The sequence below is a fragment of the Scyliorhinus canicula genome, chromosome 1 (genome assembly GCF_902713615.1).
Source record: "Scyliorhinus canicula chromosome 1, sScyCan1.1, whole genome shotgun sequence".
NCBI lineage: Eukaryota > Metazoa > Chordata > Chondrichthyes > Carcharhiniformes > Scyliorhinidae > Scyliorhinus > Scyliorhinus canicula.
Genome location: NC_052146.1, coordinates 248,170,462 through 248,314,640, shown reverse-complemented (window position 1 = coordinate 248,314,640; position 144,179 = coordinate 248,170,462). Strand labels below are relative to the sequence as shown.

General features: G+C 46.6%; 2 protein-coding genes across 8 annotated transcripts; one reads left to right on the top strand and one right to left on the bottom strand.

Moving 5' to 3' along the window:
- Positions 1–37,079: 37,079 nt before the first annotated feature.
- Positions 37,080–103,179, bottom strand: si:ch211-22i13.2 (uncharacterized protein LOC553945 homolog). Of its 7 annotated transcripts, none has more exons than XM_038810806.1 (7): positions 103,161–103,179; positions 85,175–85,258; positions 61,679–61,816; positions 58,228–58,295; positions 57,985–58,059; positions 40,224–40,316; positions 37,080–37,753 (listed from the first exon to the last, which is right to left on the bottom strand). In XM_038810806.1, the coding sequence occupies exons 2-7, from the start codon at positions 85,254–85,256 to the stop codon at positions 37,703–37,705; spliced, it is 507 nt and encodes a 168-aa protein (XP_038666734.1). In that variant the 5' UTR covers positions 85,257–85,258; positions 103,161–103,179; the 3' UTR covers positions 37,080–37,702. The 7 variants fall into 7 exon arrangements, with proteins under 7 accessions (XP_038666734.1, XP_038666726.1, XP_038666698.1 ...); XM_038810798.1 differs by lacking the exon at positions 103,161–103,179 and adding an exon at positions 86,155–86,294; XM_038810770.1 differs by lacking the exon at positions 103,161–103,179 and adding an exon at positions 85,823–86,148.
- An 8,733-nt stretch (positions 103,180–111,912) lies between these two features.
- Positions 111,913–122,317, top strand: LOC119973184 (uncharacterized protein C1orf115 homolog). The gene is made up of 2 exons (XM_038810833.1): positions 111,913–112,952; positions 120,710–122,317. The coding sequence occupies exons 1-2, from the start codon at positions 112,542–112,544 to the stop codon at positions 120,827–120,829; spliced, it is 531 nt and encodes a 176-aa protein (XP_038666761.1). The 5' UTR covers positions 111,913–112,541; the 3' UTR covers positions 120,830–122,317.
- The last annotated feature ends 21,862 nt before the right edge of the window (positions 122,318–144,179 follow it).

Here is a 144,179-nt window from a genome sequence, read left to right as displayed (position 1 = left end):
TTGTTGTTGCACCGTGCCATTAGTTTCTCCCTCCTGTGCTCTGACTCATTATTTGAGATCCGAATCACATTTAAATCACATTCCAAGGGATACAGCTCCTGTGATTGCTGCTTTCCAATTTTCTATTTCCATAACCATGGGGCGGGATTCTCCCATTCGGCGGCAGAGTGTCCACGCCGTCGGAAACGCCGTCGTGTTTCACGACGCTGTGAACGGGCCGCTGGGAGTACTGATTCTGGCCCCTACAGGGGTCCAGCACGGCGCTGGAGCGGTTCATGCCGCTCCAGCCTCCCATCCCAGCGTGAACTGTGCGCCACGGGATCCGCACATGCGCAATGGTGCCAGCGTCAATGAGAACATGTGCAGTGGTGCCGGCGCCAACCCGCGCATGCGCGGTGGCCTTCCTCAATGCGCCGGTTCCGACGCAACATGGCGCAGGAGTTCAGGGGCCGCGCGTAAGAAAATAAGCCTGGGGTGCGAGAGGCCGACCCGCCGATCGGTGGGCCCCAATCGCGGGCCAGGCCCCATCAGAGGTACCCCCCTGGGTCGGAGCCCCCCTCCCCACCCTGCGTGCAGAGTTCACGTTGACTGCAAGCAGGTGTGGATGGTGCCGGCGGGACTCTACCTTTTTAGAGCGGCCGCTCGGCCCATCCGGGCCGGAGAATCGGCGGCCCGGTCGCGTACAGCGGCCTGCGATCGGCGCTGTGCCAAACGCACCGGCGCAATGGCGCCGATTCTCCGCCCCACGGAGAATCACGTGTCGTCGGGGCGGCGTGGCGTGGTTGCAGGGATTCTCCGGCCTGGCGCGGGGCTGGGAGAATCCCGCCCATAATATATCACAAAAAATGGCAAACCTACACATATAATGGGAAACCATTTGCCGGTTTGCTTAGAAGAGGAAGTTTGATGAACTGTTTTATCCACCAAATCCTACCCCAAGAATGTGCACGGCTCAACTGTTGGGAGTTGTTTTTTTGCACGCTTATTAGCCTGAAATTCCGATCAATAAAATTCCTCACAATATTCTTCAGAAACAATCAAATTTGGGCAGGAATTTTGTTGAGATATCAGTCTTGCCTGCATGCTGGAGATGCAAGAAGGACACCCACATTGCCCCACACCAATCAGGCTGTGCCAATGCCAGCAGCAAGCTTTCCCCGGAATCAAAACCACAGGGTAGGAAGTCTCACCTAGAAAAGGCATTTCTCCAAATCCTTATGTGCTTTTCCTACCAACTGCCGCCTCCTGCAAAAGTTGCAGGAAATAGCAAAGAAAAATTGTTGCAGAAAAAAACATGAGCAATAATATGGGGGAATAAGTGAAAGTTAAAATGAATAAGATAAGCTGTGGGTGGACAGAGGACAAGATAGCTACAAAAACTACTCCGTACATGCCAAGCAGTCAATCTCCAATGAACTAAATCCAGAATTTATTTTTCCAGCAACCATGGAAGGGAAGGAGAGAAAAAAAGGTTGTTGTCCAAGTAGGGACAATGAGATCTGCCTTGAAGTGGGAAGAAGGTAAAAGCACAGAGGCACCACAGCCAGAATCCTGTGCTCTCACTGATGGCAAGCTTGGAGGCAGGAAGGACATTGAATTAGGCGTGTTAGTGGCATGACGGAACCCTGCTGCCTTCTCGCCTCATCCAGAATGACGTTCTGGACAGGAAGGCCCATGGTCGACCTTCCCACCCCACCACCAAGTGAGGCCTGTAAGTGGCCAATTAATGATCACTGAAGGGTCTCATCCACCACCGCTAGTATTAAACCTGTCACAATACAACTGAAGACCGGTAAAACTCTACGGCCAGCCTGCCATCTCGGGTTTGGGTGGGGGAAGTGGTCCCTCAATCAAAGGCACTCGGGGAAATGGTGGACCCACTGAGACTCTCCTGCCTTTGCTGCCGAACCCTGCATCCCTCTCCCTGCAACACCCATCCCCAAAAACTCTTCCTGATCCCCCACCCACATTACTATTTAAAAAAATATTTTTATTGAACTTTTAACTTTTTATGTCAAAAAATATACAAATAAAACAACCCCCAACACCAATATCAAAAATTACAAACCACAGCAGCAACAGTCACCCCCCCCCAAAACAGAAATATACCCCAGACACGCTGTTCCCCCACCACTCAACCGCACCACTCCACAAACAGCTGATAGTGACAAATCCTTTAAAGTGCAAAATGAAAGTGCGAAATGAAGTCTATGGTAGAGCCCTTCAATTGATCCCCTCACTGTAAATTTGACCTTCTTAAGGTCCATCAAGTCACCTAGCCATGCCTAGGTACTAGGTGGCATCGCCCCTTCTCCAGCTCAGCAGAATTCGTCTCCGAGGAATCGACAAGGAAAATGTCAGGGCATCTGCCCCCACACATGTCCTCAGTTCCTGCTGATCCAACACCCCAAATGAAGCCATCAGCGGGGCAGGGCTCTAGATCAATAGTTAGGATTGTCAATGTGGTGCTAAAGATAGACTTCCAAAAGCCCACCGATTTGAAACAGGACCAGAACATGTGTGTGTGTGATTCACGGGCCCTCTCGAACACTGCTCACAACTATCCTCAACCCCCTCAAAAAACCGTCTTGTTCTGGCCTTGGTGAGGTGATCTTGACACCACCTTGAGTTGAATCAAACTCAATCTCACGCAATATGGCATAGCATTCACTCCGTGAAGGGACGCGCACCATATCTCCTCCTCCAATATGGGGCTCAGCCCCCCCCCCCAATCTGGCCTTCACCTCTTCTTCAGGGCCTGCTCCTCCCCTAAGATCCGTCCACATAGCCTGGATGTGCTCCCCTCCCTGGCCAACGCTGCGCAGGAATGAATCCTCTCCAGTATCACCACCGGGATCCACCCACATTACTTATCTGTGGCCTGGCTCATTCTGCAATCCTGGTGCCTGTCCTTACGGAAGCAGCCATGACTTCTCAGTGGTGCTGCCAAGCGCAAGAGCTGTCTGCCCTTTGGTAGGCAAGACTTCCAACCCCCATGGTTTTGATTCCCAGGGAAAGCCTGCTGCTGACATTGGCACTGCCCGCTTGGTATGAAGCAGCATGGGTCTCCTGCTGGCTCTCCAGACAACAGGCAAGACTCCTGACGTCTCATCAAGATTCCTCCCCAAATCTGGGATCAGTAATTGTACAATAGAAGAGGTCAGACATTGCACAGGTTCCTGGGCATTACGGGAATATTTAATGACTATCTATTTCAGGCAGAGGATTTGGAAAGTTGGATAAATGCCCTTTCTGGAACTTGGGAGTCTAATACTCACTTTAATCGAGTGTGGGAATTTCCAGGGCTATTAGAAGCAGGAGGAGACAGACACCCAAATATGTAACGCTAAACACAACACTAACATAAAAGAGAATTGCAGCAGACTACGAAAACAATTCAGTTAAACTTAATAACTTTGAAGTCGGTTGACAATTGGAAATATAATTTCTTCAGACACATATTTCGAGACAACAGGGTCTAACACACATAAAACAATTTTGTATTGTATCCAGGCTGAATGAAATTTTCGGAATTTGATTCCATTGTGAAACAGCAAACTTTGCAATTTCCTTATAGTGGAAACAATGGATTCCATCTGGAATTTGTGTTAGTTCAGCCAATAGGAACTTCCTTTATGTGCTCAGAAAGTTCCTGTTTTTGGGAAGTAAACAGGATCAGTTTATATTTTAGCTGAAGCCTGAAATGGGTAATTATGTTCTATCCCAGTCCAGAAACATCCTCATTGATATGAGCAAAGTCAAACCTCCTGTATTAAACAAAATGTATTGTTTGTTGAAATTTTAGAATTTACTGTAATATAGACTGAAAAGGTTGCCAAAAGTTAAGAGGCAGAATTCTCCGTTTCAGAGACTTGAACGGGACAGATTCGGTGGACTTCTCCCACAGCAAAATTGGTGTCCATCCTGAGGCAATTCATCAACTGTTAATGGGCTAGCACCGGTGCCACGTGGAACATGAGTGATTCCACTGAAAAGCGGTGTCGGATACGCCGGACCTGGGATTGTCACTCGAGAGGCTCACAAGCTACTGCCTCATAACAGCTCTCCACTCGCCCCACACACTCACCCCAGCCAACAAGATGGCAGCACGGAGAGCGGACCCCGGTTTGCGGACGCGGAGCTGGAGATCCTGCTAGACACCGTGGAGGAAAGGTAGGCCACCCTGTTCCCTGGGTGGGAGGGAAGTTGCCACCCGCAGCTGTACACCGGGTCTGGGCGCAGATGGCAGACGCCATGAGTGCCATGGGCCCCATCGCCAGGACCGGACAGCAGTACAGGAATAAAAACGCACGCCCTCCTCAGGGGGGCCAGGGTGAGTAGGCAGCAGAGTGCCCCTGGCACTAGCCCCCATTCCACACATCTGTAACTGCGCCCCTCCCCCCACCACCCAGAGGGCGACCAAACCTCCACCCTGTGCCACATGCCAGTAGTCATACCGGCCGCCATGGCTGGGTTCCCTGGCTACGAAGGCCACCAACTAACCACCCTCTGTGCTGCATTCGCCCGACTGTCTAACACTGTGCATTTACTGTCTCCTCCACCTCCACTCCCCCTCAGGAGAAGGCAGCCCACAACCGTTGGGAGAGGGCAAAGACTGGAGGAGACCGTCAGACCTGCAGCAAAGCAACGGGCACTGGACCTGGTTGGTGGGCCCAGAGAGAGGGTAGTTGCCGAGACGGAGATTGCCATCGGGTGAGTACGTGACCTGGCTGAGTTGCTGTTCCCCACATCCCCCCTCAATATCCCCTCAACCCCCCACACCACACCAACCCCCCCTCCACCACCCTAACAACACCACCACCCATCACCCCAACTCGCGATCCAATCATGCGCCATGTCTTGTGGCTTGCAGGATCCCCTGGCGATGAGGTGGGCCCTTCTTAGTGTCCCCGCCCCCCAACCCCAATCACAACCCCAACCCCAATAGATAGCAGTGAGGAAGAGGACACGGGCAGCGACGAAAACACTCGAATCACAGTACCAGTCCGGGGATGTCTCTGAGTTCCTGACACAGCTGTCTCCATCACCTTCCACCATCCCAGAAACAGTCACCTTGGTTTGGCATGTTAGTGAAGAGGCTCCTGGGGCACTATCTCGTGCTCACCAGGTGGAGATAGGAGCCCCCGAGGGGGAGGACAGTCAGCGGCCCGACCCCAGGAACTAGCTGCCGTCCAGACGGGTTTCGGGCTTTTGGAAAGGGTGGTCCCATTGAAAGTGGAGATGCAGTCACAGAGCCAGGGGCTGACTGACCTGAGCCAGGCACAGAGGGAGGTGGCACAGTCACTGGCTGATGTGGCACCGACCCAGAGGGTGGTGACACAGTCACTGGATGATGTGGCACAGTCTCAGAGTCCGCGAGCATCAAGACCCTGGTTGGGACAGGAGTGGGCCTACAGGACCCAGTGTCAGGTGGTGGGGAGCCTCGGGAGTTAGTTCTACTCGCATCCCCTTCCCATGGAGTAGTTTAGGTGCCATCGGGTACTCTGAGGGAGGAGGCAATGGGGCCTGCAAGTGACTCTCGCAGGGGATGCTGGCACACTACAGTGCTTCGGGTTCCCCCCCCCCCCCCCCCCCCCCCCCCCCCATCCTGTCCCAGGCACATCTGATGGACAGTGTGCAAAACATGGCAGCACCACGCCACCTGGAACACCCGAGCAGCCCGGTTACCCCAGAAGATGGCTGCCAAAGAGGACCCAGGTCACAGGGTGGGAATCGCAGCAGACTGCTTCCACCCCTGATGTACCGCCTGGGGATCCACCTAGGTATAGCATTCGGGCCCAAAAGGCGAGAAAGGTAGACACTAGTTAGGTTGGCACTTGGGATAAGTATGTTTACCTTTTCACAATAAACACCTCTTCCTATTGTTTCAAACTGCCTCAGTGCTCTGGATGTGAGGAATGGACGGCCGGTGGGGAAGGGCTTGAGCCATGGATCCCAGTTCAGCCTAGTCCTATCACTCTCCACCCCATTCTGCAGCCCCCCCCCCCACCGTCCCCACCCCAAGGATTGATGGCACCGTGTGATGGAATGACCAGCTCGCATGCAGGGATCACCCAGGTGGACGACGGTTGAAAGTGCTACTGTGGGCAGGGGTCAGGCGTTGTCAAGTAGTGCAGAGCACCAGATTGTATCGCAGAGCAGTCCTTCATCACCCTCCATCCCATGGACCAGACCCGCTGTTACTGCCAATCCAGGGCCCGTACCCCATAATGATGCTGAGGAGGATGCAGCAGGCCACCACAATGTGGGAGACTCTTCTAGTACTATAATGGAGGGCCCTCCAGAGTGGTCCAGATACCTGAATCACATATTCAACATGCTGAAGCTCGATCACACCCCTGGTTGCGGCATTGGTGTTGTTGTAGTGGGTGTCCGCATTGGTCTGTGGCCTCCGGATAGGCATCATCAGCTACGACCGCAGCAGACAACCTCAGCCAAGGGTGCGCCCCAAAGAGACCAGGAACTGGGTGTGCCAAGGTGACGGCATTGTGCTCACTGCCTGGGTATTGGATGCAGATATGCATAATGCGCAGCTCATAGTCACACACCAGCTGCACCTTCATCGAGTGGGGTGGGGTTACAGGAGTGACTGGTACAGGCTTGGGAGGACCGAAGAGCCTGTTCCTGTGCTGTTTTATTCGTTGTTCTTTGAGTGGAACCCTTTTTGGTTTGTGAGAATGGCTCATCATGGACCGGTGCTTGGAGGGCGACATGCACCCCGTCAAGCACCCCTTGGACTCTTAGCATCTTGGCGCTTGCAGTGAACTTCGCTGTCCAGGCATCCTGGTAAGCTCGGTCCACATTAAAATATTGTGCAAACCGGGCATATCGGGTGTCCGTGATGGCGCGGATGAACCTGTGCACCGAGGTCTGTGAGATTCCGGACAGGTTCCCGCTCAGCGCCTGGAAGGACCCTGTGGCATAAAGGTTCAAGTTGATCGTCACCTTGATGGCTACCGGGAGTGGATGTCCTCGCCCATTTCCCCACGGTGGGCCAGGTGCTCCATTGACAAATTAAGTTCTTTACCCGTCAGTCTGGTCTCAATAAAACTCGAGAGGGATCTGTAGGTATGGTATTATTTATTTTTAAACAACTTGCAAGGCTGACCCGCTCTATAGAGACTCAAAACACATACAGTCTCCTGAAACTCCCAAAGCCGAGTGAGACAGAGGACAAAGAGATCTTCTATACATATCGTTCAAATGGCATCACGTTTCACATACAAGATTCCCATAGGTCATCCTATACACCTCCTGACCTGGCCATATATCCTGATTGGCTCACTTCGCATTCCTCAACCCTGGGCCTCTTGTTACCCAGCATTCTTTTCACCACCCTGCACGAGGCTCCCCTCCCCCTTTCCTGGCCATGCTTTGTTGAATTCCTTTGTTCATTACCTCCTAACTCACTACCATTAGACCGGCTCTATCCTCTACATTATTCTAAATAATTATCCCATTTTATATCACATTTGTTTGTTCAATTCCTCACCATGATCTTTCAGATATGTCTCCCTACTCAGCCTGAGTCTTCGACGGCAGCCCTCGAATACAGGCTCTGCCAGGACACACGAGGCCTGATGTGGTGCCTCCCTCCCAACTCCTCCTTGGCCTGTTGGGCGGCCAACTCTCCATCCTCACTGGCTGCCCCCTGGGGCAAGCCCCCCTGCTGCAGGGTCCCCCTTGACCAGTTCCAGCTCGTACAGCCTCAGTGCATCCCCCAGGGCTGCGGCAATTAGGATAAAGGTCATCATTCCTGGTCGGATTCCGAAGTCCATTGTCTGCAGGGGGTGAAAGGTGGACACATTAGGATGATGTGTACCCCCCTGCCCATATCCCTGCTCTGACCATGTCCCTGCTCTCTGCCACCCCCCCCCCCCCCCCCCCCCGCTCGCTAAAGATATGTGGACGGCATTTACTGTACATGTGGAGTAGAACGCGATGATGCCCTTGTCGAGGCATCGGAGCATGGCATTGGGCGGCTGCCACGATTTCGGCCTCACAACTGATTCTTCAGCCAACCGCCTTTCCAGATTTCGGCATCAGCCAATGGAGAATTCCGTGCATTATATAGAATGCAAAGGTCATTCTCAACATTGCATAAAGTTTTATTTATTCAATATCTTTTTTTTAATATAATTTTTATTGGAATTTTTTACAGAAAATATAAAACATAACGACAAACAATGAAATGCAACAAAATAACCCATAATAACTGTAACACCCCCAGACCGTATCGACGCATGTATCACATCCCCCCCACCCCCCCCAACCCCAATGAACAACAAAAGAACTTAAAAATAAATTAAAATTAAATAAACAAACAAACATAGTCATTGTCCGCCCCCCCCTCCCCCCTCCCCATTCCCCCCCTCCCCCCTGGGTTGCTGCTGCTACTGTCCCTGTACCCTATCGTTGAGCCAGAAAGTCGAGAAAAGGTTGCCACCGCCTAAAGAACCCTTGTACCGACCCTCTCAGGGCGAATTTGGCCTTCTCTAGCTTAATGAAACCCGCCATGTCATTGATCCAGGTCTCCACGCTTGGGGGCCTTGCATCCTTCCATTGTAGCAAGATCCTTCGCCAGGCTACATTTATTCAATATCTTAAACAGCAGTAGAACATCACACATGAATAAGTAACTCTCCCACAACTACAACAATGAGAAATATCGGGATAACACGCAATCCTTTACTTAAAAACATAACAAAATCAATAAAATAGGAAGCTTTCTAAACAGAACAAAACAAACTAAGTAGCTACACAATACAGTGGAAAACATCAGGGACTCCCTTCATTTATAGCTACCCCATAAATCCTCTCCTTGTATTCCCACCCTTTGGACATGGAGCCTTTTTGAGGATTATTCTATAAAAGCAAGGAAAGATCTGGCATTTATATGGCAGCTTACATGCCTTGAGATTGTCCAAAGCACTTTATTGCTGATGAAATGCTTTTGAAGTGTTGGGATTGTTTTTAATGTAGCCCAATACAGCAGTCAATTTATGCACAGCAAAATCTCACGAGTAGCAACAATATAAATAGTAGCTACGTTGGTTGAGGACTAAATGTTAGCCTGGGCACTGGGATACCTCGCTTGCACCTGTATGAATCGTGCAGATGTAACCTTGGTTTAAAGTTAATGTCTCAGTTGAAATGTAACAGCTCCAATAGTACAGCACTCCCTCAGTACTGCACTGAAGTGTCAGTCTAGTTTATCAATGCCAAAATCTCTGCACTGGGATGTGAAACTAGGGTCTTCCAGCTCAGAGATCATGGTGCTACTATTGAGCATAAACTCACAACCATCTTTTATTTGACATTATGCAAACTTGCTTTAACCATCTGCACAAGGACATTTTGTTTTTAAACCATGCTTTCAAGTTAAAACGTGTATTCAGGTTCACTGGGCATTGAGCCAAGTAGGTTGACGTTTTTGTCTATCTTTTTCCATGCAGCTGTGGATATTATCACTTAGATCTCTGTTCATCCGCAGTATTTTACTTTTATTACAATAAACACCCTGCTCAGAGAAACTAAGTTTACTTTTCACGCTTCCTGTAGCTTATAACATGATCCAAATTGTTCAAGTTACACAAGGTCTATTATCGTCCTACTGTCAGTACACATTACATTTCACAGAGGGTATATAGATCATTTTACTCATTATTTACTTAAAATGCTGCAGACATGATCAAATTAACATTCCAAGAGCCATATTCCAGTCTGAAATCCTTCTGTTACTTTGGTTCAATACAACCTATTAAGTCAAATGAAAGAAGCTGAAAATGTACCTTATATGATACTCATTATATTGAAATTCCATAAAACAGTGAAAAGGTGAAGTAATGCTACTCAGAAAATAGTGACCCAGTACCTCGGGCGTGGATTTCAAAAGACTATCTATTCCAAGAAGATGAAAGACTGAGGGAGATAATAGGATGGATTCTCCATCATCCGCTGCCAGTGGCGCAGTTCCTGATGTGGCGGAGAATCACACATTTGACAAAAAAAACACAATCTCGTTCCGATGCTCCAGTCCCCCAGCAATGACAGCAGTGAGCTATGCTGGCAGGAGGTTGCAAATGGGTAATTTGAACATATTTGCATCCCATTATCGGGATGAACACTCGATTATCCTTGCCTCCTCTCAGCCGGGATTCACGTGGGTGTGGATTGGTGCAAGTATTTTTAAGCATGGTCCTGATGTGGTGGATCTTGCTGTGGGTCGGGGGGATGGGGGAGGGAAGAGTATATAATGTAAGTGCCCCAAAGCCCATTAGAGGGCCCCCTCTCCCCACAAGGAAAATCATGCCCAACCCCCTCCCCCATCAGACCCCCCCTAGCAGGGTCTCCCATATCAGAGAGCTCCCATATCAAGAGATCACCCCATATCAGAGACCCCATCACAGAAACCACCAATAGCAGTGACCCCCCATATCAGAGACCCCCTGTAACAGAGACCCCATTTCAGAGACTCCCTTAATAGAGACACCTCCATTTCAGAGACCCCCATATCAGAGACATACCCATAAGTCACCCCTACCTGGAAGCTAAAATCACTGCCTGTCCTTTGTATCTGCTGCCTCAGACAGAGGAATAGAAAGTATAGAAAGCTGGAGCTGTTACTTCATAGAAAGACGAAACACACCACAAAACTTTAAACCCATTAGATCCTTTGATCTGTGAGGCTTCTCTTCACTTTTAGGACACTCTAATTGACAGGGTAATAGATTCAAGACAGCCAGGTGCCTGGATTGTTTATTTTCATCCTCCTTCAAGCTTGAATGTATTTCCAGTACCCTGCTGTGAAGCTAATCACAATGTTTATAAACATCTAAGGGACAAGTGCTTTCACCTCTTCTTTTTCTCAGCAGAAAGCACTTAACTGCTTTTGATGTGGTGACAACTTGTCAATCATAGCTACATGTTGTGATATGTTTTGGCTTTCTATGAAGTATCAGCTGTTGGTTTCTACACTTCTGAATGAGGCAGCAGATCTGATGTGGCAGGTCTATGATACAGAGGTCTCCGATATGGGGATCGTGTCACCTTCATGTGTATATGCTGTGGAGAGGTGACCCAACAATTCCGGTAGTGGTGGGTGGGAGGGTGGCCCCAGCAGGTGGGGGTTAGGATTTCCACTGTGGCGGGGGGAGGGGGGCCAGCCGCCAGACCCCGGTATTGGGCCATTGGCTCAAAATGGCGGCCCAATAGCAGGATTCAGAACAGAATTATTCGAGAATCAATAGGGAACAAAGAAATGGCAGAGGAACTGAATAGGCGCTTTGCATCAGTCTCCACAGTGGAAGACATCAGTGGCATACTAGAACTTCAGAGAGTTAGGGGGCAGAGGTGAGTGTAGTGGCCATCACTAAGGAGAAGGTGCTGGGAAAACCAAAAGGTCTGAAGATTGATAAATCACTTGGACTGAATAGACTACACCCCAGGATTCTGAAGGACATAGGTTTAAAGTGCATGGGGAAAAGTTTAGAACAGATGTGCGAGGCAAGTGTTTTTTTTACACAGAGAGTGGTAAATATGTGGAACGCGCTGCTTGGGGAGGTGGTGGGAGCAGGTACGATAGCGGCATTTAAGGGACATCTAGTCAAATTTAGGAATAGGGTGGGAATGGAAGGATATGGACTCCGTAAGTGCATATGGTTTTAGTTTAGGCAGGTGCCATGGTAGGCGCAAGCTTGGAGGGCTGAAGGGCCTGTTCCTGTGCTGTATTGTTCTTTGTGATAGCTGAGGAGAATGTGGAGGCATTGGTGGTGATCTTTCAGGAATCACTGGAGGCAGGGAGGGTTCCAGAGGACTGGAAAATGGCTAATCTAACACCCTTGTTTAAAAGGAGGGAGGCAGAAGATGAGGAACTATAGGCTAACTTCAGTTGTTGGTAGATTTGAGTGTCCATTATTAAGGATGAGATTGCAGAGTACTTGGAAGTGCATGGTAAAATAGGACTGAGTCAGCACGGATTCATCTACGCGAGGCCGTGCCTGACAAATCTGTTAGAATTCTTTCATTTTTAAATAGAGCCGCACGGTAGCACAATGTTTAGCACTGTTTCTTCACAGCTCCAGGGTCCCCGGTTCAATTCCTGGTTTGGATTCTCCCCGTGTCTACGTGGGCTTCCTCCAGGTGCTCCGGTTTCCTGCTACCGTCCAAAGATGTGCGGGTTAGGTGGATTGGCTACGCTAAATTGTCCTTAGTGTCAAAAAGGTTAGGTGGGGTTACTGGGTTACGGGGATAGGGTGGAGGTGTGGGCTTAATTAGGGTGCTCTTTCCAAGGGCCGATGCAGACGCGATGGGCTGAATGGCCTCCTTCTGCACTGTAAATTCTATGATTCTATGAATAATCTAATAATAATTTTATTAGTACAGTATCACAAGTAGGCTTACATTAACACTGCAACGAAGTTACTGTGAAAATCCCCTAGTCGCCACACTCCGGCGTCTGTTCGGATACACTAAGGGAGAATTCAGAATGTCCAATTCACCTAACAAGCATGTCTTTCGGGATGTACGGGAGGAAACCGGATCACCTGGACGAAACCCGCGCAGACACTTGGAGAACACGCAGACTCCGCACAGTGACCCAAGCCGGGAATTGAACCCGGGTCCTGGGCGCTGTGAAGCAACAGTGCTAACTACTTACTGTGCTACCATGCGGAGGTACTGAAGAAGTTAGACAAAGGAAAACCAGAGGACATGATCTATTTGGAATTCCAGAAGGCCTTTGACAAGGTGCGGTGCAGGAGGCTGCTAAATAAGATAACAGCCCCTGGTTCTAGGGGCAAGGTACTGAAATGGATAGGGGATTGGCTGACTGGCAGAAGGCAGAATGGGGATAAAGGGGTCTTTTCAGGATGGCAGCTGGTGACTAGTGATGTTCCGCCGGGGTCAGTGTTGGGACCACAACTATTCACAATATATATTGACTATCTGGAAGAAGGAAATGAGGACATTGTTGCTAAATTTGCACATGATACAAAGATATGTAGAGGGACAGATAGTATTGAGGGGTGCTACAGAAGGACTTGGGCCGGCTAGGAGAGTGGACAAAGTGACAAATGGAACACAATGTGGAAAAGTGTGAGGTTATGCACTTTGGTAGGAAGAATAGAGGCATAGACTATTTTCCAAATGGGTAAAGGCTTCAGAAATCAGAAGCACAAAGGGACTTGGGAATCCTAGTTCAAGATTCTCTTCAGGTTAACATGCATGTTCAGTTGGCAGTTAGGAAGGCAAATTTGAGAGGGCTAGAATACAAGAGCAAGGATGTACTGTTGAGGCTGTATAAGGCTCTTAGACCCCATTTGGAATATTGTGAGTAGTTTTGGACATTAATGAACCAGATGGGTTTTTACAACAATTGACAATGGTTTCATGGTCATCATTAGACTTTTAACTCAAGATTTTTCATTGAATTCAAATTTCCCTATCCGCTATGGTGGGATTCGAACATGGGTCCCCAGAGCATTCCTCTGGGTCTCTGGGTTAATAGTCCAGCGACAATACCACTATGCTACTACCTTCCCGAGGAGTTTATAAGGATGAGTGGGGGGATTCTAATGAAACTTACAGAATACTGAAAGGCCTAGTAGAAGGGTGCTTTTCTGAATGGAAGGTTGTGACTAGTGGTGTTCCTCAGGGATTGGTGCTGGGCCCCTGTTGTTTGTATTATACATAGACGATTTGGAGGAAAATATAGCTGCTCTGATTGGTAAGTTCACGGATGACACTAAGGTTGGTGGAGTGGCAGATAGTGTTGAGGATTGTCGAGGATTGTCAGAGGATACAGCAGGACATAGATCGGTTGGCGACTTGGGCAGAGAAATGGCAAAGGGAGTTCAATCCAGACAAATGTGATTTTGGAAGGTCTAACATTTAATATACCGTAAATGGCAAAACTCTTCGGACTGTAGAAAATCTGAGTTCTGAGCGTGCAGGTCCACAGATCTTTTGAAAGTGGCAACACAAGTGGACAAGGTAGTCAAGAAAGCATACGGAATGCTTGCCTTCATTGGACGGGGCATCGAGTATAAAATCTGGCAAGTCATGCGACAGTTGTATAGAACCTTGGTAAGGCTGCACTTGGAATATTGTGCACAATTTTGGTCGGTACACTACCAGAAGGATGTGGAGGCTTTGGAGAAGGTGCAGAGGAGGTTTACCAGGATGCTGTCTGGTCTGTGAGGGCATTAGCTATGCGGAGAGGTTGAATAGACTTGGACTGTTATCATTAGAACAACAGAGGTTGAGGGGTGACCTGATAGATGTCTACAAGATTATGAGGGACATGGATAGAGTGGAAGAGCAGGCACTCTTTCTCAGGGTGGAGCGGTCAGTCACCAGGGGGCATAGGTTTACGGTCTGTGGGGAAAAGTTTAGAGAAGTGCGAGTCAGATTTCTTTTTACAGAGGGTGGTGAGTGTCTGGAATACGTTGCCCGGGGAGGTTGTCGAAGCAGATACATTAGCGGCGTTCAAAAGGCATCTTGACAAGTACATGGATAGGATGGGTATAGAGGGTATACAAGGAAGTGCTGAGGATTTTGGCCAAGGTTGGTATCATGACTGATACAGGCTTGGAGGGCCGAAGGGCCTGTACCTGTGCTGTATTGTTCTTAGTTCTATAGAGTGGATGTGGAGAGGATGTTTCCACGAGTAGGAAAAACTAGAACCCGAGGGCACAGCCTCAGACTGAAGAGATTTAAAACAGAGACGAGGAAGAATTTCTTCAGCTAGAGGGTGGTGAATCTATGGAACTCTTTGCCGCAGAAGACTGTGGAGGCCAAATCACTGATTGTCTTTAAGACAGAGATAGATAGGTGTTTGATTAATAAGGGGATCAGGGGTTATCGAGAGAAGGCAGGGGATGAAAAACATCTCAGACATGATTGAATGGTGAGTAGACTCAATGGGCTGAATTGCCTAATGCTGCTCCTGCATCTTATGGTCTTATGGAATTCCGAGAGCTCCCCAGCATGCATAAATTTGCATGGCAAGGGAGAGTGAATCACTCCTGGGTGCTGCACCTAGTGCTAGAGTAGACCAGGAGCGGTTCTACTCTGGGGAGAGAACATCTCCCAAACGGAGAATCCTACCCAATGAGTTTTTGTTTTAAAGTACAGGGAAATAATTAGAGTAGGAGACTGTGCTGTGAGTATTCACCACAGTAGGGAGTAAGAAGTGCATGGGTTTCTGCTAGGTGAACCATCAGCCCGGCTCCTCCTCTGCAATAAAAATACTTCAAAATGATTCCACTCAGAACTGCTAAATATATTAATTGCTCAATCTCACTTGTGGTTCTGCAGCCTGTCCTGCCCTCAACACTTGCTGTCGTCTCAACAGCCTCCAGTCTGATTGCTGAGTGCTGAGATTGCTTCTCTCAGATTCACGTGCTCTGCAGCCCGCTCCCGCACCTCTTGTAAGACCTCCTCACCCACCCTGAGATCATTGCCATGAGCCTGCCTAGTCTCTGGGGTTAACTTGCACTTCAAAATGGGTGTGGAACTCTCTGGTTCGATAACCAGTAATACATTTATTAGCTGCAGTACCATTCCTGACGCATGATGCCGGATGATTGGGGGTGAAGTTAACCAAGTGTCTATATTATTGTGCATATAAATCCCACACCCACATTTAACTGTTGGAAACAAATTGGCAAACAACTAACTCATGGTGACTAGTTTAGCTATCCGTGGGCTGGCGTCTTTGGAAGCAGCCCTCAGAGCAATCCAAAGGTGCAGCACCATCCGCCATGATGTTCCCTCAGCTTGATGCTGCTTCGATTTATGTACTCCAACCCCACTCCCCTCCACCGTCCCCGCATTTCTTGTGAGATCTCAACCCGCAACACAAGATCATACGACCCAGCCAAGAGGCTGGAGTTGGGTGTCACCCATTCCCTTCCCTGTGCATGCTGGATAGCAAGGACCTATCAGTTAATTCTTTTGTATAAAATATTTTTATTGAAAACTTTTTCATTTAAACATCAGAATGGTACAAAACAGTTGCTACAAGTTACGATGCAAAAAGAACACAATCAACAATCAGGAACACAACTAAACTTAAACCCCCAACATTAAACTAAACCCCCTTAACAACGAACTCTTTGAAAAATGAAATGAATCACAGAATCATAGAATTTACAGTGCAGAAGGGGGCCATTCGGCCCATCGAGACTGCACTAGCCCTTGGAAAGAGCATCTGACTTAAGCCCCACGCCACCACGCCCTCCCCGAAACCCAGTAACCTACTTAACCTTTTTGGACAGTAAGGGCAATTTAGAATGGCCAATCCACCTAACCTGTACATCTTTGGAGGTAGAACCCTTCTATTGACCCCCTAATGGTGTACGTGACCTTCTCAAAATGTAGGAACAAAATGACAACACCCGACCAGGCCGAGGCACTCAGAGGAGACCTCCACCCAAGCAGAACTCGCCTTTGGGCTATTAACGAGGCAAAGGTGAGGACATCTGCCTTCACCCCCTTCTGCAGCACCGGCGAATCTGACACAACGGAAATGGCCACCAGGGAACATGGCTCCAGTCCGACATTAAGTATCTTTGATATGGGAGTCGAAGAACCAGACCCAAAAGCTTACTAACTTTGGACAAGTGGTTAGCCGGACCCCGAGAACAATGTTCACATCCATTCTCCACCCCAGAATAAAATCCGCCCCTCCTTGATTTGGTCAGTTGAGCCCTCTGTACCACCTTGAATTGGATTAAACAAAGTTGACCAGAAGAGGACATCGAGTTGACCTGCAAAGAGCCTCGCTCCACACCTCATCATCCAGAATAGGACTAAATTCACCCTCCCTTTTCATCTTAACCTCATTCAACGGAGCCGGCTCTGTAAATACACGAAACACTCCCCTCACCATATCTGCTAAAGACAAATTCCTCTTCAACAAGGAGGAGGGTGATCCCAAGGAGAAAGAGGGAAATGCCTTGCATAGAAAATCATGAATCTCAAAGTATCTAAAGAGATTGGAAATAGGGAGTTAACATTTCTCCGACAGCTCCTTAAAGCTGGCAAATCCTACCTGCATGAACAAGTCCCCAATCCTCTCCAAACACTTCCCCTCCCATAACCTAAAAGTTGACTCTAAACCTTCAGGCAAAAAGAGGTGATTATTGCAGATAGGGGCCAGCAAACACATAGAGCCAAATTTAAAATGCTGTCTGAACTGGTTCCAAATACTGAGGGTGAACATCACTACTGGATTCGGAGAAAACATTGCAGGTGAGAATGGCAGCGAGTCAGTTACTAATGCACCCAGGCTATAAGAAGTCGGCTCCATTTGTCCCCATATGGAACCCGGATCACTAAACCATCCCAGTACTTTCTCAATATTGGCTGCCCAGTAATAAAATAATAAGTGGGGTAAAGCTAGACCACCTGACTGTTTATCTCTCTGGAGAAACGTCCTGTGAATCCTTCGGGTCTTACCAGCCAAAATTAAGAGGACACTAATTTGTCATCTCTGACAAAGAAGGACTCGGGGAGAAAAGTGGAGAGATGCTGAAAAAGAAATAAAAATCTCAGAAGGCCATTAATTTTAATAGTCTGAACCCTGCTCGCCAAGGACAGGGGGAGGCCATCACACTTCTTTCTGTAAGTCAGATTTGACTCCATTGATCAGACGAGCATAATTTAATTTACGAAGCGAGGCCCAATCGTGGGTCACCTGGATACCCAGATAACAAAAGCTAGATCTGGTAAAGGTAATATCCCCAGATGGGCTTCTCTCCCCAGGGGGCTAACTGGGGAGATATTTGCTCTTTTCCAAATTCAACTTATACCCAGAGAAAGAGCCAAATCTCCTAAGTACCTTCATTATCTCCTCCACAGTGGATACTGGTTCCATAACATATAAAAGTTGATCATCTGTGCACATCTGCGTATAAGGACACCCAATGATCCCTCCCTCTCCGATTTATCCTCCTCCATTTACTGGAAGATCTTAACTATGGCCAGTGGTTCTATTGCCAAAGCAAATAAAAGCGGAGAATATGGACATCGCTGCCTCGTATCCCTATTCAGCGGAAGATAGACAGTTCAAGCCATTTGTGCAAACACTAGCAGCATGGGCCCTACACAGTAAACAAATCCAGGATATAAACTTTTGCTCAAAACCAAACCTTCCAAAAATCTCCGAGATATCCCCACTCCCCCATATCAAACTCCTTTTCAGCATCCAGGGAAACAATCACCTCCGGTTCGGACACTGGAAAGGGTGAAAAGGCCAATATTTACTAGCCGACATATATTGGCCGCCAATTGCCGGCCCTTGACGATGCCTGTCTGGTCTTCTGAGATCACGTCTGGGAGGCAGGATTTCAACTGCAGTGTCAGCACTTTTGCAAGTAACTTAGTGTCTTCCTTCAAAAGCAAAATAGGTCAAAACACCTTACATTCCATAGGGTCCTTGTCCTTCTTAAGGATCAGGGAAATCAAGGCAACGAACCCCAGGACAAGGACTCTTTAAACATATCTAAGGTTAAAGGTGTCATGATATGCTGACAGGCACTTAATGAGATACAGACAGGCAGCTAATGAGCACAGGTAACAGGACATAACCAATCAGCAGGCAGAACACTTGGGAGGTGGTTTCCCACTATAAAAGGCACGAGGCACTCACACTCCACCTCTTTCCACTCAGGACATCTGCAGAGTGAGTCCAGTGTATATATCACGTAACGCATACAGCACGTGGAGAAGAGCTAGTCTGGTTCAGTCTAGGTAGAGAAATCACAGCTAGGTTAGCAGAGTGTCGAACTCACATAGAACTGTGCTAACTGTGTGACAGGTTCAATAAATCAAGTTGAACTAAACTCAAGGTCTGGAGTCTACTTGAGTTACAGCTGCATCCAGTTGCAGCCCGTGTTATCTCAACATGCTTAACACAACAAAAGGGATCAATTGTCCTGCAAACTTCTTATAAAACTCAATGAGCAATCCATCAGGGCTGGGAGCTTTACCCATCTGCATCAACCCGATGCATTTCATGATTTTCTCTTGGCCCAGCGAGGATTCCAACTCTTCCCACCTCTCCCTGTGCACCACTGGGATAACCCATCCAGAAACTCTGTCATGGCTGAACTTTCCAGCAGGGGCTCCGATATATATCCCAATAAAATGTTTCAAAAGCCGCATTGACCTTAGGTGGGGCGGAAACCAGACTGGCACTCAAGTCCCTTATCTGCACAATCTCCCAGGAAGTTGCCTGCCGCCTCAACAGGAAGGCGACTGGCCTGTTCTGTGTTCATATACCTCTCTCAAACATCACAGCTGGCCCACCTCCCCATCTGTTGATAATAACTCAAATTGTGTCTGCAGCTTTTTCCTGCTTGTCAGCAACTCTGGGGTTTGGGAGGGCGGCACGGTGGCGCTGTGGTTAGCACTGCTGCCTACGGCGCTGAGGATCTGGGTTTGATCTTGGCCCCGGGTCACTGTATGTGTGGAGTTTGCACATTCCCCAGTGTCTATGTGGGTTTAACCCCCAAAACCCAATGATGTGCAGGTTAGGTGGATTGACCACGCTAAATTGCCTCTTAATTGGAAAAAACTAATTAGGTACTCTAAATTTATTGCAAAAAATAAGTTTTTTAAAAATCTGGGTTGGGGCAAGTGAATATTGATGGTCCACCAGCCTCTGCTGATCCACCCTTGCAGTCCTTTCCATGTGTCTATGTGTGCATTGCAAGAAATTATCTCCTCCTTATGACCACTTTAAGGGCTTCCCACAACTTAGAAGGTGATATAAACTCATTCTTATTAAATTTAATATATTCCCCAATGATGGGCATGTATTCGCAAAATCTTTTGTTTGCCAACAAAGCCACATCCAATCTCCATGGTGGATGTTGGCAGGGATCAGACTCTAGTATCAAAACCACAAAATGAAATCAGAATCGCTGAATAATACACTCTCTCCACCAAAGGGAGGAGAGACCTACCCGCCTCAAAAAAGTCAATACGTGAATAAACCATCCTGCTGGACATGGAAGAAAAAATAAAAATCTTTATCCCTCGGGTGCAAAAAAAGGCCACGGATCTACCTCCCCACCCCACCCCGCCAATCTGCTATATGAAAGCCAACAATGCCTTTGCCACCCCTGATGTAATCAAGGATTTGGGCCTAGATCTATCCACCCTGGGATCCAGAACACAGCTTAAGTACCACCACCACTCGTCCCCCCCAAGATCAGCTGATGCGAGTCCAAATCAGGAATGGAGGCTAGCAGCTTGTTAATAAAATCTGTATCGTCCTAGGTTGGAACATACACATTAATCAGGACCACCGAGGTGCCAGCCAATGGTCCACTAACAATCGCATATCTACCATTGGGGTCCGCCAAGATCCTAGGAGCAGAAAATTGAACCCTTTTATGGATTAAAATTGCCCCACCCCAGGCCCTAGCATCAAAACCGGAATGAAAAACTTTTCCCACCCACCACTTCTACAACCTTGTCTGATTGCTGACCCGCAAACCACATCAGCATTCAAACTTTTAAGGCGACCAAATACCCTCGACCTTTTTCACTGGGCCTTTCAACCCCCTTTACATTCTAGGTGAACAAATGAATTGGGGGCCTCCCAACCCAAGTGGGCAGCACGGTAGCACAGTGGTTAGCATAGCTGCTTCACAGCTCCAGGGTCCCAGGTTCGATTCCCGGCTTGGATCACAGTCTGTGTGGAGTCTGCACACTCTCCCCATGTGTGCATGGGATTTCCTCCGGGTGTTGCGGTTTCCTCCCACAGTCCACAGATGTGCAGGTTAGGTGGATTGGCCGTTCTAAATTGCCCTTAGTGTCCAAAAAGATTGGTGGGGTTGCGGAGATAGGGTAGATGCGTGGGGTTTAAGTAGGGTGCTCTTTCCAAGGGCCGGTGCAGACTCGATGGGCTGAATGGCCTCCTTCTGCACCGTAAATTCTATGATTCTATGAACCCCTTGATCTGGAGTCAGTCATTTCCACCAAGAGGGATTATCCAAGAGTTACAAGGAAAGTACAGCAACCAGGCCCACCTAAGGTGGCCGCAAAACCCACTAGCAAGACAAAACAATGAAAAATATGCAGTCATCATCAGCAAACCGTCTCTGTCCCCACCCTCCCATCCCCAAACAATACCACATCCAATTATACATACGAGAAACAGTAATGCAAACAAAACCCACTAAAACCTACTTCTACCAGCACTATCCCCAAACAGAACAAAAATACCTAGCTCATTACCTAAAACAAAACTAATATAATGAGTTATAATCACCCCCACCGCTCCGCTCCAGTTAGCTAACTCTTGGGCTAGCAGGGCGTCTCCCGCCTAGAGTAAAAAAGGATACTAACAGAAAAAAGACACAAAGTATAAAAACCCTTTGGATCATAGTACTCCAACAGGGAGCTATATATTTTCACAACAGTTATAGCAAGTAAAGCAAATCCCCCCATAACATTAAACCCCTCACCCAAGTCCAACTTTTGAAACACTCAAGCCATACAAAAACGAAGAAATGCAAACATGAACAAGGGACCCCAACAACTCCCCACCCTCAACATCCAAAAAACTTCAAAAACCTCAAATCAATTCGCACCCAGCATCCTCTGCTGCATCGATAAAAAGTCTTTCCCTCAAACGTCACTTGTGCCAGGGACACCATCCCAAATCGGACTCCACTTTTACACAGGGTGGCTTGAGCCTTGTTAAATGCCACCTGCTTCTTTGCCAGTTCCACTCTTAGCATCTTGATAAAGCCTGATGGCATGGCCTTCCCACTTATAGTCGCGATACTTCTTTGCCCCTCTCAAGACATGTTCATTTTCTTGGAAGCTGTGAAACTTCACAATTACTGCTCGTGGTGGTTCATTGGGATGGGGCTTCTATCAGTGTCCGGTGGGCTCAGTCCAGTGCAGGAAGGGAAGTGAGTTCACCCTCCACCACCATCTTCCCAAACACCTTCACAAAATATCCTGTGGGAGTTGGGACTTCCAACCCTTCTGGCAACCTGCAGATATTCAGGCGGTCAGTCATGGAGGGGTTTGATGGATCGGGTGGGTGGTCAGTCAGGGTGGGGAGTAGTTGTGAGGTGAGGGGTTGTGAGGGTGATCGGAAGGTCCAGTGGGGGTGGGGGGGTTGGAAGGAATCAGTACAATAGTTCCAAGGAATTGGATGAGCTTTTAAATTTTCTAACCGCTCCTGGGTAACTATTCCGCAAAGAGAATCCGAACCATTTAAATTAGAATTTTGCTTTCTTCCTAGTGCAATATAATTGCACAAAAGTTTGAACTGACTGGGTAACTCCCAGACAATACTTGTGTGGGAAGTCGGGAGGGGGAGAGTTGGGTGGAGAGGTGTGCTTGGCGGATCTTCCAGTGCACCTATAATCTTTATTATTGTCACAAGTAGATTTACATTAACACTGCAATGAAGTTTATCATAGAATCATAGATTATCATAGAATTTACAGTGCAGAAGGAGGCCATTCGGTCCATCGAGTCTGCACCAGCTCTTGGAAAGAGCACCCTACCCAAGGTCAACACCTCCACCCTATCCCCATAACCCAACCCAACACTAAGGGCAATTTTGGACACTAAGGGCAATTTATCATGGCCAATCCACCTAACCTGCACATTTTTGGACTGTGGGAGGAAACCGGAGCACCCGGAGGAAACCCACGCAAACACGGGGAGGATGTGCAGACTCCGCACTGACAGTGACCCAAGCCGGGAATCGAACCTGGGACCCTGGAGCTGTGAAGCAATTGTGCTAACCACAATGCTACGTGCTGCCCTGTGAAAAGCCCCTAGTCGCCACATTCGCCTGTTTGGGTACACGGAGGGAGAATTCAGAATGTCCAAATTACCTAACAGCACGTCTTTTGGGACTTGTGGGAGGAAACCAGAGCACCTAGAGGAAACCCACGCAGACACGTGGAGAACATTCAAGCTCCACACAGACAGTGACCCAAGCTGGGAATCGAACTTGGGATCCTGGAGCTGTGAAGCAACAGTGCTAACCACTGCGCTATCGTGCTGCCCCCTGGGATACCTCCAGGCTATGGCCCCCCTGGAGATCGGAGGTTCTGTGCCAATGTTCCCCAGAGTACCAGAAAAGTGCAACTTTATACAGTATTGATGTGGTAATGCGGGCAGGACAAGATCTTCCTGCACAAAGGTAGCTTTCTTTCAAGTTACAATTTGCAAGAAATTAGGCACCTTTGAGGCCAACATTTGGTATTTTACAAAAATAGTACCCCAAGGTGTATTTTGTGCATTTGTTTTTGTGTATTGTTAAAATAATTAAACAAATGGATTTTTAAAATCCATCAAGAGAAATAACTGCATTGATGAAGTTGCTGCAAAGCTGAACAAAGCAATAAAAAGCCACATGTGCCAAATAATTGAGTGTTCACTCATACATTACTTCATCCATCGGCCAAGAGATACAAAAGTCTGAGAACACGCACAAACATATTCAAAAACAGCTTCTTCCCCGGAGTTCTTATCAGACTCCTAAAAGACCCTGTTATGGACTGGCCTAATTAATACTACATCCCTGTATGCTTCACCCGATGCTGGTGTCTATGTATTTACATTGTGTATCTTGTGTTGCCCTATTATGCATTTTATTTTCATGTATTAAATGAGCTGTTTGAGCTGCTCACAGAAAAATAATTTTCATTGTACCTTGGTACACATGACAATAAACAAATCCAAATCCATTACGAGAGAAAATTGGCATTTATGTTACACAACAGAGATCTCCAGTGCATGCACATATGCAGTCTAACACAAATGTGGTAATAAAATGAGATTTCTCCTCCAGTCATCCTCTGAAACCCACATAAGCGGCTGGATTCTCCGACCCCCTGCCAGGTCGGACAATCGCCGGGGGGGCGGCGTGAATCCCACCCCGCCGGCTGCCGAGTTCTCCGGCACCGGAGATTCGGCGGGGGCAGGAATCGCGCTGCGCCGGTCGGCGGGCCCCCACACGGCGATTCTCCGGCCCGCAATGGGCCGAAGTCCCACTACTGTAATGCCGGTCCCGCCGGCGTGAACCAAACCATCTCTCTTACTGGCGGGACTGGCGGCGCAAGCAGGCTCCGGGGTCCTGGGGGGGGCGTGGGGCGATCTGGCCCTGGGGGGTGCCCCCACCGTGGCCTGGCCCGCGATGGGGGCCCACCGATCCGCGGGCGGGTCTGTGCCATGGGGGCACTCTTTTCCTTCTGCGTCGGCCATAGCCTCCGCGATGGCCGACATGGAAGTGACCCCCTCCCCCGCGCATGCGCGGGAGTGTCAGCACGCGGGGATGACGTCAGCAGCCGCTGACACTCCCGCGCATGCACGGACTTCTACCGGCCAGCGAAGACCCTTCGGCCCCGGCTGGAGTGGCGCCAAAGGCGTGAACCACTCCGGCGTGGGCCTAGTCCCTCAGGTGAGGGCTTGGCCCCTAGAGGTGCGGAGAAATCCACACCTTTGGGGCGGCCCGACACAGGAGTGGTTCACGCCACTCCATCCCGCCAGGACCCCCAGGTAGGGGAGAATCCAGCCCAAGATCTTTGCAACTATTTTGTGTCAACATGAGAGAACCTATAATCATGAACTCTGACTTGCTCCCAAACACACAAATCCCAACTATCCAGGATGGATTTCACCAACAAGAAAATGTGCTACGGAAAATGGCAGTTGTCAATAATAGAGATGCGATTTATAAATTTAAAAAAAAAATTATTTTTAAAATTGAGTACCCATTATTTTTTTCCAATAAAGGGCCAATTTAGCATGACCAATCCACCTAACCTGCACACTTTTTGGGTTGTGCGGCTGAAACCCACGCAGACATGGGGAGAATGTGCAATCTCCACACCGACAGTGACCCAGGGCCGGGATTCAAACCTGGGTCCTCAGCGCCGCAGTCCCAGTGCTAACCACTGCACCACCGAGCTGCCCCGATTCAATTTATAAAATGCTCAAATCTTAATCTAATAAAATAGAAGGAATTTGGACTGTGCCGCAATTGTGCCATAATGAAAACTAGACACTAACAAATTTTTAAAAATTCTTCTGGGTGGAAACATTTACCATTTGTCCGTTCCCTCACCGTGACACAGTATAATGATCTAATGTAACATTCACGCTGGGTGAGGTCCTACTGTTTAGAATGCTGCACTCATGGTCTGACGCTGATCAAACAACTGAAACGTGGAGTTTGGCATTCGCTTAAAAGGATAATTTCTCGTGACCTAAAAATACTTTGATGTCTCATCCACATTTTCAAATAAAGAGCTTTTTAATGCTAATTTTCACCTGTTAACATTTCATCAAAGTGGCTTGTGTTGGTTTGTGAACCTGGACAGTAAATGTTGCTAACTTCCCCTTCCATGGCACAACAGTTGAGCCCAATACTGATCTCACTCAACACCCAGACATGCACGCCAGTAAAGATCACTAGATGGTGGTCATTATCCCCACCACCAGTAGTTTTCCAATCATTGGATTGGATTGGATTGGATTTGTTTATTGTCACGTGTACCGAGGTACAGTGAAAAGTATTTTTCTGCAAGCAGCTCAACAGATCATTCAGTGCATGGAAGAAAAGGGAATTAAACAATTCAAGAAAATACATGAGAATACATAATAGGGCAACACAAGATATACAATGTAACTACATAAGCATTGGCATCGGTTGAAGCATACAGGATGTAGTGTTAATGAGGTCAGTCAATAAGAGGGTCATTTAGTCTGGTGACAGTGGGGAAGAAGCTGTTTTTGAGTTTGTTCGTGCGTGTTCTCAGACTTCTGAATCTCCTGCCCGATGGAAGAAGTTGGAAAAGTGAGTAAGCCGGGTGGGAGAGATCCTTGATTATGCTGCCCGCTTTCCCCCTGGCAGCGGGAGGTGTAGATGGAGTCCATGGATGGGAGGCAGGTTCGTGTGATGGACTGGGCGGTATTCACGACTCTCTGAAGTTCCTTGCGGTCCTGGGCCGAGCAGTTGCCATACCAGGCTGTGATGCAGCCCGATAGGATGCTTTCTATAGTGCATCTGTAAAAGTTGGTAAGGGTTAATGTGGACATGCCGAATTTCCTTAGTTTCCTGAGGAAGTATAGGCGCTGTTGTGCTTTCTTGGTGATAGCGTCAACGTGAGTGGACCAGGTTAGATTGTTGGTGATGTGCACCCCTAGGAATTTGAAACTGCTCACCATCTCCACCTCGGCTCCGTTGATGCTGACAGGGGTGTGTACAGTACTTTGCTTCCTGAAGTCGTTGATCAGCTCTTTAGTTTTGCTGGCATTGAGGGAGAGATTGTTGTTGTTACACCACTCCACTAGGTTCTCTATCTCCCTCCTGTATTCGGACTCGTCGTTATTCGAGATCCGGCCCACTATGGTTGTATCGTCAGCAAACTTGTAGATGGAGTTGGAACCAAGTTTTGCCACGCAGTCGTGTGTGTACAGGGAGTAGAGTAGGGGCTAAGTACGCAGCCTTGCGGGGCACCGGTATTGAGGACTATTGTGGAGGAGGTGTTGGTGTTCATTCTTACTGACTGTGGTCTGTTGGTCAGAAAGTCAAGGATCCAGTTGCAGAGTGGAGAGCCAAGTCCTAGGTTTTGGAGCTTTGATATGAGCTTGGCTGGGATTATGGTGTTGAAGGCGGAGCTGTAGTCAATAAATAGGAGTCTGATGTAGGAGTCCTTGTTTTCGAGATGCTCTAGGGATGAGTGTAGGGCCAGGGAAATGGCGTCTGATGTGGACCGGTTGCGACGGTATGCGAATTGAAGTGGGTCAAGGCGTTCCGGGAGTATGGAGGTGATGCGCTTCATGATCAGCCTCTCGAAGCACTTCATTACAACTGACGTCAGGGCCACCGGGCGGTAGTCATTGAGGCATGTTGCCTGGTTCTTCTTTGGTACCGGTGTATGATGGTGGTCTTCTTGAAGCAGGTGGGGACCTCGGAGTGGAGTAGGGATAGGTTAAAGATGTCTGTGAATACCTCTGCCAGCTGGTATGCGCAGGCTCTGAGTGCACGACCAGGGATCCCGTCCGGACCCATCGCCTTCCGTGGGTTCACTTTCAGGAAGGCCGATCTGACTTTGGAAACTGTGATGGTGGGTTTGGGTGAATTATGGGCTGCTGGGGCACTCGACAGCGGATTGTTGGTTACCTGCTCAAACCGAGCATTGAATGCATTAAGTTCATCGGGGAGGGGTGCGCTGCTGCCAGAGATGCTGCTCGGCTTCGCTTTGTAGCCCGTTATGTTGTTCAGTCCTTGCCACAACCGCCGAGAGTCTGTCTGTGACTCTAGCTTAGTTTGATATTCTCTCTTGGCATCTCGGATGGCTTTGCGGAGGTCGTACCTGGATTTCTTGTATAGGACAGGGTCGTCTGCCTTGAATGCCTCAGATCTGTCCTTCAGTAGGGAGTCAATCTCCCGGTTGAGCCATGGTTTCCGGTTGGGGAACATACGTACTGCTTTCTTTGGCACGCAGCCAAATTGTGGGGCTGAAAGCTGTCATACAGCTTGACCAGATGCCTCCTTTATTTCAAAATTATCCTGACTAAATGACTAAATTATGGGAGATAATGAGGGAACAGGTTAATAAAGATATGGGGTTAGCTACGGCACTATTCTCACGCTTGTGTTATTGATGGTCGAGGGAAAGTTGCTACATTTTGCTCATAGTACATGTTCATTGCCAGATTATAATGAGCCGGTGTTCCTTGGTGCAATGTCAACCAAGGTATCATTTACCACAGTATAATAACATGCTATCTCAAATAGCTTTCACTGTAATAATTTTACTGTTTTTTGTGGCACTTTTTATTATTTAATATTATTTTTGCCAGAGGCGCAGCCAAAGAATCATGACTATTCTGATGATTGAAAGGTCTGCAGCCAAAGAAGTTCATCCTTTTAGATTTCCAAGGGCCGTCAATGGCAGAATAGCAGAACCTGTGCTTGCAATGAAAACACGTGTAGATAAAGCGAGAAAGTAGATTAGGGAAGGAAGAAAGTGGAAAGACAGAAGAGAGAGGAAAGAAGTTAGGAGCAATACTCGAGGAGGTGAGGGAAGAAAGGAGAAAGAGCGGGAATGGAAGGATAACACAAGTCCTAACCAAGGGAGGGAGGAAGGACTGCTGAGGTCAAATATATCAGCCTGAGCTCTTGGGATTGGTGAAACGGTAGCAAAACAGCAGCTTGAACAGGAGAAAGTGGAAGAAGAGTAGCAACTAAACTAGGCTGGAGAAAAAAGATTGCAGGTTGAATTGGTGTTTTAGATTCCCCAATCAACAGAAACCATCTCTCAGCAGTTATCCTATCAAGCCCCCTCAGCTGGTTAAAAACTGGTTGCTTTCAAATATTGCTTGTTGCATGATTGTTTGGAAAATTTAAAATAAAGCCAGAAAATTAATATATATTAAGTTTGCTTTGCACGTCACACATTCCTTATTTTGGCATCCTCACTTTTTAACACTAGATAGGGATCCATAAGCATAGATTCCATACTTAAACCTCAGGATAGAGGATGACTTGCTTCAACTCCGGTTCGATGGGTTCAGAGATGGCAGACTGCCACGTATAGAATTTACAGTGCAGGAGGCCATTCGGCCCATTGAGTCTGCACCGGCTCTTGGAAAGAGCACCCTACCCAAGGTCAACACCTCCACCCTATCCCCATAAACCCAGTAACCCCACCCAACACTAAGGGTAATTTTGGACACTATGGGCAATTTATCATGGCCAATCCACCTAACCTGCACATCTTTGGACTGTGGGAGGAAACCGGAGCACCCGGAGGAAACCCACGCAGACTCCGCACAAACAGTGACCCAAGCCGGAATCGAACCTGGGACCCTGGAGCTGTGAAGCCATTGTGCTGTCCACAATGCTACCGTGCTGCCCGGAATGGGGCAGGTGGTGTTTGGAAGGTTGGGTAGATGAGTTCTTTGGAGCGGTGTGCAATCACCAATGCCTCAACTGCCTCTGCATAAGTCTCTCGATGTGTTTGATGCTTTTTTGAAGGAATCTTCTATATTTCTGTCTGTTACATGCCAGGGATTCCCATGAATCAGTGGCAATGTTTTACCTCTTCGGGGATAATTTTGAGGACATGGCTAAAGAATTTGCACTGTCCTCCGAGGAGTATCCCGCCAAGATCAAGTTCCACAAAGTTGTTGCTTTGGGAATCTGGTGTCAGGTAAAACATTGCATGTTCTGCCTAGCTTTGATGAGTGATTAGTGCTTCAATGCTTAGCATATTGGCTTGGGAGAGGACGCTGCTGTTGGACCACCTTTCTTGCCACTGGATTTGGAGGATCTTGCAAAGGCACTGCTGATGCTACTTCTCCATTTCTTTAAGGTATCACTGCAGTTGTCCAAGTCTCCAAAAAGCATTCATGAGTTCAGGGATCATTGCTGTCCAGTAAACCATAAACTTAGTCTTGGGTTTGAGATCCTGGTATACTCTTCCTCAGTCAGCCAAAGGCTGAGCTAGTAGTACTACAGCATTGAAGAAATTTTGCTTTCTCATCACTCATTTGCTTCATCTCATTAAGAAATAGCACCCACAAAAGATGCTGCTACAATATGCCTGCAATGTTATACAAGAGTGTTTACCTTGTCTGTGTAAAAATCATAAGTCAACCATAACTCAGCTATTTCTATTTTTTTACATAACTTGTATTCATAGAATGGTTGCAGTACAGAGGATGTCACAGTTCAGAGTTGGCACAGTAGTTAGCACTGTTCCTTCACAGCACCAGGGCCCGAGGTTTGATTCCTGGCTTGGGTCACTGTCTGTTGAATCTGCACGTTTTCCCAGTTTCTGCGTGGGTTTCCTCCAGGTCCTCTGGTTTCCTCCCACAAAACCTGAAAGGAGTGCTTGTTAATAATAATAATCTTTATTTTCACAAGCAGGCTTACATTGACATTGCAATGAAGTTACTGTGAAAAGCCTCTAGTCGCCACATTCCGGCACCTGTTCAGGTACACGGAGGGAGAATTCAGAATGTACACATTACCTGACAGCACATCTTTCAGGACTTGCGGGAGGAAACCGGAGCACCCGGAGGAAACCCACGCAGACACAGGGAGGACATGCAGGCTCCGTACAGACAGTGACCCAAGCCGGGAATCAAATCCGGGACCCTGGCGCTGTGAAGCAACAATGCTAACCACTATGCTACCGTGCCACCCATGGTGAATTGGACACTGAATTCTCCCTCAGTGTATCCGAACAGACGCCAGAGTGTGGCGACTTGGGGAGTTTCATTGCAATGTTAACGTAGGCCTACTTGTGACAATTAGAAAGATTAGATTAGACTATTTCTCTCTGTCATCATTTAACGTCTCCCAGATGCAAATATCAATGTTTAGGGCGATCATGTCATGCTTGAAGCAGAGCTTTCAGCATATTACGGTCTTCAGGTTCTGGCTACATAATAATTTAGGAAATCCTCAGGTATGCCAGTCTTCCACCCTGTGAATGTGCCTGAGCCAGTGAAGTCACCTCTGTTTGGTGAATGCCAACATGCTTTGCAGATTTGGTTTTGAGGGCATGGAATGGACTCACATGAATTAGGCATTCGTGATTTTGTCCTTCCATGAGACGTACAGAACGCATAGCAAACAGTGAAGATGAAAGTTAATGGGCTTCCTTTCCTGCAGGCTGTAATTGGTCACTGTTTCACAGTTATACAAGGCAGTGTAAATACGGGACTCAAAAAGCAGTATCTTGGTCCCAAAAGTCAGCTCGATTTTCCACTATGTACGCTTCCTGATACGGCCAAAGATGGCAGCTGCTTTACCTTTGTGTTTATTGGGTTCTACATCAAGAGACAGAGTGTCTGTCACTGTGGAGCTAAGATAGCAGAATTTGTTAACAACTTCAGTGGGGGTTTAGTGGAGGTGTGAAAGGACGGAAGTGTGACATTCTGTCCCATAACCACAGTTTTCATGACTCTATCTCAAGGCAGAATAAGTTACAGACATGGGACTGCAATTGTAGCCAAGTTTGTGTGTAACTAGAGCATCATTATCAGCTTAGTTTTCTGATCAAGATGTGCTGTCTTTTGGTCTTCACTTTTTCTGGGCAGATTGTTGAACTTCTGACCTAGTATGCAGACAAAGTCCTCCCATATTTGTAGGGAAGGCTAAGGTCATGAGTATGGAGAAGAAAATACCAATAGAATTCTGGAAGATGCACCAACAAAGCATAAAACGATAAAAATTTCCTGGGAAAATGACCACAGCTAATTCCACCCAGAAAATAAATTCACAGAAGACCAGAGTTTCTCTTGGAAAAATGTCAAACTTCACAATAATTTCCTTTTGCTATTCCAGAATTTTTATTCCTCAGTCATTGCTGTATTTTAGTTCAAGATAAGCCATGGATTTTAGCTTCCACAAAAAAAATCTGAAACTGCAGAATATCAAAAACACTAATGAATACTCTAAAAATGCCATGTAAAAAAGGAATGTAACGTATTCAGACACCGTGAAGCATTTTTTGGAAGCTTGCTTTGTTAAGTTTGCCAATTTTGTTGGATGGTATGAATGGGCTTGTAACTCTTACCCTGATTCCATCATCCTTTCAGGACATAAAATACACAAATGAAATAACTGAGCTTGATCCATTTAATGGACGAAAAAGTAAAAGTACAGATTCACAGTATAATCAAGCATAATTCTGTTGAGCATGTACATACAAACATAGGGCATGAAGCTGCACATGTCTAAAGAGTGAATCAAGTGCATTGCTTGCACTGGTTTGTATGTGCTAATTTCTAATACGTGATCTGCTATATTAATTAGTACATATAATTCCGCTCTTTCCATTCTTCCTTCAGCACACAGTATTCAAGTGATCAAAAACCAAATGCACACATTTCTGTTTGGCTCCTTTTTCCAAAAAATCTTAATATACAGATCGAATGCTATAGGTTTCTGTACTGTTGGAAAATAGTTTTGTTTGCAAACTGGAAGAGGCTACGCAATTACTTTCATAATATTTGCAACTTTTGTGCTGGCAATTCTTTTTTTTTGGAATAATTTTTATTCAAGTTTTCAACAAATTTTATCACAACAGAGAAAAACAGTAACCCCTCCCCTCCAATACAAAAACAATAAATTAACAAGAAAAAGAAATAAGCATAAAACCATGCGAACAAACCCCCATAACGAACCCGTAGCCCCCCCCCCGGCTACCTTCCCCCGATTCCCGTCCATTTCCCCCTGATTCTTGGCCACCCGACTATTCTTCTTCTTGTTCGTTGGCCACAAACAGGTCCTGGAACAATTGCATGAATGGCTCCCACGTTCTGTGAAAGCCGTCGTCTGACCCTCGGATGGCGAATTTGATTTTCTCCATTTGGAGAGATTCCGAGAGGTCGGACAGCCAGTCTGCAGCTCTGGGCGGTGCTGCTGACTGCCAGCCAAACAGGATTCTACGGCGGGCGATCAGGGAGGCAAAGGCAAGGGCGTCTGCCCTCCTCCCCAGGAATAGATCTGGCTGGTCTGAAACCCCGAAGGCCGCCACTATCGGGCATGGCTCCACCCTCACCACTTTGGACATAGCCTCGAAGAAGGCTGTCCAGTACTCCACAAGTCTGGGGCAAGACCTGAACATGTGGGCGTGGTTGGCCGGGCCTCTTTGGCACCGTTCACATCTGTCCTCCACCTCCAGGAAGAACCTGCTCATACGGTTTCTTGTTAAGTGGCCTCTATGTACCACTTTTAGTTGCGTCAGGCTGAGCCTTGCGCACGTGGAGGTGGAGTTGACCCTATGTAGTGCTTCGCTCCAGAGTCCCCACCCTATCTCAGTCCCCAGGTCATCCTCCCATTTCTTTCTTGTTGCGTCCAGTACGGTGTCGTCCCTTTCTACCAGTCGGTCATACATGTCGCTACAGTTCCCTTTCTCTAGTATACTTGCGTCCAGTAGGTCTTCCAGTATTGTCTGTCGTGGCGGTTGTGGGTACGTCCTTGTCTCCTTTCGTAAGAAGTTTTTGAGCTGCAGGTACCGTAGCTCGTTCCCCCCGGCTAGCCAAAATTTCTCTGTCAGTTCGTCCAGTGTTGCGATCCTGTCGTCCGTGTATAGGTCCGACTGTCAGTCCACCTTTTGAAGGTGGCGTCAGTCACTGGTGGTGTGAACCTATGGTTGTTGCAGATGGGAGCCTTGTCCGACATTTTGGTCAGGCCAAATTGCTGCCGCAGTTGGTTCCAGGATTGGAGGATGGCTGTCACCACTGGGCTGCTGGAGTGTTTTTTGGGTGGGGATGGGAGTGCTGCTGTGGCGAGGGCCCGGAGGGAGGTCCCCATGCAGGAGGCCTCCTCCGCACGCACCCACTCGGCTTCTGGCTCCTGGATCCATCCCCTTACTCGCTCGGCTGTTGCCGCCCAGTGGTAGAATTGTAGGTTCGGGAGGGCTAGCCCCCCCCTGGATTTTGTTTTTTGTAGGACCTTCTTTGGGATCCTAGCATTTTTACCCCCCCATACAAACGGCATGATATGTTTGTCCTGCGCTTTGAAAAAAGCTTTGGGGATATAGATCGGAATGGATCTAAACAGGAAGAGGAACCTGGGCAGTACGTTCATTTTGATCGTCTGGACTCTCCCCGCGAGGGAGAGTGTTCCATCTTTGCAGGTCCTTTTTTACTTCCTCCGTCAGACTAGTGAGGTTCCATTTGTGGATCCCTTTCCAGTCATGGGCTATTTGGATACCCAGGTAGCGGAATTTGTGTCGGGCTTGTTTGAAAGGCAGCCCCTTTAGTGCTGCTGCTGCCCCCCCCCCCCCCCCCCCCCCCATTGCGGGTGTACTGGGAAGATCTCGCTTTTGCTCATGTTGAGTTTGTAGCCCAAGAAGGCTCCAAACTCTTTCAGGAGTGCGATGATTCCGTCCATGCTGCTTTGTGGGTCCGAGATGTAGAGCAGCAGATCATCTGCATAGAGTTAGACTCTGTGCTCTCTGCCTCCCCTTCGGATCCCCCTCCAATTGTTTGCTGCCCTGAGCGCGATTGCTAGCAGTTCGATTGCTAGTGCGAACAGCAGCGGGGACAGTGGGCATCCTTGTCTGGTGCCCCTGTGCAGCTGGAAGTATTGGGAGTTGGTATTGTTGGTCCGTACGCTCGCCAAGTGAGCGTTGTATAGGAGCTTTACCCAAGCGGTGAACCCTGGTCCAAGCCCGAACCGCTCCAGTACCTCTAGGAGGTATTTCCATTCAACTCTGTTGAAGGCCTTTTCTTCGTCCAGGGAGATGATCACCTCTTGTGTTCTCTCCCTGGAGGGGGTCATTATCACGTTCAGCAGGCGCCTGATGTTCGAGGTAAGCTGTCTACCTTTGACGAAGCCTGTGTGGTCCACCTCAGGTACACAGTCATCTAGCCTTTTGGCTGCGTCTGCGTTCAGCAGAGATATGGGTCTGTATGACCCACATTCCATTGGGTCTTTGTCTTTCTTAGGTATCAGCGAGATTGAGGCCTGTGCCAACGTGGGTGGCAGTGTGCCCCTAGCTAGCGAGTCTGTGAACATCTCCCGCAGGTGCGGAGTGCTGGCAATTCTTAATTCATAACACTAATTATGGAGGATTTCTCAGGGTCATTTCTGCACAGCCAGATAGAAGTAATATTTTATGTCTCTTTTCCAGTGAAATCTCAAAGCGTCAAACTCGGATGACACAAAATTCTGCACATGTGGAAGTTACCACTGGCAGAAGAACAAAAGCAATGGGACAGCACCTGTGATTGTCCAAAATTCCACAGCGGTTGATCCGGCCTTGCCGAACTTTGGCAAGAGGAATAATGCTGAAATCAGGGCTCGTGTGACCGGGCTGATCAGAGGAGGGTGGCTAGACCCAAGTGCGCTCAAATTATTCCGTGAAGTAACATGCAAAGAAGGCAAGTATGGCGAAACCCGTGAGGAAGTTAAATGTGTTGTCAATTGGAGAGAAGGTGAAGCTGATGGAGCAAGTGGAAAACTGTGGTGTAAAGCGGAAAAGCTGGCATCACAAAAAGTGGGAGATTTGACCTTCCAAGTTTGTCCATCATTCTGAAAACCAAGGAGAACATCTCGGAACAATACAACAAGTAGGCCTTCTCTCCAGCAAGGAAAAGGATGAGAACGGCTACCTGTCCGCATGTCGAAGAAGCTCTGCTGACATGACTCAAGAAAGGCCGAGAAGAGAACATGTCTATCTCTGGTCCAATCCTGCAGGCAAGGGAAGGTGCCATGGTAAAGAAGCTGGGATACATGGAGTTCACCTACAGCGATGGTTGGCAGGACTACTTCAGGACAAGGCACAACATTGACGTCCACTTGTTAAGTTGTGAAAATGAGGTGGTTACGGCAGCAGTATCAGATATTTTGGAACCAATCAGTCGCATCCAAGTCTTGAACAAGTAAGCACAAAGAGAGATTCTTAACGCAGATGAAACCAGACTTTTTCCCCATCTTTTGTCAGATGCTCTATTATATTTAAGGGAATGTATAATGGCGGAAAGTGGAGTATAGAATACATCACTGCTTTGGTCTTTGCCAACGTGAATGGCACAAAAAGCTGCCGCTTATCGTGATAGAAATCCAACAATCCACAGTGGTTTAGGCAAAGTTAAGACACTACCTACAGTGAGAGACAAATCAAAATGCCTGGATAACATTCAGCATTCTTGAGGCATGGGTCAGGAAAGCGTACAAAATGCATTAACAAAAGGAAGATTGCCATCATCATGCACAACTGCCCCACACACCCTAACATGCTAATCCGAAGGTTGTCAAATTGAAGTTCTTGCCTCCCAACACCACAATCAAGCTCCAGCTCATGGCTTGGATGGGGGTAGGAACTTCAAAACCCACTACTGATGGCAGATGATCTCTTGGCTTATCAAGGCCATTGATAATGTCATGGGAATTTCGCTTTAAGAAATGTTTGGCTGCTCATATTACTGCAGTGATGTCAGAGTGTGGGTGGAGCTGGGCTGTCAGCTTTTTACTTTCGTTTTAGGGTTTTTGCTGCAGGGTGTGTTTTAGTTTCGTTTTCAGTGTTGGAGCTGAAGCCAGACAAAGCAGGTGTACTGTTGATCTCTTCGCCATGAAAAGACTATCTCTTGATCATTTGGTGAATTCAGAATTATAAATGTTCTCCACAGTGAGCATAAACCTAATGTGCTTCTGTTATCTTCAGGATGTTGTTTGGGAAGTTATTAAGGATTACTTAGTGTTGTATTCTTTGGGGGTTGTATTTGAATTGATGGTTGCTAAGATGTTCACTGTATATTTCAAAAAGGTTAACTTGAGTTCATAGAATAAACATCGTTTTGCTTTAAAAAAATACTTCTTCATTTCTGCTGTACCACACCTGTAGAGTGGGCCGTGTGCTCCCCATACCACAATCTATTAAAAGTTGTGGGTCAGGTGAACTCCATGCTGCACTTTGGGGTTCTCTAAACCCTGGTCCATAACAATAAGCAGGGCTACAAAGCCAACTGTACTCGAGGCCATGTTGATTCTGAAAAGGGCATGAAAGGTGGTGAAGGAAGCCACAATCACAAACTGCTTCAAACTTGCTGGATTAAAACAGGTTACGGTTTCACAAGATGATGAGAATGAGGAGGAGCAGTGCGATGACAACCAACCCAATGTAATTTTCCTCTGCGGGAGACTGGTATGGAAATTCTAGCAGGGCAACAATGGAAACGCATGCGGAGATGGACAATGCTGTATTATGCACAACAGAATTAAAAGATAATGCCATTGTAGATGTAGTACGTTCTTCAGCTGAGAAGACCAAAGGAGGCTGATGAACCTGAAGAGTCTGATGAATACACACCCACTGGCCCACTTGTTTCCCTGGCCAATGACACAAAGGCCTTAGAGATGCTCTGGGGTCTCGCACTGCAGCACAAAAACATGTTTTGACCGTGCTGATAATGTGGTGGATTGTATTGTGCACACCTGAAAACACACTAAACAGAAAGATTGTGGGTTTTTTCCAGTGCCAACTCCTAGCCTTTCTCAAGGTCAACACAATGTAAACTATGAAGAAATGAGAAAGGTATTTTACACATTTTACCATATGTTTTTTATTCTGCTATTGAATCTGAAAAACAAAGTAATAAATGTTAGATGTATTTGTAGGCATACTGAGTTACACAGAGATGCATTTATGTGGCAAATTGGGCCTCTTCAGCTATCACAAAGTTCTGCTTTAACCAAGTTGAAGGTGGCTCCCCTGGGATTTGACTCATTGAGAATTAACTGTATCGCCATTAAAATTATGATTAAAATTAATGTGCATTGTATTTTCTCAGAACCTTTAGATGTAAAAATATTTGTTAACATTGCCTGAATAAGAAATTCTGTCCAGCATGACAGCTTTCTGAGCGATGAAACAATCTGAGCTATGATGAACACATTTTCCAAAGTTTGCTTCAGTAAAATAGAGAAATATCCTGAAGGACCCCCGTCGTGTTTGTTATTTAATGCGTATTGCAAGTTTCTCAAAATGATAGTCATTTCAACACAACCTTTACGTCTCCAACAGAAAAGTCTCCGTTGTCCACTTTTGAAGGGGTGTTCCTTGAGCTATAAACGAACACATTGGTCTTCAGTGACAAAGTTCATGCTGTTAACAGACTCCTGTATTTCATGTTATAGAAATCCCATTGACATGCCTCTTCCCTACATTGCCGAGTTGAGGAACTGAAGGAGTTCAGCTCGATTTCGGTCTCTCTGTGGGATTGGAAAATAAATAAATTATGGGTTCAATCGAGTGTACGCATGTCATAATTTAAAAAAAGGTATAGTCTTCATTATTGATTTAACTGATTGGAGAACCCAGTACATTGGGCACCCGAGTTTCTGATGCACATTCGTGGGGTACAGGTTCCCAATCAAAAGGCGAAGTTTCATTCCTACACTGTATTGCAACAGACATAATTTTAAAAAAATCTCCCATGATGGAAATCCAGAAAGAAATTACAAAAGAATGTTAGAAATTAATAGCAGGTTGATCGATATTAAGAAAAAATATTTGAACCATGTACTTGAAATGTTAACCTAACTTTATCTTTCAGATGCAGACCATCTTGCTGTGTATTTTCCATTTTTATTTTAGTACCCAATTATTTTTTTTCCAATTAAGAGGCAATTTAGCATGGTTAATCCACCTAACCTGCACATCTTTGGGTTGTGGGGGTGAAACCCACGCAGACACGGGGAGAATGTTCAAACTCCACACGGACAGCGACCCAGGGCCGGGATGCGAACCTGGGTCGTCAGCGTCGCAGTCCCAGTGCTAACCACTGCGCCACCCCTATATTCCATTATCAGTTGGCATTTTCTCAGATGCAATGTGCCCATGCTACATTTTTCACTGATTCAAAGAATTCAGTTTTCCTTCATTTTATTCCCAATTTTCAAGAAGTAATGATCTGAGATTGAACAGCCTCAAATACAATATGCACGTAACGAATATTACATGAAACGTCAGTGAGTAAAACTGCTTAACATTCCAAGTCTTTTGCTGACAATATAGAACGTGATGGTAGCGCCAACCATTAATAATTGGACAGTAAACCAGTAATCTAAAAGGGATTTTTTTTCATTCCGTTCAATCATACTGTATGATTCCTTGTCACAACTTGGGTGGCTCATGCTTTGGAGTCATCCAGACTCAAAACATTAGCTCCCTTCTCGCTCCACAGATGCTGTCAGATCTGCTGAGATTGTTCAGTATTTTCTGTTTTTGGTTCAGATTCCAGCATCCACAGTCATTAGTTTTTAATTCTCTTGGGACATGGGTTCAGATCCTACTAGGGTGAGGAAATGAACAGAAAGGCATAATGGGTAGTTAGGCCAAGTTAGGGAGTAAAATTTTACTGTAGTAGAATAAGGAGTTAGGTTAGTGGACTTTTAAACATCAACTGGGATTCAAGGCAGGAAGAGGGGGATGGGCAACCACTAAGACCATTTCTTTGTTGCCAGGGATACTGGGAAAAGGGGCCTCAGGCCAGGTTAAGGAATGTGGGGAAAGCCAATCGGAGCTTTGCATTTGTACCGTTGCCTTATTTGGTCGTATGTATGTGAAACTTGATGCAACTTGAATATATATGAAATGAGATGTTTTTCCTTTGTCCTGCACTCTGGCTGTTGAAGAGGCAGGAGGCTGGTAGTGTCCTGCTCTCCCAATAGAGTGAGTCACCCAGCTAGCTGGTTAATATAAACAATAATTGATACCTGCAAATCTGTCTCAAATTTTATTGAGCCCAGACTGGCAGCAAAAGAATTGGGATTGTCATTTAGGGCAGCTGGTGGAATTAAACCTCAATTGATAAATCTGGAATTGAAAGCTAGTCTCTGCAATGGTGGCCATGAAATCACCATCAATTATCACAGAAACCCGCCTGGTTCACTAATATCCTTAAGGAATGTAAATCTGCTGTCTTTGCCTCGTCTAGCCGACATGTGACTCCACACTCTCAGAAATGTGGTTGATTCTTAACTGCCCCCTGCAATGACCTGCAAGCTACTCAGATCAAGGGCAATTAGATATGGGCAATAAATGCATGAAAGAAGATTTAAAAATCCAAGTTGTCAAATTTAACTGCAGAATTATGGACAACGACAAGGGGTAAAAGCCAGTCAGAGTTCCCTCTCTTTATCACGGCTGGAAAGTGTAGATGTGAGGTCATCAGATGAGAACAAGATTGAACTCAGCTATGATGACCTTCTTGATAGTCTTCAGCTACAACACAGGCTGACACATAAATTATGTTATGTATTGTGGTACCAGAGGGAGAGAGGCACCTTCGAACCTAACCTCAGCAAAAACCTCACCTTCATAAGATGCGCTGAAAAACTTTATGTTGAAAGAACAATGAAACAGAAAGGACAGCAATCTGTTAGAAAGCCAACAGTTCAAAACCTTGCAGCAACCATTATGGGAGACAGAAACTATTTCAAGTTAGGGGATAGTACAAATTTCAAAAATTGATCCAATTGTGCAATTTCTAAAGCTATGTCAGATGACTGTGGGGTATGATTTAGCGCCTAAATGTGAAGTCCTCTTGAGGGCTGAAGTGTAAATCATGATTTCTCAGTTGGCATATTAAATATTGCATATCAGAAAATATGACAGTACATTTAAATTACTGTTCTCCTTTAAGTTAATCTGCTCTGAAGAGTAAAATAAGTTACGTACCTCTTTATCATCTTTGGTCTTTTTAACTTTCATTTTTATTTTCTTTCCTGTAATCATGCTGTATTTATCACTTTTGTCTCTGTCTTTCAGAAACTGCAATGAAAACCAACTATTTTGTAAACACAAATCCACAGACGATAAAAACCAATGCATTGATCACCATCTTGTGCTCAAAAGATGGAACTGCTACATGTTGGAATTCTCATTTGAACGAGACGCTGGATAACTTCTGGACAAGGATTTAAATACCTCCTTTTACTAGCTGGAAGGAAAAAAAAATCCCTCAACTTCCAAAACACTTTCTTAAGGACATGCAGGGCTGAGAAAAATCTTTATTTTTATAACAACAGTGAAACATTTGTCACAGCCCACAATGTCATATGACTTGGTTATGAAGTTGTGGATGAGCAAAACCTATTTAGCTTTCTATTCACTGAACATCTGGTGGAACATTTGTTTCATGGTATTTAGGTGTTGCTGGACTTTCATATGACCCAACATCTTGAGAATGATTTGAATTTGCCAGAATATTAATTGCAAGAGAAAAGCACAAAATGGAGTCATAACAGGAATGTGTATGGCTTTTTGAAGTACTATTCTAAATCCTTTAAGTTTAAAAAAAACAGGAAGCATCCATTAGCTAAACCATGCACATGCACAAATTGTTACTGTGCAACTTTAATTTAATTAAAGCAATGAAACAATTATCTACTAACAAGTCCAAATTAGCTGATAGCCGAGTGCTTCCTGCTTCTCACTCATTCCAATTCGAGCTACTAACCTCAATACTTTAGATATAGTGCAACAATAATATTTGTCTTCTGCTAGTTTATCCTCCTAGAGAACGAAGTATCCGAGCAAATGACTTGCCTGTAAAAAGGGCAGTTCCCTGCTTCCTTTGCTCTTTTAGATCAAGAAAACCCCATGAAACCAATCCTTGAGGCACCATCCGCTTTTTTGTTACCTTAAAAAGTACTTCCTGACATACTCTCAGCAGAGCAGGAACACTTCTACAAAAGACAAGAGCAAAGTGGCCTCACCTCTGGTGGATCAAATATTGATGCCCAACATGCCTATAGACCAGTCAAGAATATAATTGCCCGCTATGGGTGGCTTATGTTGATCTTAAGAATATAATAAGAGACATAGGCTATATGGCCCCTCGAGCCTGCACATCATTCAATAAGATAATGTTTGATCTGCTGTATCAACCTCCACCCCCACCAATCCCTCGATTTCTGTAGCATCCAAAAATCTAACAATCTGAGCTTTAAATTTACTCAACAGCTGAAAATTCATAGGCTTCTGAGAGAGAATTCATAACCCTCTGACTGACAAAAATCCTCATCTCAGTAATACAAATCTAATTCCTTGTCTCGAGCTCCCACGGGTCTTTGTATAGGGGGGTTAGGGAGCTTGGGATGCTGAGGGGAAGCATTTCAGTTTCTCCTGGTCACAAGCAGTGCTGCAACGACTCTTCTTCAGGAGAATGAAGATGACGAACATAGCAGCCATGTTCGAATGGCAGAGCAGACTCGATGGGCCGAATGACCCAATTCTGCTCCTATATCTTATGGTCTTAATGGGGAACCAACATTTATATAGTAAGTGCATTAATATTTGTAGAGGTCAGATGATCAAACATCCAGGGATGTGATGTTAACATTGGGTATGAAGGAGGCTATGATTTTTGTTGTGTTGTACGACAGGCAGGTTAGGGGAGCATGCTTATTAATGCAGCAGCAGTTGGACAGCAAAGTCAAGGTGAATTGTACTAATATTAGTCTGAGTGATATGTACACTTTATAGTAATGACTTTTGAAATATCATTCAGGATCCAAGTTCACACTGAAGACACAAAAAAGGAAAGGTATCCACTGTATCTGTTGGTTTCTAAGAGTCCAGAAAATAAGCCAGCCTGTTCAAGTTTCCATTGTTTCACACCACAATGCTTCTTTCAATATTGATTTAGCAATCCCACTTTTATGATCCGTAAATGTAAATAAAAAAGGAAGCATCAAGATAAAGAAGCATGATCACTTTACACAACAGGGCAAAACTTTACTCAATCAGCACCTCCATGAGGATAATATTTCTGACATTCTTACGCTAGGCATTAATATTGGTTATAATAGTTGTTTCAACCACAAATTCCAAAAAGACAATATCTTCACTATTAATTGCAAAATTTAGCAGAGACGGATACAGGCCTATTGTGGACAAATTAGAAAGTGAGATTGTTTTGGGTTGTTTTAGATGGACATGATGTGTCTCCTTCCATAGTGGAAATTGCTATGGTTCAAAAATCACTGAATGTGGACTTGTGAGTGGACAATAATTCTCAGGGCTTGAAAATGTACCCCCTCCCCTCCAATTGAGGCAATTATCTAGCATTGCTGTGCTTGAAAAGAGGCAAAAAATACTCCCAACCTGTTAGTAATTTTAAGAATAATAAATGGGGAGCTCACAATGGGGGTCCAGGTTTGAGATGTTACCTGACCTCCATAAGAAATTATACTTTTTCTCTCCTTTGTGTCAAAAGTGGAGGAAAAGGACATTTTGGATTGGAAGAGGATGGTAACCTAAGAAAGGGAGGAGATTGCTGAGAACACTAGAATAATTGATGAGAAGGAAAGGGGATAATCTTATACACAATGGAGAGAGTATCCAAGCACATTCCAAACAGGAGAAAGGAAAAGATAGTTATCGAATAAGTTCACATGCTCCAGCCTGAATGAAATGCGAGACATGATCTGTCATTCATATTGTTGTATATGTAACTTATCATACATTTCATTTTGAAATTAAAACTTGAGCGTGGAGTTGTTTATGGGCAGCACGGTAGCATAGTGGTTAGCACAATTGCTTCACAGCTCCAGGGTCACAGGTTCGATTCCCGGCTGGGTCACTGTCTGTGCCGAGTCTGCACGTTCTCCCCGTGTGTGCGTGGGTTTCCTCCCACAGTCAAAAGATGTGCAGGTTAGGTGGATTGGCCATGCTAAATTGCCCTTAGTGTCCAAAATTGCCCTTAGTGTTGGTTGGGTGGGGTTACTGGGTTGTGGGGGATGGGATGGTGTGGGCTTGGGTGGGATGCTCTTTCCAAGGGCCGGTGCAGACTCGATGGGCCGAATGGCCTCCTTCTGCACTGTAAATTCTATGATAATATCTATAACAACAACTTAGCCCGCATTTTACCAAAGCCATTTGGTTAAGTGTGAAATCAGACAGTGAATAACGGGCGTCGAACCTAAACTTGACCCATTGCCTATGATTTCACAAGAGTTTGAGGCAAAAAAACGTGACCTTGAACCATACCAAAAAAATGGCAACTTATCAGTTCCGGTGAGAAAAGTGGTTGAATCCCCACGTCAATCACGCAGTGCTCTTGATGGCCTCTTGCGAATTTTCTTGCTCCGGGGAAACCTTATCACTGGGGAGCTCCATATAAACACCTTCCCAGCACTTGCCCAAGAATCATTTGAGGGGATGGCTGCCAGGAAGCCAGCACTAAGTTTCTCAGAGGGAGCACTGTCCAGGATATTGTGTGGCAGAGGTGGGCCATCCCAGAAAGTGGCCCACCAACAAGGTGACCACCTCTGCCTGGAAGAGCATTGCAGCTTTAGTTAGGGCCAGCTCCCTGCAGAAGAGGACGGGCAGCAGTGCTGTAAAAAAAATGAATGACCTTCATCACGTGGCCAATGTAAGTCTGCCATCTCAAGTCTTCCACTGCATCAAATCATCCACCACTCCCTCCCACCAATTAATTCACCTCACAGGTTGCCCACCTTCCACGAGGCCCTCTTCCTCCACCCTGCCCCCAAACACCTTGGTGCCCCCAGTCCCAACTCTGCTCCTCACATCCCAGCTTCCACCCCAGTTCCACGCTCGACCATCTGAACTGGCAAGACTCTCACCTACACTCTCCTCATCTGTATACCCAGAGGACAAAATAAAGCATAACCAGCGTGAGGGCACAGCCATACCGAGTCATGTGGGAGCTCCACAACCTTATCCCACATGATGAAAGAGCCCTTGAGCGGGACCGTGTCTGGGCTGATGGCAAAGTGGGGGCAACGAGCAAAAGTGAGAACCCCCAAGGACAAACAGTCATTCCTCAAAACTCACAAGTAGACTTCTTGCATTATTTATCCCCCATGATGTACTAATGCCATCTCCCTCTCCTTGCAGGGCAATCAGAAGACCAGCCGGATCATTCCCTTGCCCCCTGGAAACCACTGACCCGAGCAACTCAGAGGAGTTCTTCTCGGGCATCACCAGAGAAGAGTCATCACAGCTGTCACCCACACCCTCCACCAGTGCAGATACTCACATCTCGGTGGGATTGTGTAGTAGGCACACTGGTGAGCACCTCACAGCTGCTGATCCACAGCAAGTAGAGGCAGAGACGTACCAGGGCTCTGACACTCAAAGAGAGATGAAGAAGCCCAGGACACTGCTGAGCTCCTGGCCAATGATGTGCCCCTGTGTCCCGTTGTCCCTGAGCTGATGGAACTGTAAAGGCAAAGTTGTGAGAACCAGGAAGGAATGACAGTATCCATCCTTGGACTGCAAGGCCAACTGGAGGAGTCAAATCGCTTTCTGGCCGAGGAGGTGGTGCCATCGATGCAACGCAATGAGGTCAACACTGCGAGGGTGGCATTCACAATGGAGACCTTGGTACATGACGTTCACTCCATGGAGAGGGAGAACCGCTCCATGGTTCAGCTCATGACCTCCATGGCACTCCACCCAAGAACCTCACAATCGCTCCCAGTATTCAACTCCTCCCACCCACTTTCCAGTTCCCGCTAAGGAAAGACATGCCCTCAGCGGTGATTTGGCCAAATACCCAACAGGAGGGACAAAGGAAGCGATTCCTGCATGACAACCTCCAGACTTTCTTAAAGCATATATCCCCTCGGGGTGAGGCCACCAGGTTCATACTTTTGTAAACCTGTTAAAAATGAGGTCGACATGACTGGTGAACTTTCTGGGGGGGGGGGGGGGGGGGGGGGGGGGTCCGGAGAGAGTGCTTGCTAATGATATGCCAATGAATTAACATGAGGTCCCCAGACTCCCACAATGTCATTCACGCTACTCCACCGGAGAGGAGGGGTGAAAATTGCAAAACCCAATTACGCCAGAGAGAATCGCATTTTTCGATTCTCTCAGGGTTTTGAGCCTACAAAATTTTTTCACGGACAGAAAGTGGAGGCTCAATCACCCCCATAGTGTTAAAAATTTAAATTTACCAAGTTAGAGAAACAGCACAGACCACATCATATCTAGCTTTCAGATAATTCCTTTGATTTTTACCCTCACTAGTCACTCCAGAAATGTATAAATCTGCCGCTGTTCCACTGTCCCAAACCAAATTTTGAAAAATATGATCACAGCATTGTTCCACTGCACTTTTGAGATAGTTAGGGTTATTTTTGAGTTGCCATCTTCTTTGAGGCTGTGCCAGTTTGAAGTTGTTCATCATCTGTTTTATTGACCAACTGACAGAGTTCCTCATCTGTTAAAAGTGGGAAACTGTTAGCACCCATTTTTTTAGGTGAATGCTCAGAGAGCTCAAAATTGGTATCCGTAGTGTCATGTACTAACTTGTGGATAAACTGTACCAGAGGTCATAATCGAGGGTGCATTAAGTGCATGTACAGTGAAGAGCTGTGAGAAGTATATACAGCATGATGTCAATTCACATGACACACCAGCAGTTCTATTTTGGAGCGCAATGCTCTGGTTAATGTCTTCTAACCTTTGGACAACTAAACTTGCTCAACAGCAGGAAGGCCCCTTCATTCGCACTATTTAAAGGGATCATCTATTATTTAGAAGTTAATTGTTTTCTTGTGATAGTTGCTTCGATTCTACAAGAGTTTGATGCCTTCTACAGTTGTCTAACGTTGCAAATGTCTAGAAGGGGAGGTATGGCTCGTGTTGAAGGATTTTTTTACTGATTTTACAAGCCAGTTGCTCCCAGGCATGGATGGACGAGTAGCCATTCCACTTGAAATACATACAATTTGGCGGATGAACAGAGGCTATGCAGAACACAAGAAGGTAGTAGTAGTGGGATTGGGGGAGGAAGGGCCTTCAATAAGAGGTCATATTCATCTAGGGTGTTCAAGAAGTAACTCAAATGTGCAAGATGTTGGTGCTTCAATAATAATTTAGGGTGAAATCTGCCACCTTCTGCATCCACAACTTCAGAGTAGGGCAAGAACCAAATCGCCAGTGGTTGTAAAGATGATCTTGGTTTTTATACACCCCGTTCTTTCAAGGCAGGAGCTAGAGCTATTTGCAAACTCGTGCAATTTGCCACTCATTGTTGGATAAGAATCATAGAATCGTTTCAGCGCAGAGGGGGACCATTTGGCCTGTCGTTTATGTGCTGTCTCTCTGTTGGAGCAATCTACCGAGGCCACTCCCCTTCCTTCCCCGATAGCCATGCACATTCTTCCATCCAGATAACAATCAAATCCATTCTTCAATCCATTTTGCCTCCATCACACTTTCAGGCACTGCATTCCAGATCCTAACCACTTGCTGTGCAAAAATGTTTCCCCTCATGTCACAGGAGGCCACTGAGAGTCTCCATTCAATAAGAGCAGACTGCATTTCATCCTCTCTTTTCAGGATTCACAAGTGAGCATATAGCTTCCCAATAATGCAACGGGTTACTTTGCAGATGCCATATGAAAATAACTGCACTTGCTTAATATGTAATTAGCATGTGAACATAAGTAAATCATGCAAATCAAGATCTAGTAACCTGGCAGTATCTATGGTGGGTATGGCTGTTGGACTAACATGTTCCACAATATCACCATTGTGCAGGCACAGCCCTTGGGACCAGATGCACAATGACGAGTTGAGAAGCAGGACCATAATGAGGAGGAAAAGAGGAGGCAACCTACACAGCACCTTTCTGTCTCTGATATCTGTACGGTAGCATTGTGAATAGCACAATTGCTTCACAGCTCCAGGGTCCCTGGTTCGATTCCGGCTTGGGTCACTGTCTGTGCGGAGTCTGCACATCCTCCCCATGTGTGCGTGGGTTTCCTCCGGGTGCTCCGGTTTCCTCCCACAGTCCAAAAATGTGCAGGTTAGGTGGATTGGCCATGATAAATTGCCCTTAGTGTTCAAAATTGCCCTTAGTGTTGGATGGGGTTACTGGGTTATTGGAGGTGTTGACGTTGGGTAGGGTGCTCTTTCCAAGAGTCGGTGCAGACTCGATGGGCCGAATGGCCTCCTTCTGCACTGTAAATTCTATGATAATCTATGATAACTCACCTGCATGATATCAGTAACTGCAACCCCAAATCTCCATTAACCAACAGTCTCACAGCTTAATTTCCCTGTCACTTACCATTGCACCATCTGCTCAATCACAATGCAAAGATAAAAGCCATCTCAAAATATTCCCAACCAAATTTATAACTGAAGTCATATCATATTGCATACAAAAGTCAACTAATCACCATTGTGCAATTCATTAGAGTCGGTCTTATGTGTACCTTGACTTGTCCTCATGTTCCCCCTGTGTTACACCAGTGGCTGCAGCAAAGCTGTTAACTTTCAGAAAAGACTGCAGATTGCTGTGGAGGATGACCTCGAACAGTTCTGGGCTTTGGAGACCTGCCTACAGACAGTACCATCTCTGCATGGATGGCATCAGTCTGAGCTGACTAGCAGCCAACAGCAAGGGTGATTTGAAGTGGAAGGGGTAGGAGGATGAAAGCTGTCTTCCCAAGCGATGACATTAGGTTTATGCTCCATGACGTCACTGCAGCTGCTCCTGGGGGGCGTTTCAGTAATCCTCGTAAACCATTGATGGAAAGATTGTTCAAAGCCATGACACTCTGCAACCCCCTTTGCACAAAGCAATCAACAGCAGTGATGGGTGAACTGGGTTCACAAGTTTGTGAAATGAGTAGGCCACCTCTCTCACATTAGAAAGGATGGACTCTGTGCAAAGTCCAGTGCTAAATTGATGATGGCTTCCTCCATGCACCTTGTCACCAACCAGTCTTTTTGGCAAAGTCCAGTGCTAAATTGATGACGGCTTCCGCCATGCTCCTTGACACCAACCACAGCCTTTTTGGCAAATTCAATGCAAGCATTTGATTGGGCATATTGCCATGGATTTGCCTAATAACAGCAGTAACATTAATATAACAAGACATAATAGGGTGAAATCTTCCTAGCAATGGGTAGAAATCTGCCTAGCGACAGCAGTAGCCAGCAGTCAAAAGGCAGGATGAGATGAGTCTTTCCCAGTAACAAGATTTCAAAGGCATCTAGATAGAATCAAGTGTGATCACCTATTAGTGGAAAAAAATCTTACCTAGGTGATTGGGTGATCAGTTGGTCTATTCATGCTAATTTCTAGAGTCAAGGAATGTGAGAGGGGCAGAATGCAGAAACAAGGGGAACAATGGTATAATTGCCAGCACCCTCAGAAGCAGGGAGGTCAGTTCCCATTTAGCAGCTTGGAAGCCAGTTTACATCAAACAGCCTGTACATTTTAGAGCCAAGGCAACAAAGGAAACCTTCGTAAAGGCAGTTTAAATAGTCTTTGCTAGACCGGAACAAGCTGTTTCCCAGACTTGATTATCCTCCCTGTATTGTGTGGCAACTATAAACTGACTTTGACTTATAGATTTGCATAATTTGTATGTTGTTTGGGGGAAAGGGGAAGGCTTAAGGAGCTCAGGGATATATATAGATCCCTGAACTCCTTAAGCCTTCCCCTTTCCCCCAAACAACATACAAATTATGCAAATCTATAATATTGGAATGTTCCACATAAACTAGGAATGTGTTTAGTAATTCATATACTTGAATTGTATTTGTGCAATATAGTCCTGTTTGTATTTGTTGCTTCTTTAATGTTAAGTCTTTAATAATTGTTACTCAACGACTGGGTTGCTTATTCTCACTGGGGCTTTAACGCCTCACACCATTCCAAAAACAAAACTATACTCCCCCACGAACTGGTGTTCCAAGTTGGGATACTGCCACGATAACATCTGCGTGGTTTGCGACAATATCCATCAGCACCCTTTAGACTTCCCCAATGAAGACAACATCAGATCCACTACCCGACCCTGCACTCCATGTACCTGTGCTGTCCTTGTCACCTGCCCTGGCTGTGGGCCACTTGCCTGTGACATACCATATGGCGATCCTGCTTTCATGCTATTCTCCAAATTAAGTGCAGTATCAGTATCTGAGCTGGTGGCTGGAAGTTCAACATCAAACTACAGTATGTTTTCATTTGCACTGTCTTCTTCCTGTTCCTCCACTGTCTGATCAGATTGCACTTCACATACATGTGAAAGGAGAAAAGCACAAAGGTTGCACTCTGATGCGTGGGTGCTGGTGGAAAGTGCAGGTTTACACAACCTGCAATTTGTTAATAAATCAGAGGAGATGAGGGGGAAGTGGGATTTGAGGAGAAGGATTAGGTGTGAGAATACTACCACCTTCAATGGTTTCAGCTTCATCGTTGATCTGCAATAAACATGGGTGATTTAAATCTTCATAGAGATTGAATGAATTAAATTGGCAAAGGTAGCCCGGAGGGGAGTGTAAGAGTGTACTCAGGACAGTTTCTTAGAACAATATGTCTTGGATATGGGGGTGGTGGGATCAGGGTATTGATCAGCCGTGATCATAATGAATGGCAGAGAAGGCTCAAGGGCTGAATGGCCTCCTCCTGCTTCTATTTTCTATATTTCTATGGAAGCAAACAGGGAACAAGCTATTTTAGACCTGGTAATATGTAATGAACCAAGATTAATAAATGACATCTTAGAAAGAGCCTCCAGGTAAGAGTGATCATAACACAGGTAGATATCAGTGTAATCTATGCCAACCATATCTGCAATAAGTGCCTGCAGCTTGAGGAACATTGGTCTGGAGTTGATAAATAGTACAACCAAGGATAATGTAGAGTGATATTCTAAATCTGAAACCTATTTAGCTAAATAAAAATCAAGATGACAGGGCAGGGAATGTGTTGCAGCTGCAGCATGAGGAACTTTGGCTCAGAGCTGATTCCAAGCATCAGGCATTGTGATGCATCAGGGAGGGGGGAAACTACTTGGACATTTTGAGACAGTCACATGCCTTAGGTTAGACACTTCAGATTTGGTCCGTGATCAGGGACAGAAGGGTGTGACTGAAAGAGAGGCAGATCTGAGGATCCAGAAAATAGCCTAGGCCCTTGCAATTGTCCAACAAGCTCAAGATTCTTGCAGCTTGTCTGGACGAGAGCAGAGGCTGCAGGGAGGATGAGCGAACTGATCAGGGCGACATGGTGCTGCAAGCCAGGGGAGCAAATAGGAATGAAATTGTAGTAGGGGACAGTATAGTTAGGGGGTTGGACATGGTTCTCTGCAGCTGAGAAAGTGAGTCCCGAAGGCTGTGTTGCCTGCCGGATGTCAGGGTTAAGGGAATTCCTTGGAGTTGGAGAGGAACTTGGAGTGGGACGGGAAGAATCCAATTGGGTACTAATTAAATAGGTAGGACGAAGAAAGAGGTTCTGCTGAGCGAGTATGAGCAGCCAAGCACTAAATTAAAAAGCAGAAGCACAGAGGTAATAATATCTGGATTAGCCACAAGCAAATTGGCATAGGATAAATAAGATCAGAGAGCCGAATGTGTGACTCAATGATTGGTGTGTGGGAAATAGGTTTTGAATCATGGGGCACTGGCACCAGTACTGGGGAAAGAGGAAGTTGCACCATGGGGATTTCCTTTGGCTGAACCACTCTGGGATCAGTGGCAAATCATATAACTAGGTTTGTGGAGAGGGCTTTTAAACTAAATAGTGCAGAGGAGGGTTCATGTGAGGGGAGATTTAGAAAGTTAAAGAGAAAGGACAAGGGTATAGTGCATGGTAGCAATGTAAGTAACGATAACCAGTACATGGCAGGAAGGGCCTGAAAGTACAAACATAAGAGCGCACGTACAAATAAGGTTAGAGCAAGGAAAAATGCTAAAAGTACAAAATTAAATGTTCTTTACCTGAATGTATGGTGGGACAAACTGATAGCACAAATAGAAATAAATATGATATGATGGCTCTTACAGTGACCACAGCTGAGACCTGAATTTTCATGTTTATTTGACATTCCTGAAGGACGGGAAGAAAGTAAAAGGAGGTGGGGTAGCTCTGCTAATCAAGGATCAGATCAGTGTTGTAGTGAGAAATGATCTTGATTCAGAGAATCAAAATGAGTCATTCTGGGTGGAGATAAGAAATAGAAAAGGAAACAAGTCACTGGTGTGGGTAGTTTATAGTCCCCTGACAATAGCTACACTGTCGGACAGAGCATAAATCAAGACATAATGGGGGCTTGTTAAAAATAAAAGGTACTGCAATAAACATGGGCGATTTAAATCTTCATAGAGATTGGATGAATTAAATTGGCAAAGGTAGCCCGGAGGGGAGTGTAAGAGTTTACTCAGTACAGTTTCTTAGAACAATATGTCTTGGATATGGGGGTGGTGGGATCAGGGTATTGATCAGCCGTGATCATAATGAATGGCAGAGAAGGGTCAAGGGCTGAATGGCCTCCTCCTGCTTCTATTTTCCATATTTCTATGGAAGCAAACAAGCTATTTTAGACATGGTAATATGTAATGAAACAAGATTAATAAATGACATCTTAGAAAGAGCCTCCAGGTAAGAGTGATCATAACACAGATGGATATAACTCAGGTGGATATCAGTGTAATCTATGCCAACCATATCTGCAATAAGTGTCTGCAGCTTGAGGAACGTTGGTCTGGAGTTGATAAGATGGAGTCCAAGCTTCAGACATTGTGCTGCGTCAGGGAGGGGGGACAAATTCTGCATTCAGTTTGAGGTTGAGAAATCTGGGTCTGAACTAGTGTTGTAAGGCAATTACAAGTATATAAAAAGAAAGAGTAGAGACAGTGGGCATTGGTCTCTTCGAGGGTGAAACTGGAGAACGAGTAATGGGAAACAAATAAATTACAGAGACTTTGAAGAATGATTTTTTATCTGTTTTCATAGTAGAAGACACGAAAAGCATCCCAAGAATAGTAGAAATGCAGGAAGCAAAAGGGAGAGAGGAACCAAACACTAAAGAACAATACGAGGAAAACTAAAGGCTGACAAGTCCCCTGGACCTGACAGCTTGCATCCTAAGGCCTTAAGGGAAGCAGCTGCAGTTAGTAGATGCAGTGGTTGTAATTTTGCAAAATTTCCTAGATTCTGGAATGTTCCAGCAGATTGGAAAAGTCACAAATATAACACGACTTTTAAAGAGGCAGTAAGCAGAAAACTAGTGGCCAATTAGTCTAGCATCTGTCATTGGTAAAATGCTAGAATCCATTATTAAGAAATTAGTAGCAGGACATTTAGAAAATCGTAAAATGGTGGCACAGCGGTTAGCACTGCTGCCTCATGGCGCCAAGGACCCCGGATGAAGTTTGCACATTCTCCCAGCATCTGCGTGGGCCTCACCCCCACAACCCAAAGATGTGCAGGGTAGGTGAATTGGCCACGCTAAATTGCCCCTTAATTGGAATTTAAAAAAAAAAAATTTTTTAAAAGGAAATGGTAAAACAAATCGGGCAGCATCAACATGCCATGGTTTATGAAAGGGAAATCATGTTTGACAAGTCTATTAAAGTTTGTTGAGGATGAACAAACTGGGTGGATAAAGGGGATGTTGTGTATTTAGATTTCCAAAAGGCATTTAATAAGGTACCTCACAAAAGGTTACTGTACAAAGTAGAGTTCATGGTGTTGGCGGTGATATATTAGCATGGATAAAGAATTGGCTAATTAACAGGAAACAGTCGGGATAAATTTGTTATTTTCAGGTTGGCAACTGTAACTAGTAGAATGCCACAGGGATCAGTGTTGAGGCACAACTATTGATGATCCATATTAATGATTTGGATGAAGGGACCAATTATATTTTACTTTAACTTGCTGATGATACAAAGATAGGTAGAAAAGCAAGTTGTGAAGAGGATAAGAGAGTTTATGTAAAGATAATGGATAGATTATATGAGTGGGCAAAAGATTGCAAGCTGCAGTATCAAGTGGAAAAATCTGAGGCTATCCATTTTGCCAGGAAAAATAGAAAAACAGAGTATACTTAAAATGGATAGAGATTACAGAAAAATGCTGTACAGAGTGATCCGGGTGTTCTTGTACATGAATCACAAAAAAGTTATCATGCAGATACAGAAATTAATTTGGACGACAATGGAATGTTGGCCTTTATCACAAGGGCATGGAGTGTAGAAGTAGGGATGTCTTGCAACAACCATACAGGACATTGGTGAGTTCACAGTACTGTATACCGTTTGGCCTCCTCATCTAAGGAGGGATATACTTGCATTGGAAGCAGTTCAAAGAAGGTTCACGTGGCTGATTCCTGGGATGAAGATTTCCTTATGAGGAAAAGTTGAGTAGGTTTGGCCTATACTCATTGGAGTTTACAAGAATGAGAAGTGACCTTATTGAAACATACCAAATTCTGAGGGGGTATGGGAGGGTAGATACTGAGAGGATGTATCGTTTCAAGGGAGAATCTAGAATGGGGGGCACAATTTAAATATAAGGGGTCTCTCATTTAAGATGGAGATAAGGAGGAAATTCTTCTCAGAGGATTGTACGGTTTTGGAATGCTCTTCCAAAGAGCAGAGGAGGCTGGGTCATTGTATTCAATCAGGTTGAGTTAGGCCAATTTCTGATTGACAAAAGGAGTTAACGGTTATGAAGGACAGGCAAAAAAGTAGAGTTATGGCTATAATCAGATCGGCTATTATCTTATGGAATAGCAAAGTAGATTTGAGGGGCTAAATGGCTTAACCCTGCACATGTTTCTCATGATCTTGGGTGAGAACATGCAGGCTTGCTTATCTCCCTCTCGTTATGTGCCACTTTGGCCTGCAAGAGACAGGGAAGCCGGTGAACATGTGTAATCTGTTTAAATATGGCTGGTGGGGCTGATTAGTTGGCAGTGTGTGCAAACTGGTGATCTGTGGGTATATGCCTTGCAGCAGTGCTAGATGTATAAGGATTAGAATGTCAGGTAGGAATCCTGATTAATAGAGATAATTGGTAGATGAGTGATGGCAGTCCGAACTGAGGCTAGTGGTGCAATTGAAAGGAAATGGTTTTTGGATTTGCATTCACGGACTTTGAATACCCACGTGAAGTCATTAAATTGCTTCCTGCACTTCATTTAGGACTTTGGGTCTAGATTGCTGGTATTGACCTGCACGGTTATCTGCTCTAACAGCTTTCTCAATGTGTCTGGAGGACCTCCTGCAGATACAGGGCATCTCTTCTCTTTACCACTTCCTCCACAAAGTCCTCAGTGCAGCATTTGAAAAGATTGGAACCTGCTCGCTTTCATACTGTGCAATTTTTAAATGCTTCCCAGTTCAAATTCAGTACCTGCATGCCAGCCAGCACCTGCTCCAGCCACAATTCATCTCAACATCTTCGATAAAGGGATGGAGAGTCTCGTAACCAAATTTGCTGATGATACAAAGCAAGGTGAACCAGTAATCTCCAAGGATACAAAAGATACTGCAAAGGCAGGTTAAGTGAGTGGGAAAGAAAGGTGCAGATGGTGTATAATGTGAGGAAATGGAAAATTATCCACTTTGGTGATTAAATAGAAAAGGAAACAGATAAGTAAATATTGGCATCCAGAGGTCAGGCTAGCTTTAGGTGGTGCTGGTCACTCATGATATTGACCTCCTAATCACACTGTTCATTGGCTAGATGCTGAACTCATTGAAATGAGGTAACAGCCCAAAGTTGGTGACCGATGTGGGTTAATCACAATCCTTGCACCCATTTTCCCTTGATTACCCTTATACTCCAACCTGGCAATCAAAGCTGAAATCTGTTTTCCTAAATATTTGCTGTACCTGCATGTTAACATTTTGGCATTTGTGCACAAGGACACACAAATTCCTCTTGAACAGCAATATTTACTTTTTCCCCCCCATAAATTTAGAGCACCCAATTATTTTTTTCCAATTTGGGGCAATTTAGTGTGGCCAATCCACCTAACCGACACATCTTTGGGTTGTGGGGGATACGGGGAGAATGTGCAAACCCCACACAGAGTGACCCGGGGCCAGGATCGAACCAGAGTCCTCAGTACCCTAGGCAGCAGTGCTAAGCACTGCGCCACTCCAACAGCAACATTTACTAGTCTCACACCTTTTCAAAAATATTCTGATTGCCTTTTTAAAAAAAATTTCTTTTTACACGAAAAGTTGATAATTTCATTCTCACATTATACTTCGTCTGCCACCTTCTTTCCTACTCAATATGTCTATATTTCTTTGCAACAGTTCCGTGTCCTCCTCGTAGCTTACCTTCCTATTCTGCTTTGTAACAACAACAAATTTGGTTATATTACACTCGGTCCCCTCATCGAAGTCACTGATATAGATTGTAATTGGCTGAGGCTCAAGGACTGATCCTTGTGGCACTCATTAGTCTGCCAATCTGAAAATGATCCATTATCTTATTCTGTTTTCCGTCTGTTAATTAATTTACAATCCATGCTGATACATTACAACCACTTTCATGAGCTCCCATTACTTCCACTTTCATGAGCCCCAATCTTGTGTAACATCGTCTTGTGCAGTATCTTATCAAAGGCTTTTGAAAATCCTAATATACCACATCCACCAGTTCTCCCTTATTAAACCGGAGTTAAAAACCATTGGCCCTCCCTGACACACTTGATTGATTTTAGTATAATTGCTAATTGATGGTACAGCCTTAACCTTTGTCTTTAGGCTTATAAATGTATTAAAATCGGTATTTTTGGGGTGTTTCCCCCCCTTTTTCTTATGTTTTAACAATAATCATAATGAATAGTAAGTAAAGTCGCCATAGTCCCAGGTGACCATAGGCTGCATTCCCCATTGAGGGGGAGAGATGACCAGTGGTGATTTAACGTGAGGATCACTGCAATTCAAGCGAGGCACAAGGTTGAGAAGGTGGAGACGTCATGAATAGCCTCAACCGGTACAAGAATTGAACCCGCGCTGTTGGCCTCACTCTGCATCATGAACCAGCCATTCAGCCAACTGAGCTAACAATACAGAGAATAGTTTGCAACAGCAATAATTTAATAATCTTACCTTTGGTAGAGAAAGAAAATGGGAAAGGAAAAGGAAGGAAAAAAGATTTTAAACTCTCCCAAGCTCCCCCCCCCCCACCTTGGACAAAAAAAAAATCAGCATTTGATCCTGTGTACAGACCGGCACTTGACAAATATTCACTTGGTGGACATCCCTAATTTTGTTGGAGTAAAATAGTTCCCAAGGATGACCTCATGGACACTTTCACAATGTGACAATTTGATCTGTAGCTGTAAATTGCCAAAACCAATCCCAACTTGTGTGTGGCAAACATTTCACATAAATTAGAGAAAAATATATATATATATTTCTCTGCTTATGATTCCCCTCTCTAAACCTGCATGTACTTTTCTATCTCTCCAACTTATGTGTATCGGTATTTGCTTCTACTTCCATCTTATCACACCATATTTGTGGTTTTATGCATGTTATCGTGATTGAAAATTCTTCCAAATTGATTACATTCGGTACCTTGTCCTGTACGCCTGTACTTCTCTCTCATTTCATGTTTCCTGTCTGAACAATTCCTTCTCCTCTCTGTCTAAATTCGGAATCTGGAAGCACCTTTCATCTCCTTGAGTTAACTTCTATCTCACTGTTGTGATGGAAGACTGGGGATATTGGAATAAGATCTGCTGCAAGATAATATTGAGAAGGTTTAATGGTGGTTTCTAAAAATTATGAAAGATATTGATAGGGTGAATAGGGTGTCTTCTCTTCACTCACTCCTGTAACGTTCCACGCAAAGTTGTAACTTTATTTTGAATTGAATATTTATTTTTAACTTTCATAATAAATAACACAAAAGAACACCCGCTTGTCTGTTGGATTTCGTGTAACTTTCTAACTTCCATCTCTCAATGGCTCTGGATGCATTCAATGGCCATCAAGTCTAGTCACCTTCACACTGGATGGTGTACATTCACATCACTTCTGCTAACTACAACTGGCAAGGGTGTGAACAAATTTTTATTACAGACACAACATAAGTGTGACAAGTTTTATTTATAGCTACAGCTTCCAATATAAATTTATACTTCAGAATTTACAATAGAAGTATAAAAATAAGGACAGAATGCACGATTTTAAAAGGAGGATTGCCCGTCCCAGTCCAATTAACCCCTAGCCTCTTAAGATTAAATTTCCTTTTGACTGTGCAATGCCTCGGGAAACAAGATCATTAAAAATAAAGTTCATTTGTTTAGTTTGAACAGAATAAGGGTCAATGTTACAAAATTTGATTCCAAAGCACCAGCAACAAGCTTAGAGTAGCAGTTACTGCAAACTGAATTCAATTTATGCAGTCACTATAAATCAGTAGTACAGATGTTACGTCCTGCATAGCACAAACATTTCTATGGCTTCAAAGCAATGTGTCCTCTTATACATCATTAGGAACACCATGAGAGAAACTAGTATATTTTAAAGCTATCTTTGTATGGTTTTCAACAATGTTAATGATAGATGCACTGTGGTTAGTTAGTGGAAGCTAATTAAGATTACCAGTATTCCCCTTTTTCAATAAGTGAATTGATTATCTATTGTGGTTTCAACATTTATAAACTCATCTGAATGTTAAGATTACCTTAGAAATCTGAACAGGCCCAGAACACACAGTCTTTTTCTTCTTTTGCTTTCTCTTTTTCTCCTTTTTCTCTCTCTAAAAGAATGCAAAAAGTAACACGAGAAGAAATGTCTTCACTGGATTGAGTAGCAAACTGTCAGTAGCTTTGTTTCAAAATATTTTACTTTGCATTTACAGTATTTTTTACAATATTGTAATGAGAATAAATTTCAAGTTTCCCAAGGGCACAGGAGAAATGCTCACCTTTTTGTGTTGTTTGTCTTTCTTCCTTTTCTTTATTTTTGAACGTTTCTGAGAGTCTGTCAAAACAACTACAGGATCAACTTTGCACATGAAATGCCCAATAGAACCTTTTGACAGATTTTCATAATACAAAAACTTCCCCAAAACAAACAAAATAAAATCCCCCCCCCCCCCCTCCTCAACAGTAACCACCTCCTGAAAGTGCATGATTAACAAACCCCAACAATTGTAGAACCCCTCCCTCACCCACCCTCAGCTCGAACTTTACCTTCTCTAGGGTCAAAAACTCCAACAGGTCCTTCCGACACGCCGAGGTACAGGGTGGAGAAGCTGACTCCAAACTCAACAAGACCTGTTCACGAGTGATCCACGAGGCGATAGCTACAATATCTGCCCCCACACCGGCCTGCAGCTTGGGCTGATCCAACACTTTGAATATGGCTTCTCGGGGGCCGGGTTCCACATCCATATAAAAGACCCAAGAGATTGTACTGAAAACTGTTCTCCAAATCTTTTCCAGCTTCGGGCAGGACCAAAACATATGAACATGGTTTGCGGGGCCCCTCCCACATCGCTCACACACATCCTCTACCTCCTCGAACAGCCGGCTCATCCTTGATTTTGTGAGGTGCGCCCTGTACACTACCTTTAGCTCTATCAGACTCAACCTCGCACGTGAAGTTGAGGCATCACCCTTCGCAGCATCTCACACCACAGTCCCTCTTATAGCGCCACCCCCATTTCTTCTTCCCCCATTGCCTTAATCCCCTCAATGAACACCTTGGGCAGGATGCTCTGCCGCGCTACATTTCTGCCTCACCACGCTGGCGGGATTCTCCGGTATGCCCGTTGGTCAATGGGGTTTCCCATTGTGGGGCAGCCTCACACTGTCAGGAACCCCCGGGCACCGGAAAAACAGTGCATCCCGCCGGCGGAGAATCCCACCCTCTATCTTCCTCCAAGATCCTCCTGTAGATCGCCTAGACGACCCCTCTCTCCAACCCCCCACTGACGGCACTTTCAGCAACAAGGTAGCCGGTGCTATCAGGAAGACCTTACTTGCAAAGTCCCGCACCTGCATGTACTGGACGCCAACTTCCACGCCAACCCATACATCTCTCCCAGCTCCTCTAGATTCACTCTTCGCCCCCCAACACAAAAAACTACAAGAAAATCTAATCTGTAACATACCCATAAAACTTTATTGATAGAAAAATTGACGGAGGTAATACAATTCTGCACAGAACACTCATTCCGATCAAAAGAATTATAGAATATTTATGCTTACATGCTATTGGGACTATGGTAGAAAGCAAATAGCCAACTAAAGTGTAGATAAATGGTGTGATGTTTTGCTAAATCATACTCGGAGATTCCTGACTACATTTTGCAGAACTCTCTCAGGATATGTTGGTAGAGCTCACAATGCAATAGAGCACGCATACCTTGTTAAAAAAGTAGGTCAGCGGCAGGCTCTCCTTTTCCATGCCATTTTATGAAAGAGATAATCTACTACTGTGGTTCTCAAAACCTTTTCTTCAGACTAGGTTTAACATTTCAAGCTTTTTTGCAATAACTTCCAAAGTAAGTTCAATCACTTCCATAGAGAATCCATAGAATCCCTGCAGACAGACGCCAGTGTGCACTGACCCTCTGAAAAAAACACCCTACCTAGGCCCACTCCCCCACCCTATCCCTGTAACAAAGTAACCCCACCTAACCTGCACATCTGTGGGAGGAAACCAGAGCACCGGACGAAACCCACACAGACACAGCGAGAATAGTGCAAATTCCACACAGACAGTCAGCCGGAATCAAACCCAGCTCCCTGGTGCTGTGAGGCAGCAATGCTAACCACTGTGCCGCCCTTGTTTCCTCATCTATAATGACATTATTACAGATGTGCATGGTCAGTCTCCATTCCATCAGTTTGGTTTTATCTTCCCCATCACTTTTCTCTCTTGCTCTCGGTGGTCCTTTGCTTCTATCTCTCCTTTTCAGTAGCTTTTTCTTCTCCATTTACATTCCTTCTGTTGGCTGTAAACAGTGTGTGTGGGGTCTTTTCCGGAGTAACTATTATTGTAACACTGGCGGAACCATCCAAAGTTAGTGATTTAAATCGCATTTTCAGATAGTTCCCAATGCAGACCAGAGGAACTGCTGGGCAACTGATGTGCAAACCATTACCATAAAGCTTTGAGGGGGATTCTCCAGTGCATCTATGGGTCACCTCCCAAATTTGGCGCAGTGTGTTCAGAAGTTACGGTCTAATAAATATCAATTAGATTATTGTCAAGTCCCTCTCTGTAACCCACTGGGACAGGATGTGCCTAATGTGCATTAGAAGGTCTAATGTAGGTAATGCATTTTGGAAGGTCTAATACAGGTAGGGAATATACAGTGAATGGTAGAACCCTCAAGAGTATTGAAAGTCAGAGAGATCTAGGTGTACAGGTCCACAGGTCACTGAAAGGGGCAACACAGGTGGAGAAGGTAGTCAAGAAGGCATACGGCATGCTTGCCTTCATTGGCCGGGGCATTGAGTATAAGAATTGGCAAGTCATGTTCCAGCTGTATGGAACCTTAGTTAGGCCACACGGAGTATAGTGTTCAATTCTGGTCGCCACACTACCAGAAGGATGCGGAGGCTTTAGAGAGGTCCAGAAGAGATTTACCAGGATGTTGCCTGGTATGGAGGGCATCAGCTATGAGGAGCGGTTGAATAAACTCAGTTTGTTCTCACTGGAACGACGGAGGTTGGGGGCGACCTGATAGAGGTCTACAAAATTATGAGGGGCATAGACAGGGTGGATAGTCAGAGGCTTTTCCTCAGGGTAGAGGGGTCAATTACTAGGGGGCATAGGTTTAAGGTGCGAGGCGCAAGGTTTAGAGTAGATGTACTAGGCAAGGTTTTTTTTTTTTTTTTTACACAGAGGGTAGAGGGTGCCTGGAACTCGCTGCCGGAGGAGGTGGTGGAAGCAGGGACAATAGTGACATTTAAGAGGCATCTTGACAAATACATGAATAGGATGGGAATAGAGGGATACAGACCCAGGAAGTGTAGAAGATTTTAGGTTAGACGGGCAGCATGGTCGGCACAGGCTTGGAGGGCCGAAGGGCCAGTTCCTGTGCTGTACTTTTCTTTGTTCTTTTGTTTGTTCTATGATTTGAGAACTACTGGTCAATGAACAGTACTTTGAACTGCAATACAATACAGTAATGAAGCACTTCAACAGATTCTGGATGTGTTGCATTATATCACATAGGAAAAGGATTCCTACAATGCTCCGATGGAGAAATGAGCACACATACTAGACCAAAATAGAACAGATCATATGCACCAACATAATTCAACTCTGATCATATCTCTGCTTTTGACATTAGCGTAGGGAGTCCACATCCTACTAATTCAGCGCAAGTTTCAGCTGCTCACAGTGCTTTAATCACTTACCTCTACTACTTGATCTGCTTCTACTTCTTGAGGATGACGACAAACCTGAAGACAATGAACTTGATGATGACGATGACGATGATGATGTCATGGAGGAGGACCTACTTCTGCTTCGTTTCCTTTCTCTTTTTGTTTTTCCTATAGAAAATAATATTTGCAACAGTTAATCTACATGTAAAACAATTTTCTTCTTCATATCATCACACTGCTGAAAGTTAGAAACTGAACCACTGATGTTCTCTTTCAGTGCTGCTAAAGGTTTTATTTTAAAACTTTCAGAAATTCTTAACTGGTCACTAGAACAAATTATATGACCACCTACCCCCACCAACACCTGACTACCCGAGACCAATTAATTCAGGATATGCTGGTGTGTGTGGTTCAATATCACACCACATACAGAGTACAGCTGCCCATTCGATCTTCAGATGACCAATCTAAGTTGATTTAAGTAAATGTTTTGCAGTGTCATTATTGCGGAAGTAACTCACGTTTATATAGTCCTTTTAAAGTACTGAAACTTCCCAAGGTGCTTCACAGGAATGTTATCAAGCATGTGAGCCACCACAAGAGATATTCAGGCAGGTGGCCAAAAGTTTGGTTCAAAAGGTAATTTTGAAAGAGTGCCTTGAAAGGAGAGAGGGGGAGATAGGGAGATAGAGAGAGGAGAGAGAGAGAGAGTGGGAGAGTGTTTTTGGGGGGGGAGAGAAAGAGGCTTCCATACGTGTCTTTACCACACCTTCTAATGTTTAGTGGTACTACTGCTTTTCCAAGTTTCTTCTCCCAGCTATATTTCTCCAGGTCGTGTTGCAAATAGGTTTTCCTGCAGTTTATTTAAATTTACAATTACAGCTCATATTTTGCAATTAGTGATGAAGCTGCCCTCTAAGAAAACTGCCCACGAAGATCTAATAAGCTCTGTAGCACGTGTTTCCCACTTTCTGCGATATTTGTTTGAATCTGGTGCCAAGTCATGGGAGTACCTATCAGTACCAAGCAACATCAAGATGGATTAGCAGTCAATCACATTTAATTAAATTTTACTGAGAGTGAATTAAGTAATTGAGACATACACAGGGTATTAAATTAGAAGCTGAAATATTAAAAAAACTAAGAATTTTTGAAATGTGAAAATTGTAGTTTGAACAGAGTAAGCTGATAATCCACAAATATATGTAGTTTTTCAGGGCGAAGGAGGCTTTTCAACAGCAACTATGAACATAGTATACCGTTCAACCAAAGTATTCAACAAGATGCAACTTTCTCTCGGTGTTATAAAGCCATGCTTTACATCGGTGATCTCCAACCTTTTAAAGCACAAGATCACTTTTAGAATCCCGACAAGTGCTGTTTAGCACAGGGCTAATCGCTGGCTTTGAAAACAGACCTAGGCAGGCCAGCGGCACGGTTCAATTTCCGTAACAGCCTCCCCGAACAGGTGCCGGAATGTGGCAACTAGGGGCCTTTCACAGTAACTTCATTGAAGCCTACTCGTGACAATAAGCGATTTTCATTTCATTTTTTCATCTTTGGACTGTGGGAGAAAACTGGAGCACCCGGAGGAAACCCATGCAGATGGGGAGGAAGTACAAACTCCAGAGTCACCCAAGGCCAGAATTGAACCTGGCTCCCTGGCGCTGTGAAGCAGCAGTGATAACCACTGTGCCGAGTTGGAGTGACACTGTTGCTGGTTGCCTACTCGTGACAATAAGTGATTTTCATTTTTTTATTTCAAGTGCAATGGCTGCCATTCAGCCCAGAGTCTGCAGTGACCCTGCGAAATAGCACACGATCTAGGAACACTCTCCTGCCCTATCCCTGTAACCCCACCTAACCTGCACAGCTTTGGACATTAAGGGGCAATTTAGCATGGCCAATCCACCTACAGCAGTGCCCCAGGCCCTTTTTTGCTTTGTCCCAAAGTTTGTTTCCTTTCTTCTATTTTGTTGATGGACCTCAAAAGAGTGGCCAATCCACCTAACTAGCATATCTTTGGTCACCTTTGCAGCACAAGATTTACTCTTACAAATTTTACTTTACTAAAACCTCCAAAACGTATTCTATGCATAACACTCACCTATTCTTAGTGTGGCACCTGTGCTTGCACACATAGTGCTGTGAAGTCTGGGTCTTAGTTTGAGATGGCCAGTCTCATACAGTCCATCAGATGGGAATCTATGTGACGAGTGCAATACTTGGTCTTTGCCGAATTGCAAAAATTTTGTATGCATGGTGTTGCTCGTTCTGGGTGAGTGTGCTTAACACTCAATTTGGCTCTATTTCGTGCCTGCTGTGGAGTCGCCAGGTATTATTAAGATACCGCCACAAGTTTCAAGTTCAAAGCAATAAATCCATACACCAGTTAGTAAGTTCAAACAAGACACATTTATTATATTACAGTAATCTACTAATCATGCATATAAAACTATAAGACTAGGCTAATCCTACCACTAATAGGCCAAATACTTATCTGGATAAGGGGACTGCCGGATCAGGGAACAACGGCCTCTAGCTTTGTCCTGGGTCCGCAGGCTTCCAGTAGTTATGGACTAAAGGGGGTCAGGAGTGTCTATTCTCGTAGCGTGCGTTGTATGACACTTACTTGGTGGCGGCTGCTGTCCAGGCCTCTCCTCCTCAAGGTTCTTCTGCTGCAACAGTGTTCTGCTGGGAGGGCTGGCTGGTCAAGGAGAGGCTGGCAGAGAGAGAGAGCTGGGGGTCGGGGTCTCTGTCTTATACTCCTCTCAGGGTCTCGCGCCCACCTGGGCAGACCCTCTATACACTCGCAATCGATTGGGTCTCTTCCCAAATTATTGATTTGAATTCCCCAATAACGGGGCAGTACCTCGATCACTGGGCGGTTCTTGGGACTTATTGTTTTGGACTTCCTTTGGCGCCGAGAAGTCTGGCCTTCCATTTAATGTATCGACTTGTGTTAACTTGTTTCCATTGTACCTGGGGATCGCCCGGTATCGCCTCATTAGTATGCTAACTTGTTCTTTTCACAGTGCTGTCTGGTTTCTGCAGTAGTCAGAATACACAAGCGCTTTGCAAGCTGCTTGCTTTTGCAACATGTCCATTTTCCCTGCATTCCTTGCAATCTTCCATTTTGTGTTGGGCAGTGGTCACCCCAGGTGGCTACAATGGTCTTGTGATGCCATTCCAAATGACCTCTTTTACTCAAGGCTGACAAATGGTCTTGCCTTTGACATTCGTAAAATTAAATTACTTTCCCATTTCTGGAGGAAATTGTAAGTTTTTGCCCTCTTGGAGCGAGATTTTTGATGTTGTTCAGCAGGCAATGAGCAGATTCATTCACCATTAAGAGAAATCCTGAGCCAGGAGCATTTTTGCTGTGGTTTTGCAGGCAATGAGCGAATTCACTCATCATTACGAGAATCCAGAGTCTAGCGCAATTTGGCTTGGGTCGGCAGGCAATGACAATCGACTGTTTCAGACCCCAGGATCAACCCGTCGATCCTGATTGACTATTTGGAGACCACTGCTTTACATGAAAAATTACTATGTGGGAGGAGGGGTGGTGGTAGGGGGAATCACGTGACATGAACGTCTGTATTTTCACAGGCTCTGCTCATCTTTTAATCCTTTATTTTATCCTAATGCACATTTCATAAATGCCTTTTTTGGGGGATCTATGTCTTGCACAACGTCCGTGGTTTATCCTGATTGGAGTTTTTGAGCATAGTTAAATCATAGAGAATCCTTGTCTGACCGGGCGGTCAGAGTTGGCTAGGGTCGGGCCTAGCTTAGAATCCCTACAGTACAGGAGGCCATTCAGCCCATTGAGTCTGAACCAACTGCCCGAAAGGACACCCGACCTGGGCCCACTCCCCCGTCCCATCCCTGTAACCCCACCTAACCTACACATCCCTGGAAACTAAGGGGCAATTTTATCATGGCCAATCCACCTAACCCACACAAGGGGCTGGTCTAGCTCACGCGGCTAAATCTCTGGCTTTAAAAGCAGACCAAGCAGGCCAGCAGCACGGTTCGATTCCCGTACCAGCCTCCCTGGACAGGCGCCGGAATGTGGCGACTAGGGGCATTTCACAGTAACTTCATTGAAGCCTACTCGTGACAATAAGCGATTTTCATTTCATTTTTTCATCTTTGGACTGTGGGAGAAAACTGGAGCACCCGGAGGAAACCCATGCAGATGGGGAGGAAGTACAAACTCCAGAGTCACCCAAGGCCAGAATTGAACCTGGCTCCCTGGCGCTGTGAAGCAGCAGTGATAACCACTGTGCCGAGTTGGAGTGACACTGTTGCTGGTGAACTGGCCTTCATTCCTGCGGGGCTGTGTGCATTAAGTTGATGCCCACCATTGAGAATATTGTTCTCGTTGTGGATCTCAACTCCATGGTGCAGGTCCTTGGGAGATCACTTTAAGGGACTGAGGGGTATGCTTGGGAGAACGGTGGTGCAGGAGAGAATTCTTGTATTCGTGAGAGCACTTTTCCCGGTAAGGGCATACCTTCGATTAGTTGAGATCCTGCTGCATGGTATGTCTTTCCGGACGGGTTTTGCAGGTAGGATCCGGACAAGGCGTGTCCGTTACCCCGGTGCCTAGCAAGAAGTTGGAGCTCCCAACTGGGTTTTTAAAACTGGATGCCAATCTTTAGTAATTGGGAGAATCAGGTTCGACGGAGCAGTGTATCAAGTCTTCAGGATCTGGGGTCGGTTGGGCTCCCGATCACTGTCCCTATATTAAACTTATCAATGCTCGTCGTAAGAATTTGGAGGTGGCTAATCACGTTGGAGGCATCTTTCTCCCAGCCAGAGTCAACCATGTAGATCGCTTGGGCGTCGGGTGGTGGCATGGTGGAAGTGAAGGTGCTTCATTCGTTGGCATCCTCGAGAGATCCTGAGGAGTTGTTGATGATTCTGTTATGGCTTTGGCATCTTCGAGCAACACAGATGATGTTATTATCCTGCAGTTCTTCAATAATCCTGCAGTTCTTCAATAATCCTGGATGATGCTGGTGTGAAGTTGGGTGGCAGGGCAAGTTAGGTCCTCACCGAGACTGAGGGTAGCTTCCCAGTTAGAGCTAACTGTACCGGCTCTTTATTTTCTTTTTTGTTATTATGAATTTAAGTATTCATTCTTGTCTCCTTCAACGGACCGGGCAGATTATATATCCTGTCAGGGCTGGGTTCCTTCTGACCTTTCCTTGAGGTTGGAGTGCTTTTTTTTCTTGAGAGCTATTAGAATAGGAAGAATTGAGTGCCGGTGCAAGCCAAGGTGGGTTTGGTCAATCCTTGACTGCTTTGTTGAAGAGAGAGACTGTTTGCCATGTGTCTACATTTTTGGAGCCCTTCCCTCGTATGCATAGGTTTGAGGGGGACTCAGGCACCCTTCTCCAAGTGGTCTTACATGGTGGCTCCCGAGTATCCTCCTCATTGTGATGCAATTCCCATGTAGAAGCAATATTTGTGTCTTTGTTGAGTGAGGGCTGTAGTTTCCCTGAATACTACCTGATGGCAGCACTGGGAGGTGGCTAATATTCCGAGGTGTGATGAATGTTGGAAGTTTTAATATAGATTGTATTATATATACACACATATATATATATCCGTTGTGGTAATTTTTTTTTTTTAAATTGTGGTTTCAACGGACAGGCAGACTGTGTCTGCAAAAGGTGAAATTAGGATGTTGGAAAGGTGAGATTTTCATTCATTCCAACCATCGGTCTTTATAAAGAGGCCTAATGGACTTTTGTTTATAGAAAGAAGATTCCCTGGAGATTGGATAATTTGAGTCATTGTGTTTAGACTTAGCTAAGCAGGTCAGGGTATCCGAGTGGGATAATGATGATGTAATTAATGGGAGAAGCCAGGTCTGTAGCAGGCAGCTTAGCTTTTAGTACTGCGAGGAGTTTTAAGATGAGCAGCAGCTTTTGCCAAAGGCTGCAAGGTTAAGCAGTAGCTGGACACAGACAGAAGGATTTACAGGGTGTTTCCTGAAGGATTTTTCTCTCTCTTCAAGCAGGATTTCCAAGAAATGTCTATACACGTGTATAGCAAGTAACCCTGTGTTTGCTAACTTGACTTATAAGTGGTTTTTGACCGGTGATGGGGTTTGCTTAATTGGAGATACAGAAGGAACAAATTAGTTCAAAGGGTTTCCTTTTATTTTAAGAATTGTTTAACCATGAATTCAAAAGTTATTTTCTGTGATGTTTAATCCTGTGTTAAAATTAAGCTTGTTTGAATATAAAACATACATATTGCACATGGAATCACTCCTGGAGCGAAGTATCCTTTCCACCCTTCCCTCAGTTTTACAAATTAAAAAAATAAGTGTTTGGGGCTCTTGTCCTGTATCCTAACAAATGTTGGGATATGGTTCGTGATCCTAACACTAAGTCAGCTCGGGCGTTCTTCCCTTGGGGTTTTTTTTCCCCTTATTCTCTTTACTTGGGTTGGCACTGTTGCATTATAAATGCTGGTCCGGTCAGGTGGTCTATGGGAAGTTCCCATTATTTAACAGGAGGGGAGGGATTGGGTCCCTCTCCTCCCAGGGCAAACGATTATTGGGGGATTTTTTTTCTCTCCAGCGATGGGGTCTCCCTGGCTGGGGCTGGTGAAATCCTTTTTTAGTGCAAATGGGAGTTGTGCGCAGCCCTAGGTGTGGCTGGGATGTAGGTTTTTGGGAGTGCCGATTCCAGTGCCAGAACGTGCTGTGCTAGGCCAGATCTGGTGCTGTGGTTGGTATCCTGATCCCCCTGGAGCTTGGGATGCCCCTTCTCGAAGGTACTTATTAGGAAAATCCCGAGCGGCTGAGTTTTGTTTCTTCTATGCACAGGGGCCTGGGGTTGAGCAGAGTCCCTGTTGCCCACCCCCCACTAATGTGTTCTGGATGCTTTCTTGTTTGAATGGACAGCTTGTTCTCTTCTTCATTAATGGGAGATGGGCATGTGCCGGGGAAATACCGACCCATCCTGTGATCCACTCTAGTAGTTCCAGTTCTCCTGGGAAGTGTTGACGGTCCTGAGCACAATCAGAACATACTGTTGCTGGTCATCTCTGTATAAATGTGTGGAATGATGTTGGTTCTGTGCTGTGCCTGAGGTTACGTTGAGGTGTGATAGAAATGTAACACCTTTTTAGATCTGGGAGTTCTTGTGTTGTATGTTTGCTTTTGTTTTTAAGGGCGGGTATAAAGAATGAGTGATTGGTTCCTGCATGCATGCAGATGGATCTGGTACCCGAGGGGAGGAAGTTGCGGTGCGTCATTGGTGCCTCTGGCGCTGGAGTGGAGGGTGATATATGTGTTGGTGCGTGCCCAAACACGATGCAAAAAAGTTATCCTGAATTCTCAAAGCATTTGCTCCGTGGGAAGTTGTGCACCATTTTACCATGTTTTCATGGGCTTATCTTGTTTCTCCCTTATTCTGTGGTTGGGCTTACAGAGACATCCAGTTATGTCTAATGATTGTATCAAACGAGTTGTTTTCCTGTCCCCCTCTGTATTCATATATATGGGTACCTTTTGCTTGCTTGCTGTAATGTATCATTCTTGTGGTTTTGTTGCGCTGCTTGTCAAAGTGTAAAACCTTCATAAATATTCTTTTTAAAAATAATGATGACAGATTTACTGGCTGAAAGTCACTGATCTTAAAAAGACTAAAACAGGAGTCCAGTGACTCAAAATAGCAGTTTTTAAGATTTGAATCACTGTACCGTAGAAATTCCAAAGCCATTAAAATGGGAGTCAACCTGTCTGCAAGAACCCATCAAAAGATAATCACCTCAGAGGAATGTGATGAACCACCTCTCCTGACCCATTTACAGAACATCCAGACAGCACTCAGGTGGGGGACAAGCCATTACATGTGATTTCTTTAGACAATGGAATTTGGCTCAGGTAATCCCATAACTTAATCAAGTTGAAAGCCTGCACTGGAATCCACTAGCCATGATCACGTTTGAGTAAGAGGGGAGTTGGCAAGAGGAGACAGTGGGCCAAATCTACCGTGGAGTAACAATCACTGTTGGATTGCTATTCTGATTCTATTTATTAACCTTGCACTGAACTCCACATTCCTGTCCCAGACTTCCAAACTGGACCTTCTTTGAAATGTGAAGACCTCCATCGCACTGCAGGCGTGTCAGGGAGAGCCAAACCCCACTCCCTTTTTATGGTACTAGCTGTATTCTGTTGTTTAAATGTCCCCAAAGCCACTTTGACAAGCAACAGAGTGTAAACTGAGTGGGTGCAGGGGAAGGGTGGTTCAGACAGGGCTGAAGAATTTGCAACCATCTTCATCCAGAGGTGCCGAAGAAATGATCCATCTTGGCCCCCTCCTGGAGGTCCCCAGCATCACAGATGCCAGTCTTCAGCCAATTCGATTCACTCCATGCAATAAAAAGAAATGGCTAAAGGCACTGAATACTGCAAAGGTTACGACAATAGTACTGAAGACTTGTGCTCCAGAACTAGCCCCGCCCCCAGCCAAGTTGTTCCAGTAAAGCTACAATGCTGGCATCTATCCAGCAATGTGGAAAATGTCCACAAAAAACAGGACAAATCCAATCTGACCAATTACTGCCCCATCAGTCTATTCTCTACTACCAGCAAAGTGGTGGAAGGAGCCACCAACAGTGCTATTGAGCGGCACTTACTCAGCAATAACTTGTTCACCAATCCTCAGTTTGGGTTCCACCAGGGCCACTCAGCTCCTGACCTTATTACAGCTATGGTCCAGACATGGACAAAAGAGCTGACCTTTGAATGTGAGGTGAGACTGAATGCCCTTGATGTCAAGGCAGAATTTAACTAAGTGTGGCATCAAAGAGTCCTCGCAAAACTGAAGTCAATGGGAACCAGGGGGAATTGTCTCCACTAGTTGGAGTCATATCTAGCACAAGGGAAGATGGCTGTGGTTGTTGGGAGGTCAATCATCTAAGTCCTAGGACATTGCTGCAGGTGTTCCTCAGGGCAGTGTCCTTGGGCCCAACCATCTTCAGCTGTTTCATCAATGATCTTCCCTCCACCATAAGGTCAGGAGTAGTGATGTTTGCACAACGTTCAGCACCATTTGTGATTCTTTAGATACTGAAGCAATCAATATCAATGTACAGCAAGATCTGGATGGCATTCAGGCTTGGGCTACTAAGTTGCAAGTAACATTCATAGATACATGGAAAATAGGGGGAGTAGCCCATTCATTATCATGGCTAATCACCCAACTGAGCAATCCGCATTCTCTCTCCCAGCCCCCACCCCCCTCTTATGCTTTGATCATTTTAGCCAAGAAATATATCTAACTCCTTGCTTTGTATGGTAGAGAATTCCACAGGTTCATCACTCTCTGCGTGAAGAAATTTCTCCTAATTTCTGTCATAAATGGTTTACCCTGCAACCTTAGACTTAGACTGTGACCCTGGTTCTGGAGTCCCCTGCCAACGGGATCATCCTTCCTGCATCTACCCTGTCTAGTTCTGTTAGAATTTTATAAGTTTCTATGAGATCCCCCCCTCCCCCCCCACGATTCTTCTAAACACCAGCGAATATAATCCAAACCGTTTCATTCTCTTCTCGTATGTCAGTCCCTCCATCTCAGGAATCAGTCTGGTAAACTGATTCACAGCACTCCCTCCGTAACAAGAACATCCTTCCTCAGATGAGACCAACACGACACACAACATTCCAGGTGTGATCTCAACAAGACCCTGTATAACTACAGCAAGACATCCCTGCTCCTCGAATCCGCTCACTATGAAGGCCAAATTACCTTCTTCACCACCTGCATGATTATTTTCAGATTGATGTACAAGGACACCGATGTTGCACATTCCCCTCTCTCAATTTATAGCCATTCAGATAATAATCTGCCTTCCTGCTATTAAGGTGGATAACTTCACATATATCCACATTATGTTGCATCTGTCATGCATTTTCCCACTCACTAAACTTGTCCAAATCACAATGAAGCATTTTTGCATCCTCCTCACAACTCACTCTCCCACCGAGCTTTGTGTCATTTGCAAATTTGGAGATATTACATTTAGTTCCCTCATCTAAATCATGAATATATATTGTGAATAGCTGGGGTCCTAGCACTGACCCCTGCAGTACCCCATTAGTCACTGCCTGCCATTTGGAAAAAGACCCGTTTATTCCTACTCTGTTCCCTGAATGCTGACCAGTTTTCTATCCATCTCAATACACGACCCAAAATCCCATGCACTGTAATTTACACGCTAGTTTCTGATGTAGAATTGGTTGAAAGTCTTCTGAAAGTGCAAATAAACCACATCCCCATATCAACTCTACTAGTTACATCCTTGAAGAATTCCAGTAGATTTGCCAAGCATGATTTCCTTTCATAAATCCATGCTGACTCTGTCCAATCCTGCCACTATTTTCAAAGAGTTCTGCTATTAAATCTTTTATAATGGACCCGAGCGTTTTCTTCACTATCGATGTCAGGCTGACTGGGCTTTTTAAAATAGTGGGCTTATATTAGCTACCCTCCAATTTGTAGGAACTGTTCCAATGTCTATAGAATCTGGGAAGATGGACCACCAATGCATCCACTATTTATTGGGCCACTTTCTTCATTACTCTAGGATGTAGATCAGACCCTGGGAATTTATTGGCCTTCAATCCCATTAATTTCCCCAACACCATTTCAGTTCCTCACTCTCACTAAATCCTGTGTTACCCAAAATTTCTGGTATTTTGTGTCCTCCTTTGTGAAGACAGAACCAAAGTATATATTTAGTTGGTCTGGCATTTGTTTGTTCTCTATTATAAACTCCTCTGTTTCTGACTCTTTACATACCTATAGACGTTATTAGTCAGTTTTTATGTACCCCACCAGCTTACTCTCATTCTCTATTTTCCCTTTCTTAATTGTAGTACCAAAAACTTCAGAAGGCTACTTGCGAATAAGGCAATAACTTAAAATGTATTTACAAACAGAAAAACTATTTACAGGAAACTATTTACAGGAATCCATACACCGACTACGCTTTTCAATCCAGACAAGAAACTGTGGGTTGAAAGTTTGCGCTCTCCTTTAAGCTGCACACATTCCCATCATTTTCAGGCAGAATTTCCATGACACCCTTCCCTCTTCAGGTCCCCTATTATCTAGAGATGTTAATATCAATACCCTTGTCTATCAGGAGAGTTCCTTCTACATTTAGAGCAACAAAGTATCACTGGTTGGCGTTTATCATAGAATTTACAGTGCAGGAGGCCATTCGGCCCATCGAGTCTGCACCGGCTCTTGGAAAGAGCACCCTACCCAAGCCCACACCTCCACCCTATCCCCATAACCTAGTTACCCCACCCTACACTAAAGGCAATTTTGGACACCAAAGACAATTTAGCATGGCCAATCCATCTAACCTGCATGGAAGAAAGCGGAGCAGCCGGAGGAAACCACACACACACGAGGAGAACGTGCAGACTCCGCACAGCCAGTGACCCCAGCCGGGAATCGAACCTGGGACCCTGGAACCGTGAAGCAATTGTGCTAACCACTACGCTACCGTGCTATCCTCGGAGGTTGGCTTGCTCAGGCCAACCACTCCATTTGCTTCTCCTGGTACCAGTCCATTCTGCGCGGATGTCTCTTCAGCTTCCACGGCAACAGGCTCTGGGTTCACAGCAGCCTGTTCGGTGTTCTCAACATTTTGATCAGTACTACTGGTGGGCATGTCTGAGGTTGGCAACACTACTGGTTCTGGTGGAGCCTCATTTTTCCTCAAATGGTCTAAATATTTCCTCAGGATATTATCCTGGGTTCTTACCTCATATGATGAAATGAAAATCGCTTATTGTCACAAGTAGGCTTCAAATGAAGTTACTGTGAAAAGCCACAGTTGCCACATTCTGGTGCCTGTTCAGGGAGGCTGGTATGGGAATTGAACCCACGTTGCTGGCCTTGTTCTGATTTACAAGCCAGCTGTTTAGCCCACTGTGCTAAGCCAGCCCCGACCTAATCGATTCCTGAGACTCCAGTAGCGAGATTCCAGTCGAGTCCAGCTAGGACTTTTCTTATGAAAACTGGGTTATTCTTTTTGAATATTTTGCTTGGACTCTACTCTTCCCAACAAATTTGGAAATATTAGGCTTTATCTGGTACGCAACCATTATCAGTTCTGCCAGGGCTATGCCAGTTGTCACACGTGGGCTGGTCCCATAGGCTAACAAAAATCTTGTAATCTTTGTATTTATGGATGCTGGCAACTGCTTTCTTTCATAGAACATAGAACGATACAGCGCAGTACAGGCCCTTCGGCCCACGATGTTGCACCGACATGGGAAGTCAAAAACTAAAGGCCATCTAACCTACACTATGCCATTATCATCCATATGCTTATCCAATAAACTTTTAAATGCCCTCAATGTTGGCGAGTTCACTACTGTTGCAGGTAGGGCATTCCACGGCCTCACCACTCTTTACGTAGAAAACCTACCTCTGTCCTATATCTATTACCCCTCAATTTAAGGCTATGTCCCCTCGTGCTAGCCACCTCCATCCGCGGGAGAAGGCTCTCACTGACCACCCTATCTAACCCTCTGATCATTTTGTATGCCTCTATTAAGTCACCTCTTAACCTTCTTCTCTCTAACGAAAACAACCTCAAGTCCATCAGCCTTTCCTCATAAGATTTTCCCTCCATACCAGGCAACATCCTGGTAAATCTCCTCTGCACCCGTTCCAAAGTTTCCACGTCCTTCCTATAATGATGCAACCAGAACTGTACGCAATATTCCAAATGCGGCCGTACCAGAGTTTTGTACAGCTGCAACATGACCTCATGGCTCCAGAACTCAATCCCTCTACCAATAAAGGCCAACACACCATAGGCCTTCTTCACAACCCTATCAACCTGGGTGGCAACTTTCAGGGATCTATGTACATGGACACCGAGATCCCTCTGCTCATCCACACTACCAAGAATTTTACCATTAGCCAAATATTCCGCATTCCTGTTATTCTTTCCAAAGTGAATCACCTCACACTTCTCCACATTAAACTCCATTTGCCACCTCTCAGCCCAGCTCTGCAGCTTATCTATGTCCCTCTGTAACCTGCAACATCCTTCCGCACTGTCTACAACTCCACCGACTTTAGTGTCGTCTGCAAATTTACTCACCCAACCTTCTGCACCCTCCTCTAGGTCATTTATAAAAATGACAAACAGCAACGGCCTCAGAACAGATCCTTGTGGTACGCCACTCGTAACTGAACTCCATTCTGAACATTTCCCATCAACCACCACCCTCTGTCTTCTTTCAACTAGCCAATTTCTGATCCACATCTCTAAATCACCCTCAATCCCCAGCCTCCGTATTTTCTGCAATAGCTGACCGTGGGGAACGTTATCAAACGCTTTACTGAAATCCATATACACCACATCAACTGCTCTACCCTCGGCTACCTGTTCAGTCACCTTCTCAAAGAACTCGAAAAGGTTTGTGAGGCATGACCTACCCTTCACAAAACCATGCTGACTATCCCTAATCACATTATTCCTATCTAGATGATTATAAATCGTATCTCTTATAATCCTCTCCAAGACTTTACCCACAACAGACGTGAGGCTCACCGGCCTATAGTTACCGGGATTATCTCTACTCCCCTTCTTGAACAAAGGGACCACATTTGCTATCCTCCAGTCCTCTGGCACTATTCCTGTAGCCAATGATGACATAAAAATCAAAGCCAAAGGCTCAGCGATCTCTTCCCTGGCTTCCCAGAGAATCCTAGGATAAATCCCATCAGGCCCCGGGGACTTATCTATTTTCACCTTGTCCAGAATTGCCAACACTTCTTCCCTACGCACCTCAATGCCATCTATTCTAATAGCCTGGGTCTCAGCATTCTCCTCCACAATATTTTCTTTTTCTTGAGTGAATACTGACAAAAAGTATTCATTTAGTATCTCGCTTATCTCCTCAGCCTCCACACACAACTTCCCACCACTGTCCTTGACTGGCCCTACTCTTACCCTAGTCATTCTTTTATTCCTGACATACCTATAGAAAGCTTTTGCGTTTTCCTTGATCCTACCTGCCAAAGACTTCTCATGTCCCCTCCTTGCTCGTCTTAGCTCTCTCTTTAGATCCTTCCTCGCTTCCTTGTAACTATCAAGCGCCCCAGCTGAAACTTCACGCCTCATCTTCACATAGGCCTCCTTCCTCTTAACAAGAGATTCCACTTCTTTGGAAAACCACGGTTCCCTCGCTCGACCCCTTCCTCCCTGCCTGACTGGTACGTACTTATCAAGAACACGCAATAGCTGTTCCTTGAACAAGCTCCACATATCCAGTGTGCCCAACCCTTGCAGCCTACTTCTCCAACCTACACACCCTAAGTCATGTCTAATGGCATCATAATTGCCCTTCCCCCAGCTATAACTCTTGCCCTGCGGGGTATACTTATCCCTTTCCATCACTAACGTAAAGGTCACCAAATTGTGGTCACTGTCTCCAAAGGGCTCACCTACCTCCAGATCTAACACCTGGCCTGGTTCATTACCCAAAACCAAATCCAATGTGGCCTCGCCTCTTGTTGGCCTGTCAACATATTGTGTCAGGAAACCCTCCTGCACACATTGTACAAAGAACGACCCATCTAATGTACTCGAACTATATCTTTTCCAGTCAATATTTGGAAAGTTAAAGTCTCCCGTAACAACTACCCTGTTACTTTCGCTCTTTGCAAGAATCATCTTCGCCATCCTTTCCTCTACATCCCTAGAACTATTAGGTGGCCTATAGAAAACTCCCAACAGTGTGACCTCTCCTTTCCTGTTTCTAACCTCAGCCCATACTACCTCGGAAGAAGAGACCCCATCTAGCATCCTTTCCGCCACCGTAATACTGTCCTTGACTAGCAGCGCCACACCTCCCCCTCTTTTGCCCCCTTCTCTGAGCTTACTAAAACACCTAAACCCCGGAACCTGCAACAACCATTCCTGTCCCTGCTCTATCCATGTCTCTGAAATGGCCACAACATCGAAGTCACAGGTACCAACCCATGCTGCCAGTTCCCCTACCTTATTTCGTATACTCCTGGCACTGAAGTAGACACACTTCAAACCACCTACCTGAACACTGGCACCCTCCTGCGAAGCCAAATCTGTGCTCCTGACCTCTATACTCTCAATCTCCCGTACCCCAAAACTACAATCCAGGTTCCCATGCCCCTGCTGAATTAGTTTAAACCCCCCCAAAGAGCACTAACAAATCTCCCCCCCAAGATATTGGTGCCCCTCAGGTTCAGATGTAGACCATCTTGTCTATAAAGGTCCCACCTTCCCCAGAAAGAGCCCCAGTTATCCAGAAATCTGAATCCCTCCCGCCTGCACCATCCCTGTAGCCACGTGTTTAATTGCTCTCTCTCCCTATTCCTCGTCTCACTATCACGTGGCACGGGCAACAACCCAGAGATAACAACTCTGTTTGTTCTCGCTCTGAGCTTCCATCCTAGCTCTCTAAAGGCCTGCCTGACATCCTTGTCCCCTTTCATACCTATGTCGTTAGTGCCAATGTGGACTACGACTTGGGGCTGCTCCCCCTCCCCCTTAAGGACCCGGAAATCACGATCCGAGACATCACGCACCCTTGCACCTGGGAGGCAACATACCAAACCTGAGTCTCTCTCGCTCCCACAAAATCTCCTATCTGTGCCCCTGACTATTGAGTCCCCAATTACTAATGCTCTGCTCCTCTCCCCCCTTCCCTTCTGAGCAACAGGGACAGACTCCGTGCCAGAGGCCCGTACCCCATGGCTTACCCCTGGTAAGTCCCCCCCCCCACAAGTACCCAAAACGGTATACTTGTTACGCAGGGGAATGACCGCAGGGGGTCCCTGCACTGACTGCTTCTTCCCAGTCCCTCTTACAGTTACCCATCTATCTCCAGTCTTTGGTGTAACTACTTCCCTGAAGCTCCTATCTATGACCCCCTCTGCCTCCCGAATGATCTGAAGTTCATCCAACTCCAGCTCCAGTTCCCTAACTCGGTCTTGGAGGAGCTGGAGATGGCTGCACTTCCTGCAGGTAAAATCAGCAGGGACACTAACGGCATCCCTCACCTCAAACATCCTGCAGGAGGAACATTGCACTGCCTTCCCTGCCATCCCTCTAAGTTCCAACCAAGTTCTGGTTAACAAATATAAAATAAATAAAAAATAATAATATAATATAGCACTTACCTGCTCACACTTATTATTAGGTTAGAGGAGGAGGGCGGGTGGGAGACACTATACGTGTAGTGTCTCGGGTTTCCTCTCCACCAGAATTTATTGGCTAGGGGGAAAAAAAAACCTTCCCAGAAGTCCGCGGGTCGTACTTCCAGTGCCCGCCTTATAATAAAAGAAAAACAGGATCGGTACCGGCTGGCTCTCCCTCTCGCGCTCGTTTGAAAGTCCCGGCTGGCTCTCCCTCTCGCGCCCGTTTGAAAGTCCCGGCTGGCTCTCCCTCTCGCGCTCGTTTGAAAGTCCCGGCTGGCTCACCTCTCGCGCTCTTTTGAAAGTCCCGGCTGGCTCTCCCTCTCGCGCCCGTTTGAAAGTCCCGGCTGGCTCTCCCTCTCGCGCCCGTTTGAAAGTCCCGGCTGGCTCTCCCTCTCGTTTGAAAGTCCCGGCTGGCTCACCTCTCGCGCTCTTTTGAAAGTCCCGGCTGGCTCTCCCTCTCGCGCTCGTTTGAAAGTCCTGGCTGGCTCTCCCTCTCGTTTGAAAGTCCCGGCTGGCTCTCCCTCTCGCGCTCGTTTGAAAGTCCCGGCTGGCTCTCCCTCTCGCGCCCGTTTGAAAGTCCCGGCTGGCACTCCCTCTCGCGCTCGTTTGAAAGTCCCGGCTGGCTCACCTCTCGCGCTCTTTTGAAAGTCCCGGCTGGCTCTCCCTCTCGCGCCCGTTTGAAAGTCCCGGCTGGCTCTCCCTCTCGCGCCCGTTTGAAAGTCCCGGCTGGCTCTCCCTCTCGTTTGAAAGTCCCGGCTGGCTCACCTCTCGCGCTCTTTTGAAAGTCCCGGCTGGCTCTCCCTCTCGCGCTCGTTTGAAAGTCCTGGCTGGCTCTCCCTCTCGTTTGAAAGTCCCGGCTGGCTCTCCCTCTTGCGCCTTTTTTAAAAAGTCCCGGCTGGCTCACCTCTCGCGCCCTTTTTAAAGTCCCCGCTGGCTCACCTCTCGCTCCCTTTTTAAAGTCCCCGCTGGCTCACCTCTCGCGCTCTTTTGAAAGTCCCGGCTGGCTCACCTCTCGCGCTCTTTTGAAAGTCCCGGCTGGCTCTCCCTCTCGCGCTCGTTTGAAAGTCCCGGCTGGCTCTCCCTCTCGCGCTCGTTTGAAAGTCCCGGCTGGCTCTCCCTCTCGCGCTCGTTTGAAAGTCCCGGCTGGCTCTCCCTCTCGCGCTCGTTTGAAAGTCCATACTTTATTTTTTTATTAAATAAATATAGAGTACCCAATTTTTTTTTCCAATTATGGGGCAATTTAGCGTGGCCAATCCACCTATCCTGCACATCTTTTTTGGTTGTGGGGGCGAAACCCACGCAGACACAGGGAGAATGTGCAAACTCCACAGACAGTGACCCAGGGCGGGGATTCGAACCCGGGTCCTCAGCGCCGTAGGCAGCAATGCTAACCACTGTGCCACCGTGCTGCCCTGAAAGTCCATACTTGAATGATTCCATACTTGAATGATTGTACAGCCCGTTCTGCTAACCCGTTTGATGATGGGTGGTGTGGTGCGGTGCTGTTTTATGTGCTTAATGCCATTGAAGGCCATGGATTTCTGAAACTCCATGCTGTTAAAAGCAGTATCTGAAACCGGTACCTCTGGTACTATGTGATGCAGAAACACTGCCGTTAACCTTTCAACCATTGCATAGGAGGTAGTTGTCTTCACCAAAATACATCTATCCACTTAGAGAATGCGCATCCACTAATGAAAGAAACATTGAGCTCATGAAAGGGCTTCCAAAGTCAATGTGTACTCTTACCCATGGCCTACCATCTCTAATTTTCTGTTGAATGCCATCCTCAACATCACCACTACAGTTTTGTGGTCTATGTGCTAACTACCACACCTAATTTTTTTTCCCCTTGGTGTTTCTCAGCTTTACCCATGCAGATTCCACGTTGTCTACCCATACACATTCGTGCCACACAAGTGCCAGGCAATGATCATCTCCAACAAGAGAGAATATAACCACCTCCCCATAACATTAAATGGTATTACCATTGCTGAATTCCCCATTATCAACATCCTTGGAGTTACCACTAGCCAGAAACTGAACTGGACCAGCCATATAAAAAGTCAGAGGCTGCGTATTCTGTGGAGAGGACTCACTTGACTCGCCAAAGCCTGTTCATCATGTACAAGCCACAAGTCAGTAGCGTGATGGAATACTCTCCAGTTGCCTGGATGAATGCAGCCCCAATTACAATCAAGAAGCTTGACACCTTCCTGGACAAAACAACCCATTTGATCGCCATTCCATCCACATTTATTTAAGAAGGGTTGCAAGGGTAATCCAGGTAATTATAGGCCAGTGAGCTTGACATCAGTGATAGTGAAATTGTTGGAAAAGATTCTCAGAGATTGGATCTATGCACATTTGGAAGTGAATGGTCTTATTAGTGACAGATAGCATGGTTTTGTACGAGGGAGGTCATGTCTCACTAATTTGATTTAATGTTTTGAAGAGGTGACAAAAATAATTGATGAGGGAAGACATTGACTTTAGTAAAGCATTTGATAAAGTCCCTCATGGCAGGCTGATGCAAAAGATTAGATCACATGGGGTCAGGGGTGAATTAGCTGGATGGATCCAGAACTGGCTTGGCCATAGAAGACAGAGGATAGCAGTGAAAGGGTGTTTTTCCGAATTGAGGTTTGTAACTAGTGGTGTTCCACAGGGATCAGTTGTGGTACTACTGCTCTTTGTAATATATATATATAAATGACTTGGAAGAAAACATAGCGAGTCTGATTAGCAAGTTTGCGGATGACACTAAGATTGCAGGAGTTGCAGATAGTGATGAAGATTGTCAGAGAATACAACAGGATATAGATAGGCTGCAAAATTGGGCAGAGAAATGGCAGATGGAATTTAACCCGGACAAATGCGAGGTGATGCATTTTGGTAGATCCAGTTCAGGTGGGAGCTATAAAATAAATGGCAGCACTATCAGGAGCATAGAGACACAGAGCGATCTGGGCCTCCAGGTCACGGATCCTTAAAAGTGGCAGCACAGGTGGAAATTGTGGTGAAGAAAGCACATGGCACACTTGCTTTCACAGGACGGGGTATCGTGTATAAAAGCTTGAAAATTGCGTTACAATTAGATAGAACGTCGGTTAGGCCACATTTGGAATACTGTGTCCAATTCTGGTCACTGTGCTATCAGAAGGATGTGGAGGCTTTGGAGAGTACAGAAAAGGTTTACCAGGATGTTGCCTGGTATGGAGGGTATTAGCTATGAAGAAAGATTGAATAAACTGGGATTGTTCTCCCTGGACAGACGAAGGCTGAGGGGCGACCTGATATAAGTTTATAAAATTATTAGGGGTATAGATAGGGTGAACAGTTGGAGGCTTTTTCCCAGGGTGGAAATGACAACTACAAGGGGGCACAAGTTCAAGGCGAGGGTGGAATGGTTCAATGGAGATTGCGGGGGAAGTGTTTTTTTTTTTTACACAGAGCGTGGTGATGGCCTGGAATGCACTGCCAAGTGGGGTTGTTGAGGCAGATACGTTAGTGACCTTTAAGACTTATCTGGATAGGGACATGAACAGGTGGGGTATACAGGCGGTTGGTCTAGATAGGACACGTGAACAGCGCATGCTTGGAGGGCCGAAGGGTCTGTTCCTGTGCTGTATTGTTCTTTGTTCATCTTAAATATTCACTCTCTCCAACACAGATCTAATTTTCCAATTTTCCAAAGCTCTGTTCTTTATTGTGTAATACGAGGGGGAAATGTAACACATTGGTGCGAAGATTTGAGTGCCAGAGTTTGATGGTGTTTGGTACATTTTTATGCAGAAATTATAGATAGAACTTAATTTATATTATTTATATTAATATTATATATTTTTTTAAATAAGAAGCTTCCTCTTTGTATCCAGGTAAAGTATACAGGCAGTAGCATGCCTGATCTAGCAATAATTAGCAGAACTCAGCTGCTATTTATATCTGAAAATGTAAATTTAGAAAACATATATATGTAATATTATTCTCCAAGCAGTTAAAGTTAATGAACATAGGCTGCAGGATGTGTTATAGGAGGAATTGATGGCATAGCAGTTGCAGCATAATACTGAATATTAAAGGTCATCGGCCTAATAGTTAGCAAAAACAGTAAATGCCAGAAAATCTCAGCACATCTGACAGCATGTGTTGGGGGAGAACAGAGCTAACGTTTTGAGTCAGGATGACTCATTACCAGAGCTAGAGAGAACTGGAAAGATCCACAGATGCCTGGTCTGCTGAGTATTTCTCGGGTTTTCTTATTTTAAATTTAGATTTTCAGCATCTGCAGTGCTGATACAAACTAAGTTCAAGAATAAAGTCAATCGCTGGTAACTTTGTGTTGACCGTTTCTATTTGAGAACTAGCAGATGTTTTGGTTTGGTGTGGAGAAAATTGAGCCACCAATGACTGCAGACCATATTTGGATAGGGATTATGGGGAAAACATGGCCCTCAGTTGCTCCCTTCCCAGCCTCTCCCCTAATTAGTCACACTTCTCCAAGGCGTGTCACATCCTCTACCTCTTCACCTTCCCATTGCCTTCCCTACAACATACCCACAGCTCTTATAAGACATGAGGGAGAAGCTGGCCAGAGTTGATTGGAAAAAGAGCCTAGCAGGGAAGACAGTGGAACAGCAATGGCAGGGGTTTTGGGGGTTATTTGGGGAAGCACAACAGAAATTCATCCTAAAGGAGGAGGAAACATGCTAAGGGGAGGACAAAGCATCCATGGCTGGCGAGGGAAATCAAGGGCAGCATAAAAGCAAAAGGAAAAGCATAAAAAGTGGCGAGGATTAGTGGGAAGCCAGAGGATTTGGAAGCCTTTAAAAGCGAGTGGAAGACAACTAAAAAAGCAACAAGGGGGGAGAACATGAAATATCAATGCAAACTAGCTAGTAATGTAAAAGATAGGAAGAGTTTTTTCAATATATAAAAAGGTAAGAGAGGCAAAAATAAACATTGGACCACTGGAAAACGTGGCTGGAGATGTAATAATAGGAAACAAAAGAATGGCAGAGGAACAGTTACTTTGCATCAGTCTTCACGGTGGAAGACACCAGTGGAATGCCAGAGTTCCAGGAGAATCAGGGGGCAGAGGTGAGTGCAGTGACCATCACTAAGGAGAAGGTTCTGGGAAAACTGAAAGGTCTGAAGGTGGATAAATCATCTGGAATGGATGGACTACACCCCAAAGAGATAGATGAGGAGATTGGGGAGGCATTGGTGGTGATCTTTCAGGAATCACTGGAGGCAGGAAGGGTCCTAGAGGACTGGAAAGTGGCTAATGTAATACCGCTGTTTAAGAAGGAGGGGAGGGAGGCAGAAGACAGGAAATTATAGGCCGGTTAGCCTAACTTTGGTCATTGGTAAGATTTTAAGAGTCCATTATTAAAGATGAAGTGCATGCTAAAATAGGACTGAGTCAGCATGGCTTTGTCAAGGGGAGGTCATGTCTGACAAATCTGTTAGAGTTCTTTGAGGAAGTAACAGGAAGTGAGACAAAGGAGAACCAGTGGGCGTGATTAATTTAGATTTGAAGAAGGTCTTTGACAAGGTGTCGCGTAGGAAACTGTTAAATAATTTAAGAGCCCATAGTGTTAAGGGCAAGATCCTGGCATGGATAGAGGATTGGCTGACTGGCAGAAGGCAGAGAGTGGGGGAAAAGGGGTCTTTTTCAGCATGGCAGCCAGTGACTCGTGGTGTGCCTCAGGGGTCGGTGCTGGGGCTGCAACTTTTCACACTATATATTAATGATCTGGAAGAAGGAACTGAAGGCACTGTTACCAAGTTTGCAGATGATACAAAGATCTGTAGAGGAACAGGTAGTATTGAGGAAGCAGGTGGGCTGCAGAAGAACTTGGACAGGCTAGGAGAGTAGGCAAAGAAGTGCTAGATGGAATACAGTGCAGAAAAGTGTGGGGTTATGCACTTTGGAAGGAGAAATGGAGGCATAGACTATTTTCTAAATGGGGAAGCGCTTAGGAAATCAGAAGTACAAAGAGCCTTGGGAGTCCTTGTTCAGGATTGTCTCAAGATTAACGTGCAGGTTCAGTCGGCAGTTAGGAAGGCAAATGCAACATTAGCATTCATGTCAAGAGGGCTAGAATACAAGACCAGGGATGTACCTCTGAGGTATATAAGGCTCTGATCATACCCCATTTGGATATTGTGAGCAGTTTTGGGCCCCGTATCTAAGGAAGGATGTGCTGGCCTTGGAAAAGGTCCGGAGGAGGTTCACAACAATGATCCCTGGAATGAAGAGCTTGTCATATGAGGAATGGTTGAGGACTCTGGTTCTGTATTCGTTGGGAGTTTAGAAGGATGAGGGGGGATCTTATTGAAACTTACAGGATACTAAGAGGTCTGGATAGAGTGGACGTGGAGAGGATGTTTCCACTTGCAGGAAGAACCAGCAGCAGAGGATACAATCTCAGATAAAGGGACGATCCTTTAAAACAGAGATGAGGAGGAATTTCTTCAGCCAGAGTGTGGTGAATCTGTGCCTCTTTGCCGCAGAAGGCTGTGGAGGCCAAATCATTTAGTGTCTTTAAGACAGAGATAGATAGGTTCTTGATTAGTAAGGGTTCAGGGGTTATGGGGAGAAGGTAGGAGAATGGGGATGAGAAAAATATTAGCTATGATTGAATGGCGGAGCAGACCTGATGGGCCGGGTGGCCTAATTCTGCTCCTCTGTCTTATAATGATTTCTATCTCCTTTCCACTTAAATTTTTTATCCTTTTTATCCTTGATCCACTATCACATACTTCACCGTTATCCACTCCCCCACAATGGGTGGCAATATCCTCGAATCAGTTTCCCATCTCACTGATTATCTTACCTGGCTTTATTTGCTTTCTAAATTAAAATCATTCTTAATAAAAACTCAAATTAATAGTGAACAAGAAACATCTGTCTACCGTCCCTATCAATTTGATTCCCTATCTCTCATCAGCCATCATCCCCATTTCACACATATATCTACAATTAGATTAACTTGCAGAATGATTTAGCAGGAAGGGCAACTGGAGACATACAGACCCAGGAGTGGCACAGATTTGCACACCACACCTGGAAGCAAAAAAGTAAGAAAGGTTCCTCCCACCAAAATCTTTCAAAGTTTCAATGGCCAACTGGGGGTGGGGTCACCAGCTTGCTGGTGGCCATTCACAATATGATTTTTTTTTCTGAATGGTTTTAGCAATTCCAATGTTCTTTATGCAATCATTATTTGAGACAAATGGCAGGTAATAATATTATAAAATCAACCATTACCTCGGTCTCTTTTTTTCTGCTCCTCTGAAGATGTGCTGGGGTTCTTACTTTTCTTTCTGTCACTGTCCACTCGGCCCTCCATGGCTAAAAAGAATCACACATTTTTCACTAAAACAAAATCCTAATTTAACTCAAAATACCAGCAAATCCACCTTAAAGCAATGGTACAATTCTTAAGCAATGGGTCACTAAGCAGCACCCTGAGACAAATTTAAACGATTGAACAAGAGCCTGAACCGATCGCCTCTGCAGGGTGAAACGGTCTTTGAAGGGCTTTGCTTAGTATTTTTGAAAATACGACTATGATTATTTCTCCTGGCTCCCACTACAGAGGCCGGCCTTTATTATAACGCGGGGTTTGAAGGGCGGCTCTCGCTATTGTGGCAGGGGGGTGGCTGAAGGTTTGGGCGGCTGTTCTGGGAGGTGCTCCGGGAGGGTTGCAACCAAGCCGGCGCCGTGCAATGGGAAAGGACGCGGATCTGGAATGTAGGCCGAGGCCTGGGCCCCGGGACCTTCCAAATGGGCAACCAGCTGCCAGTCTCCCCCGCTCTTCGGACCGGGAGATCCGGGGCCGGATGAGGCCTTTCCAACAGGGAGGGGAGGGGGACATCCGAGCTAGCCAACAGCCCGGGCTCGCTGTCGCCCTACCGGCGGGGGGGAGCGCGCTGCCAGCCGGATCAGCCTCAGCAACGGCGGCTAAACGGAAAGTCAATAACATTGCCGTCGTACTCCACCTTAAGTGGAATGAGCTCGGCGCAGCTGCCCTTTGCCCTCAGTACCAAACCGGCTGCTCGTGTTTGCATTTGGATCCGGCAGCGAATGACTGGATTTTGCTTCTCAGGTTGTTAAAATCTGAATGCACCTTCGGGATGTTTTTCAAAAAAAAATAATGTGAGGGGCACTTGTATTTATTCTCAGAAGAGCATTAAATACTTCCAAGCGCTTTTCATAATCACAGGAGTGCAAAGCGGATAAAATACTTTTTGCACCGCAGCCACTGTTGTGATGGAGAACGCCTGTGGTGATTGTCCCTTTAAGGGCGTCACAGCAGAAAGGGGTCGCCAGGCTTGGGGGAGCAATTGGGAGTCAAGAGTGGGTAATCACCCCAGGGAGTGGTGGCCTCTCTTGGGCAGAAGGCACAATGGGAACTAAGGATGCCCATGTGGCCATGGTGCGGCTGTACTCTTTTTTCTTATTAATAAATACCCTTTGTGTTTCTAATGAAGTCTGTGAAAGTGCATCATTGCATCTGACGACGAGGATAACATTATGATGACACTGCCTCCGGCCTGACACCTGTGAGCATCCTGTTTTACTTGAAGTCTGAAGAAAAAGGTACTCGCCTGAATGCCTCTCTTTGGGCATATAGACCCATTTGAGATATTTCCAGACGGAGGGACAGACGCAGAACAGATCTGAATTGGCGGGGTACAGTCAAAATTTTAGAAACATATAGAAAAAAATCAAGAGAAAATAAGCCTGAGAAGTAAGAGCTGTGACTTTAACTTTAAAAAGAATGGAAATGAAATGAAATGAAAATCGCTTATTGTCACAGGTAGGCTTCAAATGATGTTACTGTGAAAAGCCCCTTAAGTTAAAAAGAACTTAAGTTAAAAAGAAACAGTGTTGCTGCAAAGTTTTTTTTCCAAGGAAGAAGAGAGCATGCAAAGCAGTGTTCTGAATTTTCAAAAATGCCCAAGCAACTGCAGCAAGATATTCCGAGTGTGGGAAAATCAAGAGGCTGAAACTGGAAGCTCGGAGCAGAGCCTGCAGGCGGTGTATGGCAGCAATCCCTGCACGGATGGACTTCAAGCCAGCAGAGAAGCTGATTAAACAAAATTAGCAAATTTAAAAATAACAGCCCCTTGGACCACAAAAGCACTGGATCTCTGAGTGAAATGGACAAAAAACTGGCACATCAAAAATAAGAAAAACCCCAGACTCTCCAACAGCCAGAAGAGGAAAAAAATCTCCAGGGATTACTAAAAGGGCTTTCCTGTAGGAAAAAGGAAGTTTTAAAATTTCAAAAAGGAGCAGCCAGGTTCACGCCAAAACTTCAAAAGCGCGGGAATAATAGAAGAACGCCGGAATCTGCCGACAGCTCAGTGAAAAAAAAATCAGTTTTAAAGTGGCACTCACAGCACTTACAGTGGCAACCAAGAAGGAACAAATGGCTATGAACAGGAAACTTGGAGGACAACTCTCCATATATAGAGGGCAACTCTCAAAAAAATGGTTCATAAGCAATAAAAACCTCAACAGAAGACCTCTGAGGAGGCAACGAAGACCACAAAAAGGCAGCAACAATGACCTCCGATAAAAGACCCCAGAAAGAGGGCAAAAGAAGACTCCAATAGGAGGCAATATAAGTCCCAGAAGGATGGTAACAAAAGACACTAAATGACCAAATGAAGGACAACGAGAGAAATGCCGAATAGAAATGAGTCAACTCTTTGTCAGAGAAAGACCTGACCAACAGTGAAGCCAAAAGGGTTTGGATCAAGTTAAGACAAGTAGAAATGAAGGTTCCATTTTTGAAATGTGTTTATCCAGTAAGAACATGATGGATTCTCCTCGGAAGAAACGCAGAAATGAAAGACTTCGAAAGAATGTAGTTATTTAACATAAAGACGAACCAGCAAAAAGAAAAATGACAAAGCAGGCATTAAAACAACAAGATGAAATGGCTGACAGCAAACCTGGAGAAAAAAAGAAGTTGCAACAATTTACAAAATTAAGTTAAGGAGATGAGACACTGTAGAATAAGCTTAACTCTGTAGCCATCTGGGATGGCCACTTACAAAGTAAACATGGATACTTGCAAAGACTCAAGGGAAATATGGCCAATATAGGATTCAGGCAAACTCCGAGCCTGACTGTATATTTGCTGACAGAAAACCAGACAGTATCGAAACCCCTAGCCGATTTGCATTCTAATGACCCATTTCCCCGGGACAAAGGACTGGAACTCAGGTATCAGATACAATTCCAGACACAGGCGCCACTCCCTTCACCCAGGAAGCCCAAACGGCCAAGGTCAACGACCGCACAAGACACGCCCAGCCATCAAGGCAGCCGCCCCTTTATTGGCTCAAATTGAGGGCAGTGATCGAAGCAAGCCGAATTATTGGGTCCCAAGCAAAGGACCACCCAAAAGAGCGCGAAACCCCAAAGGATAAAGAGAGACACTGCCTTGTGTTTGATCGCTTTTGGCCCTGGCACGCCGGCACTCTTCGGCCCGGCCTATACTGAAGCCAACTGCAACACCACGACCAGAAGCAAGATCAAGATCAACGATCGCGAACAAGACGGATGAGCCCAGCAGAACCGAAGTTACTTCTCCAGATCCAGCCACTCCAGATCCGGACAAAGGCCTTGTTCCTTTGCCAAAGCCGGGTGCCTGAAAGTTAAGTACAGGTTGTTGTAGTGTTAGGTGTAGTTTAGCTTGTAGTGTTTTTATGTTGCATGTGTGAGTTAATCTTGTGTGTAAATAAACCATTATTGAACTTGAACTAACTGACTGGTTGTTGGGTCTTTGATTAATATCTGGTTGAACCTTGTGGTGGTATCTGATACCTGGTGACTCTGAAAATCAATATTACTCGATATTAAGAAGGGCAACAGTTATTAGTGACGCTAGTGGGATAGTATTCCACTCATCAAAATCGGCAACAACTCCATGAAAAAATGAGAAAATAAGAACAAGCCCAGTGAAGAATTGAATTTGGAGAATAAGAACTTGAAGAAGGGAAGCTTGACAATGAGAAATTAACTGAAGAGGCAAAAAAACATTGAAATTGACAGCAGAATCAGCAAGTCAGACGGAGAAAGAAACTGAGATTATGTGCCTGAACAAGATTGCTGAAATGGTCACGCGAATGGGATAAGGACAAGAACCAATATGTTAAAATGGTTGATGAAAATGATTCTGAATTGAAATGCTGGAAAGAGAAGAAATTTTATCACACAACCTAAGTACCAGAAACGAGTACTACGACCATTCCTTCACACGTGACAGACCGAGATTTTGAAAAAACTGGCAAGACTATATTTGGAATTGTACATACATCGTTAAAGCCTATCAATAGAGGGGGCGGCACAGTGGTTAGCACTGTTGCCTACCAGCGCCAGGGACCCGGGTTCGATTCCGACCTTGGGTTTTGTGGAGTTTGCATGTTCTCCCCGTGTCTTTGTGGGTTTCCTCCAGGAGGTCCAGTTTCCTCCCACAGTTCAAAGATGTGCAGGTTAGGTGGATTGGCTTTGCTAAATTGCCCCTTAGTGCCCAACAGTTTTGTGGGGATAGGGCAGGGATTTGGGCTGAGGTAGGGTGCTCTTTCAGAGAGTTGGTGCAGATTCGATGGGCCAAATGGCCTCCTTCTGTACTGTAGGGATTCTATGAATATAAATCATCAATGAGCCATCACGATTGCAACAATAAAAAAACCCATATTAAGTAGATAGTATGACAGTGTCAAAATATTAAAATTCAGTAGTGGATCAACTTCGATCTCCAGAATATTTGTCTGTAAGACTGAATCCCTGACATGGAGGGAATGATCGTTCTTAACCACGTGGACCACTTGAGTAGAGAGATGCTCCAACAGTCAATGTTGCCATCAAAAAATGTTGGATTGGATTGGATTTGTTTATTGTCACCGAGGAAAAGTATTATTCTGCGTACAGTACAGACAGATCATTCCGTACATGAAAAGAAAATACAATGGGCAACATAAAATACGCAATGTAAATACGTAGACACAGGCAGCAGGTGAAGCATACAGGAGTGTAGTAAACTCAGTAGAGAAGATGTGTGAAGAGATTACATCAGTCCATAAGAGGGTCATTCAGGAGTCTGGTAACACCGGGGAAGAAGCTGTTTTTGAATCAGTTAGTGTGTGTTCTCAGACTTGTATCTCCTGTCCGATGGAAGAAGTTGGAAGAGTGAATAAGACGGGTAGGAGGGGTCTTTGATTATGCTGCCTGCTTTCCGAAGGCAGCGGGAGGTGTAGATAGTCAATAGATGGGAGGCGGCTTTGTTGATGGACTGGGTGGTGTTCACGACTCTGTAGTTTCTTACGATCTTGGGCAGAGCAGTTGCCAAACCAGGCTGTGATGCAGCCAGATAGGACGCTTTCTATGGTGCATCTGTGAAAGTTGGTAAGAGTCAATGTGGACATGCCGAATTTCCTGAGAAAATATAGCGCTGTTGTACTGTTGTATTTTATATTTTCCCCGCGTCTTGACTGTGATAGAGAAATTCAAACAGCATTCATTAGGTAAGCAAAACTGAACTTTATTCACTAATTAGAACTGCTAGCAGAAATTGGCTGATACTTGGAAAGTCGGAAGGCAGTCAATTACAAACTGCGGAGTCCGTCCCAAGTCTGCGATAGTACAGAAAAGAAGGCGATTCTTATACATTATAGGATCAAGATAACATGAATACAGCTTGGTCAGGAATTTGATCGAAAGTAAAACATAAGTAATAATCGTTACAATGGCGTCACCTTCTGACCTTTAGGGGACTTGAGTTTCATATCATTATCTTGTCTTTGTTTTAAGAACTGGACAAACTTGTTTACATACAGGCAGAGACAGTTTTTTAGCTTGTTATGTATTGAGACTGCTAAGTTCAAGCCTTATCTAGACTCTCAGAGTCACCCAGTTCCCAAGACATGCTGACCTCGGCTGTCTCTGTATTCTGGGCCTTAGGTTATATGAAAATCAGTTTAAATTCACTTGTACCAAGAAGACTTGACTAGTTTTCCCATCATGCCATTATTTGCTTCACACAATACCACAGTACTTTCTTGGTCGTAGTGTTGATGTGGGTGGACCACGACAGATTATTGATGTGCCCACCTAGGAATTTGAAGCTGTCAACCATCTCCACCTCGGCCCCGTTGATGCAGATAGGGGTGTGTATGATACTTTGTTTCCGGAAGTCAAAGACCAGCTCTTTAGTTTTGCTGACATTGAGGGAGAGATTGTTTTTTAAAAATATTTTTATTGAGGTATTTGAAAATTTTAATAAAAATAACATAGATAATGACATCAACATGGTATAATAAACATTCCCCCTCCCCCATCTCAATCTTCACACACCCCAACCATACAACAATGCACCCGCCCGCCCCCGTCCCGCCTTGGAATACTACATCTGCTGACATTTAAATATCCCCGAGAAAGTCAAGGAACGGCTTCCACCTCCGGGTGAACCCGACCATTCACCTTCTTAAGGCAAACTTTATTTTCTCGAGACTGAGAAACTCAGCCATGTCACTAACCCAGGTCTCTACACTCGGGAGCTTTGAGTCCCTCCACATTAACAAGATCCGTCTCTGGGCTACCAGGGAGGCAAAGGCCAAGACGTCGGCCTCTTTCGCCCCCTGAACTCCCGGCTCTTCTGACACTCCAAAGATTGCTACCTCCGGACTCGGCACTACCTGTGTTTTTAGCACCGTGGACATTGCCTTAGCAAAACCCTGCCAAAACCCTCTCAGCTTCGGGCATGCCTAAAACATGTGGACATGATTTGAATGGCTTCCCGCGCACCTCGCACACCTATCTCCTACTCCGAAAAACCTGCTCATCCTAGCCACTGTCTGAGTGCCCGGTGGACTAACTTAAATTGTATCAGGCTGAGCCTGGCACATGATGAGGGGTATTAACCCTGCTTAGGGCATCCACCCATAGCCCCGCCTCTATCTATCCTAGCTCGTCCTCCCACTTGCCCTTCAGCTCCTCCATCGGAGTTTCCTCCGCCTCCGAAAGCTCCTGGTAAATATCTGAAACCTTGCCCTCTCCCAGCCAGGTACTGGAAACTACTCTATCCTGAATCCCCCGTGGCGGCAGCAGCGGAAAGGCCGGCACCTGTTTTCTCAGGAAGTCTCACACCTGCAAATACCTAATTCAAATTCATCCTCCAAGGCTTTCAAGCTGGGAAAGCTCCCGTCGATAAATAGATCCCCCATCCTTCTAATTCCTGCCCTTTGCCAACTCCGGAACCCACCATCTAGCCTGCCCGGTACAAACTGATGATTATTATAAATCGGGGTCCAAACCAAAGCTCCCTCCACTCTCTTACATCTCCTCCATGGCCCCCAGATTCTCAGAGCTGCCACCACCACCGGACTTGTGGAGTATCAGTCCGGCAAGAACGGAACAGGAGCTGTTATCAGCGCTCCCAAACTGGTGTCTTTGCATGACGCCGCCTCCATCCGCTCCCATGCCGACCCCTCCCCCACTACCCACTTCCTGATCATGCCTATATTAGCCGCTCAGAAGTAATTGCAGAAGTTGGCAGAGCCAACTCACCCTCCCCCCGACTGCGCTCCAGCAACACTTTCATCACTCGCGGGGTTTTACTCGCCCACACAAAGCCTGAAATAACCTTATTCACCTTCTTGAAAAAGGCCTTTGGGATGAAGATGGGGAGGCACTGAAAGACAAACAGAAATCTGGGGAGGACCGTCATTTTCACGGTCTATACCCTCCCTGCCAGTGATAAAGGGAGCATGTCCCATCTCTTCAAGTCCCCTTCCATCTGTTCTACCAACCGGGATAGGTTTAACTATCATTTAGTGCCTCCCATTCTCGGGCCACCTGGATTCCCAGATATCAAAAGTTCTTCCCTATCAATCTAAGCGGCAGCTCTCCCAGTCTCTTCTGTCTTCTTGCCTGGATCGCGAACATCTCGCTTTTCCCCATGTTCAATTTATACCCCGAAAAATTGCCAAATTCCCCCAAGATTACTTCCCCCATCCCCCCCAACGGGTCTGAAATATACAAGAGCAATTCATCTGCGTAAAGCGAGACCCGGAGCTCCACTCCCCCACCCCACCCCACCCACCCCCCACCCTGGAACCAGCCCTTTCCAGTTTCTAGAGGCTCTTATGCCATGGCCAATGGCTGTATGGCCAGAGCAAACAGTAACGGGGAAAGGGGGCACCCTTGCCTCATCCCTCGGTGTAGTTTAAAGTACCCCAACCTCAGCCGGTTCTGATGCACACTCGCTACTGGTGCCTGATAGAGCAAATGCACCCAGTCAATAAAGCCCTCACCAAACTCCACCCGATCAAAAGCCTTCTCCGCATCCATCTCTACCACCACCTCCACCTCCTCTCCTTCTGAGGGCATCATAATAACATTCAAAAGCCATCAAACATTGGCCTCGAGTTGCCTGCCCTTGTCAAATCTTGTCTGGTCTTCCACTATCAGTGGAATAGATTAGTCTCATCTGATCTTCCCCTATCACCTCTGGAACACAGTCCTCTATCCTTGTGGCCAATATCTTAGCCAGCAGTTTGGCATCCACATTCAGTAGAGAAATTGGCCTGTATGATCCGCATTGCACCGGATCCTTCTCCCGTTTCACGATCAATGAAATCGTGGCCTGTAACATTGTTGGGAGAGGACTCCCTTCTCTCTTGCTTCATTAAATATCCTCTCTAGCAGTGGGCTCAATATCTCTGAAAACGTCTTATAGAATTCCACCGGGTAGCCGTCAGGCCCCAGGGCCTTGCACGACTGCATGCCCTCCAGCCCCTTGATTATTTCCTCAATCTCAATTGGGGCTCCCAGCCCTTTCTCCAGATACTCATCTACCCTTGGGAACCTCAACATATCCAAAAACTGCCTCATCCCCTCCCCCCAGCCGGGGGTTCCGATTCATATAATTTACTATATTTACTTAAATACCTTGTTCACCCCCGCTGGGTCCAGGACAATATTCCCAATATTCCCACCTCTACTCTTTACTCTTTACTTTACCTCACTGGGCTAATCGCTGGCTTTGAAGGGAGACCAAGGCAAGCTGGCAGCACGGTTCGATTCCCGTAACAGCCTCCCCGAACAGGCGCCGGAATGTGGCGACTAGGAACTTTTCACAGTAACTTCATTTGAAGCCTACTCGTGACAATAAGCGATTTTCATTTTCATTTCCCTGGCCACCTCTCTTTTCCTGAGCTGGTGCGCCTACATTCTGCTTACATTTTCCCCGTACTCATAAATTGCCCCCCTTGCCTTCCTCAACTGTTCCACCACTTTCCCTGTGGTCAACATCCTAAACTCCACCTGTAACCTCCGCCGCTCCCTCAGTAGCCCCGCGTCTGGGGCCTCCCAGTATCTCCTGTCCACCTGGAATATCTCCTCCACTAATCTATCCCTCTCAGCCCATTCCGCCTTTTCTCTGTGGGCCTGTATCGAGATTAATTCCCCTCTGACCACTGCCTTCAGAGCTTCCCAAACCGTCGCTGCAGAGACCTCCCCCGTATCATTTGTTTCCAGGCAGTTCTAGATGGACTTGTTAACCCACCCACAGATCGCTTCGTCCACTAGCAACCCCACACTCAGTCTCCACAGCGGGCGTTGCCCTCTCTCCAACCTAATCCACCCAATGCGGGGCATGATCCGACACTGCGATTGCCGAGTACACAGTATCACCACCTCCGGTACTAGCGCCCTGCTCAGAACAAAACAGTCGATGCGAGAGTATACCTTGTGGGATTGTGAGAAAAAGGAAAACTCCTTTGCCCTTGGCCGTGCAAACCTCCATGGGTCCCCCATCTGTTCCATTAACCCCTTCAATTCCTTTGCCGCAGCCGGCCTCCACCCTGTCCTGGATTTTGACCGGTCTAATTCCGGATCAATGACTGTGTTAAAGTCTCCTCCCATAATCAGGTTATGTCTATATGTTCACGAGTACCACCCACACCCCCTCCAGCTTCCCACTCACCATTATGTACCTACCCCCCTTGCCTGACACGATTCTCCCTGCCTCGAATGCCACTTGTTTGCTGATCAAGATCGCTACCCCCCCGGACTTTGAGTCTAGCCCTGAGTGGAATACTTGGCTAACCCACCCCTTTCTCAATCTCGTCTGGTCTGTAACCTTTAGATGTGTCTCTTGTAGCATTGCCACGTCTGCCTTCAGCCCCCTTAAATGCGCAAACACGCGTGCCCTCTTGACCGGCCCATTCAGCCCTCTGACGTTCCATGTAATCAGACTGGTCAGGGGGCTTCCAGCACCCCCCCCCCCCCCCCCCCCCCCCCCGCGACTAGCGATCACCCTTTTTAGGCCAGCCTCTAATCCACGCCCTCCGCCTCCTCGAGCGCCCCCCTCCCCTCGGGCAGGCGCCGTTCCCGACCTTCCATTCGTCCCCTAGTAGCAGTTCCTCCCCTGTCAGCAAAGCAGCTCCCCTCCCCACTCTCCCTTCTCCACCCCCCCACCCCCGCCCAGCAACAACACTAGAAACCCAACTCCTCAAATCAAATTCCAGGTTAACACCTGCTCACCCCCCACTGCGCTTCCGAGAGTCAGCTGACTTGATAGCGCCCGCCCCTGGCACCAAGCAGTGTGTCTCCCCATTGTTCTCTCCCCTCTCCCCCTACATGGACAAACACTTTAAAAGCATCACATTCCCCAGTAAACAAACATCAGAAACAACAGGGAAGAAACAACCACTTTAGAAAAATAATCACCCAAAAAGCAGAACCAACCTCAAAGTCCATCCCTCCTCTAACCAGCTCCCTGCAAGACAAAGTTACCTTCAGCCATCCAAACAGGCCCTTATTACACATAGCACTACTTATATTTATACGACCCAGCACAACAAATTGCCGCCGCAGTACTTCTCCAAGACTTCAGTGTCTTTTAATTCGCCTCCAGCCTCTTTAATAAAGTCCATACTTCGTCTGGTGTTTCAAAGTAGAAGTCCCGTTCCTCATGTGAGACCCACAGATGGGCTGGGTACAGCATCCCTAACTTCACCCCCTTCTTAAAGAGGGTTGTTTTAGCCCGATTAAACCCAGCTCGCCTCTTGGCCAGATCCGCACCCAGGCCCTGATAAATGCGCAGCTCACAGTTCTCCCATTTGCTGCTCCATACCTTCTTGGCCCAGCGCAGAATGTGTTCCTTGTCCAGGAAACGGTGTAAACGTACCACCATGGCCCTCGGCGCCTCTTTCGCTCGGAGCTTCTTCGCGAAGGCTCTGTGCGCTCTATCCACTTCCAGGGGCCGAGGGAATGCCTCAGCCACCAACGTCTCCAGCATGTCCATCACGTAAGTCCTCGCATCCGATCCCTCACTGCCTTCAGGGAGACCGACAATTCTAAGATTCTGCCTCCTGGACCTGTTCTCCAGGTCCTCCAGCTTCTCCTGCATTCTTTTCTGGCTGTCGTTCATCATCTCCACGTTGGTCTCCAGCACGGTTATGTACTCCTCGTGCTCAGACACCTTTTTCTCCACCTGCTGGATCGCCCTCCAGGGGGTCTCTTGACTCTGCATAACTTAATCAATCGACGCCTTAATCGGGTCCAGCGTGTCCTTCTTCAGCTTGACGAGCAATCTTCGAAAAACTTCACCAGCTGCTCCATCGACCACTGTGCCATCTCCCTGCGGCCCTGCTTCTCCGCCATGCTTTCCCGCGTTTCCAACCTTGCTCGTGTCTTCCTTATAGGACTTTGCTGTCTCACACGGCCACTTCTGGTCCAATTCTCCATACAACAGAGGGGGATTTCTCCTTACTGTCTCACTCTTCACCGATTTATCCCATAAAATCCGGAAAACAGTGGGTGAAAAAGGTCCAAAAGTCCGTCACAGGCGGGACCTATCAAATGTGTGACCTACTCTTCCATGGCCGTCACCGGAAGCGAGAGAGAGATTGTTGTCGTTATACCACTCCACTAGGTTCGGTATGCGAATTGCAGTGGATCTAGACATTCTGGGAATATGGAGTTGATGTGCCTCATGACCAACCTCTCAAAGCACTTCATAATGATCGATGTCAAGGCCACCGGACCATAGTCGCTGTGCCACGTTTTCTGGCTCTTCTTTGGCACCACTATGATGGTAGTCTTCTTGAAACGGGTGGGGACCTCGGAATGGAGTAGGGAGAGGTTGGAGATGTCTGCGTACACATCTGCTAACTGGTCTGCGCAGGATCAGAGTGCATGACCAGGAACCCCATCAGGACCCATCGCCTTCCGAGGGCGAGGGTTCGCTTTCATGAAGGCCAATCTGACTTTGGAAGCTGCGATAGTGGGTATGGATGTGTCCGGAGCTGCTGGGGCAGTTGACAGCAGTTTAATGGTTTCCTGCTCGAACCAGGCATTAAATGCATTGAGTTCATCGGGGAGGGGTGCGCTGCTGCCGGAAAATCTGCTTGGCTTCGCTTTGTAGCCCGTTATGTTGTTTAAGCCTTGCCTCAACTGACAAGAGTCTGTGACGTTAGTCTGTGACTCTAGTTTGGTCTGATATTGTCTCTCAGCATCCCTGTTAACTTTGTGGAGGTTGTACCTGGATTTCTTGTGTAGGTCAGGGTCACCTGACTTGAATGCCTCAGACCTGTCCTTCAGTAGGGAGTCAATATCCCGATTAAGCCATCGTTTCTGGTTGGGAAACATAACTACTTTCTTTGGTATGCAGTCTTCTACACACTTGCTGATGAAGTCTGTGACGGTGATGGCATACTCGTTTTGGATGGTCGCTGAGTTCTTAAATATGGACCAGTCCACTGACTCCAAGTAGTCACATAGGAGCTCTTCTGTTGCCTTAGACCAGCACTCCACAACCTTCTTAACTGGATTCTCCCGCTTAAGTATCTACCGGGAGAAGCAACACCGTCTTATGGTCCGATTTTCTGAAATACTGTCCGGGGATGGTTCGGTAGGCTCCTTGATGTTTATGTAGCAGTGGTCGAGGATGTTGGTGCCCCTAGTGGGACAGGAGATGTGTTGGTGGAATTTTGGCAGTCCACTCTTGTGGTTGGCCTGGATGAAGGCACCGTCCATGATCAACAAGGTCTTCAGGTGTTCTGTTTCATTGTTATTTACAGCTGCATACAATTCATCCAGTACCTTTCGTTGGATATAGATTGCTGTGACAATGGCTGAAGTGAACTCCCATGGAAAGTAGTATGGGCAGCACTTCACAGTCAGGTATTCCAGGTCTGGGGTGCACTAGGTCAGTCGCCACATCCGAGTACCAGGCGGAGTTGATGAGGAGGCAAACCCCTCCACCCTACGCTTTGCCTGATAATGCGTGTGGTCCATCCGGTGTACTGAGAAGCCTGCAGACACCAAAGTACCTGATCAACCTGTTATGGACATAGCTGATGTCTCTGTGTAAGCACGTAGTAATGAATTGCTTGTGCTGGAAGAGGTATCGGGGGTGGGGGGGACCATGAGCATCTTAGATAAATTCCGATGGTTTTCCGGGTAAACGTTAAACATGGGGAAGAGATAGGTCTTCCTGATCCAGGCAAGGGGACAGGAGGGGAGGCTGGGCAAGCTGCCGTTTAAAGTAGTGGGGACAAACTTTGGTATCTGGGCATCCAGGTGGTGCGGGGATGGGAACAACTACACAAATTGAATCTGGCATGGTTGGTAGAGCAACTGAAGGTGGATTTTAAGAGATGGGACGTGCTCCCGCTGTCGCTGGTGGGGTGGATGCAGAGAGTGAAAATGAGGGGGCATCTGAGGTTTTTATTTGGTTTTCAGAACCTTCTGATCTTTATTCCAAAGGCCTTTTTTCGGAAAATTAATGCCTTGATTTCGGAGTTTGTGTGGGTGGGGAAGTCCCCACGAGTTAAGAAAGTGTTGTTGGAACTGGGACGTGTGGGAGGGGGTGGGGGGGGGGGGGTGGTAGCAGGCTGGCCTTGCCAAATTTAAATGAATTATTACTGGGCAGCTAATATAGCCATGGTTAGGAAGTGGGTAGTGGGGGAGGGGGCAGCGGGGGAGCAGATGGAGGCAGTCTCTTATAAGAACACTAATTTAGGGGCATTGTTGACGGCGCCTCTGCCATTCTCGCTGGCCAGGTACTCCACAAGCCCGGTGGTGATAGTGGCCCTGAAGGTGTGGGGACAATGGCGGATAGGTGTGGGCAGTGCATGGGAAGGCCCACAAATCATGTCCACATGTTTTGGGCTTGTCTGAAACTGAAGGGATTCTGGTACGGGTTCACTGACGTTATGTCCGAGATACTGAAGGTGAAGGATGTCCCAAATCCAGAAATGGCGGTTTTTGGAGTCGGAAGACCCGGGAGTCCAGGGGGTGAGAGGCTGACGCCTTGGCCTTTGCCCCCCTGATAGCCCGGAGATGGATTTTGCTGGAGTGGAGGGACTCAGGGTCGCCAAGCCGGGCGTGTGGGTGAGAGACCTCGCGGAATTCCTTAAGCTGGAAAAAATCAAGTTTGCCTTGAGAGGGTCCGTGGAGCGGTTTGTCCTGAGATCGAAGCTGTTTTTCGACTTCTTCAAGGATAGTTAAGACGTTAGCAGTGGGGGCCGGGAGGGGGGAGGGAGGTGGTATTTATTTGTTATGAGATTTCCTGTCTGTTCTCTTTTTGGTTTTGGTTGTGTTGCATGTTTACATACATTAATGCCTTAACAAGAATATTTTTTTAAAACCCTATAACATGCTGAAAAATATGACAAGCTGCTTCAAAGAAATTGAGACAAACTCAAAAACACTAAGAAAACAAAAAACAGGCCGTAATTTCCGAGCTCCAGGGCATCGTACGGGGGATACCCCAAAGATGAGCTCGGGATTCCCCTCCCTAGCATTTTCCACCCTGCATATGCACATTCTCCCCACCCAAGAAATTCATAGATAAGGCGTGCATAGCACTTGCCCGGAACTGCAAACTTCCCCTGGGAAACTGCCCTGGAGAAGCCATCCAAAAATGCAATTTAAATCTCAAACTTCGGATGGTGCCAACTGTGTTACACCAATAGTTAACCAAAAGAAGTTAGAAGAATTAACTATCGGGCAACTATTTCACATAACCACACCCACACGTGGGTACTCCCCCAAACCCCTGACTATTCCCTCTTCCATGGGACTCCTTACAGCCCAGAAAGAGAACAGAAATTTGAAACGGCTCTATGAGCAAAATGCTCAAATGAATATTATGTCACGTTTTTAAAAGTCCTTATCAGTCTCGAGCTCTGTCACTGCAATAAATTGTTGTATACTTTGGGAAGATGTAATTTTAAACCAATATAAAGGAATGTAAGAGCAGCTTTGTATGCATTGCATGACATGCAGGTAGTAATCTAGTGTTGGTTGTGACCTTTAACCCTTGCGCTGGCCTCTACTAAAGTGCGACTGTTTACAGTTTTGAAAATGTATCCAAATTGCATCTGAAATTAACTAATCAGGTCTGCCACAAAACTGAACAATCCGCTGAGCTCCAACTTTACTCTAGTTAAAAACTTTGAACAAAATTGATTTTCAGATTACTTCATGTTTGTTTGCTTTGCTTGTGTTTATGGTACCATTATCAGTATTCTAAAGTTTCCACTTGTAAGCTCACAGACCTGTCAGACACTAATTTTGTGTTTTGTTACCTGTATGGCAGGTAACATGTGCTACTCAATTCAGTTACAGCAAAGGCTTTTGGAAGAAGGCTCAAAGTCGTCCTGAAGTTTTACATAAAGTTTATTGAGTAACACAACTTAAATAACTGCGTGAGCTCTTACTTTAAGAACTATACTAGTAGAAAGGTTACAACTTTTCCATACACTACAACTAGGCCTGACCACACTAGCAGCCCTTTATACCCGCCAGTGCTGCCCTCTAGTGGTCTTTCCATTTCCCATCAGCCCCTTCTGTACATAACCATGTAAAGATCACTACAGTTTGGTTAAACTGTAACTTGGAAAAACTTCCATCTTGCATACTTGTGTGTTCTCATCCAGTTGCAAACCAGATAAGAAAAATGAAAGAGCACATTTCGCACTGAATTTAAGATTTGCCGCAGCTTCTAACTTGAACTACATATTGTCAACTTGAGTATTGCCAATCCATGATTAATATAGCAGTGTGATTTTGTTCAGAACCTTTAGGTCCATGCCATTTTGACAAAAAGCATCATTTATGTGCCATAACCCTCAATCCAGGGACAATCTCATATCCACAAGATTCACCCATGATCGAGGAATCTACTTGACCATGGTCCCATTGCCAAGATAGTTTGCCTGCTCAGGGTGTCTACCAGCCCTGCCTGCCAGCCTTCCTCGACCGCAGTTACCCCTGAACCTGCATACTCTCCCACTTTGAATAGCAAGGGGATTGGAAATCTATCATACACTTGCTACTGAAGACTGTTACCCAGGTCAACTGATGCGCCAGTGGGCATATGTCAAGCAGTGCATCATGACAGGGATCTCAGAAGCTGCTCCATCCAGTTGAATTTTGCGGTCCACTGCCAGTGTATTTAAAGGCGGGGTTCACGTAAAAGAAAGCAGTAGCCACCCTGCCGCCTTTCCACCCTCTGCCTGACTTGTGTTCCATTTTATGCGGGAGTGGGTAAGGCATCAGACAGCTTGCTCACCCATTGGGTTATTAAGATCCTTAAGTGACCATTTAACTGCCATTTGAAGGCTTCAATCTGTTTCTGCTGCAATTTTTCAGCATGTTGAGGAATGGTGAGCTGCCTTGGCTGCTGACAGACCGGGAGGAGGGGCGGGGGGGAATACCTCCTCTTGGTGATTCCCCTATGCCCATTGGGGGCATCCCCCCGCTACCCCCAAGATCATACCCCACTTTATCACTCCCTCCCTAGCATCTAAAACTGACCACACCCCATCCCCAGGGTTTGCCAATCAGGCCCATCCAAACACCCTGGACTCACTGGAGCTTTAGGGCCCATGGCATTCCATTTTGAGAGACTGCTTGCAATCCCAGCAGGACCCACTACTCGATCTTAGAACTGCTGCGACCACAGATCTGCCAGCCAATCTAGGGCAGGACTCTGGGTGGTGGAGGTTTCACTTAAAATAATTAAGGCTGTCCCCAACACATTATAGCTGTGGGGCAGCTGGATTTCTGGTCGTGATGTGCTGATGGACTTTTGGGCCTGGGGGATAAGTAATCCATCCACCCTGAAAAATGCACCCCTTCATTACAGGTCCTTGACTTGGCATACGGTAGTTCAATTATCCCTGTGGAACATAATCTCAGAAAATCTCCTTAACACTGAATAAAAAGGAGAAAATGAAATGAAATGAAAATCGCTTATTGTCACAAGTAGGCTTCAAATGAAATTACTGTGAAAAGCCCCTAGTCGCCACATGCCGCCGCCTGTTCAGGGAGGGTGGTACGGGAATTGAACCGTGCTGCTAGCCTGCCTTGGTCTGCTTTCAAAGTCAGCGATTTAGCCCTGTGCTAAACCAGCCCCTACAGCCTTTACGTTCCCCTGCAGCCATCACTGAGTGCCAACCATTAGGCATGCCAGTATAGTTAGGTTTCTGACTAATCAAGTTCCTGAAAAGGATAATGATGTACACATGAATAAAATGAAAATGTAATGCACAATATTTAGTTGTGACACAGTGAATTTCGGAAAAACACGCATGCCACCTTTGTGCTCTCACATATTCTTAAGTTTTCTTTTCCTACCACTGCTTCTTAAAGTGACCCCGACAACAGCAACTGAGTTGGGGTAGGCCGCTGAGTGTGATAACTCACTGCCTGTGATGCCTTTGGCCTGCATTCTCTGGAAGTCTGGGGCCTTGAGGTCTTGGGCCTACTCAGCTGTCCTGCATGGTTGCAAGGATAACCTCTTTGATCATGCCTACTCAAGGCAATGGTGTCAATGGCAAAGGGAATGAGGAGAGGCTGATCATCCTGCAAGTGCCCTGAGAGCCCTCAAGTCAGCTGGCGCCTGCTCATTGTCCATCTAGGTGCGCAATGACACCGCTGTGTCTCCCTGAGGAGAAGAGACACTTGGGACGAGGTCTAGATGCCTCCCCCCTCTCTCAAATAACTGCTGCTGTGTGGAGCCCATAGCTAGTGCAGGTCAGAGCACACACGGGCTGCTTGCTCAATATGGCTCTCCATGGCAGTCGTCAACCTCTCCATGGAGGAAACCATATGCTCATATGCCCGAGACATGACAGAACTCGTGGCGTGCATGGATTCCTCCATAAGCCGTGCAAAGCTGTATATAACAGCTGGCATCTCTGCAATATGTTTCCCTTACCTCTGCTGCATTTCTAGTACATTTGTTGCGGCCTGGCTCCAGCAGTGGCTTGTTCCTCAATAAGTCCTTTGGTGACTGGGTTCTCGGCTGTCACAGCCTCCATTGGTTGCCGGAATGTGTCTGCATTGTGCTAACATGAATGTGGATCCAATTTTAAATGCGTTCCCTCCATGGCTTGGGTCAGTGTACCGACGCTGGAAGAGAGTCCGGGGATTCACTGGTGAGCTAGAGGTGGACTCTTTGGTCTCCTGGAGACTGAAGCCCGGGGTCTGGTTTATGGGACGCTGTAAAAGAGAACTGAACGAAACACATTAAGATTCTACACAGCCAGGACAGCACGGTGGCACAGTGGTTAGCACTGCTGCATCAAGGTGCAGAGGTCCCAGGTTCGATCCCGGATCTGGGTCACTGTCCGTGTGGAATTTTCACATTCACCCCGTGTTAGTGTGGGTTTTGCCCCACTGCCCAAAGATGTGCAGAGTAGGTGGATTGGCCAGGCTAAATTGCCCCTTAATTGGAAAAAATTGAATTGCGTACTCTAAATTCATAATTAAAAATTGATTCTAGAGTCTATGAGCACAGCACTAATCCCTACATGGTCCTACAGAATCCCTACAGTGCAGAAAGGCCATTTGGCCCATTGAGTTTCATTAACCTTCTGAGAAGGCATACCTCAACCCACACCCCCGCAACCCCCACCCCCGCAACCCCACCTATCCTTTGGACAATAAGGGACAATTTAGCACGGCTAGTCCATCTAAGCTGCACATCCTTGAGTGTCCATATGGCAACACCTGGTTGAATTCTTTCTCACTCTGATGCCTTGCCAGTCCAGCCTCGCCTTCAGTTACGGCTTAGCTGCCCTGGTCTCCCCCTACCTGGAGGGCCTCTTCCTCAGCAGGGATGAGGACCCCTCTGTTTGTCCTTGTCCGTTCCTTCAAGTTGAGCATCTGTTGGTCCTGTGGGAGAAAGTGGAGATTTAGTGAATTGGCAAATGCCAACTGAACAAACCCCTTGTCTGCTCGCATCCTTGTCACGTATACCAGCCCGTCGATGTGTTAGATTTCACCTAATCACTCACAAAGTCACATGCTTTGGGGAAGGGTGGTAATGGGGGGGAGAAGTTTGATGAGACTGGGGCGTGTGTTGGAAGGGTGTACAGAACTGGCGGCTCAGTCATCTTGACAAAAAGGTGAACAAGAAAGTTGAGGCCTTGATGCAGAGCCTTCCTGCTTGTCCGGACAGCTCTTTTATAGTTCACCTAGATCTACTGAATTGTTACCTGTCGGCAGGATCCACCAATGAAAACCCGCCTCTGCCACATACTTGCACTTTGTTCTCACATCCGCCGCCGCCAGTCACATATGAATCGTGTGGCGAGCAGCTCCCAACAGAAAAATGGAAGTGATGCCTACTTCTAGTTCAGCCACTGGGAATGACGGGCCACAGGTCAAATTGTGCCCCTCATCTTATATTTTAGAAAAGGACATTGATGAAGCAGGTAAGATGATTGGATGAAGGGCATTGCCCTGAGAATTTCATATAGCAATGTCCTCAGCCATGATGATTGGCCTCCAATAATCACAATTATATATTTTTGTCACGTATGAATCCAACTTGTGGAGCATTTTGACCCCTATTAACCTCTGTTTTTTTCTAGGCCCTTTCATGTCAAAGGAAATTCACAATCACATCTTCTCTGTACTCCACCCTTTTGTCCATCCCTGCATAAAGGTCAACTGGGTCTGATAGAACCCAAATTTTTCATTAGTTTGTCCGTTATTGATGAATAGGTGCCAGAGGGCACCTCGGTAGCACAGTGGGTAGCACTGTTGCTTCACAGATCCAGGGTGCCAGGTTGAATTCCCGTCTTAGGTCACTGTCTATGTGGCGTCTGCGCGTTCTCCCCGTGTCTGTGTGGGTTTCCTCCAGGTGCACCGTTTCCTCCCACAAGTCCCGAAAGGCGAATTGGATATTCTGAATTTTCCCTCTGTGTACCCAAACAGGCGGCGGAATGTGGCAACTAGGGGTTTTTCACAGTAACTTCACTGCAGTGTAAAAAATGTGAGACAACTTGTGACAATAAAAAGATTTTAAAAAAAGATTAAAAATTAATTTGATTATATTGCTGATGATTCATTTTGTTGATGCTTGGGAAGAAACTAATAGGAAACTAACTAATCACTAAATGGTGATTTGCTGGATTGGAATTGGTCCCCTATTTGTGACTCCGACGTATTTGAATTCTACATATTGCCAGTTAGATGCAAGCATAATAATTGCACTGGAATAATTTGATACGGCAACTAATGAGCTGTGGTCATCAGCGGGGGAGATGGCAGTGCAGTGGAAACATTACTGAACAACGAAGCCCAGGCTAATGTTGTGCAGACATGGGTTCAAATCCCACAATAAAGCTGGTGGAATTTAAATTCAATTAATAAAATCTGGGATTAAAAGCTAGTCTCAATAATAGTGACCATGAAGCTATTGTTGATGGTCATAAAAACTCATTTGGTTCCCTGATGTCCTTTAAGGAAGGAAATCTGCCATTCTTACCTGGTCTGGTCTACATGTGACTCCAGACCCATGCCAATATGATTGATTCTCAAATATCCTCTGAAATGGCCTGGCAACCCACTCAGTTCAAGGGCAACAAATGCTGACCTTGCCAGAATTGGCCACATCCCACGAGACAATAAAAAAGAGCATTAATGGCATATAGCATATAATAACAGATAGCAAAGTTTTCACCATGTCCAAATAACTCAACCATTTCTTAATATTATGTGGACTGAACGGAATTGCTGGACGTTGGCATCTATGAGGTGAGGAGCTCATAAGGTCCAGTGGAGTCATTAGACTTGAAGCATAAAGATCTAGAATACTGATATTACCATATTTAAAGTTAATTTTGAACTTTCTTTAGCTCTTTCTGAGCAATGGACCCTTACTGAAATGGCAGGCAGTGGACTTTATGTCATGTTAGGACAGTGCCGATTTCCAACCAGAAACTAAGATGTGCGTACAAGTACTGTGTGCGACTTTATTATTTTTGCCCATTCTGCGACAATTTGCCCAGCTTCCTCGAAATTACCATCCTTGACTCTGCATCGAACATTGGCGGGTTCAGGATATGCAGGGATCAAATGCCATTTTGCTAATTTGCATTGGTTTAACAATGTAATACTGAAGTCACTTGTAATTTTGAAAAGCAGGCAATAGCAAATTGGGCGTCAGTTTTATAATCCACACATTTTTCTCAGTAATGGAAGTTTTAATTATATTATTGTGGGGGTAGGTTCTGTTTTCTCCTGTCTTCCATCGAAGATGTTTACTCTTTCTGGAGTATGGTTTAATGGTGGCCAGCTGCCATAAGGTAACTGAAATGATCATTCTTCACATATTGGCTGAGTCAACAAGCCAGTCAACTGAAGCCATGACAGAGTCCAGCCTAATCCTTCCCTCAGCCAATAGTGACAATCATCAGGAACAGAAATCAAACTGGACAGATCAATCAGCTTCAACCTAAGCTGAGAAAGGCATATCCAACTTAGTCGACACTAAAAAGTCCTCCTCAGTAACATCTGGACGAGCTGTCTGACAGACTTATCAAATGTCAGGTAGTTGTAATGAAATTGAAAGTAAAGAATTGGATAAAAACTACTCAAAAGCTGCACTGAGGACTTGTGAGATGCAGATTAGCCTAGTAGCAGAGTGTAACATATACTTTGTTAAGCAAAGTAGAGACTGGCAGTCTAGGATCGTAGATTATAGCCATACCCAGTTGCAAAGCTGCAGGGCTCTCTCTCAAAATCAAGATGTTGTACAGAAAAGAAAGCAGCAGAAGTCTGTCTCGACCAGACCTTAATTTAATTAATAATAATAATAACAATAATAGCTTATTGTCACAAGTAAGCTCCAATGAAGTTACTATGAAAAGCCCCTAGTCGCCAAATTCCGGCGCTTGTTCGGGGAGGCCAGTACGGGAACTGAACCCACGCTGCTAGCGTTGTTCTGTATTACAAGCCAGCTGCTTAGCCCACTGTGCTATACCAGCCCCTATCCTAAACTAGAAGAACTATCCCCAAAAGAAAACTACAAGTCCTGTGTGGTAATTATTTGCTGGATTTAGCTCATAGTGTTAAAACCTCTGGGATGTTGTTTTGAGAGAGGTGTATTCTCAGAGTTTAGGTAAGTAGATAGATTTAGATTTGGGCGATATTTTAAGCATGCTGTCTGAGTAACCATTATTGTAGTTAATTGTAAATCTTGTTCCTTACTGTTGCCATTCTTGTTGTGAGCTTTTAAAGTTTAATAAATGTTTTGATTTTTGAATAAGTTACAACAAGACCGACCCCTTTCCTCACCGGGTTTCATCTCTTTTCTCACAACAAGTCTCCAAATCGCAAAACTAAATTGTTAAGAACGAGCATTCCGAGGTTCCCTTCTGAGATTTGGGATGCCCTTGCATTCAACATCAGCAGCGTTCATAACACCTAACAGAATCATATAATTCAGCAAACACTCCATCACCACCTGTCATGTCTCACCAGCAGGCAAATCTAGCAAAGGAGGCATCACAATGGTATACCGCCAGGAGGGCCTGGCCCTTTGGAGTCCTCAACATTGACTCTGGACCCTAATGAGTCGCAACCTGATACTACAATGTTTTTTTTAATGTCCTGCGCCCCTCTCAAAGTCCATCTCAATTGCAATATGAATCACATAGGCCCTCTATTCAGGCAGAGATCTATATTCTTGACCCCAACTCCATTCAGTATTAGAATTAAACAGTCTAAATGATAACTATTTATAAAATCTGACATTCCTAACACCAGTGTTGGAACTCACACTCAGGTTGAAGAGGCTGGATCTGTAAGGATTTTAAGGAGGCTGGTAGGTTCGCCTAGCTTGGACTTCGGGAAGGAAGTTCAAGGAAACCGTCACCGTGAAAGTCAGTTCTGGAGTTATGTTACCCAGCTGGAAAAGGGAAAAGGAAGCAAGCCTCTGGGAGTCGGAAATAACTTGGGTTTCTGCATAATGAAATGTCTACTTAAGGGACACTGTAAAGTCTAACAAAATGGGATTTTATCAGCCATATTAAAAGCTTGATGTAGAATTTCTGTCCTGTAGTTTAAGGTTTAAGTTGCTTCCAAAAATAGTGGTCAGTCAATGTTACTTTTACTTTGTTTGTTAGCTACAGTAAATATCTGCAAATTTTAAATCTTGTGATCCTTTCAGTCAGTAACTGGAAATGCAACATTTCTTTTTGAAGTTATCGGTCTCTTTGGGGACCTATAATGATGGAGTCCAACACAAGAGTGCAAAAAACAAGGCTGAAGCATTTGCACCATCTTCAGCCAGAAGTGGCCAATGGATGATCCATTTTGCCCTCTTCCCGAGGTCTCCACCATCACCGAAGCCAGTTTCAGTCAATTCTATATACTCCATGTGATATCAAGAAATAGCTGAGTGCTGGATACAGTACCGGTCCCAACAACATTCAGACTGCAGTGCTGAGGATCTATGCTCCAGAACTAGCCATGCCCCAGCCAAGCTGCTCCAGTATATCTACAACACTGGCATCTACTCTACAGAGTGGAACATTGCCCAGTTATGTCCTAGCCACTAAAAGCTAATCAAATCTAGCCAATTACTGCTCCATCAGGATAGTGATGGATGGAACCCCCAACAATGGTATAAAAATGGCATTTGCTCAACAATAACTAGTTCATACATGCTCAGTTTGGGTTCTGCCAGGAACATTAGGACCTAGACCTTATTACAATCCTGTTAAAAACATGGACAGAAGAACTTAATGCAAGAATTAGTGAGGTTAGAGTGACTGCTCTTGAAATCTAGCAACATTTGACTTTGTGTGGTACCAAGAAACCAGAGTAAAATGTAATTCAATGTAAATAAGGGTTAAAATGTAATTCAATGTAAATAAGGGTTAAAATGTCCACTGGCTAGAGTTATAGTAGCACAAAGCAAAATAGTTGTGGTTGTTGGAGGTAAATCATCTCAGCCCAAGCCATTATGCAGAAGTTCCTCACAGTGTCCCAGACAAACCATGGTCAGCTGTTTTAGCAGTGTCCTTCTCTCCATCATCAGGCTAGAAGTAAGGTTTGCTAATGATTGCCCAATGTTCAGCGCTATTTGGGGCTCCTCTGATAATGAAGTAGTCCATATGCAACAAGATTTAGACTAGATTCAGGCTTGGGTTGATAAGTAACAAATAGCATTTATGCACACAAGTGCTAGAAATGACATTCTACAACTTAAGAGAGTCTAACAATCTTCCCCTGATATGCAAGGGGAAGGTCAAATCCACAGAGAATTACCTGGGCCTAAATCTATAAAAACAATGTGACCACAAGAGCAGGTATTCTGTGGTGATTGGTTCACCATCTGAATCCCCAAAGCCTTTTCATCATCTACAAGGCACACTCTGCGCTTGTTTGGATGTCTCATCCACTTTCTCAATCCCTCACTCCCTCCATGATTAGCACACAGTAGCTGCAGTATATCAATTATAAGCTGTACTCCAACAACTCATATAGGCTTCTTGGGCAACAGCTCACAAACCTGCAACCTTCAGCACCTAGAAGGATAAACAGGTGCCCAGGAATAGCACGATGTCCAAGTTTCCCTCCATGTTGCACACCAATCACACTTGCAAATATATCACAGTTCTTTCATCATCATTGGGCAATATCCTGGCACTCCCTATCTAGGAGGATTATAGGAGTGCCATCACCACATGGACTAGATGGATGGATTTTTTTATTGTCACGTGTACTGAGATACAGTGAAACAAATGGACTCATAAGCGATAGACATCATGGTTTTGTGAAGGGAAGGTCATGCCTCGCTAACTTGATTGAGTTTTTTGAGGAGGTAACAAAGATGATTGATGAGGGGAGGGCGGTGGATGTTGGTTACATGGATTTCAGTAAAGCCTTTGACAAGGTGCCTTATGGTAGACTGGTACAAAAGATGAAGCAAGAACGCAGTGCAGCTGGCAGGTCCCAGGAGAGGACACCTGCGGGTTTTCCGGCGGCCTTAGATCTTGCGAGACGTCGGAATTAGAACACTGCCCAAAATAGGCGTGAACAAATGGCGCATGCCGAAGTAGGCTTTAAAGCTTACCCGGTATCTACCCCCCCCCCCCCCCCCCCCCCCCACCCCCAGGGGGCCACAGCCGGGTGCTGTTCAGTACTGGTCCACACATCATGAACCAGGCAGAACGGCACCCGGGGGTCTCTCAGGCCATCATAGGCCCCTGATTGGCCAGGGATAGTGCAGGTTGGCCCCCTGGCCCTCCCTCTGGAATGCAGGCACTGCCTGGCTGACACCTTGGCACTGCCACCCTGACATTGCCAAAGTGCACGGGCAGTACGGTAGCACAGTGGTTAGCAAAGTTGCTTCACAGCTCCAGGGTCCCAGGTTCAATTCCCGGCGTGAGTCATTGTCTGTGGAGTCTGCACGTTCTTCCCATGTCTATGTGGGTTTCCACTGGGTACTCAGGTTTCCTCCCACAGTCCAAAGATATGCAAGTTAGGTGGATAGGCCATGCTAAATTGCCCTTAGTGTCCAAAAAGATTGGGTGGGGTTACTGGGTTATGGGAATAGGGTGGAGTTGTGGGCTTGGGTAGGGTGCTCTTTCCTATGGCCGGTGCAGACTCGATGGGCCGAATGGCCTCCTTATGCACTGTAAATTCTATGATTCTATGAGACCCTGGTGGCACTGCCAAGCTGATTGGAGCGTTCCCAGGGTGCCAGTGCAAACTGCCACGGGTCAGGACCTGAGGGGGCCATGCCCATGAAAGGAAGGTAGAGGGGGGTTATGATGGGTGGGGGGTGCAGGGCAGCTAAGTAGGCGCTTGTGGAAGTTTGGGGAGGGTGACAGGTGGGGTCCTGAAGAGGTGGGGCCCCATAGCAGGGAGTCCTCACTTGGAGGGTGTGGGGCAATACCCATGTGTGTGGGGGGTGACATTGCCCACGGGTGCAGGGTGTGGGGGACTCAAAAGCTTCCATAGAGATCGGGGCATCCTTTCAAAATGGCGGCCCGATCTTAGAGTTCAGATTTCCAGTGATGAAAATAAATCTAAGTGTGTGCTAAACTGTTGAGAAACTCCCCAGGGCACAAAAAAGTGACTACAGGTGGGATTTAACTAAATTGGAACAAAGTCCCATAGCGATCACGTTTAGCCACGTGTTTCCCAGCGTTCCTAGCACCGAGAAACGCAACTCTATAAAATGGCACCTGGGTTAGATAGGGGGGCCCAGCGGGGATTGCGTGGCCAAGGCCGCACATAGTCCCATTTTGTGCACTGAGGAGCTCTGCTTGCCGAGCCCTCCTGCCCATCCGTACACTCCTCCCCAACGGGGAACCCCCAGCCCAAACACAATGGCTCCCACCACAAAACCTCCTGAACTCTCGAATTCTCTGACTCCAGCCTCTTGTGCTCCATCATTTCAGCACGGTAGCATTGTGGATAGCGCAATTGCTTCACAGCTCCAGGGTCCCAGGTTCGATTCCGGCTTGGGTCACTGTCTGTGCGGAATCTGTACATCCTCCCTGTGTGTGCGTGGGTTTCCTCTGGGTGCTCCAGTTTCCTCCCACAGTCCAAAGATGTGCAAGTTAGGTGGATTGGCCATGATAAATTGCCCTTAGTGTCCAAAATTGCCTTTAGTGTTGGGTGGGGTTACTGGGTTATGGGGATAGGGTGGAGGTGCTGACCTTGGGTAGGGTGCTCTTTCCAAGAGCCGGTGCAGACTCGATGGGCCGAATGGCCTCCTTCTGCACTGTAAATTCTATGATAATCTGTGGTTGAAAATCATCTATTGCATATTTTGGGAGCAAGACAGCCATTTTCATCTTCGTAAAGTGTCAGGTTTGGAAACAAATATTTTTTTAAATCCGAAATTTCACATTTGATAATACACTAAACACCAAGGATTCCCTTCAGTCACCTCCACAATCTGGCTGGAATACCACCCCCGCCCCTCTGTTTTACAAATCTTCCTCAAAACCTACCTCTCTGAGTCAGTTTTTGGTTATTTCTCCTACTTTTGGCTCCGTGCCCTGTATCCTCTTGCCTGCATGACATGCCTTGGGTGTTTCTCTATTTTAAACACAAATTTAGCTGGCATTGTATTGTTTAACTGCACTGCCTGAGCTCTCGGAAAGTGTGCAAAAAGTCTGCAGAACAGCACAGAAAATACAACTTCGATCGATTGGTTCAGTCTGATACATGTAAATTAGATTATAAAGTGGCCAAGGTTGAGATTCCTGCAGCATCAAAGTGCAGGTTACATTGTTTATCTGGATGCGATTGTGCAAGAAAAAAGTTCTACTTTTATAGACTGACAATGCCTGCGGAAAACATCAAATCTCGAGTAAAAAGGCAGTTGCCATTTACTGGTTTTACCAACTTTCAAGGCAAAAGGGGAAAATGTCATGCAACCGAGACTGACCAAGAAATCCTGCTTCCAATTGACCAACAAATTACATTGGAAAATATAAAGCATTTCAAAACTCGGTTAAAACAAGTGGATATCCTACCGACTGTCAAAGAGGTCCAGGAAACAGCAGATGTGCAATGCGAGAGCCTCCAAGAGCCAGAACAAACCAAGAAGATGTCAAATGCGAAAAAGATCCACTTCGCTTTGCTCCCAGACAAATACGAGCCTCTGATCGAATCTTTGGGAGAATGCCGAAGTGAGGAGAGCAAAGCGGACAGAAAATACAAAAGGAAGCAAAAGCTTAAAAAATGCAGGAAGGTAAGAAAAGTATCCGAAGAATCTTAAACATTTTGAAAATTCGAATGGTTCAGTAAACCAGTGCGTTAATTGCGCGCAAGTAACAGTCGAGGTGTTCCTGAATTGATCTCTTAGCAAATAAACTGATACAATTACCTCCCCGCCGAACTTTGTTTTGCCGATATAGTGGCGAAGCCCGGCCAAATGAAGACGACTTTACAAATGAAATGTAACCTATTTGGAAATGTTCCTCAATGGGATCGCTCTTCACACTAATAAATTTAAGGGAATATGATCAAGGTTGATGAAGCTAGATTTCGGGATTTCAACCCTTTAGTCCATGGGCAGATGGCGATGTGGAGGTGAACGGGGGGGGGGGGGGGGGGAGAGACAGAGGACTTGGGTTCCAATCCCACCAGGCCTATCTGGATATATAAAGTTAGTTTAGTAGTGGTGACCAAGATGGCACGTATTGCAGTGGTTAGCACTGGGACTACAGTGCTGAGGACATGGGGCGGAATTCTCTGACCCACGGGGGGGGGGGGGGGGGGGTCGGAGAATCGCCCGGGGCCGGCGTAAATCCCGCCCCCGCCGTGGCCGGAATTCTCCGCCACCCGGGAATCGGCGAGGGCGGGAACCGCGCCGCGCCGGTCGGCGAGCCCCTTGTGCCGATTCTCCAGCCCGCGATGGGCCAAAGTCCCGCCGCTGACAGGCCTTTCCGGCTGGCGTGGTTTAAACCACCTCTGGTGCCAGCGGGAACAGGTGGCGCGAGTGGGTCCTGGGGGGGGGGGGGCGCGTGGGCCGATCTGACCCCGGGGGGTGTCCCCACGGTGGCCTGGCCCGCGATCGGGGCCCACCGATTGGCAGGCGGGCCTGTGCTGTGGGGGCACTCTTTTTCTTCCGCCGCCCCCACGGCCTCCACCATGGCGGAGGCGGAAGAGACCCCCTCCACGGCGCATGCGCCGGTGGTGACGTCAGTGGCCGCTGACGCTCCGGCGCATGCGCGGACTCACGACGGCTGGCGAAGGCCTTTCGGCCAGCCGTTTGCACCGGGTGGCGGGGCGCCAAAGGCTGTTCGCGTCAGTTGTCGGGGCGCCAACCACTCCGGCACAGGCCTAGCCCCTAAAGAGGGGGAGAATTCCGCACCTTTGGGGAGGCCCGACGCCGGAGTGGTTCTATCCACTCCGGTACACCAGGACCCCCCGCCAGGTAGGGGAGAATCCTGGCCATGGTTTCGAATCCTGGCTCTGGGTCACTATCTGTGTGGAGTTTGCACATTCTCCCTGTGTCTGCGTGGGTTTCACCCCCACATCCCAAAGATGTGCAGGGTAGGTGGATTGGCCACACTAAATTACCCCTTGATTGGGAAAAAAAATAATTGTGGTACTCCAAATTTATATTTAAAAAAGTAGTAGTGACCATGACGACCATCACCAATTGTTAAAAACTCATCTTTTAGGTCCTTTTTAGAGAAGAAAATCTGCTGTTCTCTCCTGGTCCTGCCTACTTGTGACTCCTGACCCACAACAATGTGGTTGACTCTTAACTGCTCTTGGCCATGGGCAACAATCATCGATGGCACAGTGGTTAGCACTGCTGTGTCACAGCACCAGGGACCTGGATTCGATTCTGACCTCTCGTGAGTGTGTGGAGTTCTCCCCGTTTCTGTGTGGGTTTCCTCCGGTCACTCCGGTTTCCTCCCTGAGTCACAAAGGTGCGCAGGATGGTGGATTGGAGTGCTAAATTGCCCCTTAAGTGTTCATAGATTGGGTTATGGGGATAGAGTGAAATTGGGCCTGGGTAGGGTACTTTTTTCGAGGGTCGGTGCAGACTTGATGGGCTGAATGGCCTCCTTCTGCACTGTAGGGATTCTGTGGGAAATGCTGGACTTGCCAGTGACACTCACATCCCAAGAAAGAATAAGGAAAAGTATTATTTTGGTAAATCTGTTCATATTCTGCTCTCCCTCCCCTCAGGCCAGTCCTTCATGAGGTGCGGTGCTCAGAACCCAACCCAATTCCTGAGAACAATATCTCTATAATTCCACTGATTTCCTCAGCTACCTTGACTGTACTCCCTAACACCCTACGTCCTGTGAACAGTCTATTCCAATCATTGGAACCTTCCACACTAGCACATCCAATTTGTTTCCCTTCTCCTCAACAGAGAATACCCTCCCCCACTCATTGCTGTGATTGACAGGGCCCTCGACTATGTCTGTTCCATTTTTTCGCCTCTGCTCCTGTCTGTTCCTCTCCCTCCCAGAACTATGATAGGTCCATTTTTCTTCAATTAGACTTCTTCCTTCATCCTTGAACTACCCTACACTCCCTTTAACTCAAACTTTTTTAATATAGTTAGATTAAAACATTGTTATAGTTGTCAACCTTTTTCATTCTTCCTTTTAATCTGGCACATTACTTTCTATATTTCTCATTATTTTTGGTATTGTTAGGGCTGGAAGGTGCTGTCAAATTAAACTTGCCCTGAATAGTGTTGTGCTTCTTGAGTGTGGCAGCAGTTTTTGGGGAGGCCATGTGGAACAGCTTTTGAGGGATCAGCCGGTGAGTTGGAATACTAACATTTTGCCTTGCTCTGGGGTCCAGAATTAAAGGATTGCAAATATCTTGAAGAGTTGTGGAACTTGTAATATTCTTGTCGGATGGTCTGATTTATATTATAAGAACACCTGTAGCTAAACATAGAACATAGAACATTATGTGTAAAGCCGCTAGCTATAAATGATTTATTAACATTATCGTGGGTCAAATATAGACAAACAACAGATGAATAATAGTATGACCATGCACAACCAACCTCTCTCCCAGCTCCCTAGTCAGTCTGAGGTCACTTGAGTCTAACATTCACTTATATACGTACTAATGACACTCCTAGTGGTCAGTCGGTGAATTACAACAGAGCCATGACATCACTGCAGAACTGAGGATTGTTTTAAGGGATCTATATGTAGAATTTGTTTTTAAATCTGAGGTGGAAATTGCATCCTGCCAAGTAAAAATAAATTCCCTTTTCTGACGTACTTCCAAAATAGTCATTGTATCACCACACACAAGAACAAAAGTTTCCTTTTTGAGGTACTTTGCAAATAGATTTGGACAAATTACAAATGCAGGAGATCTGGTTTAACACCTAACTGTTCCAACTTACTCCTCAGAAAACAATGGGCTGGATTTAACGAGGAGTCACAGTCCCTACCACCCCACCGAGCTGAAAGGTTATGGAGGAACCTGCCCTGCCTGCCTTGCAGCCATTTACCACTGGGAGCAGTATTGAGTTGGCAGGTGTAGTGTAAGCTCGATAGTATGTACTCCTCACCTTCAAATCCGCTGGCTTGAAATGTCTAATACAGCCTCATCAGTTGCGCACTGGATCTGGATTTAGATCCAACAATTTATTAGGTAGTAAGGCTCCTCCGTGAAATAGCTTTGGGAAATCTCTACCCAGTTTCTAAACAAATAGTTCAGAATTATCCATAATTTGGCATTAAATTATTTCTAAAAACTAGAAGAGTTGCTGATGTGTAAAGCCGCTGGTGCAAGAATGTATGCTTGTTTGTAGGTTGAGATAAAAATATTGCCGGGCAGAATAAATGGAACTTAAGATTATTAAATGAAAGGACAACATAGCAAACATGAGGCTAACACTGAGTGGTAAAGTATATTATTTCCCAAACTTTTGACAGATGTCACTTTCATGACGCTAAAGTATGGAAAACCTGCATTGAAATTGATTTATTAGGAGATACGGGGGGGGGGGGGGGGAGCACGGTGGCACAGTGGTTAGCATTGCTGCCTACGGCGCTGAGGACCCGGGTTCGAATCCCGGCTCTGGGTCACTGTCCTTGTGGAGTTTGCACATTCTCCCCGTGTCTGCGTGGGTTTCACCCCCACAACCCAAAGATGTGCAGGATAGGTGGATTGGCCAGGCTAAATTGCCCCTTAATTGTAAAAAATAATTGGGTACTCTAAATTTATTTTTAAAAATATCAGGAGATACGCTTTGCCTTAAGTTATGATATGGCTTACATTCAGTCAGAGTTTGTGACTTTACTGGTGAGTGGCACAATGGTCAGCACTGCTGAATTAGAGCACCAGGGACCCAGGTTCAATTATGGCATTGGATGACTGTCTCTGTCTGCATAGGTTTCCTCCAGGTGCTCCAGTTTCCTCCCACAGTCCAAAGATGTGCAGGTTAGGTGGATTGGCTATGTTAAAGTTACCCCTCAGTGTCCAGGATTGCAGAGATAGGGAAGGGGAGTGGACCAAGTTAGGGTGCTCTTTCAGAGGTGCAGCCTTGCTGGGATGAATGGCTTCCTTCTGAACTGTAGGGATTCTTTTAAAAACATGTTTTATTCATTTACGGGATGTGGGCGTCGCTGGTTAGGTCAACATTAATTGCTATTCCTAGTTGCCCTTCAGGTGATGGTGAGTTGCCTTCTTGAACCACTGCCGTCCCTGAGGATTAGCATCCACTGTGCTGTTAGGGATGGAGTTCCAGGATGTGGCTTCAGCGACAGTGAAGGAATGGTGATATATTTCCAAGTCAGGGCAGTCACTCTCACCCCACCTCTGGCATTTAGCTCTTTTGTTCATGTTTGCACCAGGGCGATAATGAGGTCAGGAGCTGAGTGACCTGGCGGAACCCAAACCTGGGAAATTTTCCACATTGCCGGGTAGATGCCAGTGTTGTGGCTGTACTGGAACAGCTTGGCTGGGGGTATGGCAAGTTCTGGAGCACAAGTTTTCAGTTATATTTCCAGAATATTGTCAGGCCCATAGCGTTTGCAGTGTCCTGTGCTTTTCGACATTTCTTGATGATATCATGTGGAGTGAATCGTATTGGCTGGAGACTGACATCTGTGATGCTGGAGACCTCTGGAGGAAACCGTGATGGATCATCCATTACGCACTTTTGGCTGAAGATTGTTGCGAATGCCTCAGCCTTGTCTTTTGCACCTGTGTGCTGGGCTCCGTCATTGAGAATGGGGATATTCGTGGAGCCTCCTCCTCCAGTGAGTTGTTTAATTGTCCACCACCATTCATGGCTGCATGTGGTGGGACTGCAGAACTTAGATCTGATGCATTTGTTGTGGGATCGCTTAGCTCTGTCTATTAATTGCTGCTCATGCTGTTTGGCACACAAGCAGTCCTGTGTTGTAGCTTCACCAGGTTGACATTTAATTTTTTGGTATGGCTGATGTTGCTCCTGGCATGCTTTCCTGCACTCTACATTGAATCAGGATTGATCCCCTGGCTTGGTGGGAATGGTAGAGATGGGGAGATGCCAGGCCATGAGGTTGCAGATTGTGGTTGAATACAATTCTGCTGCTGCTGATGGCCCATAGCGCCTCCTGGAAGCCCAATCTTGATTTGCTGGATCTGTTCAAAATCTATCTCATTTTGCATGGTGGTAGATTTACCACCTGGCAGATTTACCAGGATGTTGCCTGGTATGGAGGGAAAATCTTATGAGGAAAGGCTGATGGACTTGAGGTTGTTTTCGTTAGAGAGAAGAAGGTTAAGAGGTGACTTAATAGAGGCATACAAAATGATCAGAGGGTTAGATAGGGTGGACAGCGAGAGCCTTCTCCCGCGGATGGAGGTGGCTAGTACGAGGGGACATAGCCTTAAATTGAGGGGTAATAGATATAGGACAGAGGTCAGAGGTGGGTTTTTTACGCAAAGAGTGGTGAGGCCGTGGAATGCCCTACCTGCAACAGTAGTGAACATGCCAACATTGAGGGCATTTAAAAATTTATTGGATAAGCATATGGATGATAAGGGCATAGTGTAGGTTAGATGGCCTTTAGATTTTTTCCATGTCGGTGCAACATCGAGGGCCGAAGGGCCTGTACTGCGCTGTATCGTTCTATGTTCTAGTGCCACACAACATTATGGAGGGTATCCTCCATGTGAAGATGGGTCTTTGTCTCCTCAAGGACTGTGCAGTGAATTCTGCCAATACTGTCATGGACAGATGCATCTGCAGCAGGCAGATTGGTGAGGTTGAGGTCAAGAATGTTTTTCCCTCTTGTTGGTTCCCTCACCACCTGCTACAGTCCCAGTCTAGGACCCGGCCAACTTGGTCTATGGTGGTACTACCGAGCCACTCTTGGTGATGGACGTTGAAGTTTGCCAGCCAGAACATATTCTGTGTCTTTGCCACCCTCAGTGCTTCCTCCAAATGGTGTTCAACATGGAGGAGTACTGATTCATCAGCGGATGGCGGCCGGTACGTGGTAATTAGCAGGTGGTTGCTTGCCCATGTTTAACCTGAAGCCGTGAAACTTCATGGGGTCCAGAGTCAATGTTGAGAACTCCCAGGCCAACTCCCTCCCGACTGTATACCACTGTGCCGCCACCTCTGCTGGGTCTGACTTGCTGGTGCGACAGAACATACCCAGAAATGGTGATAGTGGTGTCTGGGACATATTCTGTATGAGCATGTGAGTATGGTTATATAAGCCTGTTGCTTGACTAGTCTGTGAGATAGCCCTCCCAACTTTGGCACAAGCCCCCCAGATATTCCTAAGAAGGACTTTGCAGGGTTGACAGGGCTGGGTTTGCCATTATGTTTCCGGTGCCTGGTTCGATGTCGGGTGGTCCATTCGGTTTCATTCCTTTTTTGTGTTTTTGTAGCAGTTGAATAGAACTGAGTGGCTTGCTAGGGCATTTAAGAAGGCATTATAAAGGCAACCACATTCCTGTGGGTCTGGAGTCATGTAGGCCAGACCAGGTAAGGATGGCAGATTTCCTTCCCTAAAGGACATTAGTGAACGAGATGGGCTTTTACAACAATCGATAATGGTTGCATGGTCATCATAGACTTCTAATTCCAGAATTTATTTTAATTGAGTTGAAGTTCAATCACCTCCTGTGGTGGGATTCAAACCAGGGTCCCCAGATCCTGTGTCACTAGGATTGCTAGCCCAGCAACAATACCACTATGCCACCGCCTCCCAATTCTATGATTCTGTGAAGGCATACACAAAAGAGGAATGCTTAACACAACCACCTCGCCAGTCAGGGAGTCTATGATATACCTGTCTGACCACCTATCCAAGAAATAAATTCCTGTTGCCCTGAAGGTATTATTACAATCAGAAACTTGGGCACTAGATATTTACTGCGCTAATTCAGTCCTGGCCACCACCATTTTGCAAAAACAGTGAAAGATATTTCAGGCAATACTGTTTTTTTTCCCCTTACATTTTATAATTTATCAAAAGTGAAAATGACTAAGAGCTTTGAGATTTATTTGTGGACTGCCTTCTTGTCTTTTCAGCAGACTTTGCAACATTTCTTTAATTGATGACCTGCAGGCCTATTCGATATTGGTATCTCTAAGGTCCCGTTGTGCGTTCTCTCATTTTCATGCTCTCCAGTAAAGAGAAAGGAAGAAATTACGATTAGAAAATCTAAGCTGCTCCAGTGTCCAAGGAGCAAGTGAAAATACTTCAAAATAGAACATTTGCCGTTATGCGGAAGTGCCTAGCCTCAGCCTCCACTTGGCAAGCAATGGGCTACTGTGATATATACAAAATCAAATTGAAACCACATCCATCAATCAGTGGTGAGGTGTGCTTGAGCATGCTGAGTTACCCTCAAGTGTGACATTATTTAATTGAAGAATAGAACACTGGTGACATAATTTGTACTTTGGATGCCTATTTTTAGTGACTCAAATCTTCAAATATCTAATAATGCTAATATCTAATAATGCTAATATCTAATAATGCTAATTTTACTTCTTTTTAGAACTTTTTAAAAGTCCTTCGTGCTGGGTGGAATTACTTTGTACTTGGCGTTCAAGAATTTGCAAACAATTATACAATGCCGTACGCAACTTCTTTTACTGTGATTACTGAGATGCGCTGAAGGACTGACTGAACATTGTGGGATTTCACACTTTTGATTATGTTTCTATTTTAAATAGAAAATATATAAAATATTGAATCTGTTGTTTGTAACTTCAAATCTTCAGCAATGATAATATCTGAATTTATTCTCAATATGTAACTACTGTTTTGAAAATATAAAATGATGGTTCATTTGTAAGGTAAAATGAAAGGCTATGATAGATCTGGCATTATGAATCTCAAATAAATGCATTATCTTTTTAATAAGGGCTATTGATAAACCAAAGGCAAATATACAGTTTTTATTCATGATTGCCGCTGCCTGTATATTATGTTGTCATGAACTGTATTCATATTCACAAATGTCATTTAAATAGAACCCTGATCTCATTCTAATTGCTGTTAAATGACAGATCTTACACATTAATAGTTTCCTCGTATGTTGTGATTTATTTATAATCTTTATTTTCTTCCCATTGTAGCCTGAATCAATTGACAATAGGTGTTAAAAACCTATACCTATACCATTTATCGCGCTTTTATTGCAATGACTGACTAATCTATATCTTCCTGAACGACTTTCCAGCTCTGAGATATTATTGAGCAGTATAAAACAGTTTGTTAATAATCGCAGTAAACTGATTATTTGCAGCGACAGTTCATTCTACTGGTATTAATCCTGTTCTGAGTCCTCCACTGCACCTAACAAATTTAATGCAAATTTTAACAAAATAATTGAAAAGAGTAAAGAAAACATTTGTTTGTAAATGCCTTTTAACACTTTGTTAGTGATGTCATCAGAACATGATGTCTTTTTTCTCTGTTGAATTTAATAACCAGATAGGAAATACCTAATTTAAACGCAATTGAAAAATCTAGAAACACACATTAGGTAATCAGTGTCTGTGGAGGGGACTGTTGATATTTTCAGTATGTTCTCTTAAGGTACTAATTTGATCAGAAAATGGAGGGTAATATATATTACAATAAAAATCAGCAAACCGAAACAACAGTGGAATAATAACAGATCATCTCAGTCAAGTAATAGATAAAAGTATTACAACTCTAAAGGAACACTTTGTGAGTTCACACTACCTCAGCACTTTGATGTTTTGGGCTCTTTTGGGATTAGCACACAATGAGTTGACACAGCTTTCTGGTGAACATTGGATGTATTGTGTAAGTGGGTCTAAGGGTTTCTTCCTAAAACTAAAGAACTGATAGTATGTGTGAATGTCGCTCCTCTATGTCTTTCATGGTTTGGGAGATGTTGGGCTGGTCACTGCTTTTTACAGCAACAAAATAAATGATCATGTAACCATCATAACAGAATGATTAGAAAAGACTCAATGCATCTTTGTGTCTCCACTTGGTTATTCTGATATCACTTTTCTGTATTTTTGTACTTTGATTTAGTGGAATGTGCTGTACTCATGCTGTGTTGCTTATGCTGTATTGCTCATGCTTGATCATGTAATGTGAGTTTAATAAATACCCATATAATTCATACTGGAATCGTGAAGTGTGTATTACATACAGGATGCACTGCAGAAATTTCAAATTCCCCTTGAAGTCGCACTTGTGCATTTTTCACTGCTCCTTCATTGCAGTCCAGAACTCCTTCACCAGCAGCGGGTACCTTCAGTCAGTAGATTGCAGTTATTGAGGAAGCTGCTCGACCCATCAGCACCATCACAACGGCAACTCAGGAAGAATATCGCAAAAACAAGTTCAAAAATAGCAAGGAAGTTATCCTAAACTTCTCTCTTTTTTTTTTTTAGAAATTTAGAGTCCCCAATTCTTTTTTTCCAATAAGAGGCAATTTAGCATGGCCAATCCATCTACCTTGCACATTTTTGGGTTGCGGGGGTGAGACCCACATAGACTTGGGGAGAATGTGCAAACTCCACATGGACAGTGACCCGGGGCCAGGATCGAACCCGGGTCCTCGGCGCCGTGAGGCAGCAGTGCTAGCCACCGTGCCGCTCATAGCCTAAACATTTCTAAGTCACTGGCAAATCCTCAACTAAGTATGCTGGGCAGGATTTAATAATAATAAGCTTCATTAGTGCCGTAAGAATTCCCGAGTCGCCACATTCTGGCGCCTGTTCGGGTACACTGAGGGAGAATTCAGAGTGTCCAAATTATCTAACTGGCAGGTTGTTCGGGACTTGAGGGAGAAAACATGAGCACCTGGAGAAAACCCACACAGACACTGGGAGAATGCGCAGACTCCGCACACACAGTGACCCAAGCTGGGAATCGAACCTGGACCCTGGCGCTGTGAAGCAACAGTGCTAAGCACTGTGCTACCATACCGAGGAAAAGGTTCTAAGTGTCATATCAGGTGTGAGTTCCTGGATGTTTCCCGATGGCCGAGCTGGCGAGATTGTGGCCCATATTTAATGGCACTTGGAGCCGGAAATGACCCCCACCAGAACTGGCTGTCCCGCCAGTCAATTTGCCAGAGACACGTCTAGCAGTTCCCCTTAATATGGGGTAGCTGCTTATAAATGCTCACTCCCAGGCGGCACATAGCATGGAATCACGCAGACTTGCTCCACACTTCGGAGATGCTGATCTGGCCAGGCTGCTGGATGCTGTGGAGGTGAGGTGGGACACCCTGTTAGCTCGAGCGGGTCGGAGGACCAACAGCAGCGCCGCCAATGCCACCTGGGAGGCAGTGGTTGTGGCCATCAGGTTGAGCAGTGTGAGCAGGAGGACTACCGTATACTGCAGGAAGAAGACCAATGACCTCCACCGCGCGTCAAGGGTAAGTTAACAACAGCTCCCTGGAATCAGTCATGCCTGCCAGCCCCCTGACCTCCATAACCCCCCAACAAGTTAGCGGCTGGCACTTCACACCTTCCCCACATCAGATCCCTGCGCTTGTGCCCCAGCATACCCTGGCACCCACCAGCACACATGCCACCCTCGATGCACCAAGCGCATGGTTCACAATGCTCCCTCTCTGTCCCCACAGGAGAAGTTAGCCCATAATAGGCGCGAAAGGGCCTAGACAGGCGGTGGAGTTCCAGAGTAGTCCTCACCCCCTATGAGGCCTTGGAGATCATTGGGTTGGCCTAGAATAGAGCAGTCACCGACAGCGAGGTTGGCCTGCGCCGCTGAAGTGAGGATCCATTGTCCCTTCACCCAGAGGACCAGCCTCAAGTGAATTGTTCATGTTAGATAAAATGACCCTTCCCTCCCACTGACCACATGTCTCTTTTAAAGAACAAAGAATAATACAGCACAGGAACAGGCCCTCCTGTGGTACCTGCATAAATTAAAACCGTATGCATGTACGGAGACCATATCATTCCATTCCCACCCTATTCATATATTTGTCTAGATGCCCCTTAAATGCCGTTAACGTACCGAGTTATGTTACTAGTTTCCAGCTTTTGTTAATTATATATTTGTGTAAAGACTGTAGCCATCTGGGATGGACACTTCCAGAACACAAAATGGACGCTCACAGAGAATGTAGGGAAATGTGGACAATGCTAGACAGCAAGCAGGCACAGTGCCTAAATGTATATTTGGGAAGCAGTTACCAGACAGAATTTAAACTCTGGGTCGATTAGCATATTGATGGGCCATCTCCAAGGAACAAAGGACTAACACTCAGGTAGTTGATACTGTCGCAGACGTCCTTGCGCCAGAAAGACACAAACCGAGCCAGGCCAACAGCCACCTAAGACATGGCCAGCCATCAGGGCATCCACCCCTTTATTGGTTAAAATCGATAACAATGATCGAGAAGTGGCCCAATTAATTGGGGCCAAGTTTAAGGCCTGCCTAAAAGCGCGCGAAGGCCTTCCAAGTATAAGAAGGAACCCCCACGAGAGATTCGCTCTCTTGGGTTTGGCTCTCAAGCGGAGAGACCCATCCACCAGCATCAGCAGAAGCAAGTAAGCTCAAGGTCAATGCTCGCTACCAAACGGATGACCTTAGCTGTTCTCCTGTATCTCTTCGAACCCAACAGCCTCAGATCCGAACAACGGCCCATTGTTCCTCTGACTGAGTGGGCACCCGAAGTTAAGTATAGGCATTAGCATTAGAGATAGTTTAGTTTGTAGTATTGTTGTGCATGAGTAGATCTTACTGTGTGTGTAAATAAAGAGTATTGACTTTGAACTAACTAACTATTGGCTCTTTGATCGGTATTCGTTTTGAACCTTGTGGCGGTATCGAGAGATACCTGGCGACTCTGAAAGTATACACATAATTAGGATTAAGAAAGGCGACCATATTGACCGCCATATTTATAACCAGATAAACAGAGCAACAAGACTCTATTATCTTTCTAACCACAGACATCAAGTTAACTGGTCCATTGTTCCCTGCTTGTTCTAAGCTCCTTTATCAATACAAGAATATTAACAGTTGGTAACTTCTCCAGCATTATTTTCTCTTATGAGCAATTTTATTTATTCAGCTAATAGTGCTTCTGCTATCTCACCCAAATTTCTTTATCCATGGAAGTAATCAATCCAGACCAGGAGTTTTATCTTCTCAAAAGTTTCATTAGTTCATCAATTATTGGCTCCATTTTTATCTTGCATGTTATTTTTGGACCTCTAATTCCAATACTGTAGCCACCCTGTTCATTTCCTTGGTAGAATGGAGTCTTTCACAGGACCGCCACCTGACACGGACGGACCATCCGGGGTCACTCCCCCTCCCACCATCCAAGAGAACACCTCAGAAGAGAGCTCCGAGAAGACCACCATTGAGATGTCACAGCTATCATCCTCACCCTCACCCGCGCAGAGATACACATCTTGGTGTGCGACACTAGTGGACAGGCTTCTGGGGCACAATCTTGTGAGCACCACATAGATGTTAATGCACATCAGGTGGAGGCAGGAACATCCAGGGGAGATAGCAGACGGAGATCTGGTGTATCATGGGACACAGCTGAGTCCCGGTCAGATGTGGAGCTTCTGGACAAGGTAACCCTGGAGCTGATGCAAATGCTAGGACACGGCTGCGAGATTCAGGAGGGGATGTCAGCAGCAATCCGACGTGTTCACAGCCAATTAGAGGAGCCATAAAGGTTATAGGCGCAGGAGATGGCGCAGGCAATGCGTGGCACCGAGGCCCACACTGCTGGGGTGGTGACCGCAGTGGAAAGCCTGGAGCACCATCAACATTATGAAATGCTGGTGTCCAAGGAATGGATCAGTTTGTGATGATCATGGCTGGGGGCATCTACATCATGTCCCAGTCGCTGAGGGATGTGTCCCAGATGCAGGTAGACATTGCCGAGACTCTCCAGAGCATGCCGCAGTCACAGAGGAGCATCGGTGAGAGCGTCAAAGCAAGGTGCAACGAACTGCAGAGCCAGATGATGCAGGTACCTCTGGAGCTCACTCCACCTGGCCCCTCTGCCCCATGGAGTCCCCCAGGGCCCTATGGCACCGTCCGGGAGGACGGGGTGCTGGAGGACGACCTGGTGCCTGCCACCAGGCAGGTGACAGTGGTCGCCACCTGACCCGAATCCCGCCCCCCCCCCCCCCCCCCCCCTCCTGACACCAGCACATCCCCAGGTCTGCAGACAGAACAGGGTGGCACGGCGATGCCAGTGGCACCGGTATGTCAACTGTGGCTCTCCAGTGCCAGGCTCCCCAAAGGATACCCCCCCCAAGGGTGTCAAAGGTCACAGGGCGTGAGAATCAGCAGGCTGTCCCCACCTCTGATGTGCATCCTGAGGATACACCTAGATGCAGCGGCAGAGCACATAAGATAGAGGATCACTGAGTGGCCACTGGGGAGTAGGGGAGAGGAACCATCTGTAGCTAGGGACAATGGAAGTTTCAACTGTTCACCATGAAACATCTAACACCTGAGGCATGTGAAGTCTCAGTCACGTTATTCTGCCCAGTGTACCTGTCTGCACCCTGGCCTCCTGCTGCCCTCGGATCCCTCCACCCTCTGCCCCCCCACCCCCCGGGCACAGGGGTCTTGGAGCAAGAGTCCCCAATGCAGACCGTGTGCAGGTGATGGGTGTGAGCGTGCTGTCAGCAGAAAGACAGAAGTCAGACTTTGGCACAAAATGAGGAGCACCAGAGATACCTCACTCTCCTGCCTTGCATATTGATCCGCTGACAGTACCAAACAGGCCCATCACCCTGGAGTGGTGTTACACAGACCATGGGAAGGTGAGACAGGGTATTCAGACATGTGGGGGGGGAGGTGTTGTGGGAGGGTCGGGGAATGGGGGAGGGAGGAAGGAGGGAAATGGGTGGGAAAGAGGGGAATGGGGTGGGGTGGTTATTGGGGGGAAGGGTGAATGGGGGTGGCAGTTGGAGGAAGGAAGGAATTGGGCGAGATGGAGGGGGTTGGGTGTGAAGTGGTCAATGGGGGAGGGGATGAATGGGGGGGAGCTGGGGGAGGAAGTGGGTGAGCTGATGGACCAGGTCTTGTCTTATGAGAAAGGCCCTCTGGGCATGCTGGACCCTCCCTGCTGCCTGTCCTCCATTCTCCCGCTGCTCCCACGTGTCCTTCCCCAGGTCCGTACTCCAGCACCTCCTGGTCCAGCTCCTCCTCAGATGACGGCGCATGACCCTCCTCCTCCTCCTGCAGCACGTTGCCCTTTGCTGTACCAGGTCCACCACAAAGCGGGAGTCACTCTGGGGGGGTGTACTGCAGTGCACCACCAGAGCGGTTGATAGAGTCTAGTTTTATTCATAGCGTTATTCATATAGGAGCTAGTTGAACGCATACGGCTAATGAAACTAAATATTAAAAGTGTCTTGACTGTGGGAACTCAGTCATTGTCTCATATAATGAATTTACCATTGCATTCCAGTGTATTCAGCACCAAAGAAGTATTCTTCTCTGTCTAATCAACTAATCAATTCTTAAGGACTCTGCCAATCTATGAGACATAACAAAATGTGAGAAGACATATGTAGTACTTTTCCTAAGACTGCGCACACAAACGTTAAGCTAGTTTTGATAGGTACCAGTCAATCTTCAGTAATGTAACAGATATTCATTTGAACAAACCAGGAGGTCTCAGCTGAGAATTAGAAGCCAATGAAAGTAAATGAGGGGTTAAACCAGGGTTAAGAATTCCCTCGAACGGACTATATGGTCAATGGAAGAGTCCTGGGGAAAATTGATGTACAGAGAGATCTGGGAGTTCAGGTCCATTGTACCCTGAAGGTGGCAACGCAGGTCAATAGAGTGGTTAAGAAGGCATACAGAATGCTTGCCTTCATCGGACGGGGTATTGAGTACAAGAGTCGGTAGGTCATGTTACAGTTGTATAGGACTTTGAGGGTTCGGCCACATTTGGAATACTGCATGCAGTTTTGGTCACCACATTACCAGAAGGATGTGGATGCTTTAGAGAGGGTGCAGAGGAGGTTCACCAGGATGTTGCCTGGTATGGAGGGTGCTAGCTATGAAGAAAGGTTGAGTAGATTAGGATTGTTTTTGTTGGAAAGACGGAGGTTGAGGGGGGACCTGATTGAGGTCTACAAAGTTATGAGAGGTGAACAGGGTGGATAGCAACAAGCTTTTTCCAAGAGTGGGGGTGTCAATTACAAGGGGTCACGATTTCAAGGGGAAAGGGGGAAAGTTTGAGGGAGATGTACGTGGAAAGTTTTTTACGCAGAGGGTGGTGGGTGCCTGGAACGCTTTGCCAGCGGAGGTGGTAGAGGCGGGCACGATAGCATAATTTAAGATGCATCTGGACAGATATATGAACGGGTGGGGAACAGAGGGAAGTAGATCCTTGGAAAATAGGCAATAGGTTTAGATAAAGGATCTGGATCGGCGCAGGCTGGGAGGGCCAGAGGGCCTGTTCCTGTGCTGTAATTTTCTTTGTTCTTTGTTCTTTAAAGGTAGGACCTCATGGTTGAGGTCTTTGTTCCTGAATTCTATTTATTTGATTGTGTTAAAGTGAATTCCTTTTGTGCTTTATGCTTTTTACCATGTGCTAGATTTTTTAATGTATTGTTTGATATTCAATTTCTATATTTTTATTCAGTTCTTATTCAAGTGTATACCAGTGAGTAATTAAGAATAATAATTTTTGACATCTCCCATCAACTGGACTACCGAATCTTATTAGAAGGTAAAATCAGAGTCCACAGAGGTCCAGGCATTGGAATCATTTTCAGCTGTCCGATGCACCGCTCAATGATAGCACAGGTGGCAACATGGGTCTTGTTATATCGTGTCTCCACCTCGGTCTCCAGCCTCAGGGATACCCCTTATCCCCAAGAGCCAACCCATCATCCTGAGGTGGTCCTCAAAGATGCCAGGAATTTCCGAGTGTCCCAGGATGTAGCTATCATGTACACCTCTTGGGATGTGAGCACACGTGCATGATCCTGAGGTGGTGGTCGTACACAAGTTGAACATTCAGGGAGTGAAACCCTTTACTGTTAATGAATGGCACTCCCTGTCGCGGTGCGCGCAAGACAACATGCATGTCATCCATTACCCTCTGGACCTGGGGCATGCCGGTGATGGCAGAGAATCCTGCTGCCCGTGTGTCTTGATGGGTTTGGTCCAGCACAAAGTTGATATAGTCAGCTGCTGGAGCATACAGGGTATCTGTGACCTGACAAATGCACTTGTGGGCTGTGGATTGTGTGATGCTGCACACATCACCGCTCGAGCCCAGGAATGAACTCATTGCAAAGGTTCAAGATTGTAGTGACACTCACAGCCACCGGGAGCAGATGTTCTCCTCCTCCATGGGATGCCAAGTCTACAAGGATGTGGCACAGGCGCCGGACCATCTCCTTGTTGAGCCTCCTGCGGCACGTGCTGTCCATCAAGGGCAGCACGGTAGCATTGTGGATAGCACAATTGCTTCACAGCTCCAGGGACCAAGGTTCGATTCTGGTATGGGTCACTGTCTGTGTGGAGTCTGTACATCCTCCCCGTGTGTGCGTGGGTTTCCTCCGGGTGCTCCGGTTTCCTCCCACAGTCCAAAGATGTGCAGGTTAGGTGGATTGGCCATGATAAATTGCCCTTAGTGTCCAAAATTGCCCTTAGTATTGGGTGGGGTTACTGGGTTATGGGGATAGGGTGGAGGTGTTGACCTTGGGTAGGGTGCTGTTTCCAAGAGCCGGTGCAGACTCGATGGGCCGAATCGCCTCCTTCTGCACTGTAAATTCTATGAATCTATGAATCATCTCCTCGTATGACCAACACCCGCTGTACACATTGGGGCATTGCTAGTGTCCCCCTTTGTGTCTCTCCCTGGCCTGATGGGCGGCCTGGTCTTCAGGGTGTGCGATGGCCCCCTGCACAGAGGGTGCGCCTCCAGCCTGCATTGCGCTGCTGCCACGTTATCGGTGTTTAGCCACCTGGGCTGCCACCAGCAGTCCGAGGGCAGCCGCTGCGGGGTCAAGAACACCATCCATTATGGTATCTGTAAGGAATTGGAGAAGAGAGACTGACAATCAGTTAGGGCTTCCACCCCGGGACACTCATATCCCCTAGCCTCCCCCACCTTTACCTGTCCTGCCTTCTCTCAGAGTGCCATCCACCGAGCCAGTTGTGCTGGACAACCCCGCTCTGCACACTCACCCCCAACCACAGCAGGAGCCCCCAGACCACAGATCCCTGCCGGGTACACCCGGGTGTCCTCCCCGATCCACACACTCACCCTCTGGTCGCAGGGATATCCCCAGTGCCTGAAGGCCAGCTCTTGGGTGTTTTAATGTTGGCTGCTGCATTTGTGGTGTTGATGCTCCCAGGGTTCAGGCAAAGTGTCCAGGCCTCAGAATTTGATTGGATGCTAGGCCTTTATACAAAAAGGATCAAACAAACAACTTAATAGTCCACAAATCACAGTAACCATTAATCGACAAGGAAAAGGCACCGTGCCATACATGCAAGCATCTTTTCACTACAGAATATCAGTGGAAGCACACTGCCGCAACAGTGGATTTATACAAAGAAAACCAAATACAGTCAACAGGGTAATGAAGTTACCAGGATCTGAATAACCCACCACTCTCTCCCCCTCCTGTAGCTCCCAGCAGCATACTCACATCAATGGAAAGTCGCTTGGCGGTAGCGTCACCATACACCGGAAAGTCACACTGATGCAGAGCAGGGCAGAAGAACGGGATAGCACCCCTTTCTGGACTCCAGGCCTCAGCAGACAAAAGGGGCTGTAGCAAACAAACACATGGGGCGGAATTCTCCGGGGAAAATTGGGAGGGCCGTCGTGAACTCGGCCGAGTTTCACGACGGCTTCGGAGGCCGTTCCTCGCCCCCTATTCTCCCCTCCTGGCGGGGCTAGGAGCGGCGCTCCATAACTCTCGGCCGCCGGGCGGCACGCCGAGAATGACGCGACGGCGGCGCCTATGTGACGTCAGCCACGCATGCGCAGGTTGGCCGGCTCCAACCCGCGCATGAGCGTCTGACGTCACGACGGTTGACAGCTCGAACCCGCGCATGCGTGGTGGCCGTCTTTCCCCTCAGCCGCAAGACGTGGCAGCTTGATCTTGCGGGGCGGTGGAGGGGAAACAGTGCGTCCGATTGAGACGCCGGCCCGACAATTGGTGGGCACCGACCGCGGGCCTGTCCCCTCCCGAGCACAGTCGAGGTGCTCATTCCCCACCAGGCCCCCTACAAGCCCCAAAACGGGCATCTCACGGCGATTTCACGACGGCAGCGACCAGGTGTGGTTGCCGCCGTCGTGAAACGGTCGCGAACGGCAGGCCGCTCGGCCCATCCGGGTCGGAGAATCGCCGGTCGCCATGAAAAACGGCGAGCAGCGATTCTTCCCAGCGGGTGGTGGGAGAATTGCGGGGGGCGCCAGGGGGTCGTGAAATTAGTCGGGGGGGGCCCTCCCGCGATTCTCCCACCCGACGTGGGGAGCGGAGAATCTCGCCCATGGCCTCCAGACATCAAACAGTCAACTGTCGACAGTACAATAACTCAAACTACTTAACAATCCACATATGACATTAACCATTAACCGACTGGAAAAAGACTCCATGCCATACATACAGGCACCTTTTTACTGCATAATATCAATACAAGCACAGAATCACAACAGTGCATATCAAAGCAGATTACTGCAGATGCTGGTATCTGAAACAGAAAATACTGGACAATCTCAGCACATCTGACAGCATCTGTGGAGAGAGAAGGAAGCTAACGTTTCAAGTCTGGATGATTCTTTGTCAAAGCTGGAGAGAACTGGAAATAGGTCAAATTAATACTGTTGTGGGGGGAGGGGTGGCGTGGAGCAGGGAAAAGGGTCAGTGATAGGTGGAGATTGACAAAGCTGTGGAGGACAGAAAGACAAAGGGAATGTAAATGTGTGTGATTAAGGCTAAGAAGGGTGTTGATAGTGGCACATAAAGTGATTATAATGTGTTAGCTGAACAATGTTAGCAGTGTGTCAAAGGGCAACTAGGAACAGGGAACAGATGGCCCAAGTTGGGGGTGGAGGGGACAATGGTGATGGAAAAACAGATCAATGAAAGTAAATTGATATAAATAAAAATGGGGTGAACATGGAGAAGGGATGATGTGGAGATGCCGGCGTTGGACTGGGGTGAGCACAGTAAGAAGTCTTACAACACCAGGTTAAAGTCCAACAGGTTTGTTTCAAACACGAGCTTTCGGAGCACGGCTCCTTCTTCAGGTGAATGGAGCCGTTCTTCACCTGAAGAAGGAGCCGTGCTCCGAAAGCTTGTGTTTGAAACAAACCTGTTGGACTTTAACCTGGTGTTGTAAGACTTCTTACTATGGAGAAGGGAGTTCACAGTCTGAAGTTGTTGATCTCAAAGTTAAGTCCGGAAGGCTGCAACGTGCCTAATCGGACGATGATGTGCTGTTCCTCTAGTTTGCGCTGGGCTTCACTAGAACATGGCAGCAGGCCAAGGACGGACATGTGGAAGTGAGAGCAGAATGGTGAGTTGAACTGGCAAGTGACAGGAAGGTCTTGGTCCTGCTTGCGGATTGACCGAAGGGTTCAATACAATGGTCACCCAGTCTGCGTTCAGTCTCTCCAATGTAGAGTAGACCACACTGGGTGCAGCAGGTGCAATAGACCAGGTTGAAGGAGGTGCATGTGAAACGCTGCCTCAACTGAAAAGAGTGTTTAGGCCCTTAGATGGAGAGCAGGGACGAGGTAAAGGGGCATGTGTGACACCTTCTGCGATTGCATGGGAAGATGCTGTGGGAAGAGGGTGAGGTGTTGGGGGTGACGGAGGAGTGGACCAGGATATCCTGGAGGGAACAGTCCCTGAGGAATGCTGATGGGGAGTGAGTGGAAAACATGTTTGTTGGTGGCATCATGTTGCGGAACTGGCGGAGGAAGATTCTTTGAATGCAGAGGCGGGTGGGGTGAAAAGTGAGGACAAGGGGGACCGTATCCTGGTTCTGGGAGGAAGGGGAAAGGGTGAGAGGAGAGGTGGGGGAGATGGATTGGACACAGTTGAGAATGCTGTCGGCCACAGTGGATGGGAAACCACGATTAAGGAATGATGTGGAGATGCCGGCGTTGGACTGGGGTGAGCACAATAAGAAGGCTTCCAACACCAGGTTAAAGTCCATGATGTTTGTTTCAAATCACTAGCTTTTGGAGCACTGCTCCTTCCTCATCAGAGGCTGCTCACAGCCAAAAGGCCAAAGGGAGTTAAAGTGACCTTCAGCAAATAATCACAAACAGGGCTCTGTCCTGGAAGTGTTTGGAGGATATACCGGCAGCTGTGGTTACCCCTACTATGTGAATACACAATACTGGAGGATGGCCTGTAGGCCTCGCAGACACTAGCCCCCCCTCCCCCCCTGCCCCGCCCCAGCCCAGGGAAGACCCCCGACCTATGATTTCCAGTACCCCAACCAGGCACCCCCTGCCCCCCCCCCCCCCCCCCGTTTTTAAACAGGAGTGCTAAACAGCGCCCATGTAACCTCTCGCTGGGGAGCCGGTTAGTTCCTGGTGGAAGATTGGACTTCCACCTTACTGATGAGATGAGGATTGGTCTCAATTGGTGTCTCGCCACGTCTGTCACCGAGAGCTGGCTGCTTAGATCGTGAACCGTCCAGCACGTCCCAATTTTGACCTCTCCCACTATTTAACTGGCATGCCTGGATCCGTGGTAGGCGCAATCCGGCCATTAAATTGCTCCCACTGTCGGCAAAATAATTTAAGGATGCCAAAGCCTTGGACAAGGTGCAAATCTGGATTTACCAGATCATATTAGGCCTGAGCAACTTAACTTTTGGAAAGACTAGAGAAACTGGAATTTTTCTCTTCAGAGCAGAGAAAGTTAAGTGGAGATTTAATGGAGGAAACTCAGAATTATGAAGCCTTTTGTGAAGTAAATAAGGAGAAATAGTTTCCACTGGTGGGTGGATCACTAAATAATGAACACCGATTTATGATAATTGGCAAAAGAACCAGGGGGAGGAAGAGGATCATTTTACACAATAAGTTCTTATTCTCTGGAATACATTACTGAAAGGGTGGCAGAAACAACTTCAACAGTAACTTTTAAAAGCGAGTTGCATATATTCTTGGAAATGGAAAACATTTGCAGGGCTGTGAGGAAAAAGCAGGGGAGTGGGACACATTGGTCAGAAAACTTTGGGATCTTTGGGACAAGCTCAGCGACGGGAGGGATGGCGCAATGTTGTGGAAAGGTGTCAGCAGTGGTCCAATAGCGGAAAAGGTGCCAGATGGCCTGCTTATGAGGAACCCAATTGAACCACTAAAGTTGTCAATTAAGGATCTCTTCTCCACCCCAACCCCCCCATTGGCAGTTTACGAGCAGCAGGAGACCCACCACCATGTAGGGAGACCACCAGATAATGCTGGTTTACCTCCCAGCAGGCTCCAGGTGGAGGGTTGAGGGTCTTCAATTTGGACACTTTGGCTCATGCCTTCAGTGAATGTGCCCCACATCGAGAGGTCGAAATCGGGATCCGTGCTGGACGGTTCACGATCTGAGGAGCCAGGTCCCGGTGGCAGGTTCCGGATCCCGCCCAAATGTGGCGCGACACCAATTGAGACCAATTAAGACCAATCCTCATCTCAACAGCAAGGTGGAAGTCCAATCTTCCACCGGGAACTAACCGGCTAACCAGCGAGAGGCCACGTGGACGGGGAGCTACCCACCTGGCTCTAGCATCGCCAGACCTCACTTAACCTTGTTTGGCAGCCGCACATCCATAACTACGCCTTCTTCCTCCAGGTACAGCAGCGGCCACTGCAGCTGAGGCTACTGAGCTCTCAGTTCTCTGATTGGGTGGGCCATTATCGTTAATAGGCTTACTCCACTGAATTGGCTGCTGCTGGTAAAATGCAGCCCTGGGCCTGGCTGACCGCTGAAGTGGTGTCACCTCCCCACTTTCAGCCCTAATGGCAGGGCCTCTGCTGCCTCTGAAAATTCCAGGTCATTGGACAGATCTCTCAAAGAGCCAGCGCATGCATGATTGGCCAAATGTCCCCCGCCCCACCCTGTGCTGCCTGCGGCAAATTGTTGTAAAAAAACGGTTAGAGATGTTTTCAGGGTACAGCAAAGTGCACCACTGCTATCTGGTGATGGTGGTTAAATGGTGCAACATTTAAAGAAGAATGATCGCACAGAACACAAGATACTTTCAGAAGATGGGCCAACTGGGAAAAGTGCAAGCACAATTATGCATCCTTTGGTTGTGAAGGTCACAAATGTCATCAACTGCTAAAGCTATGGGTGGAATTTTACCAAAAAATGGCAAAGTGTCAGTTCCGGTGAGAAAAATGGTGTGTCCTGGAATATTGAGCCTCTTAAACAAAAGTTTTGCCTTCACATGAATCACGTCGCGTGCTTGGTGGTCTCCCGCTGATTCACTTACCCCAGGGAAATTTAATCACTGCAATCATGGAGGAGTTTTCTTTAAACACCTCCCCAGCACTTGTTCCACATCCATTCATGGGGATGGCAGCCAAGAAGCTTTTACCAATTGTTATGGGCCAGGGCTGAGAAACTCCTAAGTGTATTATGGAGTTCACCTGACCTACAACCTTTATGTTGAATTTGGCTAGGATGAGCACAAGAGCCTTCCCTTCAGGTGTGATTCAACAGTCTTCCCAGACACTTTAATCAAAAAAAGCTTTATTCTAAGAACTTAGTCAACATATATATACAAACAAACAGCAAGAATTTTCATAAATTACAAACATAAAGACCCCACACAGCTACAGTAATCTATGTACAACACTTAATGAATTCCCCCTTAACTGTTCCAATTCAAAAACAAAATCCACTAAAGTAGATAGGCGGTTCTGTGGTCGGAAACGAGACTCCGGAATGGTATGTTGCCTCCCAGGTGCACGGGGCAGGGATATCTCAGATTGGCTGCAGAACATTCTGAAGGGAGTAGGTGAATAGCCAGTTGTCGTGGTGCATATAGGCTGGATTACTCTAGGTCAAGTCAGCATAAGGAGGGAGGATGTGTTGGGTATTCTAATAGGCTGGTTTAGCTCACTGGGCTTAATCGCTGGCTTTTAAAGCAGACCAAGCAGGCAGGTAGCACGGTTCGATTCCCGTACCAGCCTCCCCGGACAGGCGCCGGAATGTGGTGACTAGGGGCTTTTCACAGTAACTTCATTGAAGCCTACTCGTGACAATAAGCGATTTTCATTTCATTTTCATTTCATTTTCAATGATGTAGGTAAAAAACGGAATGAGGCCCCACAAGCAGAATTTAGGGAGTTAGGAGCCAAGTTAAAAAGTCGGAGCTTAGAGGTAGTAATCTCAGGATTGCTACCAGTACCATGCGGTAGTCAGAGTAGAAATGAAAGAATAGGGAGGATGAATGCGTGGCTTGAGAGCTGGTGCAGGAGGTTCAGATTTCAGATTTCAGGGTTCAGATTTTTCGGACATTGGGACCGGTTCTGGGGGAGGTGGGACTACTACAAATTGGACGGTCTACACCTGGGCCGGACTGGAAATGTCCTTGGGGGTGCTTTTGCTAACACTGTTGGGGACGCTTTAAACTAATGTGGCAGGGGGATGGGAATCAAATGAGGAGGTTATTGGACAGTAAGGAGGTAGTAACTAAAGCCTGTAAGGAACTAGATCATGAAGTCAGCGTGACTAAGGGGAAGAGTAGGCAGGGAGCAGATGATGATTGCAAAGAGACTGGTGGTCTGAGATGCATTTGTTTTAATGCAAGAAGTGTAGAAGGTAAGGCAGATGAATTTAGGGCTGAGAATTAGAAGCCAATGAAAGTAAATGAGGGGTTAAACCAGGGTTAAGAATTCCCATAAGAGCGGACTATATGGTCAATGGAAGAGTCCGGGGGAAAATTGAAGTACAGAGAGGTCTGGGTGTTCAGGTCCATTGTACCCTGAGGGTGACAACGCAGGTCGATAGAGTGGTCAAGAAGACATACAGCATGCTTTCCTTCATCGGAAGGGGTATTGAGTACAAGAGTTAGCTGGTCATGTTACAGTTGTATAAGACTTTGGTTCGGCCACACTTGGAATACTGCGTACAGTTCTGGTCGCCACATTACCAAAAGGATGTGGATGCTTTGGAGAAGGTACAGAGGAGGTTCACCAGGATGTTGCCTGGTATGGAGGGCGCTAGCTATCATAGATTATCATAGAATTTACAGTGCAGAAGGAGGCCATTCGGCCCATCGAGTCTGCACCGGCTCTTGGAAAGAGCACCTGACCCAAGGTCAACACCTCCACCCTATCCCCATAATCCAATAACCCCACACAACACTAAGGGCAATTTTGGACACTAAGGGCAATTTATCATGGCCAATCCACCTAACCTGCACATCTTAGGACTGTGGGAGGAAACCGGAGCACCCGGAGGAAACCCACGCACACACGAGGAGGATGTGCAGACTCCGCACAGTGACCCAAGCCGGAATCGAACCTGGGACCCTGGAGCTGTGAAGCAATTGTGCTAACCACAATGCTACCGTGCTGCCGTGCTGCTATGAAGAGAGGTTGAGTAGATTAGGAATATTTTCATTAGAAAGACGGAGGTTGAGGGGGGCCTCATTGAGGTCTACAAAATCATGAGACGTATAGACAGGGTGGATAGCAAGAAGCTTTTTCCCAGAGTGGGGGACTCAATTACTAGTGGTCACGAGTTCAAGGTGAGAAGGGAAAAGTTTAAGGGAGATATGCGTGGAAAATTCTTTACGCAGAGGGTGGTGGGTGCCTAGAACGCATTGCCGGTGGAGGTGGTAGAGGCGGGCACAATAGCGTCATTTAAGATGTATCTAAACAGAAACATGAATGGGCAGGGAGCAGAGGGATACAGATCCTTAGCAAATGTGCAACAGTTTTAGATCGAAGATCTGGATCGGCACAGGCTTGCAGGGCCGAAGGGCCTGATCCTGTAATTTTTCTTTGTTCTTTGTTCTAAACTAAAAAAACCCTTTCAAGGGTGTGGCCGAGCACTCTGCATTCTCACTTGAATGAGACTGGCTTTCCCTGGATATCTCTTTCAAGTTACCAAAGGCGGTATCCACAACTTGTTTACTTCTGGAAGTTTTAAAATGAAAATAGAGAGAGAGTCAGGCCAAAACACTTCTTTCTCCTTGTCTGTCGTCCACAGGAGTCAAAATGTAAATGAAGCCAAAAAAGCGCACAGCCACAGCCCAGCTCCACCCACACAATGACATCACTGAAGCCATGTGATAAGACACAAACCTTTCTTAAAGGGATCCTCCCATGACACAATATTCTCGGAGGGAGCTCTGACCAGACCCGTGGATGGAGTCCAGCAGAAGGAGGACCTCCTGTACTCAAATCCCCAAAGGCGTCCTTCCAGCAAGGTGACCACTCCCACCTGGGAGGGTATTGCTGTATTACTTAGTGCCAGCTCCCTGCAGAAAAGGACAGGACAGCAGTGCCGACAAAAAAAATGATCTCCTTTGTTCAGTCAGGTTAAGTCTGTCACGGCAGTATCTCATTACACCCCATCACCCACCCCTGACACCTCCAAGGTGATCTCACCCAACCACCTTGCAGGCTTCCCACCTGTAACAAGGCCCTCTTTTACACCCCCCCCCCCCCCCCATCCCCATTCTGGTCCCTCCCAGTCTCTTCTCAGCTTCTCAAATCCATGCTCCCACTCCAGTGCCATGCATACATTCCTCAACCAAATGAACTGGCAGGGCACCTGCCTACAATCTCCCTATCAGGACAAAATTGAGCACAACAGGCGAGAGAAGGCACAGCCGCCCAGAGTCATGCGAGAGCTCCACATGATGAAAAAGCCCTTGAGCTGGTTGGGGATGAGCAGGGCCGCGCCTGTGCTGATGACTATACGATCTCTTATCTTCAAATTAGAGTCTAGGGTCCATTTGATTGGAGGTGTACAAAGTACAACTTTATTTGCTAATCAATCACATATATAAAACCTGAATCAAAAACATTGATCAAAATAATACATAAACTGGTTAGAACATAGCAAAAAGAATTGAACATAAGTATAAGAAAAGTATTACATGAACTTTTATGCAACATTTCATGAAACAATGTCTGAATTTCTGCAAACATGGCAATAGATAATTCATTATCTGAAACAATTACTATCTTTCCACATTTCTGGCCTTGTGAATATTCCATTCTCTGACTATGCACTCAATCAATTCCTAAAGGCACCAATGTTGACATCTATTTTTTTTTGGAAATAATTTTTATTGAAAAATTTTGAATTTATACAACAATAACGCACCATAGTAAAATACCAAAAATAACAATAATATTAGCAATCATAAACATTCGCCCCACCTCCATGAACAACACAGCATTTTAACAACAACGCAAATTAACACAATATAAAGTTACAGAATAGAAACTACAATAAGGAACACCCCCCCCCCCCCCCCCCCCCCCCCCGCCCTCCCCCGGGTTGCTGCTGCTATTGACCAAGATACCTATCTTTGAGCCAGGAAGTCCAGAAAAGGCAGCCATCGTTTATAGAACCCTTGTATTGATCCTCTCAGGGCAAATTTGACCCTTTCCAATTTTATAAATCCCGCCATGTCACTGATCCAGGTCTCCACACTTGGAGGCCTCGCATCCTTCCACTGTAGCAGAATCCTTCGTCGGGCTACTAGGGACGCAAAGGCCAGGACACCGGCCTCTTTTGCCTCCTGCACTCCCGGCTCTACCGCAACTCCAAAAATCGCGAGTCCCAACCCTGGTTTGACCCTGGATCCAACCACCCTCGACACCGTCCCCGCCACCCCCTTCCAGAATTCTTCCAGTGCTGGGCATGCCCAGAACATATGGGCGTGGTTCGCTGGACTCCCCGAACTTCTGGTGCACCTGTCCTCACCCCCAAAGAAACTACTCATCCTAGTCCAGGACATGTGGGCCCGGTGCAGCACCTTAAATTGGATGAGACTAAGCCTCGCACATGAGGAGGAAGAGTTGACTCTCTCCAAGGCATCCGCCCAAGTCCCGTCCTCTATCTGCTCCCCGAGTTCCTCATCCCATTTAGCCTTCAGTTCCTCCACTGACGACTCCTCCACCTCCTGCATTACCTTATAGATGTCAGACACCTTCCCCTCTCCGACCCACACCCCCGAAAGCACTCTGTCCATCGTCCCCCACGAGGGCAACAAAGGGAATCCCTCTACCTGTCACCTAGCAAATGCCTTTACCTGCAAGTATCTGAACATGTTCCCTTGGGGAAGCCCAAATTTATCTTCCAGTTCCCCCAGGCCCGCAAACCTCCCGCCAATAAACAGGTCCCTCAATTTACTGATGCCCGCCCTTTGCCACCCCCTAAATCCCCCATCCTTGTTCCCCGGGATGAACCAATGATTGCCACCCAGTGGAGCCTCCATCGAGCCCCCTGTTTCCCCCCGATGCCGTCTCCACTGTCCCCAGATTCTTAGGGTCGCCGCCACCACCAGGCTCATGGTAAACCTCTTAGGGGAGAGCGGCAACGGCACCGTTACCATGGCACCCAGGCTCGTAGCTCTACATGACGCCATCTCCATTCTTTTCCACGCCGCCCCTCCCCCCTCCATCACCCATTTACGCACCATTGACACATTGGCCGCCCAATAGTACCCCAGAAGGTTGGGCAGCGCCAGCCCGCCTCTATCTCTCCCTCGCTCCAGGAACACCCTCTTCACTCTCGGAGTCCCATGTGCCCACACAAAGCTCAAAATACTGCTAGTCACTCTCCTAAAGAAGGCCCTGGGGATAAAGATGGGCAGGCACTGAAAGAGGAACAAGAACCTCGGAAGCACCGTCATTTTGACGGACTGTACCCTCCCCGCCAACGATAATGGCAGCATGTCCCACCTCTTGAACTCCTCCTCCATCTGATCTACAAGTCTGGTGAAATTATGTTTGTGAAGAGTCCCCCAGTCCCTGGCCACCTGCACCCCCAGGTACCTAAAGCTCTCCCCTGCCCGCCTAAGCGGGAGCCTACCAATTCCTTCCTCCTGGTCTCCAGGGTGCACCACAAACACCTCACTTTTGCCTAAATTTAATTTATAACCTGAAAAGGTCCCAAACTCAGCTAGCAGCTCCATCACCCCCGGCATCCCTCCCACCGGGTCCGCCACATACAGTAACAGGTCATCGGCATACAACGACACCCTATGTTCCTCCCCACCTCGCACCAAGCCTCTCCACCACTCTGAATCCCTCAACGCCATCGCCAGCGGCTCGATTGCCAGTGCAAACAACAAGGGGGACAGGGGGCAACCCTGCCTGGTCCCTCGGTAAAGCCGGAAGTACTCCGACCTCCTCCCATTCGTGGCCACGCACGCCATCGGGGCCTCATATAGCAGCCTTACCCATCTAATGAACCCTTCACCAAATCCAAACTTCCCCAACACCTCCCATAGGTACCCCCACTCCACTCTATCGAAGGCCTTCTCCGCATCCAGCGCCACCACTATCTCTGCCTCCCCCTCAATCGCCGGCATCATGATGACATTCAACAATCTCCGCACATTCGTGTTCAGCTGCCTTCCCTTCACAAAACCTGTCTGGTCCTCGTGCACAACCCCTGGCACACAGTCCTCTATCCTGGTGGCCAGGATTTTTGCCAGCACCTTTGCATCCACGTTGAGGAGAGATATGGGCCTGTATGAACCACACTGCTGGGGGTCCTTGTCCCTCTTTAAAATTAACGAGATCAGCGCCCGCGACATCGTCGGGGGCAAAGTCCCCCCTTCCCACGCTTCATTGAGTGTCCGCACCAGCAAGGGGCCCACCTGGTCCACAAACTTTTTATAAAATTCCACCGGGAACGCATCCGGCCCCGGTGCCTTCCCTGACTGCATCTGCCCGATCCCCTTAACTAGCTCCTCTAGCTCAATCGGCGCACCCAACCCCTCCACCTTCTCCTCCTGCACCTTCGGGAAAGAAAGCCCGTCAAGGAACCTCTCCATTCCCCTCCTCTCCCCCGTTGGCTCCGACCGGTACAGTTCCCTGTAAAAGTCCTTGAAGACCTCATTCACCTCTACCCCCTTCCGCACCACATTCCCACTCTTATCTCTCACTCCAGCAATTTCCTTAGCCGCATCCCGCTTGTGGAGCTGATGAGCCAGCATCCTACTCGCCTTTTCACCATGTTCGTACACTGCCCCTTGTGCCTTCCTCCACTGTGCCTCCGCCTTTCTAGTGGTCGGCAAATCAAATTTAGCCTGCAGGCTGCGCCTCTCCCCCAACAGTCCCTCCTTTGGTGCCTCTGCATACCTCCTGTCTACCTCCAGCATCTTTCCCACCAGCCTATCCCTCTCACTGCTCTCGCTCCTCTCCCTGTGTGCCCGGATGGATATCAGCTCCCCACGAATCACTGCCTTCAGGGCTTCCCAGACCATCCCCACCTGAACCTCCCCCGTATCATTCACCTCGAGGTACCCCTGAATACTTGCCCGGACCTTCCTACACACCTCCTCCTCCGCCAACAACCCCACATCCAACCGCCACAACGGGCGCTGGTCCTGCACCTCCCCCATCTCCAACTCTATCCAATGCGGAGCATGGTCGGAGATTGCAATGGCCAAATACTCGGCCTCATCCACTCTCGGAATCAGTCCCCTACTCACCACGAAGAAATCTATCCGAGAGTAGACCCTATGTACGTGGGAGAAGAAAGAGTACTCGCGTGCCCTCGGCCTCACAAACCTCCATGGATCCACCCCACCCATCTGGTCCATAAACCCTCTCAGTACCTTGGCTGCCGCCGGCCTCCTACCCGTCCTAGAGCTGGACCGATCCAGTGAAGGATCCAACACCGTATTGAAGTCCCCCCCCATGATCAGACCTCCCGCTTCCAGATCCGGGACCCGTCCCAACATACGCCTCATAAAGCCCGCATCGTCCCAATTTGGGGCATACACACTAGCAAGTACCACCTTCTCTCCTTGTAGCCTGCCCCTAACCATAACATACCTACCCCCCTTATCCGCCACCACCTCCGATGCCTCAAACGACACATTTTTCCCCACCAGAATCGCCACTCCCCAGTTCTTCACATCCAACCCAGAGTGGAAAACCTGCCCCACCCATCCCTTCCTCAGGCGGACCTGGTCCGCCACCTTCAGGTGGGTCTCTTGAAGCATTGCTACATCTGCCTTTAGCCCCTTCAGATGAGCCAGTACCCTCTACCGCTTCACCGGCCCATTCAATCCTCTCGCATTCCAGGTGACCAACCGGATCAGAGGGCGTCCCGCCCCCCTCCCCCGTTGACTAGCCATAGCCCGTCGACTGTCCGCCCCAGGCCAGCACCCCCTGCCCGACCCAGTCCCCACAGCGACAACACCTCACCTCTGTCCCACCAGCACCCACCAGCTCCTTCCTGACCCTACCAGCAGCAACCCGGTATTCCCCTTTCCCCCCCTCCCTTCCCCCCCAGGCTAGGAACCCTCCCAGCCGCGAACCGTCCTCCATTGTAGTTCCGTGGGTCAGCTAACTTCTGCTGACCCTGGAAACTCCCGCCAATAACCCGACCCCTCCCAAAGTGGGATCATCCCCCAATCTATCCCTCCTCCAGGCACCGCTCCAGCGCGGGGAAGAACCAGTTAAGGCCCCGCCTCCCCCCATCATCGTCTCCGCCCCCCAGCCCCGCAACGCGGTAAACCAGAGGAAAGCCCGCACTTTCACACTGCCCCACCACACCCTTCGACGCAGCTCCCAAATACCAGCCCCACTCCATACCCCAAACCCGACATAGAATACAACAAACCCCCCCAACCCTCCCCGCAAGATACAAAACTCAAACAATGCCCCACAGCAAAAAAAACATAACAGAACAACACCCCCATAAATAACCATATCGAAATTGCAAAAGTACAAAAAAACAAAAAAAAGAAGAACACAGCAATAGCAGAAACCAGCAATAAAGCATTACAACCGACCCCGCAACCCCCAACCCCTAGTT

What these genes read in the sequence shown, in the direction of transcription:
- si:ch211-22i13.2 (XM_038810770.1), bottom strand. Translation starts at nt 85,892, where the DNA reads ATGTTATTGACTTTCCGTTTAGCCGCCGTTGCTGAGGCTGATCCGGCT. An exon ending in GCAGAAAAAAAGAGACCGAG is followed by an intron (nt 61,817 to 85,174) that starts GTAATGGTTGAT and finishes TATTTTCTATAG; the next exon opens with GAAAAACAAAAAGAGAAAGG. An exon ending in GGCCTGTTCAGATTTCTAAG is followed by an intron (nt 40,317 to 57,984) that starts GTAATCTTAACA and finishes TTTTCATTGCAG; the next exon opens with TTTCTGAAAGACAGAGACAA.
- LOC119973184 (XM_038810833.1), top strand. Translation starts at nt 112,542, where the DNA reads ATGCCTGCGGAAAACATCAAATCTCGAGTAAAAAGGCAGTTGCCATTT. An exon ending in AGCTTAAAAAATGCAGGAAG is followed by an intron (nt 112,953 to 120,709) that starts GTAAGAAAAGTA and finishes ACTTCTTTTTAG; the next exon opens with AACTTTTTAAAAGTCCTTCG.